Below are 141,688 nucleotides of genomic sequence, written 5' to 3'. Positions count from 1 at the left end.
TAGACTCACCTGCTTACATAGACGCAATTGGGATTCCCAGAGGTGTGCCTGATGAATATAAGTTAGTAAACCAAGTTGCTGCAGGTTTTGAATCATCCTTGTTCTGGTGGGTAACAAGAATGTGGATAGAGTAAATTACGTCCACTTTAATGTTAAAAGACTTAATAACTTGACCAGAGATGCCATAGCTGGCCTGCACAACTGTCTGCAACTTCACTGATGACTTACCAAAATAGAGTAGCCATGGATTTTCTTTTAGCTGAGAGAGGTGGTGTATGCTCCATGTTTGGCCAGGACTGTTGTGTGTTCATTCCTAATAACACTGCTCCAGACGGCTCTATAACTCGAGCCCTTTCTGGCCTCAAAACTATGTCTGAAGAGTTAGCTGACTGGTTAGACAAAGCGTTTGGCAAATGGAAATCTTTGATTTCATCAGTAATTATTTCACTGATTGCAGCAGTGACCATGTTAACCTTATGTGGATGTTGCTGCATTCCATGCATCAGGCACCTCTGTCTAAAATGTATTACTACAGCTATTAATGATAAATTCCCTACACCACCTCCTTACCAGTTAGTACAACACCCTGGAGAAGTGATGCCGCTGGTCTCCCTCTCTGAGCCCGGAGAGGACGAGACTGAAGAACCCAAATCCGAGGATGATGAAGACCCTTACTTGTACACCTGAACCCTTTCCCTACACATGACAAACTGCTAATGCCTATTACATTTTTACATATAGTTCTTGCATACACGTAGAGGCGTGAGACTTATAGTTTTTCTTTTTAGTTAGGATGCTCAGTGCAGAGTTCTGCTAGGGCTTTAAAGAATGTGTTTTTAATGTGTTTTGTTAAAAAGAAAAAAAAAATGTTTTTACTTAACCAATCATGAGACTGTTTAAATATTTCCACATGCGTGTGCAATGAAGAAATGCTTGCTGCTGGTAATTGCAAAGAAGAACAGCTTACACATAGTCGCTCACATATAGGCTGCTATTTTGCAATGAAGACCTGCTTATGCACAATATTTGATTCAGGTGATTGTTGATATGACTGATTTATATCAAAAGGGGGATACATAAAAGTCTCCTGCCTGGTTGTGTTACATCTTAAAGAATGTGGTCACCTGCAGTTTGGGGGCCTGCTGGGATGGCTACTGCCAGTAGATGTGATGCAATACAGGGATAACGTCCCTACTTCTATTTGATTGACATATAAAATTATGTCAAAAGGGGGATTGTTACAATTGGACATGTTCTGGGACGTTATGGACTCTGTTTTTATACTTGAATGACGTGATGTACGTTTTGAGATATCATGTATTCTATTTTAGTACTTGAACGCACATAACCTGATGTGTGTGAACATGAAGCCAGATAGTGTGACTCTAGCCTGATAAACAAGGACATAATGTAACTGCTGAGTTCTCTTAGTCTGTCAGTTAGGTCTGTTGCATTAGATACACGCCTGAACAACAACACACACACATGTTGCTTATCACATTCTGAGAACATGCGTGGACAGTGGCCTGTCCACATCACCGGTAACTGGCCAATTATATTCTGTCGTGTGAGACCCAACCTCTGTACAGGGCAGGCCCAGCCCAAGAAGATAAATATGAACCATTTCCTGAAATCAGGGCTCGCTCCTGATGGAGATCTCGTGAGAGCTCTGTCAGACTCACGCCTGGCCGAGATCCTGCGAGAGCTCTGTCACTACGAGTCCAGCGCTGATGTACTTTATCTGTGACCTGAGTAAACGTTACTACTTTTGTACGAAAGACTTCTCTGGTTTGTTCTTGGGCTTCCAATACAAAGAATCGGGACTAACAACATGTGGCGACCTGTGTGGTTTGTTTACAGGTCGCTCGTGTACAGCGCCGACCTTCCCCTCCACGCCGTGTTGGCCGGGACTGCCTGACCGGTATGTTGTACAATGACAGTAGCTCCCTCCTCCAGCCACTTGCAGCTCCCTCCTCCAGCCACTTGTAGCTTCTTACATTTGTGTTTGTTTATTATTGTAGGGTGAAGATGTCCATGTAGCGGCCCAGCGCCGGCTAACCACTGCTAAACCACTGCTGCTTTGCCTTGCTGGAGCTACCGTGTCTCTCCGGAGCTCCGTGGCGTTCAGACACCGCTTGCTGCTGATTGACTGCTTGCTGTACTGCTTTGCTGGAGCTCCCACTGCCGCCACGGCCGATTCGGTCCGTGTTTGCCCTGCCTGGCTTTGATTGTTTGGCTTGCTGGGTGTCTCCGGTGATGCCCGCTGCTGCCTGGGCGTACCTGCAGCTCGGCAACGCTGTCGCTTTGTTATTTAGCCACGTTTTAAAAGTGTGTGTGTGAACAGTGTGGGAATTTGTTTCTTTGTTATCTTGTGTGTTTGTTAGTTGTATGTTTATTATTATTCTTTTCTTTTTTTGTTGTTGTTAATTCTTTTTGTTTTCCCTAACTTGTTCTCTGGTCTCCCCCCTTCAGGTGCTGAGCCTACGGTGGTGGATTGGTGTTGTGTACTGGTTTGACTTTGCACTTTATTCTTATTTTTGCTGCACGTGTGGTGTTCCCGGTATCCCCTTTTTGTTGACCCATCCACACCACTAGGCCTCAGCCCTGATTGGTCCCCCTTTAATTTCCCTTAGTGAATGATTTATTTTAATTCAGATTTTTAATGAAACAATTTGTTAATAATAAAAGAACATTTTTGTACCTTCGAACTGCTGTCTCTGCCTCACTTTGTGGCGAATCTGAGTGCCTTCTCCTTCTTCTGAGTTGGTTCACTTAAATTTCCCTGGGTGAAACTCCCAGGGTGGCGTTGTCTGGCAACTTTTAATTAATACCTTTCTAAAACATTACATTAACCAAAAATCACCTCCTCGCGCCGCCACAGATTCATGACTCTGTGACAATAAATGTTTTCATAAAAACCAGACTGACTTCAGAAAAAGGGAGCTGAAAAATAGAGTAATAATGTTTAGACACAAATTGTTATAGTTACACCAGTAACATGTAGCAAGACAAATATTCTGTCTCAACATTAACTGCACTGTGAACAATTCATCCAGATCTGTCAGGGTACAGTATGAGTTTCTGATGGGAGAATTGCACCAAAGTGACTGCAAACCAGACTTCCACATATAATCTGCAGCCAACACATTTGTCACAGGAGTCATTCACAGGGCAAAAGGTGGCTCAGGTACAAGCTGATGCAATGCACAGGAAGCATAATGTTTGTGTCTGCAGAAAACAGGCAGCAATAAAAATGTGCTCAATAAAACCAATCAGGTAAATATCCATCCTGTGGTTACAGTACAGTCAAACGGCAAGAATTTCTCTTTGTAGCGAAAATGAAAACAAAAAATATAACTGCCAATGGTAGTTAACCAGATCCAAGCAGCTCACACACATTTAAATATTGTTCATATGAAGTGCTTTTTGTATTTTTGCTGAAACAGGAAATCTGGGGTTTTAAATCCCTGACCTTTGTATCCCCATGAGCAGTCCCAGAGTCGGTGTCACGATCTTGAAAAAAAAATATCACACATCATTCTACTGGTTTCAGTAAAATCAAAAAGGCAAACAACACTTCAGAATGTGTGCCAGGGCTGGCAGAAATATAGGAAACATTAATATGACAGTGTGTTGGTAGCACGCATTGACTAATCTGAGCAAATTTCATCTGCTGAGGAGATTCTGGGTCATCTGGGTCGTTCTGGGTGCAGGCAGCACTCCTTAAGGCTTTTTATGATGCTGTGGTGGTGTCAGCAATTCATTTTGCTGTTGGTCAGCAGTGTCTGAACTAACGATAGAAAGAGACTAAAGCCCTGAGCTTTAATGCTCCCTGGATACAGAGAGAATTTCACCTTTTATTTTTATTTTTCTTTGTTAATGTGGTACACTCTGACTTCTGTTTCCAGTTGTTCTGAACTTTTAGGTCACACAGATGTTTTTCACTGCATACATTACAGTTTCTAGCATCCTTCTTCGACATCATCAGCGTTCCAGCAGTTTGAACTGCTGCCTTTTGGTGGGTGTAATACATGCATTGCTTTCTGTTTAACTCACAGGAAAGTAAGATCTGCTCTCTTCGATACAGGTGCACATACTGTACACTTTGGCCAACTGAGCTTAACTGAGAAGTGAAGAATGTTTTCAGAAGGCAAGGTGGAAACAAAGCAACATATATGAAGGGAACTAATCCTAATTCTGTGTTGAAGGTAATTTGATTTCATTTATTTTATAGTAGCTACATTATTATAGCATTTCACAGACAACTGACATTTGTTTTTTCTAGGTCGCTCCTGTTCACAGTATATTGATTGACTTACTTCACTGTCCCCCTCTTGTCTTTGTCTTCTCTCAAATAAGTTTAACAAACATACCGGGGCGGTGCGTGGCGCAGTGGTTAAGGCGGCTGCCCCATGTAGAGGCTACAGTTCTCAACGCAAGTTCGAATCCCGCCTCGGGCAGACCTTTCTTGCATGTCATTCCCCCTCTCTCTGCCTCCCCCTTCCTGTCTATCTCCACTATGTGCTATCAAATAAAGGCAAAAAAACAAAAACAATTAAACACCAATATATAACTATACTAACAAGAACAAATCTGAGTGATTAGCCCTCCTTCCTTCCGGCCTTTCTTCCCTCCTCCCTCCAGTGTTAACAATTATACATTCATATTCATAGGATTTCTCTTGGTATAGCTCTAAGTGAAACATGGATGTGATATATAGTCTAATAGACATGCTGTGATCTTCTCTCATGTTCCAATAGTCCATCCATTATGTTGTAAAACTGTAGCTATTACCTCATGCTCCACTTTATAGCACAGTGGAGAGGCAGAAATGCCATTACACATACTGCAGTCACACTCGGACATTGTTCGGCAGAGATAAGGCAGTGTTTCACTCTGCTTCAGCAAAGTGGTGAGTAGTCGTTTCAGTTTAAAATGTTCTTTTCCTAGAAAGAGACATGTTTAGTTTTTTTATGACAGTCCTTTTTTATATATATAATTTAAACTTCTTCATAGTAAAAAATCTAAAAAGTCTTCTGTGTCTGGAGCAGTCCTCACGCAACCTGTGCTGACCATTCAGAACACATTGGAAACTGTGTGACTGGTGTGGAAATGTCTCTGCTGTTGTTTCACACACTAACTTACACACATTTTGTTCACATTTCTGGATGCAGGTCAGAAAGCATCTATCCTGGCTAACCTATTTTCCAGCTCATTTAGTCAGTGCAGTAACAGTCATTAGACTTTTGTCTATAAAGTTGCTCCAGCAGTTACTTCAACACTAGATAAAAACACAACAATGAAACCCAGAAGAACTTTCGCATTCTGCACCTCATCAGTAATTGTGGTCATTGTGATTGGACAACACATAAATCAGCTGATTGATAAATTAAAATTAGCTTCAATTTGTTAAGTGCATGTTTCCTGACTTGTGAATAAGCAAACTGACTCCCGTTTAAGTAGCTGACTACTAACTGTTGATCTTTTGGATTTGTCGACATCTGCACAGGTGCACAGCAATTTTCCACTGTTGTCCTACTCAGTAAAACAACTAAAGGAAGTGTGATGAGAAGCTTACTGTTGGTCATAAAGTTGCTGTATCAGCCATAACATTATGACCACCTGTCTAATATTGTGTTAGTCTCTTTTGCTGCCAAATACATAACAAACTGTAGAGCACTGTGTGTTCTGACAGCTTTCTATCAGACTCTATTAACTTCTTCAGCAGTTTGACCAGCCCTCTCTTCGCCTGTATTCAGAAACTCAGTCTTCTTACAGATCATCACTTCAAATAAACCAAAAGAGGTAAATTAGTTGCTTTAACAAAACACAGAGTTGTCCAATAATAGATTTGTTTGTGGTGTTTTCTGTCTTTCAGATGCCCTGTGACACCCTGTGACAGCTCACACTTCTTGCTGTAAATGTCTTCCATTGGCTTGTATTGTCTCTTCTTTGTCTCTGTCTCTGTGTGTTATTGGGTGCCAGGCGGCTGCTATGCCAATGGCAAGGTCACCAAAGTCTGTGGCAGCATGGAGCCCCACCATGGCGCCCATGGTCAGACCACTCCCAGTCCTTACCACCTAAAAACCAACACCACCACTTTCAACTCTGGAGATCACATCCAAGGTACTGACAACTGTCAGCCACAAAGAAATGTTTCAACCAAACCCAATATCATTTATCAGTCAGACAACTCACGATTCAAATGTATATTGCAGCTTCATACATTTAGAGTTTGGTTTCTAGGCTCTGAGCTCATCACTCCCTGAATAGGATTTCATTAACATGGGAGTGATGGCAGGAATGGGAGCTTCACTTTAGATTGAATAATTCAAAATGCAACTTGAAGTATGAAATCTACCTCAAAACACAATTCTAAATGTCTAACAGTAGGTTGATATGTTATTACTTTTGATAAACGCAGACTGTACTTACATTAATTCATGTTTTTTATAATACCTTTTTAAAAACACTTTTCAGTCATTCTGTCTGGAACATCATACTTTAAGGGTTTCCTGCTCGAGGCAAGAAATGCAACCAATCAGGGCTCAGCATCTACCACTGGCACCTTCACCCTTACCAATCCCAGCAGGACACAGCTGCTTACATGCAATAAGCAACAGGTGTACATGCACACAATATGATACATATATTTTTGATCTCTTATTGATCAGAATCCAAGAATATTTCACAAAGCATATTTAAAATTTAACATGTATGTGTGTGCATGTGTGTCTGTGTGTAGGGTTCAGCAGTGAGCCATACGAGTGACTTCAGGCTGACAGAGGTGACTGTCATCTGGAGAGCTCCTCATGATGCTCCCAAAGAGGTTCAGTTCTTGTGAGTTTCATCACTTTCTAAATGCTAATTAAAAGCTAAAGTGATGCAAAGCCTGCAGAGCTACGTAGTTCAGACAGACAACTCAAGCTGCGCCCATCCTGATCAGCTGATTTCCGGAACAGCGACAGTAAAGCAGCCCAAGTGCAAAGTTATCGGCTGCACCAAGCAACATGAACATTTATTTACCCTTTCTTCATCTGAGCCTGGCAAGAGACAGTGACTGGAGTTTATTCTGAACTGGCTGGAATATTCTTCGTACTGTATATGTGAGAGCACATTTGAATGAGGATGAAGTCTCCTCTCCTGCTTAAAACCACGTCAGTATTCTCCGGCTGCTCCTCAGTTTCACACAGAACTTCCTGATGGCTGTAGCCTCTCCCAAGTTTCTCCTGCGCCAGTAAAAAGGGAACATTTACATCTTTTCAGACAAGTCCATAGTCTCATAAACTAGGCTTTTTAAAATTGCACAACTATTGATCATTCATTTCAAATGCAATACTATATGAATACAATGTGGTTGGACAACTAAGACCTATGTGAAATGGTTGAAAACTTTGACTAAATTTTAGAAACAGAGATTGAATTCTTATGGGTGAAAGCATTTCCTGTGTGTGAAGTTTTCACACAGAATAAAAGACCCGATTTAAGAAACCAGGTTGACTTCCTTACAGAACCTGTACAGTGAAGTACATTTTGTGTGTGGACATCTTTCTGATATCAGTCTGTTGGCCTTTTGACCCTGATGAAGATGTTGTACGTCGAAACGTTGGTCTTGTTGCTTTGCACTAAGTAAACTACTCGCATCACCAGTGACTCGTGTGCTCCAAGTTCCTTCTTTCGTTTCATCAGTCTGTTGGTGTTTTATCCAGAGTGACTGTAGTGACCCACTATGATACATTTTGGGTGAAGCTGCCTGGACCAGTCATTTATCTCCATGGAGTCACACCTCGTCCAACTCCGCCCACTTCCACAACTCCTCCAATACAGACGACCACACCCTCCATCCTTCCAGGACCTGTGAGTGTTCCAGTGTAAACAGTTGTGACATTTCCTGAACATGAAGTGATCAATGAACAAAGATGTGAACTGAGTCAAACATAAGCATAACATACAATCTCCTCTTCCTTCTTGTTATAGTTCCAGTCTGGCAGCTGTGGCCAGTCAAAGTCCTGCCTGTTAGACCCTCCAGGCTGTGATCCACAAGATCCTAACTGCTTCTTTTTGTCCATGGCCACAGAGGGACCGGACAAAATGGTTTGACATTATAAGTATTTAATGTAGGCTACCCATACAGTTACTATACATGTTGCTATATCTTTATTCACAGAACAATAATCACTGTTCTCCACAGTCTGTGATATTCGAGCTAAGTGGCCCAGCAGAGGGATATATTTCATTTGCTTTGTCCTTGGACACATGGATGGTAAATTGGTTTCTTATTATAATCCTAAATAGCGTGTAATGTATAGGCTGATTCAGAGTGGGCTGAATTATTATTTTTTGCTTCGATCTTATATGAGAACAACTTGTGTTCCTGTTATGACACTGTTATTTGTCACATATATTTTATGTTTTGAATGTGTGTGTGTGTGTGTGTTTTTGTGTGCAGGGCAATGATGATGTGTATATGTGTGTAAAAGATGGAGACACAGTGTCAGTGAGTGCTGCCTTCGTTAGTGGACGAACACACCCTGATGACCAGACAGAGGTGACAAATGAAAACACTTCAACCACTACACATGTTGTCTGGATGAATCATAAAACTGTGACATGAACAGGATGTCTGGATGTGGGTTGCTTAGCTTAGCTTAGCTTAGCCTAGTTTATAGTCACAGGGAAACAGTGAGCTTGAGCCTGGTTGTGATATTTATACAATTCCCAGATTCCCACCTGCTATTCAGTTTAGGGAAAGAGTTTAAGACTGAAAAAATGTTAAACTATACCACATTTTTCCATAACAATAAATATCCATAGAGGAGGATGTTTGATCTTTGAATATAAAGCAAAGCAAATGCAGAAAAATACACACAACTTGAATTAAGAAAGTTTCAAAAGGTTGTCAGGACTGTAACTTTGTGTCACAACAACACAGTCACTCTCAGCCATATGTTCAAAGTCCACTCACTGGTTTCTCTGAATGTTTCTCTGGTACTTGGATAACTGAACTCCAGAGAGAAGACTGAAAGAGGAAATGTAAAACCACAATGAGATGGATTTTGGTTTGTAAATCCGCAAGTAGGCAATAGGCCTATCATCCTTTGGATCAGCACATCCTGGAAAAGTGTAAAATATGGACCAGGTGCTGAGAATCTAAACATGCCATATAAAAATACTGACATCTTTAATCTGTGATTATGGTGCTATAAAATATTTTGGTAGGAAACTACACAAACAGTGTCAATACAGTAGATCATTTGTGTTTAAGTATAATTTTTGACCAGTAATAACTCAATATCATGTTTGTTCGATCTGTACACAAATGGAGATGTAGGAACCTGAGGCTGTGGTTCAGGAGATGTAAGAAGGGACACTATTCCCCTGCCATAGCTGCTTCTTGTCTCTAGCTCAGCTAACCACATCATGAGTCCAACTAGACATTTGATTTTATGCCCCAACCCACCAACGTGATGTTTTTGTCCTCCTCTGTGTGAATGTGTGTTTAGTCTGGAATATCCTCAGTGTCATGGCGGCTAGCAGATGGATTGATCCAATGCAGGTTCAGCCGACCAGTCAGAATGAACAGTCAGGAACCAGACCGGTATGATCTGGACCAAGAGTACTTCCTGTTTCTAACCAGTGGACATGCTCAGTATGGTAAGAGATATACAGATGACCTTGACTCTGAACTCACTGACCTGACCCTGGATGTTCTGGCAGTCATTCTGTGTCTTTGTTTGAGTCTTGAGTTCTTATCAGTCTGTTATAGCTTTATTGTGTCACAGGACAGTTTGATCAGCAGAAACTCTTGAAATGGGTGTCAGTGAACAACAGGATGTCATTAATTGTAATTTCTGTTATGGCTGCAGTTAGATTTAACAGTGGTCACTGGTTCAGAGGGTGTGTGTTAGCCTGCTGTTGTCAGCTTTATCTAACACCTGTCAAACAAAAATACTGTTTGACTGGTGTTGTAAGAATCTCAGACAGTCAGATAAAGCTGAAAAAAGCAGGCTGACACTAACCCTGTGCTGAATGTCCTGGGTAATGTAGTAATTTAACAAACTCCCTTTTTTGTGTCCTCCAGGTAAAGTAAGGAAACATAGTCGGCAACCATTAGTTTCTACCTGCAAAATACACATCACTGGCCATGCTGAGGTTCTTAAAGGCTCCCGAGGACCCATGATAATGAAAATGCATGGTAGGCTCACTTCTTAAAGTCTACATGTGCACCAACCGCCGCCTGCATTGCTGCCTTCATCAGTTCTTGTTAACATTTCTATGTTTTCCATATTCTGTGTAATAAACTGTTTTCTTGTCTGTATACAACATCTATGTCACATGTTGGGTGAGGGATCCCTCCTCTGTTGCCCACCCTGAGCTTTCTCCTATTGTTTCCCTGTTAAAAGGGTTTTCAATCTCACTGAATATCTGCAGAATGAGGAGCTGATGCATTCACTGTCACTTCTGTAATATTTCTGCTTTACCTCTCCAGGTGCGCTTATGCTTGTAGCATGGATGCTGACTGGGAGTGTTGGGACCTTCGTGGCCAGCTTCTATAAATGTGACTGGCCAAATCGCACTCTGCTCGGTCAGAAACTCTGGTTCCAGGTAGACGTTGTGCATTTGTGACCATGCACACACACACACTAACACACACACACACACACACACACACACACACACACACACACACACACACACACACACATTGAGGTTTGATGATGCTAATACGTACTATTGTATGTAGGTTCATAGAGGCTTACTGATGCTGACTGTGACTCTCACTGTTGTGGCCTTTTGCCTGCCATTCTTCTACAGGAAAGGCTGGAGCAAGGTACGGGACAGACAGACAGACAGACACACACACACACACACACACACACACACACACACACACACACACACACACACACACACACACACACACACACACACACACACTATGCCGGTACAATCGTCTCATATTACGTGCGCACCTATCAACTGGACGTGTCACACCCGCGTGCTTTGACGCCTGTGCAGCAGACAGCGCCTGACGTGTAATGTAGTTTCCTCATTGACTTATAATGGCCCCCCGTTCACGCGCACGTTCACGCGTGATGGCTGCTGCACGCCTGTAATCACACTACGCGTAAAATACAACCTGCGCGTAACAACGCACGCACGCACGCGTAACAAAGTAACCATGCGTGCACACATGTCGCTGCGCGTCTTTCCGGTTGTTTTGGCTTTGATTTCACCTCATACACACACACACACACGCACGCACGCACGCACGCACACACACACACACACACACCATGGGTTTAAAAAGGGACAGATACTATACATGTGCTCAGACATCATCATTATGTAATGGGTGAAACTGGTTCGTATGATTATACCATCTGGGGTCATGTATTCCACATTCTGCAGTGGTGCAGTGCAGTGTGTTTATAAAGCCACTTTCACACAGAGCAGCAGAAAAGTAACCATGACTCTGTGCAGCTCAGGTTATTGAACAAATGAGTCAAGTTTGCTGGGTTAGATACAGGGCCAGTGTTATTCTCCAGTTCTAGATAGCTACTTTTATCACAGCCTGGTTGAATAATGTGTGAGAAATCTGTGGGGATCTGTGCATGAAATTACAATTAGTGAATGTTATTTATCACAGGCTTTTCTTTCTCACCATTTACATTTTTAACATGGTCTGCTGTAAATATACAGCATGCAGGTGTCCATCCCTACCTTGGCTGTTGTGTTGTGGCATTGTCTCTGCTTCAGCCAGTACTGGCTGTGTTCAGGCCATCTCCAGACTCTCACAGGTAATCACTGTTTACATGTTATTTATCTTCCTGACTGAGAAACCTGGATCAGGCCTTATGCCCTGCCCACTCCGAACCAGACTCAGATAAGTCTGTTTGGGAAGCTACTTTGCAAGTGGGGGGGCAACCGCCATTCCGACATCCCACCAGTCTGACATAGGTCTTTTGTCTAATTGGCAACACTTAATATTCTATCATTCCGACAATTCTTGCCTCCTATGGTCGGAATGACGGTATTTTTTCTTTTTTTAAACATCCTGCCTTTCTGACAATTCCTTTAATAGCGTTTTTTTCCCCTAAAAGGTTTTGCACTGGTTGGGCTTAGGCAATGAAGAAAGGAGTTGGTTAAGTTTAGTAAAAAGACCAGGTAGAGGCTAGACAGGCCAGATACATAGATAGAGAGAGTCCAGATAAGTGGGAGGGAGTCACCTGTTGAGTAGTCTCGCCTGCCAGACCCTCCTCCAGAAAAGAAGGAGAGTCTGGCTGCTCCGCCTATGATTCTGCGATCAGAGAAAAAAACGCTCCGGCCGTTTGGAATTCTTTCAACCAGTCACAATCATTGTGGTCGGCGCCGTAGCAACGCCATAGCAACGGCGCGCTTGCAAAATATTGCCGGTTGGAAACTGGATTTCGGTCCGCAGTGTAACGACGGTCGGCATCCGTCGACGGATATTTATTATTTTGTTCGGTTTAAGGGCGGTTGGCAACCACTGACAGATATGTATTCTTCTGTTCGGTTCATGACACGGATCCATGGTTCGGCTCCTGTTGTTGTTTGTTGATGTTTCCCTTTACCTGGCGGACTGTGAAAGCTGCAGCATGGAGGCGGGACTTCCGCCGGGTGGCTCGTTCCGACCAATCAGAGGCTAATCGCAGCAACGCACTTCCGTCAGGCCAGACTACCTGTTGAGTAACGCACATTTCCTTATTGAAAGCCTTGTCGGAATGGTCAGTTGTGCTAATGCCAGTCTTTAAATGTATACATATAGTATTATTACCTTGGTGTTATTTGTCTCTACGTAGGAGGTTTATCTTTAACTGGGCCCACTGGGGACTGGGTTCTGTGACTGAGATCATAGCAGGTGAGTCCACAGAACCTTTCATCTTCTGTTTATCCTGCCTGGCTGTTTAAAGTTACACTGCATTCTCTGTGTGGCCACAGTGGCGGCCATGTTCCTGGGTACGCAACAGTCATCACTGCTCCTCCCCCAGGCGTGGGCAACACATGTTTTGATTGGCTATGTGGCATGGCTGGCCTCGTTCAGGCTCCTCCTCCTGATCCACAAACACTACCACAAGAGGAAATGTAAGGAAACTTTCATGAAACTAAAAGTGAACTCAGAGAGGGGTGTTAGGGTGATTTTAATGTTGTTGTTGTTTGACCTACAGCTCTGGGGTCAGATGAGCAACAGGCCATTCTTCCTGACCAATCGGAGCTCAGTTACTGGGTGGGTACCCACTTCATGCTTCCTCAACAGATTTGTGTTTCATTTTGTGTCCATTAAATAAGTTCAGTTGTTTTTGTGTTTTAAACTGAGTGACAACTGTTCACAAAGCAACACATCTAACACATTTTCAACTAAAACAGTTAAACAGACATTTACCTGCCTGCTATTGTGCATGCTGCTTTATGTTATGCTCACAGTGCAACAGAAAACTGAAATTATATTTCAAATGGATAAAGATCAAAATTGGTATGTTTATTCCCACTGGACACATTTTTACATTCATTATTCTTAATGCCAATTAATATCATTCATTTAGAATTACTTTTATGCTGACAGTGTTTTTGGTCTGATTGTTCCTATTCATCAGGACCTCTAATTTGTAAAAATGTAACTGACCTGTGTACAAATTTCACAATTGAATTATGCCTAAATGATTTGACACCTTGCTCATTCATGTGAATTTATGCTGTCTTGAAAATGTCTATCTTGAATTACTGAGTGGCTAATGTGTTTCATCTGTTTTACTTACTGAACCATGATGAATGTTGGTTTCATATGTGTCTCTCCTATGACAGTATCAACAATTTAGTTTGTAGAGAATGCTCTTAATGTCATCGGCTGCTCAACAGAACTGCAAACACTCTCAACTCTATTTGTTCATTTAAACAACGTTTCAAAGTTACATTTTGTAGTTTAATAGAGACAACAGATGAGGCAGATATCTGTCAAGTCACCACCAAAAGTATCTTAAATGTGGATGTTGACACTGGGGCATTAGCCATGCAAGAGCCTAGACTGACAAAGGAAGTGTGCTCTCTGTTTCAGGGCTCCTTCATGAAGTCTGTCATCTTGGCTGTCCTGGCTTTGGGAAACTCTGGTCTCCTTGTGACCTTGTTGTCTTCTATTGCTGAAATCTGACAACTGCTTAAACCTTCCAGGACTTGGACCACTACAATTACAGTGTAGGCTATAATTCAAAGGGAAGGGAAACCTGAGAATGAGGAGATTTTTTATATTTTGAAATCAAATCTTTGAACTGTATGTTTGCTGTTGTTCTGTTCTTATTCAGTTTAGTTCTATTTGTGTATTTAGTTAGTTTACAATGACTATTTCTTTCCTGTTGCTTTTATCAATGATAGTAGCACCACAGGAGATCATTCAATAACTTATGAAAAGAAACACTATTAATGTCTTTAAATAATTTCCTTTCACCTGAACTATACACTCAGCCGAGAGTGGTATGAATTCATTCATACCATGTTGGTTATCATCCTATTCATTTTTTGAAAATCACAGAGTTGTGAACAAATCTTGTGCAATGACCTTATAACATCAAATGAAAAGCTTTAACATGTTGTTACTGCTCCATCTCTTACCACAGACACTGCTCTCAGCTCTGATCTGACACACATCATTCTGGACTGAAACAAAAAGGTGACAGAGTTTTAAAATCCACATGTTGAAGATTCTTTGCGTAACAAACTGATTCCAGTGCACAGAGAAATGATCTGTATGAATGTGTCTGTGAGATTAGAAAAGAGCTATGTAAATGCAGTCCATTTATTATTATTAATTATTATAATTCTCTATATGTCCCTGCAGTGTCTCCAAAATTAGACGCGTGGATGTATTGCATAAGATCTCAGTATAAACGACACTATTTTTATTTTTCCAAAGAGCCTTTTCATTTAATTCTCCTCATATATTCAATCCAATGTCAAAGTCAGATCTGAGTCTGAGCTGACTGAATTCAATCAATTCAGTGACTTGATAAGTTGATTTTTTTTATTTTTTTGGGGGGGGGGGGCATTTTAAGCCTTTTTTGACTGGAGAGAGATGGGGCATGCAGTAAAGATCTTCTGGGCTACACCCACATAGGTTGTGCTCTAACCACCACTTGAACACCAAGCACCACGGATAAGTTGAATTTTTGAAAACAACAAGAACAACAACAAAAAACAAGAGTAATGATTTACCACGGCTTCAGTAACTGTAATAAACATAAAAAATGTGTAAAATCCATGACTGTGAATTCCCTGAAGTTTTCATTGGCAATAAATCAACCAGTCCTCCAACCTTTACAACAGTTTTTTGTTAATTATTATTATTTATATGCAACACTCTTAGCCCATAGGACAGGACAGTCTCTTCACACAGTGGCCCTGTGGTGGCATGGTTACAGTAATAAACACTCAGCTTTGGTGATGTGACCACTAGATGTCACAACAGAACCTGCTGCCTGCTGCACAGCGGACCTATGGAGCTGTTCTTTTACAGGAGGCCACTATGGGGAATGTCTTTATATTACATCCCAGCAGCATAAGACCAGAGCAGACTAACACCAGGGGCGGGTCCAGAGTATTTTCTGGTGGGGGGCACAGGGGGTAACGAGTGAATTTGGGGGGCCACCCTAAAGTAACAAAAATGAAGGCTGCCACTGATCTGATCGCTGTCTAGAATATTTATATTGTACAGTTACACACTGTTTACAGTCTGGTCTTGTCTATGTCTTCATTTTGCTTTTATTGGCCACATTAAATCTTTCACATTGTAAGGAAGATGCCTATGACATTTTCATTTTCCACTTGTCAGTTATTAAAATTTTGGTCAATCAATAATCAACTCTATCTTGCAAATAGGAAGTCTTAGCAGAACACAACAAATTCTCACAGTGAACAGAAATATCTTATACTCTTAGCCAGATTGACATTACCACAAGTCAATGACAATTGGGGGGCACACAGGGTGGCCAATCAGATTGCGGGGAGGGGGCCACCATGGAACCCCTGTGTCACCATGGAAGACCCACCCCTGCCTAACTCACCAGTATAAAGAATGAAAGCCCAGGAGGAGACAGCACTGTCCACTGTGAGTGTGGGCTGTACTGGACCAGTCCTGTAACCTCACTGAGATGAGGCCGATGGCAGGTACAGATGCCATCTTGTCCTGCAGGTGTTGAGGAGGGGTGCAGCGGTGGGATGGCAGGCATGCTGCAGCAGGTAACATGGACCAGGTGGGACGTTTCCCCCTTGACTGACAGGTGGCAGACACAGCCCCAGTGGAATGGATCAAGTCCATGGTCCAAGGTTGTTAATGTGATGTCCTCACACACATAACTGCTCTTGAAAAACACTCCACTGTGCTGACATCATATCGCTGCAGTCAGTTCATTACATAAGAAATTAACCTCCATATAGCATCACTGCATGTAAACCAGTGTGACGTCACAAATAGCAGCTTCCCCTTGCCTCCACAGGTTACACTGCATCACATATGAATCACTTCATCAATGATGCAATTACCACTCTGCACACACACTTGCTATCAGACAACCTGTGTATGTGGGAGATTATCTGGTCAAGTTTCGACGTCAAAATTAAAAAAATAAATAAATAAATAAAAACCAGACTAATCCTCTGAAAGGTTGGATAATACAGGCACAGATGACAGATGTGCTTCACTGCGTTCACAGTGAGTGTGTGTGTAGCCTATGTGTGTGTGAGAGAGAGAAAGAAAGAGAGAGAGAGAGAGGAAGAGAGAGAGCACTGAGCATGCCTGTATCCATGTTATATGTGTGTCAGTGTTGGGGTGTGAGGCTGAACATGTGTGTGCCGCAAATGTCGCTAAAGCTGCTGTTTTCTGATTGGCTCTGCCCACACACTGTATGTGTGTGTGTGTGTGTGAAAGACAGAGAGAGAGAGAGAGAGGATATAAAGGGGGAAGAGGGGGATAATATAAGGGAGAACAGAGACACAGTGATGTAGAAACAGAGCAGCTGATCAGTTTCACAGTGATCAACTGGCACAGCTACAGCCACCTCATCAGCAGGTAAGACCCACCTCTACTCCTCTACACCTCTATACCTCTACTCCGCTCCTCACGTCTCCTCTTTCCTCGCATGGGGCCCTGAAACACACTGATTGTGGCACAGTGGCTGTGATTATTCTATGGAGGTTGTCAGTGTGTTTTATCCATGGGTACCAAATCCTAATTGCAGCGTGGCATATCCTCTTTCTCTCCCTCCCTTCTTTCTCTCTCTCTCTCTCTCTCTCTCTCTGACTTTGTCTCCCACTCACCATCTAAGTTCAGAAAAAAGTGATGAACCTGCTGGGATGTAACAATTTTAACATCAAAAGTCACAACTGGGCAGCAGCTCCGGCCCCAGCAGGTCCATCACTTTTTCTTCCCTGCAAACACTTGTTGTGTTGTAGGATGTTTGTAGCCTGTGCATGTTTTTTTGTTTTTTTTAAAGGAGTCATCACCTGGTTTTTTATGTATCCAATCCCCCTTAAATTGCTTTGAATCAGTTCTTAAAACTTATTGGAAACATTTTTATTTTTTTTAATTCAAACATAGAGCTTGTTCTGACACTTTTTCATATGGCAACTTTCTCTCGTGAGAGTAGGCGCGAGGTTTTGACTGGTCCGGATGTTCATTGTATTAATATGTAATGAGGTGCGCATTGATTGGACGCAGGGAGGACAGAGCCGGAATGGTGGCTGGCCCAGTGGGCTACATGCAGGCTGTATTGGAAACCGCATATACTATGCTGCTCTGTCGTGTACCGTAACCATGTTATAACTTCATAAAATAAAACAAAATTGTATCGGTTCATTGTAAAACATGTATTTATTGATGCAAATGTGGTGATTTCTGTACATATGCTACAGAGCCCCGGGGCAAAGCTGCGCTGCTCTGTGAAGCTTCACTTTTCATTCAAACAAACTAATACGACTGCCACAATTGTTAGATTTCATCAATGAGACAAACATTTATCTCCTAAAAAGAATTTAACCAGTCAGCGGTAAACCTCTACAAACCTGCGGGTAAGTTAATTAACGACCGTTTCCTCCGCGGGCATGACAACGTAGTTTGACCGGTTAACGAGCAGCTGCAGGCGGGTTGCTGACGAGTCACTCTCCGCTCCTCTGCCTCGCTGGAGCTGCACTTCTCCCAACGCGAAGCAAACTTCTAAGTCGTCATTTGGATAAACTAACCGCACATTGGGGATCTAAACTTACTTTCTCGCATGAATAAATATTAAAACTTAATAAATTAACGATAGTTTTTTTCGGCAGCATGACGATGTCGTTCGGCCAGCTAAACGAGCGCTGCAGGCGGGTTGAGGAGTCACTCCTTCGCTCCTCTGGTGCTGGCTGCAGCTGGCTGCACCTCACTTCTCCCAACGCGGAGAAAACTTCTAAACAGCCGTCATTTGGATAAACTAACCGCACATTGGGGATCTAAACCCTTGCTTTCTCGCATGAAAAATTATTAAAACTTAATAAAGTGACGAAATAACAGCGCTACAGTGGGAAATAAAACAACCCGTAATGGCGGCGCGGCAGAAGTCGGGGTGGTGGAAGAGAGGTGTGTTTATGAAAGAAGTCTCCACGGTGACGTCACCGTAGGCGCAGAATCAAAATCTCGTAATTTTGTGGTGCGCAGCCTCATGAACTACTCTGGCTTAAACAAAGAGCCCAAACGAAAAAACTCAGCCACTTTCAAACCCCAGGTTTTCAGGCAAGTTTCCACTGAGGTCCAACACCAATATACATGTTTTAACAAGGAAAAATGCGATTTCCGGGTGATGACTCCTTTAAGTGGTAGTGTTGTCAGTCTACTCTGAGCTGCATTCTGTTGTATTTATTTTTCATTGTTTATTTTTATTCTTTAGACTTTTGCATCTAACACATTGTTCATTAAAAACCAAACAGTAACACGGTCAGTGTAGGAAGGTCTGAGGAGAGAAGAACAGCCGTCCAAGGATGGGTCAAACAAACATTCAGAGATGAGAGACTGTTTGTAATATTCCTCCAGATGATTCATCAATCATGATGAATTGTACCTGGCTACACTCATATACGTATGACATGCTGAGCCTCGGTAACGCTGGTCTTTGATGGAGACTCAGGAGCAGTTCTAGTGTCTGTTACACCTGTCTCTGTACAGTAGATGCTATAACATGTGGGCTGAGGGTGGAGGTGTTGGTGACTGACTTTTACCTCTCAATTCAATGGGTGAGTTGGTGTATTATCTGTCCCATGGTTTAATTGATCTCTCTCTCTCTCTCTCTCTCTCTCTCTCTCTCTCTCTCTCTCTCTCTCTCTCTCCCTCTCTCTCTGTGTATATCACTGACAGCACACTTTGACCTTGTCTTTCATGTCAGAGAGAAAAGTCAAAGGAGAAAAGCTGTAATGATTTTTGCTGTTGGAAAAACCATGTCCACGTCACGTCACACAGCCACGAGACTGTCATGATATATACACATGTAATAGTGCAGTCAGAGAGAGAGGGGGGGGGGGGGACAGAACCTAACCCACCCTACACCTAATGTTGTGTTAAGTTGTTGATGTAAGTTTCTATGGAGAGAACAACAGCTGTGTCATAACTGCATGTACACAGTCAGTTCTCAGGCCTTGATGGTGATGATAATGATCTCTCATTCTGTACTTCTGCTCTGCTGCCATCTGGTAGCTTTTATTCAGCTCACTCTACCTCTAACCATGACACTCACATTGCATATAATTGACAGGAAGTGATGCAGAAGGGCAATCAACAGCATTGTCAATAGTTTCATTGTTCAGTCACAGTTGCATGCAGTTCAAGTAGTGGACTTCTTGATTTAAACAAATTAGCTGACATTTTTGTGTTAAAGACTCTGAAACAACCCTCTGACTGACTATAGAGGCAGTAGAACAGTGGCTCCTAGCCGTGGGCCACCAGGGGGCTGCCAGTGGGGACAGGGGATCTAAGGGCCTCCTGGCTGCTGCTCTAGCTGCTTCTCTGACCTGCCACAGTGTTGTAGAGCTGTCCAGTCTGCTTGTGTTCAGGTCCGACGTGCTGTTGCTCCAGCAGTCTGCAGCATAAAACAGTTCACTGACCCTCCATCTACATCCACCTCCAAGATCCAGCTCTGTCCTCCAATGGGTATTTATGAGTGTGTTGGCAGGATCCATGTAGCACTAGGGGTGTGTGTGGCAGCCTGCGCGGAGCACGAGGACATGCTTGTGAAAAGAGGGGGAGAGATGTGACAGTTGAGGGTCCTGTCACTATGCCTCCAATTGATCAGGTCAAACAAGGTGTTCTTTCCTGGTGTATATTCAAATCTCTCTTGTCAGACAAAGGCATCAGTTAAAAATAAACTTAGATATAACAAAAAACTATGAGGTATGAGGACTTGCTGACACGTGTTGCCAGCACATGATAGCACAACTGCACTGTCACTACTGTCACAACACAACTCTCCATGGGCACAGCAATGACACAGTCACAGCAACATTCACAACACAACCACAGCACAGACACCAGCCAGTCAAAACACAACACAAGAGAGTCTGATACATTACATAAAGGCAGGATTACAGCCATATTTGGGAGCACTTGATTAAAAATGGAATCGGGTCCAGTCTGTGACCTTGGATATGACGTGGATGAGTGTGTCTGTCAAAACAGATGATTCACATCATTCAAACTATATTATTCTATTTTTCTGCCTATTTACAGTAATCAGATCTTTTCTGTCGGTATTTAGCTCATGCTTATATCACCTCAGTAATAATTTGCCCACATGGTGACACCATGTAAACAGTAATACAAATCACTAGGGGTGGGTATTGCCAAGGACCTCACGATACGATACGCATCACGATACTTGAGTCACAATACGATACGATATTGTGATATCCAAATTTTGCAATGTATTGCGACATATTGCGATATTCTACGATATTCTACATAGTTCACTGAAAAATGTAAAAGGCATTATGCATCTTAAAATCCGAGTTGTATGTACATCAGATGATAGTGATAATTTATGGGACAAACTGAGTCAAAACAATGTAATTCAAATTATCCATGCCATTTTATACAAGTGCAAGTTACAACAACATAACACACTGTCTGAGGTAGCAGTACAGTGACACCTCGCGGAGCAGAGGTGCGGAAGTCGTACTGGATTTAGGTCTGAAACATGATTTATTATTTGAAAAAAAAAATTGAAAAAAAAAAATCGATATTTAAATATTGAATATCGATATCGTATTGCGATATATTGCCATATCGATATTTTTGCCCACCCCCACAAATCACTGTATTTGGTTGCCAATTTGGTTTGGTGTTGTCTGTTTTCTGGAATTGATTGCGCTCTCGGGGCCATAAACTGCATTTAAAACAGCTTGAATAGATAAAATATATATTTTATTGTTCTACAAAGGTTTAAAAGCAGATTGTGACCCGATTAAAGCCTGAGTCATTACATCAACAGTCCAGTTTGGTGGCAGTTAAGTAATGCATCAGTATTTGAAGGTCAGATCTCGAGTTGGCTGGCTGCAGGTGCAACATGCAGGTGCAACATGACTGGATGGCGCTTGGTTGGCCAAAATACACAATGTGAACATTTCTTTTCAGTTAACAAACCAGTGGATAAAGTCCCGGTAAAGTCCCGGTAGTCTCTACAGTATATGACAGCCCTGTGCTAGACTGGCAGCCTGTCCAGGGTGTATCCCTCCCTCCCCATATGTCAGCTGGGTAGATGGACAAATGCATGGATGGATGGCTTTTCTAGCAGATGATTGAATAGTGAATAATGATTGTCTGGTTTGGTCTATCTAGAAGGTAAAAGGATCCATAGATGGTCATAGGGATGATTATTATGGGATATATTATTATAGTGGGATAGTTACTGGCCTGTAAAAAACATTGTGGTGCTTTCAGGTTCCAGGTCTTGAATATTAGAACATGTGGTTTATAATACAATATATTGGATATCTTATCTTACAATTTTTGCTGAATTAAAGGTGTATCAAATCATGACGTCACCAGAACTCATCCAATCATGGCATGCATTGTTGAGTGCTATATCCTTACAGGAGCAGCCCACTTAGGATGATGTGTATCTTAGAGTCTGGAGGGCGGAACGATCCGACGCAGCATGCGCGTGCAGAGGGATGACAGTGAGAGATAGAGGAAGAGAAAGAGAGAGAGAGGTGTGCAATAGTCTGCCAATATGGATTTATCTCTTCTGCTCTAATTCACCGACAGGATAAAAGAGCGCAGCTCAATATATCCGTCCCCCCCTCTCCATCTCTCTCTCTCTCTCTCTCTCTCTCTCTCTCTCTGGTCCTTTCACTCTCTACCTCACTCAGCCACGCACACACACGCGCACAGCAGCTGTCAGCTCGCATGCGTCCCTCCTCGCGCCAGCGGGTGGCTGCCTGGCTGCTCGCGCTGAAAGGAGGAGAGGAGTGCGCGCGCCGCGGCCGCTTGGAGATGATCTCGTTTTGGCTGCTGTGCTGGAAGCTGTTGGTAGGTAACTGAACAAACCAGCGACACACGTCTTCGTGATAAACAGGACTTTTTTTTTGTCCCCCCGGGGGGTTTAAGGCCTCCTCCTCCTCGTGCGGTGGAGATTTGGAGGGGCGCGTTTTTTGGCGAACACTGTGTAGGCTTAGCTCGAGCTACCGTCAAAGCCCCGGTTTGCTTGGCTTCTCCGTGTGCTGCTTATCTGTCACGATTCTGGTCCTTTGCCCGATTTGAAGATGCAGTGTTACATAACACAGTGGGCTCAGTGTGACAGGACATAATGGAGTAGATGGAATACTGTGTGGAATATCATCATCAGACTGTAGCCACAATAAATGATGAAGACTAGAAGTGAGTCCAGTGGAGGGGATGTGATTCATGTGGTGGAGTAGGACTCCAGCGCTGAATACAACACAATGATCAATTCTATTTATACATCTTCACTCATCTACCATAAAACACATGATGCCTGAAGTTGCTCTGTAATCCTCTCACCATGGGTACACACCCACACACAAACACACATATATGCAGAGCTGATTAGTGGACTGATTATGCTGTCTCCAGCTGTTGACAGGGGGCAGAGAGTTTGAGGCTAGCAGTGAGTTCACTTTAAAGGCAGTTATATTCTGTGGTAGAAACTGTCTTTCCTATGTTTTATTCAAAGGGGATTGAACAAGTTGACAGAGGTTACAGAGGTCCACCAATAATCCAAAAGAGGCACTGATCGGACGCCTGGATTAGAACTGAGAGCTGCTGTGCAGCAACTAATAACTCTCCAATCCCTCCCCACATGTTTGACCTTTCTGAAGAAGGTCAGTTATATTGAAAATAGATGGACCACAGAAGCTCCACAAAGCTGTCTTAGCTTTAGTTTGGTGGTGCTGTCAAGCACAAAGATACCTGAGACTGCCAATTGACCCTGCAATGCAAGGTCACATGACAGGCAGACAGATGTTGGCATCTAGGGACCAGTTCTTACACTGTCTAGCATAACTACATGAAACCTGAGCTAATCCTATAGTGGACTAGATCCTCGCTTGTCTGTACTGTGGCATAATGGTTATTATAAACTCATCAGATTTGTTTTGCCATGTGCTTCCAACCTGGCAGGATGACAGGGTGGAGATTTTCAGGCAATATGAGGTTACGGTAGCAAAACTGTGCTGTAGCTCTTCTCTGTGATTTGTATTTTTATCCAATATCTAACCAGTAACATTCTCAGGTTGATGTCTCCCAAACCCATTGTTAATGATGTTAATAGTTTGCTTTTCCTGCTCTGACGAATTCACACGATGTGTTATTATGAGACAGGTTCATTACACGATGCTGTTGCATTTTGTTCTTGTAGAGCTGCACTTCATCTTTGGAGTGCAGTTGCTGCAGCTTTAAAATGTGGAAAACACCCATTAGAATTGATTCAGCCTGGCAGATACAGTACGTGTTGTAATAGTGAGCGAGTAAGGGCGGGGCCACGCCAGAATTAATTTCCCATTCATTTCAGAGGGGATGCAGGCGAGACACATTTGATTTCTGTCAAGAAATCAATCCTGGTTTGTTCACCTTAAACAGAGGTCAGTTTGACTGAACAATAACGTATGAAATCCTCAGACTCATCCTCAGTGAGAGAGGGAGGCTGCAATTGACTCTTCATGTCCATATTTACATAACCGCATGATGACATAAGCACCAGAGCTGCAAGAGTACAACAGAGTGGTCGGTAGGAAGTTGAATAACTCTCATCTTGTGGAATAAAGTGAGGCTGGTCATGCTACTTCCTGTCCACATTATCTGTGTCCCACCGACAAGGTACCACAGTGTGGAAGAACATATTGCCTTGCTAATCCTGATTTGACCCTGTTTATTCTTTTATATGTCCATGCATTTCTTTTATCATTGATCCTGTGCTGTTAGAGTGACAGGAAAATAATAGCAGCACCACCACTGACCTTAACAGAAGGTTGAATGCACCACAGTCTACATTAACCTCTGTATGGACACTGTATTACCAGCAGGGACTGCATGCTGCTTTCCAAACAACAAGGGCTGGATCATCCTGCTCCTTCAGATGAAGCTTCACATATGGTACTCCTTCACAGCCTGATGCTGCAGCTGGAAGTGGAGGAGGAGCATCACTGGCTGTAAAGAGAAGAACAGCCAGGAAACATCAGGTGATGTGGACAAGGCCAAAGAGTTCATCCTGGTCTACAACAGGTGTGACTCAGCCTCGCCTCTTCCCTCTGCCACTGCTTCAGATGCAGCTTCTCCTGATGGCAGAGCTCAAGAGGCAATGTCCTGGAAAAGCATCTGTCCCACATGATGTGTGTCTGAGACTGTTAGAGGACTGTGTCTGGCTGAGTCTCTCCAGAGGATCTTCAACTAAGTCTACAAGCAAGGAGGGTCCTGGTCTAATGCAAAACACAATGTCTTGATCAGGAATCTAAGAAGTCAAGGCAAGTTTATTTGTATAGCCTTTTTTTTTTTCTTTTTTTTTTTACAAACAGACCCTCACATCGACTGAGGATAACTCCCAAGAAAAATAGGGAGAGACAGAGGAGGCGTCTCACCCAGGACGGGCAGACGTGCAATAGATGTTGTATACAGGGGCCACCAGCTGACAAAAATGATTCATCAGAAAGAGTCTGGAGCAGCCACTTATAACTCACTAACACCTCCAACACCAAGGAGATGGTCATCGATCTTTGAAAGGTCAAGGCCCACTCTCTAGCCATCGCCGAGGACAATGAGGTGGTGCACAAAAACCTAGGTACTGTATGAACCTGGACCGTAAACTGGACTGGTCTCAGAGGCGACGGAACCAGCTTTTTTTCCTCAGGTCTTCGTTTGACATCTGCAGTGTAGCCTAATGCTCAGTCAGTCTATTTCACTTGGACAGGTCATGCTACTTGAAATGAAAGCTAGCTAAGCTATGGTCTATAGCCTAGCCTGTTAGCTTACAGTATGTTGACCTTTGCCTGCCTCTGCAGCCTCTTTGAATGGATGCTCCAGTTTAATGTTCTGATAGACTGTACATTTGAAATTCAAATACCAAGTGATGGCTGTAATGAATAGGCTAATTGATTACAGTTTTCAAGTAATGGTCTAACTCTATTCCTGACTAGTGACTCTTACTGGTTGTATGAATCATGACACTAGCCTATATAATATGTTGATGGACACAAAGGTGGAAGTAGTGCGGTATATTAATTTACATTCTCAGGGAGGCTGTCTAGGTGGACAAAATAACAGACTACAAACTTCTTCCAACATCAATGAGCACATACTGTAGGTTGTGAAATGAAATACTGCTGCAAGGCAAGTGCACAGATTCTCTGTTGTCATGGTTACAATGTTTAACATGTGCAGTGTACTGGCAGCACATCAGAGCTTCATTATCACGGTTTGAGTTTAAACTCATAGAAGAACGAATATGATGATTGTGGAGCATGTCATGCAACACACTTTTACAATAACTCAACTCAACTCAACTCAACTCAACTCAACTTAAAGGGATAGTTCACCCAAAATTCAAATTTCACTCATTACAGACGAGCTGTGTGGAGGTATTTGGATGGTTTTTGGTGTGTCTTTTTGGATGAAGAAAAGTGGTGTCCATCGCAACCGTCATATGGACATGCAGTGCTGCACGGAGCCCCGCTGTAACTCAGAGAAGGCACGGATAACTCTGAAACTTCCCCAGCCCTTAGTCGACATGAGGGTGAGTAGATAATGAGTGGAATTTGAATTTTGGGTGAACTATCCCTTTAACTTAACTTAACTTAACTTAACTTAAAGCAGAAGTAAGCGATCCGGTCGTTTTGGCTAATGCTGCGTTCCAGGCAGGCTTTTGAAACCGTAAGTTACGGCTTCAAGTCACGACTTACGACTTTGTAGCGTTCCAGGCAACCCGTAACTCGTGTTTTTCTGACCTGTTGCCTGTGAAAGTGCACTATAACGGCCACTCGTGTTTTTTCTACCCGTGAACTCGTACCAGATCGAACTGGTACGACTCAAGGGGGCAGTTGTCGGTCTGAGAAGCGAAGCTCACTTCCGCGTTCAAAAAACTGCAATCCCCTTGGATTCCTCTGGGGGCTGGTGTCAGAAGGGAGCATTCCCCATAGACCCCCATGTTAAAATCGCCGACTTTACATCCTCAGTAAACATGTTAAAAGCCTGGTGTCAGAACGTTTTTTCGTCTCAATCGATAGTTTCTACCCCCGCACACACTCTGAGGGGGGTGAATTTTTTTAAACTCTACCGTTTTACTGTTATTAGGTCAAAACTCTGGCCAATTAGGGCGTGGAAACGTTGAGTGACAGGTCCGAGCAGCTCCGTGGACAGCTGCTTCGAGGCCAGTGGGCGGGTTCTCGGCCGGCCAATCCAACATGGCGCTGTTCAGGCCGCCATATTTGAGTCACAAAAACGACTCCCCAAAACCAATGGGTGACGTCACGGACACTACGTCCATTCTTTTTACAGTCTATGGTACGACTGCACAGGTCGGAAAAACACGAGTTACGGGTTGCCTTGAACGCACCATAACTTCTTGTCAGCCGATGGAGTTAGCAGCCTCCGCCCTCGTCATGGATCTATTGGTCCTCGTCCCTATGTCACCACATTCACGCGCATCCTTTGGCTGCACACACAGCCCTTCATGCCGTTCTCTCTCCTCATTGGATAAAGCTTGTAGGATACAAGGAAAGTTTTTTCCTCGGCTTATAGCAGAGCAGAGTGACTGACAGACCCGTGTTTCAGACCAAACACTCTATGTAAGTGATTGCCGTAGGAAGATATAACTATTTAAGACTTATATTAACACAAAAATTCCACTTACTTCTGCTTTAACTTAACTTCACTTAACTTAACTTAACAGATGTGATTCCAGGAGACACTGGCTTCTTCAATGTCCTATTGTGTAACTTTTGAAACACGTGTGCCTGAAACATTCAGCACCTTTTTCATTTCAGTCATTTTTTGTCTTTATTTTGATAGAGAGAGTGAAAAAGTGAGACTGGGTAGTTAGTGAGAGAGGAGGATGTGGAGCAAAGGGCCAGGAGCTAGACTGAACCCTGGGCTACTGCAGTTGGGGTCATGCTTTCATGGTTTTCAGAGGCAGGAGTGTGTTGAGCAGCCATTTTAGTTTGTGTGTTAGATCATGTTTAAACATATCACACACTCCACAGACAGCTGAGAGCTGCTGCTGTATAACGAGTGATTAACTTCATCTTTCTCCAAACATTGTGACCCAACTGAAAGAAAACTGACTTTAGCATCTTGCCCGCCTCTGCGTCTATACTTACTGTTACCATAGCAACAGCTCTCATTTGTCACCAGCACATGCCTGCAACAACAGACCATAATAATCTGCCAGCCCACTCACAGCCAACGCAATGCTACCGTGATAACGATGTGAAGGTTTGAGAACATTTATAGGTCGAGTACACTGATCGTACGTGCTGCGCTGTCATGGTTGTGTGTGTACAGAAAGTGCACATACCTCACTGTGTCTTAGTGATGGATGGATGGATGGATGTAACTGTTAAATGCATGACTGACCCAGTTCAACACTGTTTGTAGCTTGCTCTTTATTTATATATCTCTCACACTCACTCTCAATAGTATTCCCAATGTTCACCTACCATAGCTCCTCCTCTTAACCTCTTGTCCTGCCTCATTCTATTGGTTAAAAAGATTCACTGGCTTCATCAGTTGTGGGTCTGAGAAGTGAAGCTCACTTCCGCGTTCAAAAAACTGCAATCCCCCCGGCTTCCTCTGGGGCTGGTACCGGAAGGGAGCAACTCTCCATAGACCCCCATGTTAAAATAGCGGACTTTACGTCCTCAATAAACATGTTAAAAGCCTGGTACCATTACGTTTTTTGGTCTCAACCGATAGTTTCTACCCCCGCACACACTCTGAGGGGGGTGATTTTTTTTAAAAACTCTACCGTTTTACTGTTATTAGGTTTAAAATTATGGCCAATTAGGGCGCGGAAACGTTGAGTGACAGGTCTGGAGACCGCTGCTTGGAGGCCAGTGGGCGGGTTCTCGGCCGGCCAGCGGCCGCACCGCTCCAAATATGGAAAGTCAAATCCAACATGGCGCGGTTCAAACCCCCGTAGTAGCGGCACAAAACAGACTCACCAAAACCAATGGGTGACATCCAGGGGCGGGCTGGGGTTGAAATTCAGCCCGGGAGCTTGGTTTGGAGAGGCCTTTTATCCGATCGCACGAAGGGCACAAGTAGAACCGTAATTTAATTTAAACACAAATACTTTATTTTCAACCAACAAAACTACTGTGTGTGTGTGTGTGTGTGTGAAAAAATACCTGTTCAATATACTGTACAAACTGCTGCTCCTCCTTTCTCTCTCTCTCTCCCTCCCTCCCTCTTCTCCTCCTCTTCTTTCTCCTCTCCCTGTTTAATCCTCCTTTTTCTACTCCTCTTCCTCCTCTTCTTTCTCCTCCCCCTCTTCTTTCTCCTCCTCTTCATCTTCTTTCTCCTCTCCCTGTTAAATCATCCTCTTTCTCCCCCTCCTCTTCTTTCTCCTCCTCCTCCTTCTCCTGTCCCTCCTCATCTGTCCCTCTCTCCTCCTCACTCTCATGACTGGCATTATCTGTGTCTAACATTAACAGCAACAATGATAACATTTATAGTACTTTTGCAAATAATTCAGTGTTAGAACACAAACAAAATCTAAAATTCAATTTAAGAAACACACACACACACACACACACACACACACACACACACACACACACACTAATGCAGAAACATAACAGGAAATATAGCCGTATTATATTATATATATATTTATAATTTTAAATTATATCTTTAAAACAGAATGTTATTTATTTATTTATTATTGCAATGAATTTTAGTGTTTTATGGTCAGTTGGTAGCCTATGGATTTTATTTTTAATTGACAAAGCAAATTAATGATTTATTTATTGTGTAACTTTACTGATAGCTCTGTCTGTGTCCTGAAACACAAACACTATTTGTCTGGGATGATGGCGCGGTGTAGACGGCGCTTGTTAACCTGCTGTGGCCGTGCTGCTCGGACCCGTGTCGTCATCACCGGCCTGGCCGACCTTGGTCCCACCACGACGGAACATATCAGTTAATTTCGCGCATTTTGCTGCGTCTTCTATCAACTTTATTTTCTTTTTCATCCTCACTTTCTCTGCTCCACCCATCTCTTTCTCTGGCTTCTTTCTTTTCATCATCGCGATCCTGCCCCTCTTCCTTCCTTCCTTTTTTGTTTTTTTAACAGGAAAACAGCCGTTCTTCTGACTGAGCGGCTGAGCCAATCACATGTCAATAGGAACAAGGATCAGCTCAAATTGAGAGGGGGGGCCGCTCGTATCCCCCCTTAAAGTGCAAGATATTAGAGTGACCCAGTCTGGCGTTCCAATCTGCCACCTACAAGGGCTGTAAGGGCAGGCTGCCTGTTTAATCGCGGGCCGCGGCCCCGTTTTACATTAAAAAAAAAAAAAAAAAAAAAAATCTGACCACCGGCCGGTTCGGCCCAGAACAGACCGGCCGTTCGGGAATCCTCCCGAACCTCCCTGTGGCCACCCCGCCCCATAGATATATACACGTAGATGCCGCATTCGGGCTTGTCAGGAATGTCGTCGCGGCCGCCATCTTGAGGGGGAGTTCCTATGGTAAAAACCATAGATGACGTCATGCATGTCACGAACGGCAGTACGAGGTAAAACAAAACATAACAAAACCCATTCACCTCCCCCTCAAGATGGCGGCGGCGGCGACGATCCGTTCCAATGGGCAGCAGCGTCAGAGGCGGCATCTACGTGTATATATCTATGACCCCGCCCCTGGTGACGTCACGGACGCTACGTCCATTCTTTTTACAGTCTATGCTTCATCTTCATCCTTCACATCTGCATGTGGGGATATATTGTGTTTTTTGCTCAGCCTAAAGCATCAAAATATAATCTGAGGGAACAAGATGTGTAGTAGAAATAGCTCAGTAATGCAGATTATTGACAGCTAGCACATTAGATGTGTGTGTGTGTTGGACAGAGTGCTGTAAGGGAGAGAGACAGAGAGAGAGAGAAAGGCGGATGTGTCAATCTTTCTGTTGGTTATTTATAACTTTGTCAGAAGACAGTTTTGTCGCATTTTGATCTGATCCACAGAAATGTGTGATGATTTCTGGTAATTTAGCCATGGAAGCTGTTGTCAATCAACACCGAAGTATCAGGCAGGCAGGTTGGCTAAAGACAGAGTGGCAAGGTCTTAACCCATGTCTGGACTGCCTATGGTCAAATCATGATTTTGTAACTGTGACATCATCTGATAAAATCACCAAAACCAAAATCAACACTTAAAAGTCTAGTCCTTATTTCAGCTATATTTACTGTGAGATGATTTCGCAGACAGGATTAAACCCAAACCATCCATCCATCCTCCATCACAGCCCAAGACAGACCGTCTTTGCCTCTGGGATCTACAATAGTTAAATCTGTAATGACTTCACTTCTGGCATGCAACAGACTTTTTATTAGAGGCAGGTCTCTCACCCTCTGTTTTTGACATACAGAGTTGTTCATAGACATCAGTCAGTTGATGATTTTCAATTAGTGAGAACATAGTAGCCTACTTTCAAGTACAATGACTGATACAGCACCTGCTACCATAACAGCTTCATGTCATTTGTTTGGATGGTTGGTGGTTCAATCTCCTGCTCCTCCAGTCCCCTTGGGCAAGATACTGAACCCATGTTTGCTACCAGTGTATCATCAGTGTATGTGAATGTGAGCACAACTTGATGAATGTTGCTTGTAGTGTAGCAGTGTGAGTGGTCAGTGAGACTAGAAGAGCTCTGTGAAATTGCAGCCCGTTTACTATGTTTGTTGTTTGAGTTGTGGCTAGAAGTAAAACAAAGATGATGAAAAGCATGTATTGCATACAGAATGACGTATTCATCACCAGGCTGCACTATATAGTGTGTTTAATGTGAAGTGCTTCTTTCCATAGAGAGCCACAGCTGGTTTAAGGAGGACAACACCAGAACTAACTGACGGTAACCCTGACAACAGTAGCTCTAGCAACAGCACTCCTGTGGACGAGTCTTCCACTCCCACACAACCAGCAGATCCGGTTACCATGGAGATCAGCTCATCACCACCTTTAACAGACCTGGAAAGAGACAACTTAGTTAGCTACAACAACCAGGAAATAGAGGCACTACACTCCCCAGAAGTCCATGGGCTGGAGGAAGAAGCTGCAGAGGCGGAAAATGGAAAAGGAGATGGGGATGAGTGTGACTATCTTGTTTTTGAGATAGGAAAAGACAGAGAAGGTAAAAGTGAAGATTCAGAGAGAGGAAACGAGGAGGGAGGAAGAGGAGGAACACAAGGGGATGATGAATGGAAGAGAGACAAGGAGAGTGAAGAGGAAGAGAACGGAGAAACTGAAGGAGAAATTGAAGGAAGAGAAATGACGAAAGGAGCAAAAGTAGGGGGAGAAGACGGAAGTAAAGGAGAAACAGAGAGTGAAGACTGGGGGTGGAGAGAAATAGAGGCTAAAGATGAAGCAAGAGAAGAGATGGAGGTAGAAGATGAAGGGAGGAAAAAGACAGAGGGAGAAGATGAAGAGAGGGAAAAGACAGAGGGAGAAGATGAAGGGAAGGAGAGGATAGAGGGAGTAGATGGAGAGAGTGGAGAAGCAGAGGACGAGATGAAAGAAGACGCTCTGTCAGAGCTCCTTCTCATCTCTGGCAGTTCACTGTGTCCATCATCAGAGCCTGTGATCATTACCTCAGACACTTCAGAGCAGCCAGCAGCAGCTACGATGCAGGACATGTGGGGTCACAACCTTGGCAACAGAGATGACCTCAGCGACTGCCTCCAGGCCGAGCTGGCTATCGTGTACTCTGACAGTGATGCTGGGGAAGACCAGTGGGCAGCTTTTGCACCCTCCGATGTCCTGAACCAGGAGGAAGTAGGTGAAATATGTGAGCGCAAGGAAGAGGTGGACCTAGATGAAGAAGATAAGGCAGAGGTAGAAAGTGCAATGGAAGAGCAGAGGGAGGAGGAAACAGAGGAGGAGCAAGAGGAGAGGAGGGGAGTTGGGGATGACGATGAAGAACAGATGAGGTCAAGGGCGGATCTCATGCGCTCTCCTTCTGCCAGCTCCACAGCCAGCTCAGACCCTGACCGCAGGGTGAGTCTGTCTTACCTTTGTGACTTTACTACTGTCACTTTGATTATCAGCCATTAAGATACATACATACACAGTGAACTCTGAAATATGTGTTTTGTTTTGTGTAATCATCACAACCAACCTACTCCTGGTTTCCCATCAGCTCCCTGTAGACTTCTGCGTGCACCAGGAGACACACAGTGAGAATGTCTCCACTGAGCACGTCGACTTCCTGTTGGCCCGTAAGCAATGGAAGAAGATGGAGGAGGAGGTCAAAGGTCGCCCCATCCCCAAACCAGGGCTCAAAGCTCAGGGGAGCTTCCAAGGCACCCACACCTCACTGTACCCCCCTACCCGCAGCCCCCGACTCAAACACAGGTAGAAAACCTCTAAGATTTGACATGCTTATGTAAAAGTGTGGTTTGTGAAGGTGGTTTAGTTTATTGCATTTGCCCAGACAAAGACAAGCAATGTATTGTATCAGATTTGCATAAATTCCACCGTTGTAGTACGGGACATGTATATATTTGCTGTGTATGAATTAATGAAAATGAAAATTAGTCTTGAGTTGTCTACATCGGTAGAGCTGAAACAGCTAGCTTTAAATTTCAAGATTACTGCTATTTCTCAAGACAGCCACATCCTTAGTATCAGTGTATGACATGAGACAGTGCATAGTTTAGCAATTAAACTTCATTTGCATACATACAGCACCTGTCTCCACAACACCAGAGCAGGTGAAAATGTCTTGTTCAATCTTGTTAACATATAATATGTTAACAAGATTGAACAAGACATTTTTTAACTGTAATATGATATAGCCCCTTAAAAAAGGAATGGAATTAATTTAGGTCCATGAGCATTATTATAGAGACGGAACTTTTCATAGTTGCTTATAGTAAACAAGTGGCTTTCTTGAAAAATTGCAGTCACTCTTGAATTTAAAGGTGGTCACATTGTCGGTTGACCTACATAGACATTAAAGATTCTAATGGAATGGGCAGAGATATAGGCTATGTAAAGACCACATCTGTTCATCCTTCTTCTAGCCGTCAAAGCGGTGTACTACTATGATTTATACAAATTTATGGTGGCCACACAACCTGTTAAGGAATTTCAAAAACCTTGTTGCTCTTTTTTGTTTTGTCTTAATGTAAGTAATTCCTCAATTTTCGTGGAGATATCATCCACCAGTTAAAAATTTTACCCCCTGTCCTCCACTGTGAAAAAAAAATTTTATATGCATATAAATGGGATATGTTGGATGACTCCTCTTCGAAACTTTCCCCTGGGATTCTTCGAGAGCGCCGTGGAGAGAGAGATCCGACTGACTCTGGAGAGAGAGGAGAAGCACCGAGGGATGAGTTTGCTTCTGTTGCAATTTGTTTAACCTTTTCTCATAAAATGACTGGACTATTTGTGACTTTACTACTGTCACTTTGATTATCAGCCATTAAGATACATACATACACAGTGAACTCTGAAATATGTGTTTTGTTTTCAGTAACGAATAAAGTAAAGTTACTGTTTCCCCCGTTAGCCTTTACCATTGCGTGACACCAGGAGACACACAGTGAGAATGTACTCCACTGATCCTTCGACTCAAGAAGTCCCGTCACAAAATAATACACACTGGAGGAGGAGGTCAAATTTCAGTCCCATCCCCAGAAAACAGGGCTCAAAGCTCATGTCGAGGAGCCTGGCTATGTGCACCCACACCTCACTGTACCCCCCTACCCGCAGCCCCCGACTCAAACACAGGTAGAAAACCTCTAAGATTTGACATGCTTATGTAAAAGTGTGGTTTGTGAAGGTGGTTTAGTTTATTGCATTTGCCCAGACAAAGACAAGCAATGTATTGTATCAGATGTAATTTTCTGTCTGTAGTCCCTAGTAGGCCGACATGCTTTTTTCTGTGTATGAATTAATGAAAATGAATATTAGTCTTGATTGTCTTTTACATTATTAGGTGCTGTAGAGCTGAAACAGCTAGCTGCGTAAATGAAATTATTGCTATTTCTCCATAGCTAATGTTAGCGTTTACTTATCAGTGTAGAAGAGACAGGAGTTTAGCATTAAACTTCATTCCATCATTTGTCCCTTTGACGTGCACTGCTGCAGCAGCCTGTCAATCTCTGAAGCTGCGCTGTGTATGCTAACCTGCTTCCAGCAGAAAACAAATAGCCCCTTAAAGGAATTAGTTGGTCAATTATTATTTAAATAACTTTTTAATAGTTAATTATAGTAAACAATTTTCCTCATATTAACAAAGCAAGCACTGCCTGTCAGACATGTGGCACATTCCCATCCTACATAGACATTAAAGATTCTAATGGAATGGGCAGAGATATAGGCTATGTAAAGACCACATCTGTTCATCCTTCTTCTAGCACACCAAAGCTGCTTACTACTATGATTGCTACTAGTCAGCTGGTGGCCACACAACCTGTTAAGGAAACACACCCTTGTTGCTCTTTAGCTAGTGTATCTTATCGTAACTGAAGTTGGAATTCCTCAATTTCAAAGGGAGATTCATCCACCAGTGCCTAGGGAGCCCCCCCTGTCCTCCACTGTGTCCCCCAGTTCAGAGGACTCAGGTCTGGATGACTCCTCTTACCGCAGCCCCCTGGAGGAGCCAGCTGTGGTCTGGATTGAGAGGTGAGTTTGGAGCTGAGAGAGAGGATCGCCCTGAAGCACCGTTTCGTTATATTTGCTCATCGAAAAACTATACAAATAGCATGGTAAAATGAAAAAAAATCCTAAAATCCACTTTGTGGACCTTACATATTCATTTGCGAGCTGGAACGCCGTCAACTTTTTTCAGTAACCGCTGCAAAGTCAACCTCTGTTTCCCCGTTAGCCTTTACGGTGCAGCTATGACGTAAACGAAAATACACAGTTACTCGCCGTTCCTTGACAGTGTCCCGTCACAGGCACACTGTAAACCAACGTTATACACATTTATTTCAGTCCATCAGCTAGTCAGAAAAAAGCTTACCAGCTCATGTCGAGGAGCCTGGCTATGTGGAGGATGATTAGTTCCAGATAAACAGGAGGTTATGGTTATGGTTAGAGTAATTTGACATATTTGAGCATTTTATTTAAAAAAAAGTAATGCAATATTTGCTTTTCCTGGTAATTAGTTACTTTTATAATGTAATTCAGTTACAAACTCACTTACTTTTTGGGGAAAGTAACTAGTAATTATAACTAATTACTTTTTAATAGTAACATGCCCAACATTGCATAACTGGCACACTGTGTAACTTTTTGCTGCGATATATGACTGAACGTGTCCACACGCCCCTGTGAGCTGACGACGTAAAGAGCTAATAAAAAAATGAACCGATAGTATTAATCGTTCAAAGTTCTTGTCATCAGTTAAGGGTTAGTTTGTGAATGTGTTTGTCCTCGGAGGCCACTGTCACTTTGCCGACAGGAGGGGTGAGCGTGAGCGAGCGAGTGTGCGCACCAATCTAGAACCTGAACGCTACTGTAGATGTCACGGTTTTCCCCCCATTTTACACACTGGACCTTTAAAGGGATAGTTCACTCAAAATTGAATTTTCTTCGTCCAAAAAGACACACCAAAAACCATCCAAATACCTCCATAGTGCTCATCTGTAATGTCCCTCTTGTATTGAAGCCCCAACATGAGAAATTGTTCCGAAAAAAAATGTAATAAGTCTATATTTTAAGCTTGTTTGTAGACATTACAGACGAGCACTATGGAGGTATTTGGATGTTTTTTGGTGTGTCTTTTTGGACGAAGAAAAGTGAGTCCCATTTGCTGACATCATATGGACATGCAGTGCTGCACGGAGCCCCGCTGTAACTCAGAGAAGGCACGGGGGACTCTGAAACTTCTCCCAGCCCTTAGTCGACATGAGGGTGAGTAGATAATGATAAAATTTCAATTTTGAGTGAACTACTATTCAATTTTGAGTGAACTATCCCTTTAAAGTCATGGAATATCAGAAATCTCCAGTCTACGTTGTGACATTGCTTCTGTTGACAGGGGAAAAAGTTGAATTGATCCAAATCTGAACCTCAACCTCATTTCAGACCATCCACCCTCCAGACGGGACGTTCTCCACCCCGCCCTCCGGCCTGCCGCACCCCTACTCTGTCCATCTCCCCTTCCCCTTCCTGCTCCTCCTCCCTTCCTAGATCTGTCTATCATGAAATGACCGCCAACAACGTCATCATACTAGAGCCTGATTCCTCTGGGTCGGGCTCCAGGAACCGCCTACTCTCCTCCGCAATCGGCGGTCTCTCCGATTGGCCGACAAGCCTGGATGTGGTGCCCTCCGCCAACGTCATTGTAGTGGAAACCTCAAACCTGATCATTCGCAGCGCTTCCGAGTTCTGCCTGAGCTCCGCCCCCGTGTCCATGGAAACACAGGAGAGCACTTTCTCGTCTAATCCGTTTTTTAAGCTGCGCTCCCTCAGCAGCCAGTCGCTGGTGGAGCAGGAGATCAGGATGGTGAGGCAGAGGGAGGAGGAGTGGAAGAGGCAGAGAGAGGAGATGTGGAGGAGGAGACGAGAGGAGGAGTGGAGGAGAGGAAGAGAGAGGTACGACACTGTGCTGGTGTCTCCAGGCCTGAATGATAACATCAGTTACAGCGGTACGTGTTCAGATGAATGTGGTCAGATAACTCAGATGTGTGGTTGATCCTGTGCAGAATAATGTTTTTCTTTTGGTTTCTACTATATACATATTTTGGTTAAGCGTAATGAAATGATCTTCTTCATTCCAGTGCCAGAGGTTTCAGACAGATGTGTCTCCTCCCCGTCATCCCCATCCAGAGCCCGCAAAATGGAACGGTCCAGTTTGTCTTGTGACCACAAGGTTGGCTGACATACACACACACACACACACACACACACATGGACAACTATATTTTTTTAATATTCTAGACCCAAGGAGTGAAGGAGTAAATCTCATCAACATTAGAGAGCCAATCAGCACGCAGCTTGCACCAACAACTTATAAAGCTGATGATTGGCTGTTTATTATAAATACCAACACACTTCAGTGTGAAGAGATCAACATTAAAAACAAAAATACATCTAAAATTTGGACCATGAAGCATGTTTTTCTTCTTCATCTTAAAAATAGATTCCAATAAATTGGTAATGAAAAAGAAGGAATAAAGTCACAGTACTGGTGGAGTGCTATGGCAACACAAAGGGAAACAAATCAGACATTTTGAGAGAAAAGTCATAATATTACATCATCATCCTGAAGATTATATTATGAAAATGAAATCAAAATACTATGAGAATAAAGTTATGATATAAGGAGAGTGGAGTGGTTGATTTAGGTTGTATGTTGTTTAAAGGGATAGTTCATCTTTTTTCATCGTTTTTTTTTAACCCTAACCCTAACCCTCGTATGAGCTACAAATGACCATTAAGTACAATAGATGCAGTAGAAAGGTCTCTGCCGCCCCCCCCCCCACTGAGAAACACCGGCGCGTCGCACTGCACTGAGACACAGGCAGTACACTGTTGTCAATGAGGGACCATTAATGGGCATTTGTAGCTCATACAACCCCACAAAAAAGATGAACTATCCCTTTAAGGAGAAAAATATCAGAAGCCTTTACACAAGGAAATGGAGCCTCCTGTGAAGTTCTGCTTTAGTATAGATTTTAGAAATAAGGAGATTCTACATCTTTTGGTTCATCACCATCATCACCATCATCACCATCATCATCATCGGTATTAGTATCAAAGATTGAGAAGAAACTGACTCTAGTCAGTCGTCACAATATACAATTACAACAACTTTTTTTGTCATAATATTATTATTATTTCAGATATCTTTATTTCAGATATCTTTCTTCCTCATTGTAGCCCAAGCACTAATATAGTTTATGTTTATATGATATTTAAAAGATGAATCAAAATTCACTATTGGATTCCAAACAATAGTTAACAAATCAATTTGGCTAAAACAACCAAAAAAGTACAACATCAATAGCACAGTGTTACAAAGTAAACTGTAGCATTGACTTATCTCCAGGCTTATCCCTCTTTAGAGATTCTCTCTCTCACTCACATTCTGTTATTCATTCATTTAGCCATACAATGTGTTTACCTGCAGAGTAGTAACCTGGTCACTGTTGAAAATAGTTGTTTCTGTAGGCACTGTTCTTATTTTAAATCCACCTGATTTCACTGACATGACCATGACCAATACTGGAAGGTCTTGAATTTCTAAAGTATCATGATGATAATGTCTTTTATCATTTGGTACTATACAAATAAAATTAAACTGAGGTCACACCAGGTTTCACCTGGTTTCACCTCACTACTGGTTCTCTCTTAATCCTGTTTCACAACTCTGAGGTTGTGTTATAGTGGTGAAAACTGAGACTATGATCATGACACTACACTGTTGCACCCTGATTGGGTCTTAGCCTCAAATACCAGAGCAGAATAAAAATATGTAGGTGTTATTGAACCTGTTGTTACTCATTCATGTATTTGTATGGGCAGAAGTTTCTGTTTGAAATCTCTTCAAATGAAAACCTGGTAGTGTGGATGTAGAGTTCGGGTTTTAGCATCAGGGTTTGTCTTCCCATTGCTGCCGAGCCAAATCCTTTCAACCACAGCCATCCAGCAGGTGGCCTGCTAGATCTGCTCCCAGAGGACTGACTTCATTAGCTGTGTGTGGCAGGCAGATGTAACTCTTTATGACAAATATTGATGAAGGATAAATGAAATATTATTTTGTAAAACTGCTTCATATATCAACACTTGACACATTTTTCTTTTGAGATTTTCATGTTGTGTAATAAATTTCTTCCTTTACTCATTCACTCATTTGTTACCTTTATTAATTGTGAACTTTCTGATTTGTTAATCAGTTGGACTGATTAATCGTTTAATGAGATAGTTCACAATTTAGCAAATATTCATTATCAGTGACTTTTTCATCTACCATCACTTCTACATCCAACCATCCAATAATTCCATTAACTGCCCCACCCTATGTCCATCCATCCATCCATCCATCCATCCATCCATCCATCCATCCATCCATCCATGCCTCTTGGCTCCAGTGGTTTAGCTGAATCTCCCCCTCCCCCCAGTTCCCCCTTTCCCTCTCTTCAGTGCCTCAACGACAGAACGCCATGGCGCAGCGATGGGAGGCCTCCCTGTTAGCCAATCAGAAGAAGGATTAAGCAACGATAGCCATTAAAAGCCAAAATGGAGTCCTCCACCTTTGTATGTTCCTTACTTTGACCTTAAAAAGTCACACATTCCTGTCTGTCAGCCACAGATGTTTCCTACAGTGTGTCGAAACTGTGGTTAGAAGCAGTGGGTGTATGAGTCTGTTTTCTGTAGGAAGCCATATGAGAAGAGAAGAGAGCTGCTTCCTTCAGTAAGAGGTTTCAACAATGAAGATCATTTACCTTGTCCTGAAACTGTTTTATACATGCTGTCTGAAAGAGTACAACTGTCTTGCAATTAAACTGTGTAGGATAAACACTTTTCTTATCTGTGGACTTCTGAGGCATAGCCTACTCATCAGAGGTGCACTATAATGATTGGGAATAAAACTACAATCACAGTAATACCAGTTTTTGACATGTCAGCCAATATTTTAGCATGTAACAAAAACTGCTGTATTCTTTAATATTTAGTATTTATAGCACTTTGATAGCTAGATGGCAACATCTTAAGGCACAATTGATATTGAATGATGTTTGTTTCTCTATAATGCAGTGATTTTCAAACTTTTTCTAGACGGTCACATTTTCATTTCAAATTTTGTGACTAGGCCTACTTTAAAAGCATCTGGGTGTTTTAAAATATGAGCTATGCATCAGAAGGTTCATGCAAAAATCATCTCATATTTTTGTTCAAAAGGCAATTAGTGCATTTCAAAGGGGCTAACCCAGACTTTGAAAATCACTGCCTTAGTAAAATGTAATAATGAGCCATAGAGTGGATGTCCTTGTATGTATTTGGATCAGCTACTTAGTTTTGGTTACCTGTGTTTGCTGCACCCCTTCATACTATTGTAAGAGCAATCAGAGAACATGTCACCACAACTAATGGAACGAATTTAGAAACGATGAAAAAACATCCACTGTGGGTGGAGAACATTGAGCCTGTGTGTTCAGACTGAATGGAAGGTGAATGGGGTCATGGTCGGTGGTCGGTGCTATCTAGCCTTCAGCTAACACATATTGCTAGCTTGCCTCCGCTAACCCTAACCCAGCCAACCAGCTTCCAACTGCACTGATTCATGGGATGTAAGGCCGTAGGTGTTAAAGGTACAATATGTAAGAATGTGGCCAAACACGGTTACTGCAGTAAAATTCAAAACACAGCAATCTCTTTTTTTCTCCCAGCCGTAGCGGCAGTTCAGTGGAAGCAGACTGAGGCTGAAACGCCACTGACGCTGCCATGACTGGGAGAGAGGGCTAGGTGGCGCAACATGTAAACACGTAAATTCAAAACATAAACATGATTTGCAGTCTGCAAAAAAAGATTTTTAATGCAAATACTCTGGCTGAACTATTGTTGCTGGTGAGTTCATCATGTTATATGAACATTATTCCTGAGTCTCTGTGACATATTAGGAGGATTTTACGGCCAGTTGCTTTAGATTTCTGACATACTGTACCTTTAAAGCTGACCGTCAGCTTCCCTTCTACTTCCTGTTCTAAAACCTGCGCTACATGGAACAACAACAATCTCCAGGCTAGCAGTTCTGATTTAGATTTGCACTGTGCAATGAAATCACACAGTTGACATATGTCTGTGCTGTTTTTGTAGCATTTTCTCTGCAGGGAATTCGCCATTTTAGTGACGTTCCATCGCATAAGAGTACTGTTGCTGTTGCTGCCTGGGCTCTGTTCCCTAGACTATTGTGATTGCTTTAAAGACACACAAACAAGCCAAAGTGTATTCCCCCACAGCCTATAGCAGAATAATATTAGGTGATGGTCCATACTGTACTTTGTGGCCAATGAATATTTAAATTGAAAAAACAAAAGTGCTTAACAGCTCATTTCCAGACTCTTACAGGAATCAGTCTTTTTCTTCCATTTCCAGACTTTGGTTTTCCCATTTCGAGCAAAAATTCATTGGTTGCAATATAGCCTACATGGACAGAGCTTTTTCCTGCACTGACACCATGAAGAAAGATGGTCTGCCTTTGCAAAACTAGCTTCATGCTAATGCCTCCATTGCTAGTTACCTTCCAGCCAGTGTCGATGTTAATGTCTGTATCTATGGCATAAACACAGTTGAAACTGTCAAGTGAATAAACTTGACACTAGAATCCACATTCAGTCTGAACACTTTAAGAGTGCGACACCACAGAGTGGTGAGGAGTGCTGGCATGGTGCAGTCCAGTCCAGACACTTTTTTAATCTCTTTAAACTCCAGCTGTGGCTCTGATGTTATAGCAAAAAAACTAAAGCACTTCTGAATGAATCAGATATTCTAACCCTATAATGTCAAGTGAATATTTTTACATATTTTTATGTCCTGTCTTGATTCATAGAAAGAGATTTATTGTATTGTATTTTTGCTGCATATATTTATGACTTGAGAAGTGCTTATAAATCCTTAATGTTTTTATTTGTAAAAGGTTTCTAATATATATATATATATATAATCGTGTCATAATGTCCATCTGAAATGGAAGTCTGCCGTGTTTTTTTTGGAGACGGCTTTTGTGCGCGGTGTGTGCATGTGTGTATGCGTGTATGCTAACCCATCCTTCATACCTCAGTTTGTCAGGGCTTACTTTAGTTTGGCCTCTAGCTCCAGCACGGGCCCACTCACCGGCTTCCCCTCTAAACTACACTTGGCTCAGCTGTGGAGTAAAGGTGCATTCAAGTCAACTGAGAAAGAGGATGATCTTAACTGTCTTGGTGAAATACAATCATAACAATTGCAGCAGTTTCAGTTTAAACTTCACTACAGAGGGTCAAACTGAATTAGCCAGATCAGGGGTTGTCTTTATCCTGACAAAAACTTGATTTAAGGAGATGGACAAACCTCCACATATTGGCTGTTATAGTGGCTGTTTTATAAAATCAGTTTTCTCCATGACATTATAGAAAAAGCTGTACGAGAGAATGACAGGAGCAGTTCCTTAGTAGATTTCGATCCAGTGCCCACAGCCCTCAGCCCTTCTCCACAGTTTGAACCACCGATGCCCAGATGCATAAAAGAATAAACAAAAATAAATATATGAAATATTAAGAAGCTTGTTATCTCATATGTCTATTGTTTCTCTGCAGAATGTGTAGTTTGATTTGACAAATTCTCTTAACCTTCAGCTTGAGCTACATTTTTGGAATGTGTTTTTTATAGTGAATGAACAGTACGCTCAGTGTTTTGCCTTGTGGTCTCATTGCAGTTGGGGTCCTGTATTTACACCTATACCTTGTTTGACTTAAGTTTTAGCTTCAGTGCTGTTTATGCCATCAACTATTTAAGATATTTTACTATTATGGAGCATTAGTTTTAGTTTTGAGGAGAAAGTGTATCCCATCATAATATTCTCGAACATGTTCTGATTCTCTCCTGTCATGTCCCTCAGTGATCACACAGGCAGAACTGGGTGACACTGCACTTTAGCTGAATCTCTGTATGGACTCATGTAAACAGCTGTCCTGACTATTAAAGCATTTCCTTACTAGCATCGTGTTCTGTTCATTTCTGACTTTTGAGCCTTTGAGTTGATTATTTATTGATTTTTGCCAAATTAAAGATCTGGTGGTGACATCTTCAATAAAGCGTGTGATTCCTACAACCCACTGTGTGTGTGTGATTAATGCCTCTTTATTTGCCAGCAGGAAGGTTCTGATAGGGATTGTTCATTAGTTGTTGTTTTGTTTTGTTTTATTTTGTTTTGTTGTCTAACTATCCACCTGCCACACTTCATATCACATCAGCTTCACATCTAGTTTTTGCCATCTACAGTTAAGAATAATGACCTGGGTGGTCAGATGTAAACATGCTTAAAGATGATTAAAGATTTAAAATAAATATGGTGATAATAACCTGTATTAAAGAGGTTTTCCACCAGTAACTGATCAGATTTTAATGTGTCTAAATATTCAATTCAATTCAAAACACGTTATTTGTCCCCAAGGGGCGATTTAAAAGGCATGGAGAGCAGCATCAAAAGAACAAAGAGGACATCCAACAACAAATATGGCTACTCTGTCTACAGAGCCTCTGGTTTAGTATGAAGTCAGGTTGTGACAAGGGTTGGGTTGAAGAAATCAGTTCCCTAAGTAGATGCACTCCTGCATATAAACAAACGGCTGTAAGAGACTGAAACAGAGCAGACATGTCTTCAGTGATGTTAGTGGTAATTCTGAAGGCCGACGTGTGGCTGCAACATCTAAAAAGTGAAGACAGGGAAGATCTGGACAGAAGCTCAGGGTCAGATGTGGAGGAGACGCTGTGAACCTGTTCATACACAGTGTAGCCACTTCACAACACACATGACATCTGCTGTGGAGGAGAAAGTCTGAACTGTGAGCCATGTTGAATACAAGGTGTAGTGATGTAACTGTTTTAGGTCCATTCATAATGTAAACACTGATGTTTTTATAATGGACCAATTCACAGCTTTAGTTGTCTGAGAAACTCATTCAGATCCAAACACAATGGATATTGCAACAGAAATATGGAAAACAATATCAGATCAAATTGAATCAAACTGAAGTTAATCAAATTGGGGAACTGATTTGGGACCTTGTGATTAAGAACAGAATCATCAACATCATTAATAATGTATCATTTTAAGGAATTAGAAAAGCTGAAAACAAATAATTAAACTCACTGAAAATCCCATGCAATTGATAATGGTGTGTCCTTTAAGGACACAACATTTTTGACTGATGTTCCTCATGTCTTTTTGACAATAACCTTGAGATAATCGGATCAATCTTTCTTTTCCAGTTGAAAAGTCAGAGTGATAGAGTACAGGAAACAGTCCCGGGCCCTCGGGGTTCTGCTCATGCAGCCTCTCTCAGTCTGATATGACCAGGACTTAACGGTGGCTAATTTTAGCTAAAATTTGGGTCAGTATTGCTGTGTAATTAATGTCAATATATAACGATCAGTCCTGAACAGATCTGCCTCTGAGGCTGTGACTGACCCCAGCTCTGCTCTCTAGCCTGACAATCAGAACTCACAGTCTGAAATAACCAGTCTGTTACAGTACCTGCTGCCTGTGTGTCCTCCACTCTGCGCTCCGCTGTGACAGCTGGACAGAATTAGGACACTGGCATTTTAGAGAGATTTTAGAAAAGCAAACTAAAACTGTAAAAGTGTGGGGTATGTGTGGAAATGATGCCCTCAGGTTTAACATTACACAATGGGTGGTTTTTAATGTTTTACGGGGAAAAAAACAAGAGACTGTGACACAAAGTATTTATTGTGACACTAATGCATTTACACTCTGTTCTACCACAAAGAGATAAGAAGACGTGCATGTTGAATGTAGAGGCCCGATCAGAAACACAGTAGCTACTTCATATCAGGTTGGCTGCCCTGCCTCTTCACACCTGTACAACACACACACACATACTGAGTAAAAGTAGTAAACAAGAAAAAGTCATTTAAATGTTGAATATGGAATATTTATCCTCTTTTCATTTTATGTCTTTTTTAACCTTCTACATTGTTTGTATATCTTATATTAATGGTGTGTTACTCCACATTGTTCTATATTTTAATTGTGTCCTTTGTAAAGCATCTTTGAGCACTTATAAAAGTGCGTTATAAATAAAATGTATTATTATTATAATATATAAAGTATATATGTAAGTATTTTTCAATGTAAAGTTTCTAAGTTATTCTTCCAAATAAACATTTTATTAGAATGGAATGGGACGAATCAGAATGAAAATACATCTTACCTAACCCTAACCCTTACTGAAATTATTATATCATGTAATATTATAGTCAGTGTAAAAGATCAAAGAAAAAGGATTGAGACTGATGGTTGTCCAAACAATCTCAACTCAAAGGCCACTTATATTTGCTGTGTGACTGTAGATGTTCAGACACACTTACAGTAACAGTTAGCTCTTGGCTCAGAGACAGTGGTTGTTGGAGCGCTCTCTAGTGGCCAAATGGTTATAGCTCATGTTCCCTGCCTCCTCACTCCTGGCTGTCACATCCAAAAGAAAAACCACATTCTGTGCAAAAATCACACGCAGGCACATGTGATCACATATGAACAGTTTACATGTGATTTTTGCACATGTGAAATTTGATATACGATATGAAAGCAAAATGTATCTTTTCCAGTTTCAGGAACATCAGTAACTAACAGTAACTGATGTTCATGATGAGTCTTCGGTGTGAAGAGTGTGTGTGACCAGTGGACTGAGAACAATCAGAGCAGCAATGACAGATCTATGTTGACTGTATGTCATCTGCCATGTCATTAAATCTCATGCATATGCAGCATGTTAGACACACACACACACACACACACACACACACACACACACACACACACACACACACACACACACCTCAACATCAGTGCCAATGTAAACTAACAGAAGCTGATATGCAGCATGAGGGCACATCTGAACTGATTCCCATCATGCAGGATCAATGCGACACACACACAGACACACACAGTCAGGAAGTGTTATGTTGTGGAGACGGTTGGATCAACACAGACAGGATGAGCTGTTGATATCCATCAGTAACAAAGGTTTACAAGCAGGACTTAAAGTTGGTGGGAGTGATCTGGGTCGGAGATGCACCATCTCATTAAAGCTGAGGTGGACACTAATTCTTTTGGCATCAATGCAAAACTTCAATCACCTTTTTAAGTGGTTTTAAAACATGTTCTCTTCCACACTCTAAGTTCCTCCATGAGGTGACAGGGAATTGAATCAGTGATGCACTTCATAAAGTGATTATGACCTGGTGAACTCTGAAGAAATTTACTTATGTTTGTATGTAGACAAGTCTGTGAAGGAGGTGAGTGACATAACTGTACAGTATAATACAAACTGGGATTTTGTTTTTCAAAATAAAAGTCCCCTAATTGCACCTGAAAATACAAGAACATGTACAATACAATCAGCAAAGGCTTTGTAAGGGCCAGGAGTTATTTGTAAATTTTTCATGTATGGTTTATAAATGTTACTTTCCATGTCACTTTACTAAACAGGTGGTAAAGGATTCATAACTGAATTACAAACGATGCTCCCACTGGAATGGTTCAGTGTCTGGCAGGACGGTTGCTAAAGAATACTAAAGTGGGCCCCTCCCCCTAACTTTTCCTTTTTTTCCCCTTAGACTACGTATGTATTATCGTTTTTTATTTAGCCTTCTTTGTTTTGATGCTAATGCAGCATTACACTGTAAAAACTCAAGTATCTTAGCAAGAATATTTGTCTTATTTCTAGTCAAAATGTAATTTCTAGTCAAAACAAATCTCATTATACTTAAAATAAGACACATCATATTAAAAGTAGCTTGTTTTTAGACACTTTTTACTTCTTTCAAGCTGATTTTCACTTGGAATAAGTAGAAAAAATCTGATAGTGGAGCAAGTTTTTCTTCCTTATTACAAGCACAAAAAACTTAATTAAGTTAATTTTTAGGTGATGAGTCTTATTTTAAGTGGAAAGAGCTTAGTTTTGACTAGAAATGAGACATTTGGACAAGAAATAAGACAAATACTGTATTCTTGGAAAGATGTTGAGCTTTTACAGTGTACTATGAGTATTAGTCAGGGTCTTACGCAGAATAAATCAGTCATACAAAGATTAGACTACTGGGGTTTTTTATGGGCCCTACTGGGCGCTGGGCCCCTAGAATTATCATCACCTTTATCCCCTATACAACAGCCCTGGTGCCTGGACAACTTTGGGTGACAGGAACAAAGCAAACAATGCATCTGCATACATGACTTTAATAAAGCCTTTGTATGAGTTGGTATTTTATCCCAGCAGGCCTACTTCCAGGTGCGATTGAGGTACGTTGATGAAACATCTGGGTAACACACTACGCATTAGTGAGTGTTTTATGAGGCCTTCATGAACCATTGCAATAGAATGCTGAATAGGGGTATTTTGTTCTAAGATTTCCAGGTGCAATTATGGGGCTTTTATTTTGAAAAAACATCACAGTTCATTATTCCATAGCAATGTAACCCAATATGTGAATGCTGAGGCATCCCTTATGAAGCCATCATGAATGCATTACGAACACGTTATGAAAAGTGTTACCCTGTATCCTAACCCACTGTACATTATCTATTTATTTTTGCTGTAAGTTAGTCCACTCTAAAAGACTGAACACTTCAAGCAACTTTACAACACAGTTTGTACTCAGTACACTCTCAGGCTACAGGGAACTTTTAAGGTGGAATGTTCTCTACCACTAACTGTGGTAAATGAAGATGGACGACGCTCCGTGACATCACCTGGTTTCTGAAGAGGGACATGCAGAGGGACGTCCTGCTCTGAAGACTGCTCCAGTGATTTTCATATGATTCAGGTGGTCATGGGAAGTCAACACACCTGACATATCAGTATGACAGCTGTAACAATTCAATGAGTGTTTTATTGGAGCCTCTCTCTTGACTTTTCACACGACACAGTGGTCAAACATACAGTATGTACAATACAAACATCTGAACTTCATATAAAAGTGTGAAAAGCATCAGCAGTTGGATAAAAGCTAAGGTTGGAAAAAACAAAAAACTCTTTAATTTACAGGCCATTAATTACATGATAATGTCAAGAAATAGCCAAGAAATAACGGTTAATTTCATAGCAATGTCAAAGGCAAAGGTTTACGCATGATTTTCATGCTTTGAATTTTTTGGGAAAGGCCAGAATTATTTACAATTAACTGTTATTTCTCAACATTACTATGAAACTGACATTTAATTCTGGGCTATTTCTTTACATTATCATGTAATTAACGGCCTGTAAAATAAAGGGTTACCAAAGCACCTTATTAAGATATTTACAAAAACTGATTCAAATGGATTAGATACATAATAATATAATACTATAATACAATAGTGTGTTTAAATGGTGAATAACTATTTGTGCCTCTGACATAATTACAGTACTGGACCACAGCTCATTCCATTTAGTGAAGTTTTTATATCAATGTAAAGTTGTGTAAACCAGTCAGAATGCACCTGCATGTTCTCTGACTGGGTCAGCCAAGTGAAAACAACTGAATTTACTGTTACTTCATGATGGCTGCACTGAGAAAAAAAGGAAAACTAAATGATTGAGGAAGATGATAAGATGAAGAATCACCTTATTTGTGAAACCTGTGCAGGTGGCTCTACCTCCCTCGTTTTAAAGTTTCTATTATATCATATTGTGCCTCTAAAACAACAAACAATTAAAATTTCAGATTAGTAGTTTTCCTCCTCGGTGTATTCATAATGCTCCACTGTATTTCTCTGGGTATGGCAACAGTACTGTGCTATATATATTTTAAAGCACTTTAAATAGGATTTTAAAAAATGTCTAATTTACTGTAGGTGAAACTCAGGCTGCTGCTCACTGTTGTGATCACTAGCAGAGGGCGCCAGAGGAGAGCACTTCACCTGAGTCAAACCCTGAACTACTGTGTATGCATTTAATTTGTTATCAACAGTGAAACATACTTTATTTAAAACAGCAGAGGAGTGAATTAAATCACAGAGAGATTGAGACATACAGTGACACACGTGTTTGTTTAACAGTGTGTTTGTGTCCACCTGTATTAATATTCCTTTCCCACAGTGATGACCATTTGACTCGTTAGCTGCTCTAGTGTAAAATATTGTGCGTGATGGCTTGGGTTGTGCTGAGGATCTGAGTTATAATTATGCGGTGATAAGGTGGCTTGAGCAAGAGAGTGGGGGTACCCGCAAAGTCAGAATCCAGTGTGATGGTGGAGGGCAGAAATGAGAGCAGGAGGAGCATGAAGAAGAGAGATGTAGGCAAACGAATGTCATAAACATGTCAGAGTCTAAAAACTGATGACTGTGTCAAAGATATAAATGGTGTGGTGAAGGAGGAAGAAGTCAGTCGTGTCCTGTAGCGTGCTTGGGTCATGTCTGTGTCTTTTCCTTTACTTTTCTTGGGACGCAGCTCGGGTTTTGTTGACTGTTAAAGGTACAACGAGGAGTTTTGGAAAAGCGAAGCGTTTTCACACTACATTTATGAGCCTCCGCGCGCACCGTGAAATTCTTTGACCGGCGCAAGACAGACTCATGTTTTCATTCATCAAGAATTAAAGTCAGAGGTTTGAAGACGATCACATACCGTCGTAGTTCCGACCATAAACGGTGATTCGGCGGCGTTATTCTCATGACTCGCCGCGAAACCGAAAGTAAAAAATAGTGGTCGGCTCGACCAGCATTTCCACCACCACTAATAATAACAAAATAACGACAGAGACAAAACGATATATTTATCGAAAATGGGCCCATTAACAAGTGTGGGTAGCGTAGATTCATCCACATTAACGTGAGACTTTTTTATAACCAAATAGAAACTCCTTGTTGTCCCTTTAAGTGAATAAAACTCTACTGCATCGACCTCTGCTGTGCAGAGGAATGGAGCGTGCTGCATTCATGTGCAGTCGGGCAGATGGCCGTCGGTAACAAACCAGATGTCATTTTAGTCACAGAAGTCGAGAGAAAGCCGGTAAAACGTGGGTCAGGTAAACAATACCACATCGCTATGACAACATATTGTCACGTGTATTGTTTTGCCTCGTGCTGACGGACCACTTGTTTATAGAGGCTTGTTTATGCCGTTACGTGCAGCGCCTGTCATCCGTCTGCCCAATTTCACGTGAATGCAGCATGAAAAATACGATTGTGTTGCTTGCGATATACAACCGCAACGCTAGATGGGAGTAATTCCTACAGAATGTACCTTTAATCTCCATTCCAGCCCAGACACCTCACTAAGCTACAGGTAATGCTAACCAGCTACTGTAGGTGTGTGTCTGGTGTGTGCGTTGGCAGGAAGGGACAGTAGCTCTCACCAAGTAGAGCACTGGGTTTATATACCACTGGAGTTCTGTTAACTATTGAGTCAGCGTCACGTTCACAGAGTGTTTTTAGCCAAATGCATTCAAAATGAACAAACAAATAATAACCTGTTATTGCTTCTTATTGTTAATTACTACGGTGCTGGTAGAACTCTAACCTTCTGCCCATTCCCTCAGTCAATAAAAAAATCAGTTGGTTGCAGCTTATGCACCTTATACGGTATATGGAGTAGCCTCCCATGGCGCTACATATTAAAGAATCCGCCTCCACTGCCACACTTCTTAAAACACACTTTTTAACCCAATGTTTTGGAGAAATTTGAGTTTCCTAATTGTTATATCATTGTCTTTGTTTCCTTTGTCTTTTTGTGTGTTCTTTTGCTTATTTGGCTTGTCTACTCTTTCTCTCTCTTTTGTAAAGTGTATTGAGACCATGCTGCTACCATGGTGATTTTACTAAACTGAAACTGTTACATGAAATCATATCAGTCTGTTTAAAGATGTTACTAGAGACTACACTGATAAACAGTCCTGCCTTCATTACCTGCAGGAAGTAGCCTACTTATTGGAACTTTTAGAATAAGACAAGTATCTTGTCAACAACCTGAGCCCAGAGTAAAACCTGTCTCGTCTCCTATGTGGTAGCCATGATGTTGTCAGTTTTGTGAGAGCAACACAGGAGCCAGTCAGTGAGTTCCAGCATCCAACCACCTGAACGCTTCAGTTCAAGTTGAGCTGCCAGTCGATCACTGTGAGACACTGGTTAGTGCGTGCAGTTAATGGTTTGGTGAGCACCGATCAAGTTCTAGCCACATGCAGGAGTTAGTCCTGTTAGCAGACGGTACAGCAGGGTTTGTGTTTTTTCTGGATCTTCTTGAGACCTGGTCTCACCTGTTTGTCCGTCCGTCTGTCTCCACGTCCCTCTGCACAGTCCAGGCCTCCGTTGGCTGCACTTCCCTTTGAGAGGTGATTGGCCCCTGGGTGGGCGTGGCCCCTCCTCTCCTCGTCGGTGTCTTCACAGTCGTCGAGGACGACCAGCTCGGCCTTCAGAGAGCCCTCAAACTCCTGACTCCTGTCGTCCTGTGCCGTCTGGAAGCCCATGAAGATGGCTGTGATTGGCTCGGTGGCTTCCACGGGGTGGAGGATGGTGTAAGGGGTGTCATCGCCGTAGAGGGGGGAGGGCACTCTGTCAGGGGGGGCGGGGCCACTGTACAGCGCTGTAGGCGGGTAGGACGTCGGGCTGTAACAATAGAGTTCTTCATCGCCAACTGTGATGTAATCACTTAGAGGAATATAATTGGCTGGAGTGTAGCAGAGCTGCGGTTGGTAGGCTGACACTGCTTCCTGGTCATGTGCTCTGGGAGGGACGCAGCCATTAGCTCTGGCTCCGTTCAGCCTGCTGTCGCTCCTCATGAAGCTGTTGCTGTGGTGCACGACAGGCCGATGCTCCTGAACACTGTAACAGTCTCTCACCTGGTAAGAGCTGAGGGGACGGTTGCCGTGGTGAAACCCCACCCCCCTGTTGTTTCCAAAGTGGTCCCCTCCCCTCATGTTACTGTGGTTGTGCCTCTCTTCCTGCCAGCTGTAATGGGCTCCTTGATGGTCGTAGTGATGCTCTTCCTGTGGTTCCCTCTGCCAGATGAAGTCTGTGCTGTTGCTGTGGATGTAGTTACCATGACGCCCTCCCTGGTCTCTGAGCTCACACCCGTCCACTCCGTCCCTGTCGTCAGGGTAGCTATAGAAACAGTGCGCCTCCCTTCTGCCGGGGTTGGGGTGGTAGGGCTGGTAGTTGACTTGGCGATGCACTGTGGCGCCTCGCAACAAGTCTTCCACTTCGTTTGGTGACAGCTCAGGAAAACACGTCTGGTCATGTGACTCCTGAAAAGAGAGAGGGTGCATGAGTCATTATGAGGAGAGGGCAATGGGAGGACGTTGGCCAAAACAGACAAAGTGCAGAGTAAAACAAAGAAAATGGGCATATCATGGGAGCAGAACATAGAATCCACCAGTCGGCACCTACTTGTTTTACATGGTCGACTGCCTTTTACTGCAACAATAATGGCTGTCTGTATCAGGGCTTAGATTTTAAAGGGATAGTTCAACCGCTGATGTGCGTTGCGTTCAGGGACAGTTTTTCAGCAAGCAGACTCTGTGTTTACCTCGAAAACGGCTCCGTTTCGTAACGTTCCATTATTACCTCATAGCGTGGTGATTGTGCAGGTCACAACTTGTCCACAAAAGCGTTTTGGAGTTTTGGGATTTTGTATTTGATGAGTTTGATGAGGGAAACCAAGAAATTCCTTTAGCCTCCATAGCGTAGCTCTTAAGGCGGGCTTACACTGCACGATTTTGCCACGATTTTGTCGTCCCAGACGAGTCACAGCCTAATTTGCATAATCTTAGAGGGATCGCGGGGTCGTGAGCATAATCGGGACGTATGGTTAGTGAGGCTCTGCGTCACGTCCCGACGTCCTAAAGACGAGTCGCCGACCTCCCGATTAATTTCTGACATGCCAGAAAATTTCTCGTCGTGACGGACAATGTATGGGGTCCTACGTCACGATTCTGCACATACGACAAGTTTTTACCATGACAGATTGTTTTAGCACAGAGCACAGAGCCTTTATGAACCTGAATGTGATGCTGAACGTCGTCAGATGGAGTTAAAATGGGCAGACAGAGAGAGGAGGGACAGGGAAGTGACAAGCTGAAGTTAGACCACAGCTGTGACAGACAGGGTGACCGGGTGATGATCAGCGCAGTCCGTGGTGGAAGATCAGCCCGACAAATACACACACACGTACTATCAGACAATCAGTGATTGAGGGCGATTATTTTTTTTCTTGCCGTTACAGTAGGCCTAGTATAAAATAGTGAGCCTACACCAGCCACGTCCACTGTGCTCTGGCTCAGCTCAGCTGACCTGATCAGCTGAACTTTTAAAGTGCAGGCCAGAGAGAGAACTAGCGAGCCTCCTCTGACAGCTGCAGGTGAGCCGCAGGTGAACTACACGTCAGCTGGCTGGAGAGCGCAGCGTCTCTCTCTCTCTCTCTCTCTCTCTCTCTCTCAGCAGCAGCGGCGGCGGCCTTGGAGGTGATGCACGCTGTCTGTCTGTGTGTTTGTCGGTCTGATCTTCCACCATGGACTCTGCTATAGGAACCAACATCAGGAACCAATGTCAATTTGATGTTTACAATCGAGCAATTATAGAGCAGCACAAATCTCAGCGGCATCGCAGGGTAATCGTGGTGGGGAGCAATTGTAGAACGACGTGCAATTAGTGGGGGTCTGAGACTGATCTGAGACGTAGGACTGAAGAGGGAAGCTCGTGCAGTTTGAGATGTGAACAGACGAATAGTCGTGCAGTGTAAGCCCGCCTTTAGCAGCCCGCTGCTCCGCTCCGCTGTTCTAAAAATAGGTTACACCGACAAATAAAGGTAACAAACCTACTGCTATGACTATAGCGAATATGGCAATGGGCCAATTTGCCAAAATGTTGAACTATCCCTTAACCAAGTTGCATTTGTGCAAGTGCATGGCCTTTACTGACACTGACAGTAATCCTTATTTTCTTCTTCACTAAATCAACCTGAAACCTTACAGTGTTAACACAACTACTGTCTGCTCCAAACATCATTTCAAAATGCTAACTATTCTAAGTAACTATTCCAAATGCTCACAACTTCTCTTTGATTCTAATCCAAATTCTATTCAGTCTGGTTTTGTCAACACTCTGTTTTCATTTCATTTCCATTTATTTCCATTATCATTTCCTTTCCTTATTATCACCCTCTCTCTTTATTCACAGCAACTCACACCTGTTGTACAACACGCTGCAGCTGAACTTCAACAGAAATGTCTCTTTGCTTTAGCTTCCACTTTATTTATTTTTTAGACAGGATTTGGTGGATCTAAGTTAAAGCCCTCCATAGTCTGGCTTCAGCACATATTTGTCAGCTTGCTGCTCACCAGTGAAAACATAAAACTGAAGAACATTTGCTGCCACTGTCCCATAACCCTGGAACATTCATCCCCTTGATCTGGCCCCTTTGTAATGGGCCGTCTCATTCTCATGGACACAATCTCACACTAAGGCCTTGGTAGCCTCTGTTCTAAACATTCACTTGGACTCCAGGATGAGTTCATTAGATTTTAAGGTCAAAGTTCAAGGTGGTTGTGATGTTACAAAACATGGCTCTGGGCTTGTGAGCGCTGTTTTCTATATTTTGGCACAGAGTTGTCTGGATGGACAATTACATCTGTCACACTGTGACCTTACAAAACAAGCTTCTGGCCTTACCTCACACACTCTTCACTGACATTAATGATACAATTTAACTCTAATGTCTTTAAAGGTCCAGTGTGTAAAATGGGGATTAAACCTTGATATCTAGTGTTCATATTCTAGATCGCAGCGCTCACTTTCTCACTTGAGCCCACCCCTCCCGTCGGCAAAGTGACGGTGGCCTCCAAGGACAAAAACTTGTTTACCACGACTGGGACGACTGGGAGTATTTCAGGAGCATGGAGCAATGAGGTGAAGATCTAAACCATTTTACCATATGTCTACTGTTTCCTCCTCCTTCTTCTTCATTGGTTTATTTATGAACGTGAAACTCTTTTCCGTTCAGATTTTCCGTTCAGGCTGCCATAAAAACATGGCGGCACAAGATGGCGACACTCTCTAAGCAAGACCCTTGCTATATGTATGAAAGAATAATTATAAGGCTACAAAAACCATACAAATCTTATTTTATAGCGATTATTATACGCTTATACTAATATATTCACGGGTAGCATATTCAGATTTTGCGAATAAACCTTGACAAATATTACACACTGGACCTTTAAAGGTTCACTGTGACATCATAATGTTCAACAAAAACATTTCTGGTCATCATTAACTCAGGAGGAGAGACTTTGACCATTTCCTTTAATGTGGCTGATTTATTATTATTATTATTATTATTATTATGGATGACAGTACCTGTTGTGAGTTCAGAGCATAGACACACTTCCTGCTGTCCTCATAGACCTTGACCCTGTCCTGTGGGAGAGCGTCCTCGGGGGAAACGGGTGCAGTGGAAAGGACGGTGCTCTCCCCGGTCAGCAGGTTTTTACTCACACTGATCTCCATGGCAAACACAGCTGGGAAGACAGGGAGGAAAGTTCATGTTAGTTCATGTTGGTCAAATATCACAACTCTCTCCCCCGCTCATACACACAGAAACACACACTAACACCTTCACAAGGACCTGTGTATTTGCACATATAATGTGAAGTGAATTTACAAAAATTAGTAAAAATGAACCCACTCTTCCTTGATGTGTTGGGCTCAGTGTGATTGTTGGCAGGTGGAGAAGGGGATTCTGTGGCAACCTCTCTGGCAACCTGGACTGGTTCTGTGGGACAAGAGAATCCTGTTAACATGGATTCATCTCTGGGCTCGGTCACATCCAGACAATCATGTCATAACTCACCAGGAACAAAGTTTTCCTGGGCCTCCTGGAAACAAATGCACATGGGTGTGAGAGCAAAGTAACATAACAACAGTAAAGTGTGTGTGTGAGTGTGTGTGTGTGTGTGTACCTTAATGATTTCCTGTGGACTTTTCTCCACTGACTTCAATCTGTTGAGGATGAAGCTCTCATGGGTGGAAATCATAGACTCTTCTTGCTCCAGACGCACCACCTCCATCTCGATCCTGATTGGCCAAAGGAGACCAGGAGAGTCCAATATGTCAGACTGTATTATAGTGCTACTGTAGCTCTTATTTCCGATTGTATCTTGTTCTGTATTGTAATTCTGTTATGAATCTGCTGCTAATATTCTGTTTTCTCTTATATTTATGCAGATAACAATGCCATGCAGCGCTGCATGGCATTGTTATCTGTTTTATAACTGCTGCTAGTACTCTGTCCCCTCTTATTTTTATGCAGGTTGCTATCTGTTTTCTTATTGTTGTAACTGCTGCTAATACTATGTTTTTTCATACACTTACGCAGGTAGCTTCCTATTGTTATCCTTTTGTATGGTATGTCTGTCCGTCTTTAAATGTGAGGACTACGGATGGAAATTAGCCTTGAGCTATATCTGGCATATTTACATGATGTGATGTGTGTGTCACAAATTGTTCATTTTGTCCACGTCAAATAAACAATAAAATAAAATAAAAATGAAAATAGACTAGTGGGTGTGTGTGTCTGGTACCTGTGGATGGTGAGCTGCAGTGCTCTGGCCTGCTGCTGGTCTGACCGCAGGCTCTGTTGCCGTGGGGAGTTATGGGAGCTAGAGTCCTGCAGCAGCCACTGCTCCCTCAGAGCTTTTTTCTGTTTCACAGGACATAAGGACACAGACTTTCAGTCCTGACTTCAGATGATAACGTGTGGACAGACAGATGGGAGTGAGATTATACCCATTCGCCCGCTCCACTGGTGTCACTGCTGACGTTCATAGATTTATTCAAACAGATTACTGTGTGTGCCGAACCTTCAGATGCTGCAGTCTGAGTTTCTCCTGGTCCAGCTCTAGCTTCTTTTCTCTGATGTCTTCCTGAATCCGGTGCTTCTCCTAATGCAGCAGGACAAATGGAAAGTTACAGCTCATATAACACTGTTGATCTCCTCAGGACTACTCTGAGTGTTAGGGCCACATTGAAGAAAATAAAAATTGGAAAAAGTCATACTATTATAAGAATAAAGTTCCTCCCACTGCCTACTACAGTACACTCTCCTCTGCTGCTGCCCTACTACACAACATCATATGATAATAGTCTCATTCTCTATGCATGGATACCTACAGTATAAACTGTAAATGTGACACACACCTGGTTGGTTTAGACTTCCTATTTTCATACAACCAAATATTGTGTTCCTCGCCTCATCCACCACCTCTGAGAGACCTTCACCTCCACCAAGTGGAAAGAGCCACATGGTGAATCTATAAACCATAATAATCTGTATCTACATCCACCACTGAACAATAGAACAGACTCAGCTTCTTCACTATCTCTTCAATGATGCTAATGATGAAACTAGGCTAAAGCAGAACTTCATAGGAGGCTCCATGTTCCTCATGTTAAAGCACTTTATTCTCGTAATATTACAACTTTTCATTTTAAAATTTCAGATTCTTTTTCTTCATTGTGACCTAATATTCTCCAATTCTCACTAACTGTTTAGGTTAATCAAATGCTAATGCAAATAGGAAACACATTTAATAAACAAACACAGAGTAACAGAGTATGACGTTACAGTGATGGCCTGGAGCCGCTCCTTCAGCAGGTCAGATTCCTCCATGCTGCTTCAGGCCTGAGGAACAGGAGAGAGGGAGAGAGGGGGAGAGGGAGGGAGACAGAGAGTTACCAAACATAAAAAAGCCACTCATAAGACAAATGAATTTACATGGAAAGCAGGAAAAACACCATTCATACTGATCTCACTGCACAATACTGAATCCTCTTCATTCTGCAGTGAAGCAGTTATCAAGTGAGACAAGAATTGAAAGGCGACAAAAGAATATTCCAGGAGACTGAACCGTGAGGAAAAGATGAACATGAAGAAGCTGAAGAACACAGAAGAACACTGATTGATTCTCTGTTCAAATCAATCCTGAAATAAAGAATTCAGCCAATAAATACATCCTGCCCATTGGAGGAGACTCAGATATTCCATTCTTCTACACTGTGGAGTCAAGTCTTGTATTTATACCTAGTGGGCCAGGGGTCTATCTGTTGGGGGGGGGGCATGCTGCTGGTCTCCAGCTGTCCACAGTGTATTTCTGTGGTTTTATGATAACTTAATTAACTTTTAGCAGTTGTTTGTTGTTGTTATTGTTGTTGTTGTTGTTGTTGTTGTTGCTGCTACTGTGTTTGTGGTTGATGTTGCAGTTTTTTTTTCTTTCTTATTTTTTGTCCTTTATGGTTTGGTTTTACTTCATTAATTTGTTTGCAATTGTGGATTTGTAGCAATGATTTTGATTTTGTGAAAAAAAAAAAAAAAAAAAGTTTTAGCAGAAGAGAAAAAGCTTTGAAAACCACATCATTCCTTCCATTTTGACTGCTTATTAAACTAGTGCCTGATCAGCAGTGTTGGGCACGTTACTTTGAAAAAGTAATTAGTTATAGTTACTAGTTACTTTCCCACAAAAGTAACTGAGTTAGTAACTGAATTACTACATTATAAAAGTAACAAATTACCAGGAAAAGTAACTATTGATTTACTTTTTTAAATAAATGCTCAAATATGTCAAATTACTTGGACTGGCCCCCGTGTTCCACTGCACAGAGTTTAATGTGGTTTGGTGTACTGAAGAGAAGTCCATGATTATTTATTATAATATTACATCACATTTCTTCAGTACATCCCTCTAGAAGAACACCTTTAACTTTACAACTATTTTGACACCTTTACTTGTCTGCAAATTTCAATCATAAACCTTTATCTTTATCTTATCTCTTTATCTTACCACAACAGCAGGGCTAGTCCTACAGTATGACACCATCACAACAAATAAACTTGCCCCCACCCATGGATCACTGGTGTGTGAATGTGTAGAAAAAAGCCCTGTCTATATAAATACAGCCCATTTAGCATGCACCACAGGTCTGTGGAGTCTTAATAAATGACTCTATTTATTCAACTTTCAAACAGAAAGTGTGTGCAGAAGACATTTAAAAATAGCAGTGCAACTCTTTAGGTTCATTCCCTTGCAGAGGCAGGGTGTGTGTGGGGGTTAGAGGAGCTGTGTGGTAAATATAGATGTGGGTCAGAGGGGGGTTACAGTGGGTCTTCAGAGGTGTATAAAGGGGTGTGAGGGGGTGGAGTGAATTCTTAGATGGAAACACACAAAGTTACTGCTGCTATTTCCAGGTCACCTTCTGCCAAGTTAAAATCCAGCTGACTGGTCACAGACACTTACTGCTGTCTGCTGGACTCCTCAGTCCAACAATGAGACTCAGAGACAAACAAACATGTTCTCACTCACTGCCCGAGGTCAGCCAGGAGAAAAGAGTCTCTGATATGTCCACAGCGAGGCAGCGTGTTATTCTGCCCTAACTCCCTCAAACAAACATGGAGCGTGTTAGCCTGAGGCCGGCGCTGAACTGACCCACCTCCACTCACACAGACTGCTCTATTTACCAAATGAAATGCATTTCTCAATTTGCATGTAAGTGTGAAGTAGACCTGTCAGTCAGTCAGTCAGGAAGGCAGGCAACCAGTCAGTAAAGTAGCCGGTAAACTGAGCTAATCTGCTCATGACTTTGCTAATCTGTGTAAACCATCTGTTTGCCAGCTCTACACAGTGACAGACCACATGGCCAATCAGTGCAACACCCATGTGCTCAGTGCCTGATCATTTTATTTTATGTATATGCTGGTATATAAGTCAGGGCTCCAGTCTGTCCCTAAATGGAGACATTTTGCTGCTATAAAATATGAGACATGCAGTGCAAGTCAATTTTTCATCTACTTGCACATGTGCAGTTCAAAGAATCTGGAATCTGTCATTACAGGTGTCAGGCCAATGTGTGTGAGGATCATGAATGAAAAGGAAATGTGAATATTTGCTTTGATTTACGTTCATTAACAGTGTGTGCCCCTAATTCTTCTACTTGCACCCCTAAAATTTTAAGTTGGGGCATCACTGTGCTCGTTGGAGTCCTGTTAGCTGTGGTGCAGTGAGCTGTGTTACCGCAGCATTTTGTCCAACATGCAGCAACAAGTTCTGAGGGACATTTGACATACAGTATTGTGTGCACAACTTATAGATCTTTTGCAAACAAACCTATAATTATCTTGTGCACACTGAACCTAAAAAATCCGGTTCTGTAACACTGAGGCCCCAAACGTTTCTTAACCGATAAAGACATCATTTACCTAAACATATAAAGGTTTTACATGCACTACTGATGCACAACACCACTGCACCAAGGACTACAGACAGCCATGAAAGAAGAATCTGTCAGTTTTGCACCTCATGGACTAAAAGTGTGTGAATTCATGCACAGAGTCACACTCCTGCTCTGAGCCCTAATCCTACAAGTATCAGTCCTAAATCCTCTGTGGAAGAATATGAGTAATGCACAGTGATAAGGTCACTGAGGTTCATGACTGAGCATCAACTCTAATGTTTGTAAATGTGTTAAAAAGAAAGTCTTTACCTGAGGAGCAGTCCTAAAGCCGGTGTCACCTTACAGGAGGTTACAGTGGAGGCTGGAGGCTCTGGCTGCAGCCCGGAGAAACTGAAGCTTAAACAGAATTAAGGACTTATCTACAGTATCTCCACCTCTTTCTGGTTGTCTTTCTGTGGTGCACCCGCCACCAAGCCCAGTGTGTCAGCTTCTACCTTTCTATTGTTTCTACATTATAGGCCACATTTGCTGGGCGGTGTGGGGTTCAGATGCTGGGAGCCCCTCCTGTCCTCTCACCTGATCTTTACCTGCTAACTATGAGGTACTGTAATGAGGCTGCAGGTTGCAGTGCAGCTCCTTACAGCTGAGGATAATGGGAGAACACTCCACACAAACACACAACACACATGCATAAGACCATGTTCTCTTCTCCTACCTGGCTGCTCTCTCCTCTGCTGCTGCCCTGCCGCCCTGCGCCGCTGCGCTGTCCCGCGGGAAGCTCCAGACCACCCGGAGGCAGGTGGAAGTGGGCGTGGCCACTCCGTGTGTCGCGTTACGGCTGATTGACAGTTTGATGTCCGTCTGTCAGCCAATGGCAATAAGATCTGTGTCACCCCCCCCCCCCCAAAAAAAAGGCCTATGAGCCTGCATGTTAGTAATATCATCAAATACCTCCTAACTGACTGACTGGCGCTGCTGCTGAGAAACCACTCATACTGAGGTCAGATCCTATAGCTCCATAACCCTTCTCTATTTTTGAGAAAAACAAACAAAAAAACCCTGCAAATTAGCCTGCAAAAAGGTCAGTGTATCTTTTGGTCACTGGATTTTCTTTTGATGAATGCGAAATGAAAAACAAAAAACGATTGGTTTAAAGGTAGGGTTGGTGATCCAAAAAGTGATACAATTTTTTTTAATGGGTGTGGTTTTTAATTGTCTTATCTATCTATCTATCTATCTATCTATCTATCTATCTATCTATCTATCTATCTATCTATCTATCTATCTATCTATCTATCTATCTATCTATCTATCTATCTATCTATCTTTTGGCCAAAATGTTTTACAGTAGGCTATCTATAGAGCGATTCGGCGACGTCACCGGAAATCGAACGGCCGCCATTACTGCGGTGACAACAGTCAGGCAGCTGTTGGCTCTGTGCGCGAAGCGACAAAAGAAAGGCCAGCAGCACTCGTGTCCTTCTCATTGTCTTTTATTTCATACTGCGTCGGCGCTTAGCACAGACCGGTTTCGACAACGTCTTCCTCAGGCACACTGAGGAAGACGTTGTCGAAACCGGTCTGTGCTAAGCGCCGACGCAGTATGAAATAAAAGACAATGAGAAGGACACGAGTGCTGCTGGCCTTTCTTTTGTTTCTTTAAGTTGATCTTTTGGCCGTGCACCTCTTTAGTTTGTTCCTGAGAGTTTTGTTGGAGAGTGCGTGTTTTTCTTTGTTTTTGTCTGTGCGCGAAGCGGGCATTTGAATGCAAGTGGACCTTTTCTCTTCCCTTTCTCTTCTGCGAACATGTCCAGGAAGGCTGGGAGGACATGTGCCGTCCTCGACTGCTCTAATATCAGCAAAACACAGCCCCTTACTTCAGGAGGAGTGTCCGTGTTTAGACCGTAACGTTACGTATACAGCGTGTCAACAGCAGCAGCAGCAGCAGCAGCCGCCAGCGACGCAGTCACAGCTGACCTGTACAACCTGGCTACCCTTCTCACCGTTACCTTCACATCGTGTGGACAGTCTGTGAATGTCTCACTGATCCCTTCAATATGATGTGATCATGGTCGTCTAAAAGCCGGTGTAAAATATGTCCGACCATCCGGAGCTCAGGTAATTTTGACCATAAATCAGAGACCTGTAATTGACGTTTTTTCTGATCATCGGAGGCCAGCTGGTCAATAAAATATTCTTGAATATCTAAAACAAAGCAAAAGTTGTTGTTGTTTTTATAATCTTATTCATGTAGCCTGTCCACATGATTAAATATCCCGCTGCTGGCTTGCTAACGTCAGCACGCATAACGTACCGGTATGTTATATCGTTTATGATACAGTTTCTTATCTCCCTGTTACTCTAATCTTTCCTGCTAATCGCTCAAACAAATGATTAATTACTAAATGAATATTGGTATTCATGTAAGATACCTTAATCAGTTACTGGGGGGCACTAAACATCACAAATGCAGCCTATTTATGATGCTGTCATAGAGAATCAGTTTACTATGACTGACACATGTCACCGCAGCAATGGCGCCGCCGCAAGATGGCGGCATACACAAAACGTTCTCCGAATCGCTCTATAAAAGGTGGGCAAATCTGCACTGATCCCTACAGCTATGAAATAGCTGCAGGGACCAGTGCCCGGGTGAAGCTGTTGTCTGTTTAGGACAAATTATATATCAAAACGTGCGTCCTGATCGGGATCGGTGTGCTATTACTTTTCTCAACAGTGTACGAATTTTTCGCGACGTCGCAAAAAATTCGTACTGCGCAAAATTTTGCATTGAAGTCAATGGGACGGGCGGGAAAAGAAGAGCGAAAAAGACCAATCATTGGAGTTTAACAAACGTCTACTGCTCAGGCATACTTTCACCTAGAGACTCCATTTAAACTTTAAACAGTAGACACAAGTCTTGTGTATTGGTGTATTACTCCACGTTTTGATAGGTCATATAGTTTTTGATCAATCCCTGTTCAATGACCATGATCATTTTTGGAGAAATTATGAGATTATAATGGTTGTGTATTGCACGGAATGTTCGTGTCAGAGTGCGTGACATCATCGGTTAGAGTGGGAGAGAGTGAAAAAACATTATGTATTTTTTCTGGATAAACTATCAGCACGGCCACAATTTACACTCTACACACATGATTTTTTCAGAATTTGTAAGACAAACTTGTTATCTCTCATATCATGTGCTCAAAATATCAGAGAGACTTACAGAATTTACAGAATAAGCCTCTGAGTGCGGCCACGTCTGTCCCTGCTCCTCATTGACTCCAATACAAATATTTTCTGAGAAGCAGAACAGACCGATGTTTTAAAACTGCCAGCGTCTCCAAAATATTTACTGTAGAAACACCAAATCGTACCACATTTTTCAGGAAGTCCTTAGAGCAACGTTGATCTGTGTTTTTCTTCTGATTTATATGTTTATAAACACAGACACAGCTAAATCAGACTGACACAGGATGCAGCTCATAACATGTGTCAAGTCAGTCACACACACACAGACTCTAGAACCAGCTTCATGTGATTACAGTTACAGACACACACACACACATCAAAACACACAGGTAACATACAAATGCGCGCGGAAGCGCGCACTCCTCTCCCACACTAACACACACAGGTAACTTCATGTGATTACACACACACACACACACACACACACACAGTTAACCTAATGTGGTTACAGCTCCTCCATATCAGTGCTTATAGAAAGATGATCATGTGTCTGTCTGATCAGCTCTGTCTTGACCTTAAGATCGTGGGTTTGATTCTCATGTTGACAGAGATGGCAAAACCGGCAGTAGCCCCGTGGGCGTTTCAAAATTTCCCCAGAGGAATGGAACATAATGTTTTTTGTGTATGTCATTTTGGTTTTACAGTTGTAGTACTTACATAATTACAATTTCGTGCAATATCTACACACTTCTGCTTGTGCATCTGGGTGTAATGGGCATCGTGCAATACAACATGGCACTTTAAACTGATGTGCACTTTAGGGCCTTGTGCAATACTATCTAGCACTTACATTCTTATAGGGCATCATGCAATACAACTGGTACCTATGCACTCCTGCACTTTAGCACTTATCATTTTAACCCAGCACTTATGCACTTTATCTCCCAGAAACTCTTATGGTCCTCCTACCCATGGAACGTGTTTGCCAATATGTTTTACAATTTACACTGTCATAGTCGTCTTGTTGTCTTTTTGTTGTCTACATTATCATGCGTATTGTCATTGAACTGTTTTTATGTTTATGGGACTCCGGATGTAAATTAGCACCTTGCTACAATTCGGGACAGTTAGTGAAGCTGCACAGTGACATGTGACAGTATCGCAGAAAGCTGTGTCATTCACATTGTGATTACAATGATTCACTGAAGAAGTGTTGCGTGGCTTCAGAGAGAAGTGGCTACTGTATCTGAGTAGGGCTCCAAAGACAATTTAGCCTACAGAACCACAGACACAGTACTGTAGTGCTCAATGGCGCTCTTGTCTTGAAAATGACACAACATTCAGTGTCAAAAAAAATTTTTTTTTAAAGGTACATTATTTGTAACATATACAGCTAGTACAGTGAAATTCTTTCTCTGCATTTAACCCATCCCTGAGGAGCAGTGGGCAGCCACGGTGCAGCGCCTGGGGACCAACTCCAGATTATGAGCCAGTGCCTTTGGTCAGGGGCACTGACTGGAGGATTAACCTAGCCGACATGTTTTTTTTTTTTAGTGGTGGGGGAAACTGGAGGAAACCCACGCAGACACGGGGAGAACATGCAAACTCCACACAGAAAGGACCTGGGCGGCCGGGGATTCGAACCCAGGACCTTCTTGCTGTGAGGCAACAGTGCTAACCACTGTGCCACCGTGCCGCACATGAAAATGAAAACAAACATATGAAAACAAACTTATGTTGACTTGCATTTGGTGCCATTGTGCCTTTCAAGATGCAGTAGGATATTTCACTCATCTGCTTGAGTTCATGTCCTGGAAACAGTGGGTTAAAATACTGTTGACTTCACTGGTTTTCTTGTTGATGTGAGGGCAGTTTCTGTGTCCTTGTTTCGACTGAAGTCTTTTTCAATGTCATGACATTGAAAAAGACTTTGGTCGAAATGTCTGTGCTTGCCTGTCCTGCAATAAAGAATCATCAAAAGGATATTGAGAGTGTGCTGGCTTTTTCTCCCCTCTCAGACTAATGTTATTTTGTACATTTTCTCTGATACAAATAAACTTGTTAAACTAAACTAAATAACAAAGAAATACAGAAAAATACAATTACATGCATTGAACAATCATGTCATTTAATATTTAATATAAGAGAGAGAGAAAGAAAGAAATAGAGAGAGGGATAAAGAGAGAAATAAAGTAATAGTAATAATTGTAAGGGGAAAGGGGAGGGGGGGAAATATTTAGGACCCAAATGACGATGAAGTCAGATGGAGGACCATATTGAAATAATAGGAAATTCTTGGTTCACATATTATGTTGACATCATGACCTCAACCCAACAGGAAGTCAGCCATTTTGAGAGAGATATATATAATAGATAGCTAGTGTACTGATCTTCACTGCTTTTGCTGCAGCATCTTCACTGCTTTTCTCAAGTAGCCTACTTGTGGATTTGTGCCATCATTCAATTGTTGCTAATTTAACATACGTAAATGTATTATTTTATGTATGTTATCAAGAACATGCCATTCTCTCTCCTCATTGGATAAAGGTTGTAGGATACAAGAAAGTATACAAGAAGTTTTCTCCTCGGCTTACAGCAGAGCAGAGTGACTGACAGACCCATGTTTCGGACCAAACACTTTATGTAAGTGATTGCTGTCGGAAGATATAACTATTTAAGACTTATATTAACACAAACATTCCGCTTACTTCTGCTTTAATTTATGTATGTTATCAAGAACAACAAAATGAACAGAACAGATTTTTTTTTTAAAAACGAAATAGGTGGGAGAAACCAGACTTCCTGGAGAAAACCCAATCTTGTCACTGAATCCATTCATTTCTAGCAAGAGAGGAGTTGTTCAGGTGGCAGGGGATGAAGGGTAAAGGGAGGAGGGTAGCAGTTAGAAAGTGGGAGGGAGCAGTTGAGGGGAGGGGTTTCTATTCCTCCACTGTCCTTTCTCTTGCTCTCCTCTGTCTCTCCTCTCTTTCTCTCCTCTCCCTCTTCTCGTTCTGTTTTCTCCTCTCTTTCTCTTTTCTCTTGTTCTTTTCTTTTTTTCTGTCTTTTCTTATTGTTAGGGATACAAATACCTCTAGACTTGGGCAAATTTTATCATGAGCAGTTCTGTTTTATCCAATTTTGCTGTAAATTTTTAGTTTACACAGTGCTAAACCTAATCTCACATTTGTGATTTTCAAAGTGCAACAGTTTGAGGGAAAATCTTTTCCTCTCGTGTAACAGCTCCGCTACTGCTGTTGGTGGCAGGTCAGTGACAGGTCAGTTTATTTTTTTTTTAAAAAGGGAAAAAAAGTCCATTATGTGATTATGTGAAGACATACACAGAATTTTTGAACATGAAATGTTCTGTTCTGGCCAACTGAGGACAGTCTGCGTGAGACAGTGTGTGCCAGTATTTGAGCGTTGTTATCATATTGTTTATTGCAAAAACAAAAGTCAATGTCATGGCAGAGAATGGAGTGAGATGTGTTATCCGTGTACTCAGGCGCACGCGCACACACACACACACACACACACACACACACACACACACACACACACTGTTCTGTTGATGTAGTAGTTGCAATAAAGTCGGTCTGCAGCAGATGGGAGCATTGCATCATTTCTAGGCTGTAGAGTAGTAGCAGTTAACAGCTGACATTATCCATTATCATTTCCTATTGTGTCTGAAGATTTCAGCTTTTTTTTTTTTGGAATGATTGAAGTTTCATGTATCTCGTGGGTTACAGTATATGTTATCTTTTTATGTTTGTATCTGATGAAATGCTGTGGCTATTGTTGTCATCTCCACCATGTACACCCATAAATGAGGTGATGATGACAATGATGACACTTACTGTATAAGGCCAGTCACTGTGCACTGTTTGCATCACTCACTCACTCACTCACTCACTCACTCACTCACTCACTCACAGGGGCGGGTCCAGAGTATTTTCTGGTGGGGGGCACAGGGGTTAACAAGAGTGAATTTGGGGGGGGGGCACCCAAAAGTAACAAAAATGAAGACTGCCACTGATCGTTGTCTTGAATATTTATATTGTACAGTTACACACTGTTGTTTACAGTATGTCTTCATCTTGCTATTGGCCACATTGAATCTTTCACATTGTAAGGAAGATGCCTGTGATGTTTTCATTTTCCACTTGTCAATATTAAAATTATAGTCAATCAATAATCAACTCTTGTAAATAAGAGTTTTAGCAGAATAAGCAACACAATACATTTTCACAGTGAACAGAAATATCTAACCCTAACCCCCATATGCTTAGCCAGTAGTTAGAGCTCAACTCTGAACAATAAACATGTCAGTGTTTTGTGTAACAGGTCAGTCAATGTACAGAATAACCAGAACAAGCATGACTCAAATGGTGAAATTGAGAACAGTAACAATCTTACACAGTTTTCTTTATTTACTAGACAGAACACTGGGATATTTGCTTTACAGAGTTTATTAAGAGCCTTGGTCAGAAGTTAGTGCTTGTCGCTCTGTACAGTGAACAGCAGTGGTGAAGGGCTTTACACAGTGATTGACATGACTACAAGTCAGTGACCATTGGGGGCATACAGGGTGGCCAATCAGATTGCAGGGGGGGCAGGTGCCCCCCTGTGCCACCATGGAAGACCCGCCCCTGCTCACTCACTCACTCACTCACTCACTCACTCACTCACTCACTCACTCACTCAAGCAAATCATGCATCACAAAAAACGTATATATAATTATGAAGAAAGTAATATTTACATCAGCAAATCAGCAATCAGCAAAACACAAAGATATACAGTAGACCAGGCCAACTGAGGAAGTTTGTGTCTGACATGTGATTTATTAAATATAGTTATTATTATAACAGGAATAGCAGAATGACTGGCAAGAGATTAAAAAAGAACAAAGACACTGAGAACAAATACAGAATAAAAATGTATAACCAAATAGTATATAGCATTGTGAGACAAAAACATGAAAGGAAACCATTACAATTAATTAAGCATTAACCACAGATATTAGCAGTAACCAATAATACACTTACAAGATTTCACACAGAATTACTTTGCAGACCCTTAGGAACCTGTGGATTCTATAAAGTCATGGTTCACAGTTTCAGTGAAGGACGCTGTCTATTGCTTCTAAATACTCTACAGGTTCTACATCTACCATCATCCACAGCATAGCATCTACACACAGTGGTATCTTTAGAGTAAACCAATGCATCAAAGTGACTGGTACAGGAATTGTTTACCTGATGCCTGTATTATTGTCAAATTCAACCAACTGCAATTTTTTTTTTTTTTTCTGAATTTGCAATAAACCCTGTATGTAGTGAAGCCTACAAGGGACCAGATACGTGTTCTTTGTATAAAAAAAAAAATGTATAAAAACTTAATTCAAATTTGAAATTTATTTTAAATTTTTATTCTTATTATTTTATTATTTTTTTTCAAATAACACAAGCAACAACAATGGAAACAACCTCAACATATGGCTGGTAAAGATAAAGGTCCAGGTTTGAAGGTCAAACTAAAATTGCCATCAGGTGATAGTCATGGACATCTTGGTCATGGAGAGGGGGCGGGTGTGGGCGCTCATAGTCATGTAACTTCTGTGATAGAGCCCGGGTTCTAGACAACCAAAAGAGAAAAACACCATTCAGTTAAAGAACACATTTTCTTCCTTCCTCCTCAACTGCAACTGGAAAGAATAAAGGTGGAACACCGGTTCTCCTTGTGACCAGCAGGTGGTGGTAAAAATTCTATTATTAAGTCTATTTTTCAAGCTTGTTTTCTAGCAGAAGCTCCTCTTCCTGGTTCGTCAAATTTGGACGAACCAGGGTCTGTCCTCTTCCCAGTTCGTCCAAATATGACGAACCGGGAAGAGGAGCTTCAAGAAGCTTCCGCTACAAAACAAGCTTGAAAAATAGACTTATTTAATTTTTTTCGGGACAATTTCGCATTGCGGGACTTCAATACAAGACGGACATTACATACAAGCAGCATGGAGGTATTTGGATGTTTTTTGGTGTGTCTTTTTGTTACGAAGACAGTTGGTATCCATTTGCAACCGTTATATTGACATGCACTGCTACGCCGAGACCCCCTGTAACTCAGAGAAGCCACGGATAACTCTGAAACTTCTCCCAGCCCTTAGTCGACATGAGGGTGAGTAAATAATGAGTGAAATTTCAATTTTGGGTGAACTATCCCTTTAACACTAGAACTGCTGCTTCCTAAAATGCATGTTTCTTTCAAAAAGTGCACAATTCCCCTTTTTTTGAGGGCTTAACTAGCCTAGAAATCTAGACGCACCCTAGCGGCAGCAAAAATATTTGCTCCGTAGGTGGGTCTAGAAACGAGCCATAGGAACTTTTTGAGTCTCGAACACCGTTTGTGTTCACCAATCACAGCGCTCTATCTGTTTAGAGAGTCGTTGGGCGGGCTTAACGCGATGACGACATACATTTTAATTGGCTTGTCAGGCTAACGTCTACCGGTCGTTTCCAGACTATACATTTTAATGATATAGTCTGGCTTGTCAGGCTAGGGCTTAACCGCTGTACTATTCTGCATTGGACTCCCCTTGGACCCCCAGATGATATATCCGAGTCTGGAGAAATTTGAAGAAATTTTCATTTTTGGCCAAAAAAAAACAAAATCTAACTTGTGGGGTGGTCGTTTTTTTCAAAAACGGCCTGTGTGTTTTTTGGTCATTTTCTCCAAAACCACCGGCCCGATTTCAACCAAACCTTCTGCATTGGACTCCCCTCGGACCCCCAGATGATAATCCGAGTTTGGAGAAATTTGAAGAAATTTAAATTTTTGGCCAAAATCTAACCCGCGGGGTGGTGTTTTTTTTCAAAAATGGCCTGTGTGGTTTTTGGTCATTTTCTCCAAAACCACCGGCCCGATTTCAACCAAACCTTCTGCGTTGGACTCCCCTCGGGCCCCCAGATGATATATTCGAGTTTGGAGAAATTTGAAGAAATTTTCATTTTTGGCCAAACAAAAAAAAAAATCTAACCTGCGGGCGGGGTGGTTGTTTTTTTCAAAAATGGCCTGTGTGGTTTTTGGTCATTTTCTCCAAAACCACCGGCCCGATTTCAACCAAACCTTCTGCGTTGGACTCCCCTCGGGCCCCCAGATGATATATCCGAGTTTGGAGAAATCTGAAGAAATTTTCATTTTTGGCCAAAAAAAAAAAATCTAACCCGCGGGGTGGTGGTTATTTTCAAAAATGGCCTGTGTGGTTTTTGGTCATTTTCTCCAAAACCACCTGGAACCGCCAAGTCATTGACTTTATGGCAATAGGCCAATTTGCCAAAATGTTGAAATATTCCTTTAAGCTCTGTATGGACACTGTAGCAAGGACTGTACACTGATTTCCAAACAACAAATCCTGGATCATCAGTAGCCTCCAGAACAAGGAGGCCTTCAGTGATGGAGACAGGAAAAGCCTCAGGTCTGTTCAACATCAGCTGAGGAGGAGATTAAAGGAGGCGAAGGAGGGATACTATAATCTTAAAAACAAGCTTACAGAGCTGGAGGTGGATCTTGGATCCCTGCTTCATATCCTGGATTGTGATGTGACAAGACCACAGTTCTGACTCTGTTCCTGTTTACTCTGTGAGTTTTACCACATGCATGTATTACTTTACCTGTGTAGAAACATATTTGGTGTGATTCAGCGGAGGGGTCTCATCGGTATTTGATGTGTCCACATCTGATGGACTCTGAGGAAATCCTGGTCTCTTCTTAAAATACTGAACCACAAACACCACCTGCACACAAAGAGAGAGGAGGAGACAAATTAAACATTGCCTGTAATAACGCCATCAGAAACAGTCACAAATACACTGATGAATACAAACGAGGAGCTTGAATCGTCACTGGAGGGAGACTTTTTATTATTTGTGTTTAGATTGTCTCTGTGATCCAGAGTGACCCCGCCAGTGTGTATGAGTTGTTACATAAAATGGAATTCAAACTCAGTGAAGCAACAACAACATGTAGGCTATATGTGTCCTGCAGCTCTTTAGTCCATTAGCCTGGCAGTCTACAAACCTACATTTGTTTGACCAGTGATGTGATGATGTACAGCTGCAAGGTGGCTGTTTGGGTCTGACAGGATGTTGTGAGGGTTTTTCCCTCACGACGCCGTTAGACACTCTTTTTCAAAAACTGTCTCAATTAGAGTCATTTTAATGCAATAATGTGATTAAAGTAGAAAGACACGAGTGAACATGAGGAACAGAGAAGGTTCTCCTTGTGTCTTCCTGCTTTGTGAAATTTCAGTGCTTGTGATGATGATGGTAGATCCACATTTATCAGAATTAATTATATTCATTTTGTATCATTTTCTATTTGTATAGAAAAGTGTAGAGAGAAGAGTCCATGAGACTGTTGGCTGGATTGTAACACCCGGGCAATCTAACTGCAGTGTTAGAGACTCCGCTGCTGCACTCTATGCTGTTACAGTATAATCATGTCTTTTAGAGTATTTGGTTCCTTTGATCTTAGGGAAACATCCTTTTATTTTGTTCGTAACATTTAAAAAATGACAATAAATCAGGAAATGTGTGGTTGCCTCTGTAATACAGCTTAAATTCATTTTTGCCTTTAATTGATATGTAAGTTAGGGGAGACAGGGAATAGGGAGGCAGAGAGAGGGGGAATGACATGCAGCAAAGGGCCACCAGATTCAGAATTCGAACTGAGGAAAGCTGCAGTGAAGACTGTGGCCTCTGCCCATGGGGGCACCTGCTCAACCCACTGAGCTAAATAGCGCCCCCTTCTTCTCACTGTTAACCTTGGCCTGTCTCCCTTTATTATGGCCATTTGAGCCAAGGTCATAAAATGTTGGATCTTTCCACTTCCTTCGTTTGTTATGGCAGCACAGGTACTGCACATGCTGATTTGGTGATTTGCTCCAGTTGCCTGCTGGTTTGGGTTTTCTGGATGCTCTGCTTGTCTGAGCAGTTGCTTTAGTCCCAAACTTGTCCATGGCAAGGCCCCTCGGATAGCAGTAACTTCTGGACGGGGACCCCTTTTGCAAACCAACTGAGTTTTGAAACAGTTATCAGTTATTAGAACACGGCTCTCTTGAATACTCGATTCTGATTGGTCAATCACCAATATTCTGCGGTGTTTATTTCTCAATAGACCACCGCTGAGCGGACCGTTGCTAGGGACTCCATAGCAACGGCTGACTCTGCATGTCCGTTCACGGCCGCTGTTTTGCTGAGCCTCCTCCCGTTCGTGCATTTGAAGCCTTTGATAATCAATCAGTGGATCGATGGATTACCACACACGTTACGATGTATTTTGTGTAGTCATATCTGTCATAAACAAGAGATTACGGGGCGCGGGGTGCGTTTGTGTGGCAGAGGAGAGGACAGGAGAGGAGAGGAGCTGTGGCACGGGTCAGAGGCTTTGATGCAAGTTTACTTTTCAGCCACGATGTGGAAATAAGGAGACTCCGGCCTCCACTCTCCCTGTAACAGGTTACAAGTCGTTTATCTAACATCACTGTAGTAAGGAGATACTATAGAGAATGCCCACAAGAGGGCACAGTGGGTGTAGAGAACCATTTATACACACAGAGGAAGTGAGGGTTGTTGATGTTCGTGACCAGCCCAATGGGATGTATGTCGATGTATACCCTGCCTGCAATTCTCCGGTTAAATGTGAAGTAAACCAGTTCTTCTTGAGATACCATGACTCCGGTGTGAGTTACTACATAAATGGCGACGAGGATAAAGTTTTTTCCAGCGGATTGCCTCCTGAGAAAGCGCACAAATGCGTAAGTTGGACTGCTAAGTGGCTGCAACAGAAAAGCTAACAAAAAAAATGGCAGTGGCTATGGTCGGAAGTACGGCTCCGTTCGATAACCGGACTCAGACGTGGGAGGAATATTGTGAGATTCTCCAACATTTTTTTGTGGCTAACAAGATAACAGATGCTGGTCAACAGAAAGCTATTTTGCTCAGTTCAGTGGGCAGTCAGACTTACGGTCTAATGAGGAACCTGGTTATCCCCGCTAAACCAGGAGACAAGTCCTTTGATGAGCTCGTGAAGCTGCTAAAGGACCATTTCAACCCTAAACCCAGCGAGATTGTGCAGCGCTACAGATTCAACTCGAGAGCAAGGAGGTCTGGAGAATCAGTTATGGAATATGTTGCCGTGCTGAGGAAATTGGCGCAGGATTGCAACTACTATGGAGAAAAGTTATTCAGCGTCGGCTGTTGTCAGAGCCGGACCTGACCCTCGACAAGGCGCTGAAGCTGGCTCAAGCCATTGAGACGGCCAGTAAGGATGTGAGAGACTTGCAGTCACTGGAGTCCGCTGCCCCGCACGAGAGGATGCCCCAGGCTGTGCATAAGATGGCGGCGAGGCAGAGCTCTAGTAAGCACCAGTGGAAGTCTTGCTACAGGTGTGGGAGTGAGCAGCATAGGGCTGGGGACTGTAGGTTTGCTAGTGAAACCTGTCACATTAAAAAAGTGTGTAGATCTAAAGGCTCAGCTAATGTAGCAAAAGCTAAATGGGGTGGAGTAAAACAGTCAAACAAATGTGCTAAACCTCAGGGAGCTAACTATGTTAGTCAAGGGGTAGAGGGAACAGATGAGACAGACACAGATGAGGTCATGTTTACACTGTACAAACTAGACGTGTTAGAGATACCGTCAGAACAGCCATTTGTTGAGACATTGAAAGTTAATCACACAGACATACAGTTTGAAGTTGACTCAGGATGTGGGGTGACAGTGATTAATCACTCTGTGTACAAAACTTTATGGGGAAAAGAGGTACCAAAACTACAGCCATGCAGAGTCAGACTTAAAACGTATACAGGACACACAGTTAATGTTTTGGGAGCAGCCAGCGTCAAGGTGCAGAGTAAAAACCTACCTGTGGTAGTAGTGACAGGAACAAGGCCCTAGTTTAGTAGGCAGAGGCTGGATAAAAGAGCTAGGCTTACAGTGGAGATCAGAACCTCATATTCACCACATCAGGGAGGAGACCTTAGAGGAGGTTCTCGGGGAACATGCTGAGGTTTTCAAAGAGGAGCTAGGGAGGTTTAATGGGCCCCCAGCTAAGATATATGTGGACAAGGAAGCAACCCCCAGGTTTTTTAAAGCCAGACCTGTCCCATATGCGTTGAGAGGAAGGGTGGAGGCAGAATTAGACCGTCTCTTAGCCCAGGACATAGTGGAACCTGCCGAGTGGGCTGCGCCTGTAGTTCCTGTCCTTAAACCAGATGACTCAGTTAGGCTGTGCGGGGACTACAAACTGACAGTAAATCTAGTGTCAAAACTAGAGCAGTATCCTATCCCCAGGATTGAAGATTTGTTTGCCAGCCTGTCAAGTGGACAGAAGTTCACAAAATTAGATCTGAGTCACGCATACCACCAAATCCCCTTGGATGAGGACGCAAAAAAGTATGTGACCGTAAACACACATAAAGGCTTGTTCACTTACAAAGTCTTACCTTTTGGAGTGTCTTCAAGCCCAGCAATCTTTCAACGGACAATGGAGGGATTGCTGCAGGGCATCCCTCATGTGGCCATATTCCTGGATGATATCCTTCTTACAGGAAAAAATGACCAAGAACACCTCCAGACACTGACCAAAGTGTTGCAGCGGCTAAAGGATGCCGGTCTCAGGCTCAGGAGGAGCAAGTGTTCATTCATGAGTGAGGAAATTATGTTTCTAGGTCACAAGGTGGATGCAACTGGACTACACCCAGTCAATGAAAAGGTGCAAGCAATCAAGGAGGCACCTACACCTTCAAACGTGACAGAGCTGAAGGCTTATCTGGGACTATTAAACTATTATAACAAGTTTTTGCCAAACCTGTCCACCTTTCTCGCTCCACTGCACAAACTGCTACACAAAGACACGACGTGGCAGTGGGGAAAGGGACAGAAGGCTGCATTTGAGAAGTCAAAAGAGATGATGCAGTCAGCAGAGGTGCTGGTGCATTATGACCCAGAGAAGGACATTGTGTTGGCATGTGATGCATCACCGTACGGAGTAGGTGCAGTTTTGTCTCATCGTATGGCAGATGGAACTGAAAGACCAATAGGATTCACATCACGAACACTAAATGCAGCAGAAAAAAACTATTCACAACTGGACAAGGAAGGACTAGCAGTCATGTTTGAAATAAAACGCTTCCACAAGTACATTTATGGACGGAAATTCAGCATAGTGACAGATCACAAGCCGTTGCTGTCACTTTTCAGTGAGATGCGAGCCGTGCCACAAATGGCATCTCCGAGGATCCAGCGGTGGGCCGTCACCTTGAGAGCCTACGAATACACAATAGTGTATAAAGAAGGAAAGCATCACAACAATGCGGACGCCCTGAGCCGCCTGCCCTTATCAGAGAAATCAGACCAAGAGGGAATGGAAGAGAGGGTTCTCATGATTGAGAGCTCCGACATCACTCTGGTTACTGCAGACCAAGTGAAAGTATGGACTGATAAGGATCCGGTGCTCTCACGAGTGAGGGAGATGGTGCACAGAGGCTGGCCCTCAGAACTAAAGGGAAGTGAATTCGCACCTTACACAGTGAGAAAAAATGAACTCAGTATCCAAAACGGTTGTGTATTGTGGGGGGCTAGAGTGGTGGTGCCACAGCCAGGCCAAGACAGTTATTTGAGACAGCTTCATCAATGCCACCCAGGGATGTCCAGGATGAAAGCGCTGGCCAGGAGTTATGGGTGGTGGCCAAAGCTGGACAAAGAAGTGGAGGATACTGTCAAAACCTGCACAATATGTCAAGAGCACCAAAATGTTCCAGCCCCAGCCCCTTTGCACCCGTGGGACTGGCCCGACAAGCCCTGGAGCCGTATCCATGTGGATTATGCGGGACCATTCATGGGAAAGATGTTTTTTGTTCTCATAGATGCACATTCCAAGTGGATGGATGTGTATCCAGTGAACTCTTCTACTTCAGCTACAACCATTGAGTGCCTGCGCACCAGTTTCAGCAACCATGGACTGCCTGAGTTGTTGATGTCGGATAACGGTACTTGTTTTGTGAGCAGAGAGTTCAAGTCATGTGACCTCTGCACCCTACCATGCCTCCAGTAATGGGTTAGCAGAGAGAGGTGTACAGACATTTAAAAGAATGATGAAAAAATTTAAGGAAGGCACACTGACAGAAAAGGTGGCCAGAGTGTTGTTTGGCTACAGAGTAGGCTAACCCCTCAGACTACAACAGGTCTATTACCAGCAGAACTTCTTCTAGGGAGAAAGCTGCGTTGCACGCTGGATATGATCCATCCAGATCTGAACAGGAAAGTGCTGAAGAAACAAGAACGACAGACCAGAGATCATGACACCAAGGCAAAAGCACGCTGGTTCAAAGTGGGAGACTCAGTGTTGACCCGGAACTTCAGTTTTGGCCCCAAGTGGATCCTGGGAATCATAGAGTCAGTGACAGGACCTGTATCCTATAAAGTGATGCTTGGTGATGGGAGTGTGGTCAGGAGACATGTGGACCAGATTCTGAGGCATCAACAGTCATCAGAGAAAATCACAGAGAGACATCAGACTGACACAATGCAGCAAAGTCACACCACAACACAGGACAGGACATTGCTGGATGTGGAGGATGTTGTTCTCGGCAGTGATAAGGTGGAGGAGCCAGCAGCTGCAGAGGCTGCAGAAAAATCAGAGACTGAACCAGAGACTATGTCAAATGCAAGTCCAGTGAGGAGAAAGTCAAAACGGGAAGTTAAGTTGCCCAGTCACCTTAAAGACTTTCAGTTGAACTAGAGGATTTACTGAGAGTGTTGTTGTCACCAAAGAAACAAAAATGTTGTAATGTTCATGTTTCAGTTGGATGCATAGATCCTGCTTAAGGGGGGAGGGATGTACTGTAGTAAGGAGATGTACAATCCACAACTTTCCAGAGAACGACGCTGGGTGTCGCCATGACACTCCATTCATTACATTTTAGATTAGCGTTAGCTGGGCTAACCGTTAGCCGTTAGCAGTGTCTTAAATAACTCAATAAACAGCCCATGAAAAAAATATTTTTTCCAGCGGATATCTTTGTTACAACATGACTGAGCTAACTGGAGTAGTTTCATGTCGTGTCCGACAACGGGAGGGTTTTAACAGCTGACGTCCTGATGTTAGTTTGCTGCTGCTGTTAGCTGTCAGCAGCAAACGGCTACGACAACCATGACTAGTTGCAGAGGCGTGCACAAAGAAGTGGTGGTGTTTGTTCGGTAATTCGTTTTGTAGACTTGACAAAACATCAGATTAGTCAGGGCAGTTTTGGCAGCCTGGAGCCCCCACATTTGGTGCCTGTTACACCGGTGGCTAACGCTACCAGTTAGCCGCTCGCTAGAATGCTACTACGGGGTTGAAAACCGACTTCCGTTGTGGTGTAACGCAATGGATCATGGGAAAATAAAGTGGTGGATAGAGAATGCCCACAAGAGGGCGCAGTGGGTGTAGAGAACCATACACACAGAGGAAGTGAGGGTTGTTGATGTTCGTGACCAGCCCAATGGGATGTCGATGTATACCCTGCCTGCAATTCTCCGGTTAAATGTGAAGTAAACCAGTTCTTCTTGAGATACCATGACTCCGGTGTGAGTTACTACAATCACAATTAGTCCGAAGCTGTTTAATGACGGTAAAAATGAAACATAAGGTATCCTGCATAGTTTCTCTTTTCTGTGCTGCGCTGATCAGAGCGGCGTCCCTAGCAACGGCATAATTTTACACAAATAAAATATATTTTAATCATTATTTTCCCCATGAGAAAATACTAGCAGCCCTAAAAATTGAAGTTGGTCGTGTTTTTAGGAGTAAAATGTTGTATAAGACTGGCCCGTAGCCAAGGGGGATCGGAGGGTTCGTTCGAACCCCCCCCACACACACACACACCCCCACCCCCACCACCCCACCGCTGCCGCAAATGCGGTGCTTGTCGTGTATTAGGCTCTCTAATAACTCTCTGATTGGTGTGGGGTGCGTGTCCCCGTGTTGACTGGACTGCTGCTGAAGCAAACAGCCCAAAGCCTGTGAGTTCTAGCCAATCATAGCGCAGTAGGGCGCCGCGCGAGTTGACGCTCTGCAACCTGCGGTGCGGTGTTGCGTCAGCAGCACTGACATGCTGCTCTAAAGTCCTGCTCCTGGCATCAAGCTGAACGGGCCTGAAAGTTAAAAGCCGAACCCGGTCTGACCTGCGGGTGTTGAAACCCGGACCCTGAATTAAGTTGGTCTGAACTTTCTATATTCTGAAGGTTTTTACAGAGGGGATTGTTGATATATCATTCATAGCCTGATTTATACAACATTTTACTCCTAAAAACACAACCAACTTGAATTTTTAGGGCTGGTGACAGTATTTTCTCATTTACAGAGTGATAAAGAGAGATATCCAAAATCCCCTCTGTAAAAACTTCTGACTCTAGTATGTCAACAAAATAAAACAAGAATTTTGAAAGTGGCTTTTATCCATTGTTCAGATTTCGGATATGCAAATTAGCGCATATTTAATGAGATATTGCCTAATTTACATATTTAAACATACAATTTGACAAAGCTTGTAATACAAAAAATATTTGTCTTAATGTAAGTGATAAACTTGGGAAGTTTCATGGTGATATCTGTTAGTTAAAATGTTACCCTATTCACCTGTGGTGTCTCCTCAGGCTTCCTATCCATCTTGGACGCCATCTTGAAAATGACACCTTTCTAGTGGTCAAATTTTGGTAAACTTTTAGTATGTTATTAAGGTCATCTAATACTATAAAAAACAACTGAGAAACCTTTTGTTAGAATTTTTTTAGGGTCAAGTCATATTTGCACCTGACTAATGGGAGAAACCAGCAAACAAATGAACTGGAATAAAGAAACTCCCGAGTTGGATAAATTAAAATGAATAATGTGAATGAATGGCATTGAATGAAAAACTACTGACAAGAAAAATGGCGATAGCTCCTCCAATGATTTGTCCTGCAATCATGTCGTTCCAGTGGTTTCTGTATTCGGCCACTCTGTTGATCCCTGTCAGCACGGCCAGACCGACCAATGACAGACTGAGGAGGGGGCCTGTCAGTTGACCTCCCCTGCAGTCAACGCAGCATGTGATGTACATCTGAAAAGAGAGTTCATTCAGTTATGGCACTCAGACTTCAGGTTACTTAGTGAGGTGAGGCTGAGGACACTCACTGCCAGATAAACGGCTGTGTACAGACTCAGTGCAGCCTCCTTAGAGGGAAACGTCTTTCTGGCTCTCAGGACCTCATTGGGGTCACCAGTGCAAGCGTCTGATTGGCTGACAAAGTATACGGTGTCCTGGCAGCTGAGGGCGGTGTAATTGGGCTGGCAAACAGAAAGGAAGTAAGGAGCCAGACTTCCTGTGACCAGCTGACCTGCGTTGACGAAAATGTCTGTACTAAACAGACCAAAGACATACACACCTGCAGAGACACACACAAATGAAACGATTTTAAAGTAGCATGTTAATGTAAAAAGACACATCATAAAGATTCGGAAATCAGTCACATTAGGCTAATTGATTGATTCATTGATAAATGTTAGCAGTATGTAACTGAATGGTTCTGTAAAGAAGTAACATCAGTAAACAGCTACACCTGCTACATGTTGTCCCACCTCCACACATTTGTTTTCACACACAGGCTCCGCCCACAGGTGAGTGACGTCAAACACAACCAAAGAGATGAGGTGGAGCACAGTGGCTGATGAAAGCATTTGTTTTGGTCTGAGATACTGGTGGTTTAGAGCAGTGGTTCCCAACCTTTTTTCCTTGAACCCCTCCATGCTTTTGTTAAAGACAAGCCCCCCCTCGCCCATCCACAACCCCTGTCTGCACAGACGCATCAAAAGAATAATGTGATACAAACTTTTATTTATAAAAGTATACTGTTGATAAAAGATGAAGCCCTGCCATGGGTAGCCTATGTAATTACACCCAGGAGCCCCATATACATTTGAATCCATTCTGAATTATTAAAGCAGAAGTAAGCGATATTTTTGTGTTAATATAAGTCTTAAATAGTTATATCTTCCGACAGCAATCACTTACATGGAGTGTTTGGACCGAAACACGGGTCTGTCAATCTGCTCTGCTCTGAGCCGAGGAGAAAACTTTTCTCGTATCCTACAATTTTTATCCAATGAGGAGAGAGAACGGCATGAAGGGCTGTGTGTGCAGCCAAGGGATGTGGTGACGTAGGGACGAGGACTGTTATGGTGCGTTCAAGGCAACTCGTATTTTTCCGACCTGTGAAGTCGTACCAGTTCGATCTGGTACATAGACTGTAAAAAAATACGTACTGGTACGAGTTCACGGGTCGGAAGTTACGAGTGGCCGTTATAGTGCACTTTCACAGGTAAAACAGGTCGGAAAAACATGAGTGGGTTGCCTGGAACGCTACAAAGTCGTAAGTCGTGACTTGAAGCTGTAATTTACGGTTTCAAAAGCCTGCCTGGAACACAGCATTAGCCAAAACGACCGGATCGCTTACTTCTGCTTTAATCTATTTTGTTTCATTTTATTTTGTTATTTTCTGTCCATTTTCCTTTGTTGTGTCATAATTGTTATCTTGTCCCTATGAGCAGGTAGGTTTGGTTGCAAGTTTTTGTTCCTATTGTCGATTTGGATTATCCAATTGGGTGTGTTATTGGGATTTTAAAATCTCAATATGCACAAATATAATATTGATAACTTCACAACCTCAGAACAGACAAGGTTCTGTGGACCCCCTGAAATCTCTGACGCCCCCCTGAAGGGGGCTCAGAACCCAGGTTGGGAACCAAACTTTAGAGCAACACATCACGCATGCACTGCAAAAACTCACCACGCCTGTAAATGCAGAAACAAGCTTTACAAGTGCAGAAGTGTTTCCAGGGACACAAAGAAGTGATTGTTACTGATGTTTGTAGATATGATGAGTTTGGTTTGTTATAACGTCAATAGCACATGCAAATATGTACTGTTAGCTTAGCATTAGTCTGTAGCCGGTCCTCTGTTGCAAGTTTGGCAGTGCCTTTGTGTATTTGCAGGTGTTGTGAGTTTTCATAGCGTGTCTAGTCACAGGTTACAAAAACTCTGCTTGTTTGAACACACTTTTATAATGACACGTCAGAAAATAATTTACTCTACAATATTTAGCCTATTGGCCATCATTAGTGTGACTGCTGAAGCAGTCACACTATTGTTCTTCTGTTTGGCCATTTTCTTCCGCCTTTTTACGGTCTTCTTCTAGTCCTTCATACTTTGTGCTATTTCAACAATTCATATATCAAAATGTGCAGCTTTTTTTGAACTTTATCGGCATTACTTTTCTCTTTTTAACTATTTATACTTTTTAAAATATTTAACTTTTTCACAAAAAATCTCACATTCATCAAAGTCTCAACCTCTCTTCTTGACAACTCCTCTGTAGTGTAGGGGTTAGGGTAACTGCTTGCCAACCCTAAGGTCACTGGTTCGAATCCAAGGGAAGAATTCTTCTTATGTTATGTTGAATTCTGCTCTCCTCCCCCGCCTTCAATTGGTTACAGGTGTTTGTTATCTCCTTGATTACTCATACCAGTTTGCAGCACATCATCACATTACAATGAATGACAACAGTTTTGAAAGCAGTGTGCTCTCTGTAGCCGAGTGGCAGAGTAAAGGTTTAGTGATCATATGGTCATGGGTTCGATTCCTGCCTCAGTCTTTTCACTTCATTGCTTGACTTTTGATTCCAATTATTCAGCTGTCATTGGACAGTCTTTGATTCCTCATAGTATAAAGCTCATTGTAACTCAGGTTCTCTGTGGCCATATGGTTAGTGCTCAGCCTGAAATTCACAGACATTTTCATTCTAAGTCATTCAAGCTTGACTCTCAAGCTTTCTTGATGTTGACAGTGTGCAGATTATTAACAGACAACAGTCTCTGCAACTTTGTGTGCACTGTGGCCTAGAGGCAGAGTGGAAGTCTAATGACCATGAGGTTGAGGGTTCGATTCCAACCTTGGTCAAACATTTGTATGGTGATCACTGCTTGCACTATTTGCTAATTCTGCAACAGCGTTCAGTTGCTGTCAGCAGTCACACCATTTCCATTCTTGGAAATGCTTTTTCTAGTTTTATTTCAATGTCATACTGTATTTCTGAGGATGAAAATCTTCTAAACTTTGATCTCGAAAACTCCCATCTGAAACCAAATAAGTGGGCAAGTGAGAACTCTTCAAACTTAGTCTTCTCTTGTACCTCATACACACCTAAACTACTGTGTCTAGCACACTGCCCTGTTACGTTCACAGCAACAACAAAAACCCTACAACTTAACCTTTTATTGTTGTGTTTCCAGGACAACATGTTGCCATGATGATGAATGGACTGTAGGCCTACAACAGTTGGGATCTTGGGTTTTACTGGGATTTACACATAAAACAAAACCTGAGCAGTCTAATCAAGTTATATATCTTCCGACAGCAATCACTTACATGGAGTGTTTGGACCGAAACACGGGTCTGTCAGTCACTCTGCTCTGCTCTGAGCCGAGGAGAAAACTTTTCTCGTATCCTACAATTTTTATCCAATGAGGAGAGAGAACGGCATGAAGGGCTGTGTGTGCAGCCAAGGGATGTGGTGACGTAGGGACGAGGACTGTTATGGTGCGTTCAAGGCAACTCGTATTTTTCCGACCTGTGAAGTCGTACCAGTTCGATCTGGTACATAGACTGTAAAAAAATACGTAATACGTTGGGATCTTGGGTTTTACTGGGATTTACACATAAAACAAAACCTGAGCAGTCTAATCAAGTTTATAGTGAGCTGGTCATAGCTCAGAAGCTAGATCACCCATACAGGACACTGATGGATCATTTACAAATACAGTATGTAGCACTGATGAGTTCACCATGAAACGTATGACATCATACCAAGGAAGCGGAAGGTCCTGCGCACCATAGGATTCACATAGCAGCAGTCGTCCATGACAAGAACCTTGTCTTGGTCGTAAAGGCTGTTTGAGTGAAGCAGGAAGATAACCAGCTCTACACACGAAATCTGCAACACATCATGAAAGACGATGATTTAAAGAAAGGAAGAGGACAACAAAGAAGGTGAAGGAATGTTTGGATTCTACTGTAGGTCATGTGTAAACATCTTATTGTAGTACTATGCTTCTCTCTGCAGCTCTAGTAACAATGGGTCAGTGAGTACTAACTGTTCTCTGAGTGGTCTGATTAAAGATTAAATTACCCCTTGGGGATAAATAAAGTTGTTTTTGTTTTTTTAAATTGCATTGAATTGAGTTAAAACCAAGGGGGCAGTTGTCGGTCTGAGAAGTGAAGCTCACTTCCGCGTTCAAAAAACTGCAATCCCCTCGGATTCCTCTGGGGGCTGGTGTCAGAAGGGAGCATTCCCCATAGACCCCCATGTTAAAATCGCCGACTTTACATCCTCAGTAAACATGATCAAAGCCTGGTGTCAGAACGTTTTTTCGTCTCAATCGATAGTTTCTACCCCCGCACACACTCTGAGGGGGGTGAATTTTTTTTTAACTCTACCGTTTTACTGTTATTAGGTTAAAATTCTGGCCAATCAGGGCGCGGAAACGTTGAGTGACAGGTCCGAGCAGCTCCGTGGACAGCTGCTTCGAGGCCAGTGGGAGGGTTCTCGGCCGGCCAATCCAACATGGCGCTGTTCAGGCCGCCATATTTGAGTCACAAAAACGACTCCCCAAAACCAATGGGTGACGTCACGGACGCTACGTCCATTCTTTTTACAGTCTATGGTTAAAACCCATAACAAATCCTGCAGGGTGGGATGGTGGCAGGGTTTGGGGCACAGGTGTGACACAAAGTACAAAGTACAACACAAAGTAGTCATGGTGGCTGGTTTAAAGCACAACACACCCTCAAGATGTTGAAACTTTAGTCCTGTATCTATCCTGTTCTATGAAATATTCACTTTGTTTAATTACTTCTCCTCATTCAGTCTTGTACTTAAAAGATTAAGTTAAAGTCAGTTAAAAGGGCTGGTCACTTTATAACTTGTCAGACCACTCCAGTATCCACATCTTAATGATTCTACACAGGTTTATGCTGCAGCCACATGAGCTTTCTCAGTCAGTAATAGTTGCATTGAATGTATTGAAATGCAGATAGCTCCTCCCCTTCACACAGCACTTCACCTGTTGTGTTGAAGTCTTCACATCTGTCCTGCTGCTGTGTTAACCATGCAGTCAGACTTACCAGTACAACAGGCAGTCCTCCCATCACAGAGTACAGTATGACAGGCTGGATGAGGCTGTCCTGTTCAGGTCCAGGATCTGGTTTGGCCAAAGCCGGGTCTCTGCAGATGAAGCCCTGCTGTGCCGGACTGAAAGTGTCAGTGAACTCAAAGTAGTAAGCCAGCATCACTGCCGCTGCCAGGATCACCACCTGGAAGTACAGCATGGTGGAATCCTTCAGACTGTTACCACGGTGATGAGGCAGAGTCGTACGCGTCCTGTATACTCGGGATGAAGATTTCTACTTAAAATCACAAAAAAGTCTTCACTTCCCAGTTTGCATCAGCACGATGAATAATCCAGTTTTGCTGATGTTTAGTAAAGGTCATGTGATGCCTGATAATAATCCAGTTAAGAACCCTGAGAAATGATGCAGCTGCACAGGTCTTCAGTGTAAATCTAAAAGCACAGATACATGCTGGTGACGTGCCCCTGAGAGAGCGACTCTTCCTCTCCGCCTTTGTTGTGATTGTGTGAGAGGGAAACCTTCCTTCCACTCCTGCGACTCTCCTGAATCATCTAACAGCGCTGGAGCAGGGGATTCTTTCTGTTTCACTGAGCAAACTCTAAAGAGCCACTCTGCAGTCTCAGGGTAGAGGCTCCCAGTCTGCTTCCTGGACTCGCTTTACCTTTACAGGACCGAGCAGAGTCTGACCCAGCTGCTGCTGCTGCTGTGCTTTTATTTTGTAGAGGTCCGCTAAAATGTCCTTTTGCCTTTAAAATGTGCTTCCCGTAATATACAGTAGATTTCATCATTATTCCTACCCACTCAATAACATTGGGCAGCCATGTCCTCGTGACAGTTACAGTTTTGTGGATGAGTGGACATGCAATGACTGGAAATTTCATATCTGAAACAATTAATTAAGAACTTTTCAGTTATTGTGAATAAATAAATACATCACAGTGCTTCTTATTTTGTTTGTTTTTTTCCTATTATTGCTTTTATTTTTATATTTATTTGTTAACCAATTCTCTTAATGTGATGCTTACTTTATTTGTTGTATTGACCATTTTCTGTGTCTATTTTTGTTATCGTTATTTTATGTCTTGTCTACATTGATACAGTTAGTGTAGCTGTAACAGCTGTACATGAAGGAGCACAGTGGTAGATGTTGGTAACCAGAAAGGGATCAGCATGGATGGTGGTGGTTTGGAAGGGGGGGTTACTGTTATTATTGTTGAAATAATGAAAATGAAAAAATGTTAATCACAAAAAAAAGAGCAGACCGGTATATACAAATATCTTTATTACTGTTCGTCACATCTTGTAGAAATGACACATCCAGTCCACCAGTCAGAACATGAGCCACCGCCTTATGTAAACAGATCCAGACACCCGTCCAGCTCTTGCACACTGATGGACTCATCACCATGGCAACAGTCCCACTGCTGTTGTTCTCTTTTCCGTCTCCGTCTATACACACTTGTTTTGCTCCTCTCTTCCTTTTCTGCCTCCGGTCTGTCAGCGGGGTGTTGTAGTTCCTGTGGGCTGGGAGGATCTGGGAGTTGTAGTTTCTCTGTAGTCAGAGCTGACTGAAGGTTCTGGTAGAACCTAGACGGGACAGAAACAACGCCAAACCCTGAGCTTCCTGCAGCTGAGGTTACACTCTGAACTTTGAAATTAACTCTCAATCAAGTAGTTTTATTGGTGCTGAGGCAGCCTCTGCTTTATGGGGGGACACTACAGGTGAATAGGGTAAAAATTTTAACTAACAGATATCACTATGAAACTTCCCAAGTTTATCACTTACATTAAGACAAATATTTTTTGTATTACAAGTTTTGTCAATTTGTCAACAGAATCGAAATCTGAACAATGGATAAAGCTACTTTCAAACTTCACTTTTTATTTTGTTGACATATTAGAGTCAGACGTTATTACAGAGGTGACTTTGGATATGTCTTTTTAATCACTCTGTAAATGAGAAAATACTATCACCAGCCCTAAAAAAAAATTCAAATTTGGCCACGTTTTTAGGAATAAATAATAATATAATATATAATAATAATAAATAAATTTGCATGAATAAATAAATACTCCACTTCAGCAGCACTTAGAGACACCAAACCTTCCAGTTTTATTCCTGTCTAAAAACCTTCAGAATATAGACAGGAATAAAACTGGAAGGACCTGCTGAAGTGGAGATTTCAGGCTCAGAGTCTGAGGAAAAACTCATTTTGAGAAAACAGCCTTTAAAGACTTGTACTATAAGATTCCATAGATTGTTAATGTAAATCATACTTTTACAATTGGTTGTGGATATGGAGGAAATTACAATTTTTGGAGCCTACATCATTGTTCAGGAGAGAGAGCTTTACAATGATACCTGAGCATGCTAACTTTTGGTGAATTTAGGAGAAATCTACTGACAAAAGAGACAAAATTAAGTAAAATAAAAACCCTAATGTGGATTTTCTACCATTTCTTTCGACTTTTCTGAAAGAAGACATGTATAGGAAGAAAAATGGGCCAAAATTTCATAATTGATCAGCGAGTGCATAAAAAACACTGTGTTTTGGCCTGTAGTGTCTGGCCATCAGTGAACAGGACAGAGGCAGTAAGCAGACTGACCTGTGGATCCCTCTGAGGTTCTCCTCCATCTTCTGATTGGCTGTCTGAGTTAGGAAGCTGATGTACTCGTGTCCAACCAGGGGCGTTCCTTTGTGGCTCAGAGGAACCTCCAGGCTGTGAGTGCTACGGACCGCCTGAAGAGACAAAATACAGCAGCAGTATTGTATTTACACCTTTTACATGCAGTAATACAGTATGCAAGCAGCAACTTCCTGGTCAATGTTTTTGATTTTTCCTGATAGAACAGATAACTGTGATGATGTCACCAGTGTCTCACACATACCGCGATAATCTTGCCAGTCTTGCCCACAGTGAGACCAGAGTTCCTGAACCCTGAGTTGATGGCCACAGAGTGCTGGACAAACAGAAACATGTAAGGACCAAGTGCTCTCTTTGTTTAGTAACCTGTTCAGCACTACTGTCTGTAGTGTTGTTTGCATTCACATGGTGTTGATTGTGACAGTGTAATGTTAACTAACTGTACAGATTTAAGCTTTAGCTACAAATAGCTGTTTAATATTAACAGATGAAATCAGGATTAATAACCTTGAACAAGAGATGGTGTATAAAAACTAATCTTTGGGTGTCTGTCAATATTGACTTGACCCTAAATTATGTGGGAAACACACGGTGGAATATTACTGCCAAAAGTCATGTGACAGTTCTGTAGTTGTAGAATTGTGTTTTTCTACTTGAAGGATTTTTTTTTTTTACTTGAAGAAATATGTTTTTTGTTTCTGAAGCATGGTGTATTTATTTGATAGGTACGGTTCTTATTTGTGAAACAAAATGCATTAGTTTGTGAATTATGTTTTGTACTGGGTTTGTTTGTGAATCGTTGGGCGTGAGTAAAACATGCTTTGTGTGTTTGTGGAGTTTTGGCAGTAATTTCACTCCATAGGAAAACAGTCTAAAACTACTGTTACAAAACACATTTTAAACCAGAAACCACTACATATTTTACTTTACATCATTTTACTCTGTGGAGAAAAAAATTACAAAACAAACACAAACTCAACCATTCAGTTGAGGAAAGACCAAACAACCCACTATTTTTCATTCATCTTCTTTCATGACCTGATCACTTTAAGAACTGCACAGATCATGTATAAAGTAGGCTACATTTACAAAAATAATTTACTGTTCGAAATTAGAGTAAGTATGAGCTCTTAAATTAAAGATGTTGAGGTGTCAGTCCTGCTCAGTATTAATTGCAGCTGGTACAAACCAGTAGGTTAATGTTGCATGTTGTGTACACACACACACCTACACACACACCTACACACACCTACACACACACACAGTAACTGTTCCTCTCACCATTAACTGTGCATCCTTCAGCCTCCTACATTGAACATGGAGCACGAAGGGCTCGAACTTCAGCACAGCGTCTCTGCTGGACTTGGACAGAGAAGACATCTGAAGACAGGCACCATGTGCTCTGGTTAATACCACATCATTATGATTATCTGTTGTGTCAGCAGTGGCAGTGCACACGTCCATCATATCTCACCAGATCATCACATGTGCATTTTTGGTGTGAGACGAACAACCAGGTACAGTTCTGTTTATGGACACCACTCTCTGGATCCTATATGGACAGGAAAACACAGATGTTACACAGATGTGTCCACAACACCTGTCATATCCGTCACTGAAGACCCTCCAGCTGTTAGCCTGTCCTGCTGCCGGAGGACACTGACCCTGTCAATGAGGATGACTCTGCCGGAGCAGGAGCTGGTGGTGAAGTACTGCTCACAGCCGTTCAGTGCGGACACGACATGTTCGATGTCCTGGTCCACGCTGCCCTTCTTGCTCAGGTCCAGCTTGTTCAGACACTGCTGCTTCCACTGACGGAAGCTCTTCTCCATGACCGACGGCGGCGACTCCAAACACTCAGGACCTGAGGCACGAGCGGGAGCATTTACAGCCTGGTTTCATTCATTAGTACGGGGGTAACGTTACACCTGCTAACTGCTAACTTACTGATCATGGATGTATAGATCCATGCTACCTGGCTCTGATGCTACTGATGCTCTCTGCTGCTTCTTCGACTTCCTCTACCTTTTCTTCTTCTTTTTCGTTTAACCCTGCCGGCAACCAGCTTTCTGTGCAGTTACCGCCACCTGGCGGACTGAAGATACGAGCCACAGTCCTACTCGAGACCGACCACATTTACAAGGTCTTGTGGTCTTGTCTTGGTCAAGACCATAGGTCAAGACTCAAGGCCAGTCAAGACCACAGCTGCAGTGACATCTTTTTTTTCTTTCTTTTCCTTTCTTTCTTTTTTTTTTATCGCAAATGTCTCTCTGTCACTCGCTCACTTGTTTATGTGATGTAGCTAATTCAATAACTTTGAGATAATTAAAAAAACTTCTACTAAAGTATCTGCTCGTGTAACCATCTGAAAAACTTGGTGTCAACAGTGTCAACAGTGGGAGGAGACTTCAGCAGGTTCTGTGCTGTGTTCTAATCTAATCTAATCTAATTCTTCTAATCTAAACATGGTTTATTTATATATTTTCTTTTCAGCTTCTTTCAGAGGAATAATGTAAATATCAAGCCACATGATTATTAAGAGTACTGGTAGCCTACTGATAGTAACTGTCTTGAAAATGGTCTCACATTGGTATTGGTCTTGACTCGGTCTCAGTTAGGTGGTCTTGACTACAACACTAACGAACCAACAGCGCTCACTGGCTGCCACCTATGGAGACTACACTATACAATATGTAGGCTAGTTGGTTGTTTAGTTCAGGGTTTGTTATCTAGGTGCAGTCAAAGTAGAAAAGTTGTTATTTCGAATCTGAGGATGAAAGAAGATAAAGAAGCCTGGCTCGTCCTGAACAGGGAAGTCTGCATGATGATTAGCAACAGTCGTGTACCATTTACAGAGCTAACTGTGTAATATGATTGTGCTGGCATAGCCAAATAAACAGATAAACAAACACAATCTGTTGTCAGAGCAGCACGGTGGTTTCCAATAGCACCAAGACTCTGGGTTTAGGCCTGAGGCCTATCTGGGGGGTTTGTTCTCCCTGTGTGAGTTCTCTCTGGTTCTCTGGCTTCTCCCACAGTCAAAGACTGGAGGATGATGGTCAAGAAGGTCTCCATGTGTCCGCCCTCTGACAGAGGAGACTTGTGTCAGCATCCTAGTATTTTCTGCTCCCTTCTTCGGGTGTGTCTGTCCTGTCTCATTGTGCTTTGTTGGAGGTTTGTCTTGAGGGGGGCAGAGTTTCTCCTCATTGCCATTTATACACCTACAGCTAATCAGCTCATCAATTCACTGCCCCACCTCCCTGCCCTCACTTATGTCAGCGGAGATCTGCTCCATAACACTGTTAGCAGCATATTGGATGAATGGATAGTGCGTAGTAGCTTATCACTGTTAATTAATACAGCCATCACTCCCTGTGGAACGGCTGAATCACAATGTATATATATTTTTTGTCAGGCCTTATATATTGACAAAAGATGACATACGTACATGGACAAAGGGAGGAGGAAGGGCAAGTTAAGTACAGTTACTGTAAGATAAGTAGCGTAACTATCTGTTCTGAGTCTGAGCATATCTCCTCACTCAGTCTACTTCCTCACTGACCTATTTTTAGTAAAGTCTATGGTCCATTTGTGTGGGATACCTGCTTTGTCTGTCAGCCTGAGGGGCAAGATATGATCCTGTCACTCAGTACAGTCAAGACTGATGGCATCCTCTGAGTCTTGGTAAACCAGAGAGAGAGAGAGAGAGAGAGAGAGAGAGAGAAGGATTATTATCCCCTATTGGACTGGCATGGTTTGCTGGCCCAGAATCTATAAGTGACACCAGAGCAGGAAAACAGTAAAGCAGATCAGAATCCAGTGACACAGTAAAAGAGCGGGATCTACCATGAAGACACTATGAGGATCAGACCACAGGTCAGTCTGCTGCTTTTACATGTTTGTAGCCACCTAGAAGTATGAATTTCATAAATCCCTGACATAACTGCTGGTAGGATAATGCTATTTTTTTTTTTGGTGGGGGGGGGGGGGGTCAAATAGGAGTCAAAGGGAAAACCACAGCACCACAGATGGAATAAGGCTGGATTGAGCTTTTCTTCTCATGGTCTTGCAGTTAGCGTGGGAGATTGTTGAAGAATATTATAAATGCAGCCACCTACACTGCATCCGACAGCACAACCCCCCCGCACTATTAATACAACTAATATCCCTGTTTGCAGCCTCAACAGATTACAAACAGGCCTAGTGGTTTATGCTACATACTGATTTTCAAACTCATGTACAGATTGATTTACCTGCTATGATGATTACTCACATAATGAAGACATGCCTCTGAGGGCTGACATTTGTAGACAGAGGGAGTCAATACTTGGATATTTCCTACCTGTTGTTAGTTTTCAATTAGAGTATTTTGATGAAAAAGTGCTCATGGTTTGCTTTATTCTTGTTACTGTAAGATTTTTATCATCAAGTTAAAGAATCAGACAATACTTAATCTACATTTTTGTTATTTTGATCAAATCTGACCAATTATAGAGTAAGTGTACTTTCATTTTTAAATGTATTGTTTTCAGTAATTTCCATAACTGACCAGTTACTCTAGCAAATGTGACTCAGTAAGAAAGAGTCCGGACAGTGTGTGTTCAGGGTAAATGAGGAAACATTTTTCACAATGTTGATCAATTCCATGACACGATTTTGATCATGTCATGGAATTGATCGATAAAGGTTGAGAATAAACTTATCTTCAGGGGCCTTTCATAAAGAATCTTATCAGGAAATAAACCAAACTGCATAATGTTCTTAGTGTAAGTGTGAAAGAGGCGGTCAGGGGCTCATTTCACAAAGACACACTTTCTGGTTCATAACAAACAGTACAGTATGTGGAAATATGGAGACTAAATTCATTATATACCAAGGAAGACTGTGAGTACAATAGGTAATGTTTTTCAAAATGAGGAAGGAAAAAAAAGGACAGAAAAAACCCCCAGTCTAAGCACATTTAACTGCTCTGCTGTTTGCCTCAGCTAAAACGTTTGAGGAGGATGTTTTATCTACGAAATTCAACAGTGAAACAATATTTAAAAAATGATTTGGGCTCTAAAAACACTTCCCCTTCTCACATTATTTAGTGTAACTGTGTCTTCTGACAGTGTGGTTCATGTTTTCCAGCTGGTGTAAAGTCTGTCGCTTTGTTGCCAGAGGGGCTTGATTCATATTTCATGAATAACTGAATATAATAAGGAAGTATCCTCCCCCCTCCTTACACATACACAGACATTTGTAACACTTAGCCACTATACTGTACACTTCAATAAAGGAGTCACCACTCCATTACATGTTAAATAGCACAGCATAGTTATTTTAACACTTTTAACTACATTTACTTTTAAGTAGCCTACTAGACTGGCCCCAGAAAGTATTCAGAGCCCTTTATTTTGGGATCACTGGCCATCAATCTAAACACAATGACAAAGTTCAAATTTTGAGAAATGTATGCAAATTTTATTTATTTATTCACAAAAGTACTTAATTCTAGTCCTAGGATGTTCCACTGTTGTGATACATCTCAAGGATAATTAAAGCAAAGAGGATGAGCGGGAGGGTTTGGAGGGTGAGGGGGTCTGAACACTTGTTGAATTGCCAGTCATGGGTCGCCTCCCTTTAGAGCAGCAGCATGCAATGTGCTGCAACGTGAATAAATGAGAAGTATTGACCTGGTCAGCTACAACAAGCATTGGGAGAGATGAATGGAGTGTGTGTGTGTGTGTGTGTGTGTGTGTGTGTGTGTGTGTGTGTGTGTGTGTGTGTGTGTGTGTGTGTGTGTGTGTGTGTGTGTGTGTGTTCATCAGTTCTATGCCATACATTTCCAACTGCCCTCCTGTAAAGGTCCAGCTCAGATGTCATTTGTGCAGCAGATTATTATGACCTGTAGTTAGGTTTTGTTGCTAGGTGACATCTAGTGGCCATAGTGATTACAGGAGAAAGTACAGAATGTTGTGTGTGGATGAATGACACAGGAGAGCATGTTGACTCCTATGTGAAAGCAGCAAAAGTTTATAGTACTGCAACCATGATAACAAAGCCAAGGAAGTCCTTATTTTAACCCAAACCATGATCTTTTTTACAGTGTCAACCAGGGTTGTCAAACATATGGCCCGCAGGCCCAAACTGGCCCACCAGAGTGTCTAATCCGGCCCGCGGGATGAATTTGCCAAGTGTGAAAACTACATAGAAAACAGAAGAAACATAATATTGTTGAAATTGCACATATTTTTGTCAAGAAATTTCAGATCGTTCATAATGTTTTGATGAAAGATTTTGACATCTGTGATTCTTTGCAAAGAGAAAATTTTTGAGTTGTCATTATTTATAGGTTATAATGCTATTATTTTACTGGTCCGGCTTTTGAGATCAAATCGCGCTGTTTGTGCCCCCCCCTTTCCCCTGCTGTTAAACCGGCCTGCCCTCCCTTCCCATGAACCAGTCTGCCATCCGGTCCTCCCATTAAGCCGGCCTGCTCTCCCTGCCTTTCCTCCCACCAGAAGCTGCCTTCATCAGCTCTTAACATTTCCATATTTCCAATATTCTCTGTTGTAAACTGTTTTCTTGTCTGTATACAACATCTATTGCACGTCTGTCCGTCCTGGGTCCTCTGTTGCTCACCCTGAGGTTTCTCCAATTTTTCCCTGTTAAAAGGGTTTTCTATGGAGTTTTTCCTCAGTCGATGTGAGGGTCTAAGGGCAGAGGATGTTGTTATGATGCCATAAAGCCCTTTGAGACAAACTGTTTGTAAAAACTATACAAATAAAATTGCCTTGCCTTGCCTGCCTGACTCTGCTCCTGTGACGGGGACTGACCAGTGACCAGTGTGCATCAGAACACTGACAGCATGTTGGAGGCAGCGGCCCGAGGCTTCAACATCACCATGTTTCATGGCTGTGTCCTGAGGCCTGTGTGTCCCACATAATGCTACTAAGATCTGTTGTGCTGAAGGGGGGCGCTCACTCACACTCATGCGCATTACCCATGCGGAAAATAGGTTTTTAGCACACTTATGACGTCACAACCATCGATTAGTTTTGGTTTCCCTGTATGGTTTAGTATGAAGAAGATGAATCACTCTGTAGCTTAGATGAAATCCAGACCCTACATATCAAAATAATAGCAATAATAGGCTACATTAGGCTATTACTATTTAGCTTCATTTTAACAGCTCAAGCCAAACAGGTTGGCTACAATGTCTGCCACTGGGTGCTGGAATGTGCCACTGCGACTTCCTCTGATTGCCCACAAGCAATGATGAAGGGGATTTGGTTTGTGATCCTCCAAAACTTTCGAAAACATTTTATTTTTCTGCATGTTTGAAATAAATCACAGTTGGTCAATTAAATTAATCATTTATATTGACTGCTACGCTCAAGCTCTGAAGTAGAGCAATTCACAACGATATGTCTTAATCCTAAACACATTTGCAGGGATAAACAGGCGCAGAGTGCGACCTCGTTAAGTTCAACTCTCCTCCAGTGCCTGGCACCTGCTGTTTTATGTCAAGTTAGCAGACGTTAGCCTGAAAAGACCGGATACTGTCATCATTGTTCTAGTTATCTTACCATTAAAATATAGGCGAAACACCAGTGTAAATAATAGCCGATGAAACACGGGGGTGGTCAAATGTCAATAAAACTGTTGATTGAACACGTAGTGACGTGCTGAATACGGAGAAATTTTGAAATGGGTTTATTTTGAAAGTCCTAACAGGAAATGAGTCGGTGTATCTTCGCCACCTTAACAGCATCACCTGCTGCAGCAGAGCAGAGCAGAGCTGGGGGAGCCGGAGAGAAGGAGCGATACCGAGGTACGGGGTGACCGGAGTGGAGCCGTCCTTCCCCCCACAGCACGGTGCTCAGGCTGCGGCAGGATGCGTTCACATGTCCGCACACAGGACCGACAGACCCGGGGGAGCTGGTGGCAATTCAGCGCTGACACATTTTTCTGAAGCCCCCAAAACCGCATATTATTGGGGCGACAACCGTCTAATCACACTGACGGACACCGTCACTTCCAGCTCACCTCGCTGTGCGATGGAGGTCCGCTGTTAAGGGTCCTGGGAGGACTCGGTCGGTACTACGCCAAAATTAGGACGGGAATCAAGTACAGCTCCCTGTCTCCCGGCAACGGGAGAGACCACCAACCGTTCGTGATGTCTCGTGCCAAGGAGCGGCTGAAAGGCGGGAAGGAGACCAAGGACAGCGTCACTCTGCTGCCATGCTTTTATTTTGTAGAGGTGATCTATCTATCTATCTATCTATCTATCTATCTATCTATCTATCTATCTATCTATCTATCTATCTATCTATCTATCTATCTATCTATCTATCTATCTATCTATCTATCTATCTATCTATCTATCTATCTATCTATCTATTCATCCATCCATCCATCCATCCATCTATGGCCTGTGTATTGGCTGGTTGATTGATTGGTCAGCTGCTTATCCACTGACTGACTGACCCAGTGGCTGACTGCTGGCTGTCTGTCAGGCCTTGGTTCCAGTGCTCTCATTCAGTCAGGTTGGGTCTGTATTTGGTGCAGCTGGTTTTTTAGTGGGGCCGGCACAGAGGGGCGGTTTGTGCTGACAGATGATGGTCAGCCTCTTTCTCAAGAGCATGTTTTTATAACTATTAGTGGCCTGCAGCCCAGGGAGCCAAGCAACCGCACTGAATACCACAATCAGGTTATGCTGATGATAATGTAGCTACACAAGTATTAGGTTATGGTTGATACACAGCGATGAGACAGTCATATGCAGTACGATAGCAGTGATACAGAGAATCTGTATTCTCCTCATCCCTGTTTACCCAGTTGTTTTTGTGGCCAGTGACACTGCGGTCTCCACAGGATGTTATGATTCCATGTGCATACAGCATTTTTTTTTGTGTTTTTTGTGTGGCAGGATGCAAAGATTTATACAGCTTGTTATCTGTAGCAGCTCAACGTCATTCATGTATCATCAGTCAAACCACCTGGATGGGTGAAGATTGGAGACATCCTTCAGTTTCATGCCACAGTGACATAGTTTCCAGACTATATGCGTCCAATCATCATATGAAGAACCTGTCAGCCACAGTGTAGCGTGTCTCTGACAGATCACCGTGTTCCACTGATTCTCTCCCAGTAATTGTTCCTTACTCCAGGACTAAAGCTTATATGATGCTGCATTTAGATCATCCGCCCCCAGACTGTGGAGCAGCCTCTCTCTAGGCCTGAGGATGTGCAACGTTTAATACACTGCCACTGATTTTTAATATTAATTGTATAATATATATATAATTGTGTAGTAGTTTTGGCTCTTTGGGGATAAAATATGTTTGGATATCATAAAACCTACATTTACATTTTCCTGCCTTCTCACTGACAGGATAGGTTGAATATATAGGCATAGTTGAGATTGTACCTCGCTGAGCTTCTGGGATTGGCTCCCTACCTATATTGGCAACCTCACACAGATAAGTGGTATGGAAGGAAGGAAAGATGGATGGATGGATGGATGGATGGATGGATGGATGGATGGACTGATTGACATTTAAATGAGCGTTAAACAGGTGTTTATGTGCATGTATACATTGTATATTATGATGTACTGCCAGGCTCAGTTCACCATCCCAATCATAGAACCTGGAGTCTGACTTCCATATGATTTGAATGGTGTGAATTAAATGGTGTAGTGTTTCATGATACTCTGCTACTTCTTTTGAAGCAACAAAATATATCCAGTTAGCTGTATCTGGTTGTTCATCACTAAATGTAGATGGTTAATTAGAAAAAGGGAGTCTAAGACAGACAGGATGTATTGATTGTGCCAATCTAAATTGAATAACACACAAGAAAACATCCATCCATCCATTGTCAATACCACTTATTCATGCATGGTAATGCTATCCACATCCTAGCAGACATGGGGAGAGGGCGGGACACAGGTCAGCAGTCTATCACAGGACAAACGTATTGAGACAAATTAACCTCACACACAGACATTCACACCTATGGGCAATTTATAGTGGCCAATTAGTGACTGTGGGAAGAAGTCTGACCTGCGTCATGTTCTCAGCAGTGAAACTGTTCATACTGTCCTGTGATCACTGCACACCTCTTGCTGAAAGTGTTGCTCATCTGCAATAAATATTATAGCATTTGATGCTGACATTAGTGACTTACGCAGTGATGGTTGAAGTGACAGCGACGGCGCTCATATACATTCCAAGGCATAGCTGTGGTAGTGACATCAAAGATCATTAGGAAACATGTTTCACCTCTTCTACTACTCTACGTCTTACCCAAGAGAACTTGATTCATGGCTTTTATATGATATATGAGATGTGGAGTTTTTAAAAATGCGTCTGTTACTTCAGCACCACGGACAGCGCCATGAAACATGAGCCTGGCCAGCTTCTAAGTGTGACTGCCTCAGCATGTTGCTGGTCAGTGGTCACTAACATTTATGTCTATGATTAAACTGGATCTGTCACATTAATCTTTAACAAATATACTCATAATCCATGAACTACTAATAGTATAACTGAATCTAAGACAAAAGACAGTGTCCTGCCAGCTGCAGCAGGAAGTGTTGATGGTGGATCTGCCTCATTGCATCATGTCGTAGCTGTCCCTAAAGATGTTGCTGGATTACCTCGCATTGTTGACTATTTAAACTGTCACATGTTCACTGCATCTCACCAACCATTTCCTCATCCATTCTCTCATTCCAATATTTCTTTTTCTACATCACAGCAAGTTATTGCATGGCATTCTCCATTTAGTTTACATGGTAAAGGTAAAGGTACTTTATGACATGTGAGATGAGATCACGTACATTTCTCCCTCTGTCCTGTAGTGTGTGAGGAAGCATTATTTTCTTAAATGTCGGTCCGTGCCTGATTAAGAATAGCTTCAGTTTGGCCTCTTTTTCCAAAACCAACGCTATTGTGAAATATGGTGAGAAACACATCAGTATTTACTGTGTTACACTGAGAATGTATCATAATTACTACTCATCTTCCCTTCATCTTCCTGACAGAGCTGCTCTGTGTTGGCAACAATTTCTTTCTTGCACAATCACACCATCCTACCCACTAACTGGCTGCTAGGCAACATGGCCCTCTGAATGGGGTGTATTTTTATATCTGTGTGTTCAGGGCTAGAGAGATGTTAAGAGGAGAAAAACAGCCCTGCTGCAGCCTGGCTCCCTGTATGTGCACACAGTGGCCATGATGTGTGCTCACTCCATCAGATATGCAGATACGGTCCACCCTGGATGATTTAGGGAGCGATACAACATGTTATCATTTGTTACATAAAGCATTGACTGGATTCAGTTGATGATACAGCCATGTGCAGTGTGTGTGTGTTTACATCTGTGCACAGTCTGCTGTGTTATGGCTGGAGCAGAGCCTGGTTTAGTTCTAGGACAGTAATTCAATACACATGATGAACTGTTTTTCTCACAGTTCTAACAAAATATCAAGCAGATGTGGCAGGACATCATTATAGTGGGAGTAGCATTGCTTATGTGGCAGAATATCTGCCACAGTGGACTCTGGCAGGTCTATCACACTGGAAAAGAGTCTACCTCTTTATTTTACAAGCCTCAGGACAGATGCAGCCCAAAACACAATAAAATACACAACACTATACAGAGAATAATTAGCTTTGAACTATTCCATGAATAAATCCCATCTCGGGAATGAAGAGCTTTTACCTAACAATTACTTCAGCACTTATTTGTCTCTGGTTTTGAGCCATGCACTCTTCATATTCAGCAATGTTTCTGTGTCCAAGGAGACTAAACAAAATGGAGGAGTTACTGTTGTTTGCATTCACCACTGTCTGATTGTTATCACTAATATCAAGAGGCACGGCAGGACTCAACAACAACAAAGTATCAGGGCCACATTAAAGAGAGATACCTCTTACATTTTGAGAATTAAGTTGTATAATATTTTAAGCATGTAGTCCAGAATTAATGTTTAATGAGGGTAAAATGTTAATATATACTGTATATATATATTTGTTTTACATTATGCAGTACATCAAATATAACAAAAATAAACAGAAACAACAATAACAACAACTAACAGAAAAAAAGGGTTAATGAAAGGACAGTTGGTCACTGATGTCTGTGCCGGCACAACTGTACCTCTTGGTACATGCCACCAGGAAAACACCAGCAACTGTCTGTTGAGCAATACGAGGCAGATTCCTGCTGAGTTAAAAAGAGAGCGCTCACATTTGAGTCACCATCCCCTCCAAGCCAAAGAACCCAGAAAACTGGCCCCGTGTCAGTTGTGCTGGGACTAATGACTACTATCAAACACTCTGTAGTGTGTCCAGTCTCACATTAACACTGCTTTCAGTTCACCAGCTCAAAAGGCTCCTGTAATCAGCTGGGCAGTGATTCTCTACAAATAACCGCCGTACACAAGTACGGCATATGTGTATCTCCACTGTGGAAGTTTAGCGTTACTTCTCAGAGTTTCATTTTTACAATCAGGAGTCATGTTAAAGCAGAAGTAGCCTAAGCGATCCGGTCGTTTTGGTTAACTTTTTGTCAGCCGATGGAGTTAGCAGTCCCCGCCCTCGTCATGGAGCTATTGGTCCTCGTCCCTACGTCACCACATTCACGCGCATCCCTTGGCTGCACACACAGAGAGGACCGCCCCTTTATGCCGTTCTCTCTCCTCATTGGATAAAGGTTGTAGGATACAAGGAAAGTTTTCTCCTCGGCTTACAGCAGAGCAGAGTGACTGACAGACCCGTGTTTCAACCAAACACTCTATATAAGTGATTGCCGTCGGAAGATATAACTATTTAAGACTTATATTAACACAAATATTCCGCTTACTTCTGCTTTAAGTAAGGATTGACCAATATGATTTTTTTTAGGGCCAATACTGATTATTAGTAATCAAGGAAACTGCTGCCCCCTGGCAGACGGTTCAGGACCTTAAATTCTAGAGTCAGACTGAGAAACAGTTTTTATACAAGAGCTATAACTGCACTAAACGCAGCCAACTAACTGACTGAAAATAATAGAGCTGTATTTATTTATATTTATTGATTGAATGTGAATATGGTGCGCTTGTTGATTTTTTTTACCTGTGTGTTTGCTTTTCTTTTTTTTCTTTTACTTATTGACACCTAGGGGGAGGATGGACCTCTCAATTTCTTTGTGCGTGTTGCAAAGATAATAAAGACATTAGACTATTCTATTCTAACCTATTTTTAGAACCGATATTCATGTCATGTCACATTCATGTATTTATGTCAGAATCTAGAATAACACACCTGGAATTAGACTGAATTCAGTATATTGTTAGTTTGTTTTAAAATCTGTGTTAAAAGACATTGCTACACAGCCAAGAGTGGTGACTTTGAGAGGCCGCGGCATCAGAGCCAAAGGAGCGTTTTAAAATACATTTATTTTATCGGTTTTCTTATCAGTGATAAAAACAGCCGATACCGATTATCGTAAAAATGCTGAATATTATCGGTCGTGCCGGTAATCAGTGTATCTGTAATGTAATCATGACGTACCACACGTCTTTTTCTGGTCAGTCGTCATGGATCGACGATCAGATACCGTCGTAGTTCCGACCATAAACAGTGATCCGGCGGTGTTATTCCCATGACCCTCCGGGCAGCGTCCACAAAACCGAAAGTAGGAAATGCTGGGCGAGCCGACCACTAAATAATGATAAAGACAAAACAATATATTTATCGAAAATGGACCCATTAACAAGTGGTAACATAGATTCATCCACATTAATATGAGACTTTTTTTTATAACCAAATACAAATACTCGTTGTCCCTTTAAGTAAAATAAAATGATAAATATCTGTGTGGGTCATCAATAAAATGATATTGTATCGTTTGAAGGACCCCTTGCAATACCACTAGGATTAGGATGCAGTAGAGCAGGCTTTTTACACCAAAGTTAGTGAGTTAGTTTTAGTATGACTGAGTGTACCTGTTAAAAGACTGTTAAAGCAGATATCATCGGCACGGCCGTTTCGGCTAATGCTGTGTTCAAGGCAGGCTTTTGAAACCGTAAGTTACAGCTTCAAGTCACAACTACGACTTGGTAGCGTTCCAGGTAACCCGTAGCTCGTGTTTTTACCGTCCTGTTGTCTGTGAAAGTTCCCTATAACGGCCACTCGTAACTTCCGACCCGTGAACTCGTACCAGATCGAACTGGTATGACTTCACAGGAAGGAAAAACACAAAGTACGAGTTTCCTTGAACGCACCATGAGTTAGCAGCCCCCGCCCTTGTCAGGCATCAATTGGTCCTCGTGCTACGTCACCACATTCACGCGCATCCCTTGGCTGCACACACAGCCCTTCATGCCGTTCTCTCCCCTCATTGGATAACACTTGTATCCCACAAGGAAAATTTTCTCCTCGGGTTACAGCAGAGCAGAGTGACGGAGAGACTCGTGTTTAGGCTGAAATACTTCATGTAAGTGATTGCTGACGGAAAATAGGACTATTTAGGACTTATATTAACAAAAACATTCCACTGATATCTGCTTTAATGCTGCAGACAGATGGAGAGAGGTGTATGTTTTACAAACAGCTGCAGCTCCTGCTTCCTAACAGCACCACACTGAGCAGGTGACAGGTGTCTCCAGTGACCAGGAAGTCACATCACAGAGGAAAAATATAGTATTCCTTTGTTAGCAGAGTGGACATGCAGCAGCCAAACCCAGCACTGCTACTGGTTCCTGATTATGACATACTGTAGATGAGATGTTTTTATTCTGATGTTTACCAGCTAATATTCACTCAGTGAAGTGATTTCAGGTTGTGTTTTGTTACTTAATGAACATTTTCAGCAAGATAATACAGATGCCATTTGTTCTTTATTATCGTGACAACATTTTCTATTCCTTTTCATCTCTGGCGTGGACTAGGCCCAGAGTTTGTTTGAGACAACAATTTATGTAACACACTGTATGTCTTAACTGAGCTGAGAGTGGTTCGTTCAGTCATCTGCAAGTAAATCTAGTCAGAGAGTTCAGCTTGAGGTGCCAGAAGAAAAGATTCAAAAAGAGGCTGAGACGTAACTGATGGATTTGTTTGGATTCAGTACTATGACTTCATTCATTAGAAAGCAAAGTCATTTTCTGTAGCATTTTCCACTGGCAGCAACGTAAACGTGGTCATTCATCGTCTGTGAGAGCAAAAAGGCCTTGGATCCATCAATGGCCTTGATCACACTGAAGAAGTCTGCTGTGTTAGTTCATACTGCCGTTGGCTTGTACACATCTCTAATCTGAAATGAACTGAAGCCGTGAAATAGCAAACAGAGGGTCTGGTGCATGTTCATCTTGTGGCTTCACAAGATGGAGAGTGATATGAAGGCCAGTGGTTGGTAGTCTATGAGCTCAGCTGGTCTTTAGGCACTGGAAGACCTGTGTCTTCCACAGGACTGGGGTCCTTCCTGTTTAAAGACTAAATGGTTCAATGTCCTGATCCTCTCCTGACCAGGGTTGCACTAGCCTCGTAAACCAGCCTCTCGCGGAAGTGCATTTCATTTAATTCCGAGGGAGAGTCTGGCCTCATCCCCATTCTAAGCGTTTGGACTGAAACCCTCAGAAGGCCGAGCCAATCAGCGTCGTCCGCTGTGATTGACACAGCACGTTGGCCAATCAGGGACCGACTGGTGCAAAGCCCCGTCACTACACCAACTTGCTGATTGGCTGAATGGGGTTGTCTGTCAACGCTACTACCAAAGATATTAAACCGTCTTTGCTACTACTCCCGCCCAGCTCCCGCCCAGCCCAAACGCTTGCAGGGGGGATGAGGCCAGACTCTCCCGAGAAATGAAATGAAATGCATTTCTGCGAGAGGCTGGTTTACGAGGCTAGGGTTGCACCACCTGTTGTTCACAAGCAGAACCGGTCCTCCATCTTTCTTCTTCCCTGTGTCCTCAGGTTCTGAAGTGAAGCTGGGTAAATCAACACAACAGGCCAGAGTGTTGTCTCTGTACAACATGTGAGACTTGGGGGGAAAGGAGTCGTTCTGGAGGAGTGACATGGGACAGGAGTCATTTTGTAGGAGTGTACTGTTAAAGAGGAACTATGCAGGCTTTCTATCTTAACTCTGCTAATAATTAAGAGTCCTAGTGCTGGTTAAATCAATGACTTGTAACTAGTTCCAGGGAGAATGGAGGCTCTCTGCCTTCTACCTAGCATCTCTTGGCTGAAAACCAACCTTGTAAGACCAGAGCCTCCGACCCGGTGTCCCAGCTTGATTTTATTTTATTTTATTTGGATCCCCATTAGCTGATGTAGTTTACATCAACTATTCTTCCTGGGTTCCAGCTCTCGTCTCTGCAGCACCGCCACACAAACGTGTCCTGTAACCTGTAATCTCTTGTTTATGACAAATAAGACTACACAGATATACACATCATAATGAGGGTGGGTGAAAAAATCGACTCTGGTTCGATTCTGGATCGATTCATAAACTTCAAAAATCTATTTTTTATTAACGTTTCCTCCGTCTCTCTGTGCGCCCTCACAGGCTTCTGTACACAGCGTTAATAGATCCATGAAGCTGTGTTGTTAAGCTAGTTAAGTTGCTGTTAACTGATAAGATTATAATGCTTTATTGAATGTCTATGACTTATGCCAAGCAACAGCAACCCGACCTCTATCGGAGATTGAGAGGTATTTTTTTTGTTTTTTGTGGATTTCTTGCCGGCTTTGTTGTATCAAATGCACATGGACAGGAGGAGGGTTAGCAACAAACAGGAAAAGAGACTGCATAGTTCCCCTTTATTCCCCTTTTTGGGGGCCACAATGTGATATACAATTTGACGGATGGGCCAGTATCAGATGGATGGAGAGTGTTTGTGTGAACTAATATAAAGGACATGTAAAAGCCCTTTTTCCCAGTGCATCAAAGTTTGTGGTCTTTGCTATAATTTGGACAATTTTGTACCAAGATTTGACGGACCGGATTAAAAAGCCCAACTGGCTGTATTTGGCGGGCCATAGTTTGCCCATGCCTGCTCTTAGTATTGTTATAAAATTAGAAATGCACATCCTTGTACATCCCTGTATGTTGATCTGCTCAGAGGATAAGAGCTGGATTTCTGCTGGATAACCCTGGCCTGCAGACTGTGGAGACAGACCACAGTGAATAACAGGTCTTTACATAGCTCTCTGCAGTAATGTGGGCACCTCAGGCAGCTAGTCAGATCATGTAGCAGAGAGAAGAAGAGAGAAGTGAGGCTTAGTGGGGTCTGTAACTCCATAAACAGCCACTTTTATCATACCCATCATTTTGCAATTTGTAATCTTGCTAGTACATCGCAATAAAATGAAGAGAACATATTACCAAGGATTTTTATGATGCATCTGTGCAGGGTTTGATGATCGTTGTGAGGTAATGATCTGGCTCTCAGCTCTGCTGCGTATGGCTGCAGCTAACAGTCACTGTTGATTTTTGGTAGGAATTCTTTATTTGTTTATCATCTTTAACTGTTTAACCTATAGCTGAAACGTGTTGCCGCGGGTGATATCCAACATTTACATCACATCCTAACATCACAACAACAATTCCACACATTTATGCAGCTGAAGCCATGCGCTATTTGTTTCACTTTTATGCTGGTAATTGACTGAACACACTGAACACTGATCTGTTACATATGACAAAACTGTTTGGACTTCTCAACTGCACAGAGATTGTTTATCTATTCATTGAGCCACATGCATAGTAGTTCATTACTGTATAACTGTTGAATGCTGAAATTCTGAAAGACTCAACAATGACAACTAGAGACTGACTGGAACTCAATAATCACTGTTGAAGTACTAAATGACTAAATGATTATGGATCCTAAACTACACAGATACAAAAAAAGGAAATGTGTCTGATTACATTCAAGTGTGTGTATCAGTAGTTTTCCTGGTAGAGCGTGCTATAAGGGTTTAGATTTGTGTGGCCTGCTCTGGCTCCTTGTTATGTGACATGACATGTTCGTTCTCTCTCTCTCTCTCTCTCTCTCTCTCTCTCTCTCTCTCTCTTCAGTTTCAGTTTTCTCTTTCAACAATAACTTTAAAGTAAGGTATACTGTACCCAACTATCACAGTAAATCCAGCTGATTTTGTCTGACGACGGTGCAGTTATAAATAGTGGGTCCAGACACAGACTGGGTTTTGACCTAGTCTTGTCATAGCTTTTTTCCTGTGTCCATGTTTAAATGTTCATTTCAGCATTCAAATGAGTATTTCTGGCCTTATTTGGTGCCAGTGTTGTCACAGCTGAGTGTGAAACCTGGATGCTCTGAAGCTCAATCTCAGTCCACACTCACAGACTTTGAGGAGCGTCCCCACGGAGTGCGTGAGGGCTTAGGCCTGTCCCACTATGAAATCATCAAGTGCATGAGGGCTCTAGGCAGAATTTTTTCTAGCCCTTAATGAAGTCTTTCCAAAAGTCTGCAGCTCTGCAGACTTTGCTCGAGGTAATTTCCCACAGTTCATAGCATTGTGACACTAGGGGTTATAACATGACAAGGATTTAGGATGGTACATAAATACATGGCCTTAGAAGAATGCAAGCATAGGTTTCACTATACACCTAGTTTCACCAGTATTTATACAATTCCAAGCCCACTCAGGTCTGTGAGGGCTCAGGACTCAGGGCTTCAGTCAGAGTTTTCAGGACTGTCCAGCTCCAGAGGCTGGTATTAAATATCAGTCTATCAATGATCAGTCTTATCAGCACCAGTACTGAGCAGTCCTTGTATTTACTCATCATCCTGGTGATACATACTCATATTGATATCTTGTGTCCTGTTCTTCATTCCTCTCTGCAGCTCCCTATCCTGGCCTCCTCAGTCGTCAGTCTTTACTTCCTGGAGCTGACAGATATATTCCAACCGGTGCATTCTGGGTACAGCTGTAATGACCGCAGTCTCTCTCTGCCCTACATCCTGCCCAAGCAGGAAGTCTGCCCACTACCTCTGCTCTTCAGTTTGGCATTTGCTGCTCCAACCGTCACTGTAAGTAAACCTACAGCTCCTTATTGCTACTCTGGACCGCTCAAAAAATGATGTCTGTCTGTCTGTCTGTCCTGCTAATGGTACAACTGAGTGCTGTGCAGAGTTTGGCGTTGTTTAGATAAGAAATGCAAGATATCATTAAAAGAAGCACACTTTGGCTTTCTACCACGGTAGCCACTCCCCCTCTGATCATCATCACTGCTCAGTTGGCTTCAGGTGTTTGGAAGATCTTGCAACAACAATGTCAAAATCTACATTAATCAGTGTTTCAATGGTAAAATAATCATCCTCTAGCAAACATCATTTAGAAATGTGCCCATTATTCAATGAATGATCTTACACTTAACAGTTGGTTCAATAAGATAAGATTTCTTTGTGTGTGGACGTAAACCCGCACCTGGTGCTGCTGTGGTCAGTAAAAGAAAGGCACATCTCACTAGATCCAACACCCAGCCGGCGCCTAACACCAATCAGAGGATCTGTTCTGCAGCGCAGCACTGACAGGTGAAGGCTGCTCAACAAGCTGGCTCAATCGGGGTGGGGTGCACTTCAGATCTGAAAGGGTTCAGGTCAGGTCCAGTTTCAAACATGAACCTCTTAAAAGTGAACAGTAACATCAAGTTCATGGAGGAGGATGTCAGGGGAAATAGTCTGTGCATGAAAATGACAGAGGCCTCAACAGTGAAGTGTGTGTGCATGTGTGTGTGTGTGTGTGTGTGTAGATCCTGATCGGAGAGGCCATCCTCTACTGCTATCTGTCCAGGAGGTCGTCAGCCACACAGACCGAGGCCAACATCAACGCTGCAGGCTGTAATTTTAACTCCTACATCCGCAGAGCTGTGCGCTTCATAGGTGGGAGGACACAGCAATCACAGCCACAGCTGACTGTGCACTGAAACAGAAACACACATTAACATCACTGTTGCTCCTAGGTGTCCATATCTTTGGCCTGTGTGTGACAGCACTGATAACCGACATCCTCCAGCTGTCCACCGGTCAACACGCCCCCTACTGGCTGGATGTGTGCAAACCCAACCTGACCCACATCAACCTGTCCAGCTGTGATGAAGCTTTCATTCTGGATGATATCTGCTCTGGACAGGACATGGGCCTCATCAATGCTGGGAGGTGAGTCTCCCTCCACTGAGTCAATGTGGGATTGTGCGAGGGAACTATTGACTGTGCTAGAGGATGTGTGTGGGTGTGCTGAGTTAGTGTGTGTGTCTGCAGAACATTTTGTCATGTCTAGTTTTAGCAAGTACGCTGATACAGGCTGTAATCTTCCTGTAGCTCAGTTCTACATCCAGACCAGATCCAGATCTCCCTCGTGCTGACTTTAACCTTGCTCTTATGTTACGGTCAACACTGACCCGTTTTTAGGTTTTTAATGCAAAAGAGTACCACATAAATTTGTATATTGCGTCATGGATTTTTTTTTTTTTAAGTATATTTTTTCAGGCTTTTTTGCCTTTAATGGACAGGAGAGTTGAGAGAGAAGCAGGAAATGGGAGGCAGAGAGGGAGGGGATGACGCACAGGACAGGGCCGCTCGACGCAGGATTTGAACCGGGGCCAGCTGCAGGTAGCCTCGTAAACCAGCCTCTCGCGGAAATGCATTTAATTTAATTTCTGAGGGAGAGTCTGGCCTCATTCCCCCTGTAAGTGTTTGGGGTGGGTGGGAGCTGGGCGGGAGTAGTAGCGTTGACAGACAACCCCATTCAGCCAATCAGCAAGTTGGTGTAGTGACGGGGCTTTGCACCAGTCGGCCTGATTGGCCAACGTGCTGTGTCAATCACAGCGGCGACGCTGCTTGGCTCGGCCTTCTGAGGGTTTCAGGCCAAACGCTTACAGCGAGGATGAGACCAGACTCTCCCTCAGAAATGAAATGAATTGCATTTCCGGGAGAGGCTGGTTTACGAAGCTAACCCGCAGTGAGGGCCGATAGCCTCAACACATGGGGTGGGTGCTCTACCAACTGAGCCAAACACCGCCCTGCATCGAGGCTTTTTGACTTTGTCAGGAACCTCTATTTAAACCTGGTTAAAATTATGACATTTGTGTAGTTAGTGTCGGTTTTGACCCAGGTTAAAATGATAAAAACAATAATGAGTTCAAACTGAAATCATAAGTGCAAAACCAGCCTTTTCATGGATAAGGAAGCCTAACAACATAACCAAGATATGAGAAACAAATGGGATGATAAATAATTGTTTTTAATGTATTTTACAGCTGATTTAAGACTCGGGTCAGAACCAACCCTAACACAAGAGATCGTAGCAGAAAGCTGACAAGAGGAAGGTTACATTGAAGACAAGAGGTATACTGACAAAATAGGCCCAGGGGCCAAGACCAAAAATATTAAAACCAACATTTTCATGGATAAGGAAGCCTAACAATGTAAACAAGAGATGAAAAACAAACTTGATGAAAAAAAGTAAGTTTTTAGTGTATTTTACAGCTGATTTAAAACACAGGTTAAAACTGACCCTAACACCATAGATGGTAGCAGAAAGCTAACACAAGACAAAGGTTAAACAAATAGGTGACTTGGTGTTCTCAGTCATGGAGCAAGACAATTGAATGTCTTGGTCTTTGTCATTTAGATCTCAATGGAGTCTCAGTTCAAAACGTATTTATTTTCATTTATAATGAAGCAGAGAGACTTCCTTTATTTATGTTCATTAAATCATAAAGCTGAAGTAGGATGAGGTCATTACAGGCAGCTAACACACCCCACACATCATGATACATGGATATAGAATGACTCCAGCTATGCGCACAAAGGCAGGTGTATAAATGAGTTACTATGGTTACCATGATTGATCTCGTGGCTCAATTACAGGTGGAAATGTTAAATCATGAATGTTATAAATCTGGAAAATGATGGTATTACCCAACACAACATAATGCTAAGTCAAGCTCTGGACAGTTCCTAACAGACATTTAGACAACAGCCATGAGTGAGCTGAGACAGTAGAAGAGCTCAGACCACAGACAGCTGGTGAGTCGTACAACAGACTGTTGACTGTTCAGTGATTAATCATAACGTTTGTCTCTGCAGTGTTTCCCTGAAAGAAGTCAGAGGTTTATTTTCTAAGATGAGTTGCAGCCATGAAGTGATGTGTCCTTCTTTATATAATCCACAATTTGCAAGTATAATATTATGTCCCTGGGACTGACCTTCAACATGTCCATGCTTTTGCCGTGTTGCTGAGCACAGTGGGACAGCTCCGTGAACCTGAGGCAGACACACACACAGAGCATCACCACCCACTACTTTGTGTCGTATTGCACTGAGCACAATGTTAATTTCATGGCATTACATTGAAGAAACACAGTGATCTGAAAGTAAAGAGCTGCACAACGCACACTACTCAAACAGTGTGGAAGCCACAATTAAATCTGGTGACAAGGCAGCAGCAGTACAGACTGTTCTGTGCCATGTCTCCACACACACTCTCAGTCTGCGCTGTGGAGGAGAGCAGCCTTCAGAAATCTGAGCATGATTTATTTTGTTAAATCTCATCATTTCCACTGCATAGTTCGAATATTCTCCTTCTGACCTTTATCGACTAGCCTTCGACTACATCAAACAGACTGTTGCTCTTCTCTCAGTATTTGCAGTTTGCAGTTATGACATTGTTTTATGTGTAATCAGATGTGACTCACTGGATACCATGCCTTTAAATTCAATTTAAAACAATACAGTTTTATTTGTATAACACCAAATCATAACGTCCAGTATCCTACTGTCTGGTTCTTTATAATAGTCATATCCTGCACCCTAGTGCAAGAGACCATGTGTCATTGCAGCTTCAGTCTGCTAAGGAACAAAATCAGAGACAGTCCCATTAAAAGTCACTAACTACCTGTTGATAAATGCTGACATCAGCCTGAGCACCATTGTGCTGCTGGACTTCACTGGTCATGACACTACCAATGACACTGCCCGATTACTCTAGCAGCCTCCTGCGGTCATCTAACACAATAAATACAACTACAGACTGCCCAGAACTCAGCTGCTGGACCTTTAATCACTGACTGAGCTGATCCTGTTGAACCACCTTTAATTAACATCAGCAAGGCTACAGTTAACAACAACTGTCCAGGTCTCCTATCTATCTATCTATCTATCTATCTATCTATCTATCTATCTATCTATCTATCTATCTATCTATCTATCTATCTATCTATCTATCTATCTATCTATCTATCTATCTATCTATCTATCTATCTATCTATCTATCTATCCACGGTATATCTCTATACCTCACCATCTCTCTCTCTCTCTCTCTCTCTCTCTCTCTCTCTCTCACCTTTACACTAGCTCCCCATTATCCCTGACTTTTTAACCCAGTGTTTTTCAACCTTGGGGTCAGGACCCCATGTGGGGTCACTTGAAATGTCTAGTAATTTTTTAACTAATTATACTTTCACTTTCTCGAATATAATGCAGCATATAAAAATATCTGAGCTGGCGCATCTTGATTGACGGTGACCCCGTGATCATGTGACTGCACTTGATTGTGTGGTCACCAGAAATTTGTGATGTCAAAATGGGGTCACAAGCCAAAAAAGGTTGGAAACCACTGTTCTAACCCCTCTTGTGTTCTTTGAGATTCTCAGGCAGAGATCCGCTGTGTACTTGTACAGTGGACTCAAGGGTTATTTATTTTTATTTTTTTATAATAATATTTATTATTCTTATTATTTATAGAGTGGAGTGTTTTGTTATTATGATAGGGCACTATGAGGATATGAGGTGTTTCCACGACAACCATTAGCTTTGTAGCTGAGGAGTAGGATTTCTAATTCTATTCTGGATTCTACTGTGAGCCGATGCAGAGAGGCAACACAGGAGAGCTGTGATCTCGTCCTCTAGTTGCTGTCAGGCAGCAGCATTTTACATCAGCTGGCGGCCTGTCACTGAATTATTGGAACATCCTGATAATACAGAATTACATAAGTTCAGTCGAGAGGTAATAAATTCATGAGCTAGTTTTTCAGTTTCAGATTTTCAAACTAACTGAGGCGATGTTTCTGACTACAGCAGCCATGGCAGCCACAGTTGTAATATCTTCACATAGTGTTTAGGGCCAAGTCCAAAAACAAAAAATTTTGACCTAAGAAGTAAATGAATGCTGCTAATTCATCTCTTTGTGTCTTTAAGACACACCTGAGGTTAGACCAACTGGCTAGTTACACCTGTTTTATTCACACAGTGTTAGAGCCAGTCTGAAGCCTCTTTGTGAAGTCTGTGGCCCTGACACAGGAGGTTCAGACTAAAACAGCTCATAATTGTTGTGTGATTGTACAAAGTAAACGTCTACCTCCCATCAGTAAGAGCTTCAGTTTCACAATCAGGGAAATTGTTCTTCTTTCTCATCTTTTTCTGTGTGATCATTGGGTGGAACACACACAGTTTTTTTATTCAAAGTGATTGTTTGAGGGAGGGTTGTCATCTATTTTTACCCAATTGTGGGAGGGAAATAATTATGAACCATGTGGAACCATGCACGTATGCATATGTGTGGTTTGGTGTGTGGACATAGTTTAAACCATGAATCTACACAGCTGTCTACACCTGCCCCCTGGTGCCTGTACAAACTGGTATTTAGATAAATAGTATTCACACCTACACACACACACACACACACACACACACACACACACACACACACACACACACACACACACACAAGTTTCTTTGAAAGTCACTTCCTCGTTGCACATGAATATTCAGTATTGTCCTCAGCTGTCTGAACATGATAATTAGCTTCAAGAACACTCTGTCTTTGTCTTAACAGGAAGTCTTTCCCCTCCCAGCATGCAACTCTGGCTGCCTTTGCTGCTGTCTACATCTCAGTAAGTAGTGGCTGTGAACACTGGTGCGCAGAGTGAGCCTTCCAGCTTCAACATACAGTAAAAGAGGATGAACTGTGTTTCAGATGTACTTCAACACGGTGCTGACGGACTCGGCCAAGCTGCTGAAGCCTCTGCTGGTCTTCTCCTTCATCATGCTGGCCATCCTGGCTGGGCTGACCAGGATCATCCAGTTCAGAAACCACCCTGTTGATGTGTACTGTGGCTGGTTACTCGGAGCTGCCATCGCTGTTTATCTGGTAACTGTTCTTACAGGCCAGGTGCTGCTTACTGCTGATGGATCAGACTTTAACCTAGAGTTACACACATCATGTAGTAATACATTTAGTCACCCTTACAACTACACTTCTTCAGCAGTGTCCTGCTTGTTCTTTGTTGCTGTTTCTGTCAACAACATTACTTGAATTTTACATCCTGCAATGATTCTGCACTAGGACACAGGAAACACAACTGTTGTCTGTCATTATACTGTATACATGTGCTTACACTGAACAGTGTGAAGTCTCTATCTCTATATTCATCTATATATCTCTATCTCTGTCTCTACGTATATCTATATCTCTATTATATAAATTCAATTCAAACAGCTTTATTGGCATGAACAGAAATGTGTTGTTGCCAATTGTATATATTTATCTCTACATCACTAGGTCTATACCCCTATACCTCTATCTCTCCATATCGTTATATCTCCATATCTGTATCTATCTCTTTATGTATCTCTATGTCTCCATTTCTATATCACTTTACAATTTTGTTCAGACAAATTCGGCGCTACTCAAGCTAGCTGTTATGACCAACGCACTTCCGGTTACTTTCACAAAATAAAACACCCATTGCCCTTTACATACAGAAAACCATGACGATAGAGCTTTTACTTTGAAATAGGAAGCTAACCTACCCTCGATGTAGCTAGCTTGAACCAAAATAAACCGTCTTTGCTTGAACCCTCCGTTTTGACCGATCTCGTCCCGTTACCGGTATTTGACCGCTCAAGATGCTGTACCGGAGAGTTTTGTCAGCTCTGAGACAAAGATCGGCCCGCCGGTTTCCGTTTAGAGTTGCTGAAGAGTTTCTCTGATGACTTTAGGTTGAGGCAGGCTAACACTAACTATACACTTCCAGCGTTTGAGCTAAGCTAATTACGGACGATACGGGCTCTCCCTTGTTACTGCACGCACAGTCGAAAGGATGGTGTCTATCTGCTTGTCATGGACTCGGGAGTGAGGCAAGACATGGAAAAAAAAATGTTGGCGTATCCCTTTAATGGTTCTAGGGACTAGAAAAGCTCATATAAGTGGAAGTCTATTTCCATTTACCAGTTAAAAAAAGCCAGCACCATGCAGTGGGGAAAGGCTTTTGCGTTTGTGGTTTCATGATGTTCAGTGTTTCAAATGAAATGCCTCGGCTCCTGCAGGTTGCTTGGGAGTAATACACATTATTTCAATGTAACACTGATTGCAGACATGAGGCACAGTGCAACACATGGACATGGATGTTCGGCTCTCATGTAGAAAGTGGTGGATACTCAGTATGATACCTCCCACACACCATCCTCCTCCACTCTACACACACACATGGACATGAACTACAACAGTTACACACACACACACACACACACACACACTGGCCTCCTCAGCTGTCTGCACTTGTTGTTCTGCCTCCTCCTGCAGGAAGAAAGACTGGCTCCAGATATAAGGTTTAAACGACACACATTTCACCAGTGGATGTCTTTTATCTTTACGCATCGCATATAGAAAATGATGGATGTGGAACATAATTCATTACAGTTTTTCTCAGTTGGTTTGGCTCATTTCTCTAAACATGAATTACATTCTCAAAAATTAATGTAATTTCTGTTTAGAGAAATGAGCCAAATTGTAATATAATTAAAGGTGATAGCTACAAGTTTACGTAATTCCTTCTGGCCAGTAGGTATAGAACTCACACTGCCTGCTCTCGCTCCAACCTTCCATTTTACTGGTTGCCAGTTACAGCAGTAGCTAAAGTTCTAATGCTGTTGCCACAGAGATCATTCCATGCCGACGTTGCCAATGTAACCAGATGTAAATATTTATATATTTCGGACCCGCCAAAATTTATTAAACAATTATTTATAAACTATTTTTAAAAATTCAGTAAAATTAATACTTTTATTCTGCACCCCTCTAGACATTCTGTGGATGCATTATTTTTGAAAAATTAATCCTTTTGATGAAAAAGTTGTAGCTATAACCTTTAGGGGCTGTGTCCACCGGACGCGCTTTCAGCTCTGACAGCGCTCACAGCGCTGCTTTCCCAGCGCTTAGCGCTCTCTCTCCCCTCCTCGTTAGAATTCCGCTGTTGCTAAGTTACAAAACGAGTCCTCCGACACTAACGTGTTCCTGCCTTGTTTATGTAAACACTACAACGAGGGTCAGAAATACACAGCGTCAGCTTTTGACATGGACCCTGAGGTCGGTCTACCTTCAATACAAGTGTGGGTCATGATATAAACCGAGCCACGTCTCCGGTTGTGTTGCTGTCGGTCGCGTATGTCCCATTGGTCAGTGCAGGGAGAAGTGACAACGAGCGTGGCGCTGTTCTAAAAGTTGAGCAGATTTCAACTCGAAGCGCTCTGAGCGCCGCGACAAAAAGAAGCAAGCGCCGACGGCGTTTTACCGCCGAGGGCGCTGAGCGCTGTGAGCGCCCAACTCAATAGGGTTTGAATGTAAAGTAGACGCCCAGAGCGCTAAAAACGCGTCTGGTGGACACAGCCCCTTAACATGTATTGCAGAATATGTGTCCTGTATTTTGTTGTTCAGTGTACAGAGTTGATAATTGCCCACATATGTTCTGTAGGTATTAGTCTACAGAACATACGGTGGTTGTAGAAATGAAAAGAAAAGATGCTGAACTGAGTCTGATTGGCAGCCTCTGTGTGTGCTGTCTGCACAAACCACATCATTTTACTTTCCCTGATTGATACTTTGATATTCCATTTGCATTGCTAGAGTTTACCATGTCAGTGATATTTGGATGTTGTTGGGATTATCATCACTGGACCATTAAAGATTCTGTTAGACTGTCACTGCTGATAAATGTTGCACCAGACCACCAACAGTTTTATCCTTCTGTCTTTCAGAACACCCCTCTGTCTTACCATGTGTGTGTGTGTGTGTGTTTGTGTGCAGGGTGTGTATGCAGTGGGGAATTTCCAGCCAAGTGAAGATCGGTCTAGATGTCGACCATCTCCCCCCATCCTGAGAGAGCCCCCCGTGTCCTCCCTGCCCAACGTCAGCCAGGCTACAGTTAGCAACAACCGCCCAGGTCTCCTATCTATCTATCTATCTATCTATCTATCTATCTATCTATCTATCTATCTATCTATCTATCTATCTATCTATCTATCTATCTATCTATCTATATGAATATCTCTATCTCTATATCTTTGTATCTCTATCTCTCTATCTCTAGCGTGCAAGGTGCAAATATCTGTGTAAAGGACATATTGCCGAGCATCTCTCTTTTTCTCTTTTCTTTTGAAGATGAGATGAGAGATGCTGAATATATACTCACTATCTGATGCTGAGGCTGGTTGTAATTGGCTGAGAGAGATGATAGTTAGTTTGTTTTCAGTTTTTTGTTAGTTTGCATCACAGTTTCAGTGTTACAGTAATTCAGTCAGGTTGAGTTTCCATTACGCCTGCCAACCGCCTTCAGATCAGATGTGACGGGACAATCGATATAGATATAAATGTATGTGCTGATTCCATTAGTTGCATTGAATAGTGGTTGTTGTGATGATTTAGAGCCCATGATGTCTTTCTCTATATCTGTACATCTCTTTATCTCTATCTATATCTCCATATCTCCATCTCTAAATATCTATGTCTCTATATCTCTTTACCTCTATCGCCACATCTTTATCTCTATATCTTTATCTCTGTCTGTCTCTCCCTCTCTCTCTCTCACTTAGTAATAACTCACTTTGAATCAGTAAATTACGTAACTTCATCACCCCACTGTTGTAACTTTACAGTTTAACCTCTCCATGCTGTCCTCTGATAGGCCACCACACCCTGGCTCCCAGCCAACCAGAACCCATCATCACCAGGACCTCCTCCCACGCCTTGTCCGCCGACCAACCACTACCTATCCTGACTCGGAGCTCCTCCTATCGAGAGCCCTCTCTGTCCAATCTGAAGAGAGCCAGTGCTGAGGTGGAAGTGATAACATCATCCAGTCCCTTAGACAACCGTGACAACATGATGACCTTCAGCAGCAGTACACTGCCACGGTAACTGTTTTGATAAGAGACAAAGAAGGCTGCTCCCCATAATACTACACTGTTTGACTCTCACACGCTAATCAAAGATTCGAGGTTATTCCAGTAATAGTGGAGACAGACATTTTAGTGAGAACTGCCTCAGAAATTAAACAGATAGTACATGCTCACATTTTCTAATTCTAATATCAATTAATTAGTAGCTGGCCCAGCTAGCTGCTAATTGTTCTAGTGCAGAGGGACCTGAACATACGAAGCTGTCGAGTCCTGTTCAAGCAGTTCTAAAGCCAAGACAAGATTAATGTTTATTTATTCAACATTTAGGGCCCCACCACATGGGTATGAGTTTTTTTATGGTCTTGGTGTTTCATTTACATGGACACAGTGATTTGGGAGGTCTAAAAAGGTATTTTTTGGAAATGGGTCCCAGTGTGGCTAAATCTCAAAACACCGCCCCAGCGTTTTAATGTAGACACCCAAAACTGATCTTTTGTCTTTACATATATATGTAATTAATTATTCATGTTGTAGGGCGGACACTGGTGAAAGTCTAGCTACAGAGATGTGTTTTAATAGTAACTGCAGCTTTGGCTGCATTGTGTTAGGTCAGTAAGTGTGAGCAGCACCTCAGCTGCTCTCTTGGCCTGTGGAAGAGCATGTGGAGGATGAGAGCGCTTAGATTACAACCACTGAAGTCAGTGTGTCTATGTGGGATGTACAGAGCAAATGAAGTTTGGTGAGTTTTTGTGAATGGTTTAGAGGAGAGTAGGGAAAGAGTGTGTGCCTCAGGGTGTGAGCAGATTAAAACCTAACACATGATAATGAGTTTGTTCAGTCAGCAGAAGTATTCACAGCTGCTCTGTGCTTGAATCTTAGAGGAGCCACTGTTCTAATAATCTACACGACTTGAGCATTTATGAGTTATTTGCATGTGATGTGTGATACAGGCTGAATGTTTAAATAATGATATTATAGTTTTTTTATTGTCTGGAGTCCTCAGTGGAGAGAACTCATTTATAGAACCAATCATTCAGATCTGATCTCACCTTTTTGTAAAACTCTTAACAGTCTCACTCACTGAAACACACAGTGTATTTATATTGATGCTTTTTGCTGATATGTTGATTAATGTGCATTGTCCTAAACAAATCCAGGAGGAGGAAGGGATACAGTATATACAGTATATTCCTAACAGCTGGTTGTCTGACTGATGCAAGCTGTCCAGTCTGTCTCTTCCTCTCTGTCTGACGCAGTAACACACATTTGACACATTAACAGATTTCAGATGTTTATCTGTTGAAGAAGCATCAAGGTCTGAGTGGGTGTGAGGAATGACATGGTTTTCTGTGGTAGAACATGGTGGTGGCTGTTCTTATGGAGCTCAGTTCACCACTTCACAGGGTCTAAAGCTCAACACACACTTGGCCTGAATGGCTGCTCCCATTATCTTCTATGTAGAACGCCACACCAGCAGCAGCTGGATGTGTGCTGCTCCTCTTCACATCAATGTCCTGTTTCCCTCTCTCGCATAGAAACTTGTACAGTACAGCAGTCACCCCCTGTCAGGGTGATTAACACCTTTTTGGCCATAACTTATGAAATAATACAATAGTAATTACACCATTAAAAATCTTAAAATCATTATATGGGTCAAACAAAGTGATGAAGTGTTATATCCAAAAAGTTTAAGTGCACCACTGACCTCCATTTTTCTCCAAAACAGGAGCGCTCAGCTCAGCTGTTCCCTTTTCATGGTGCTACAGCTCTGATTTCCAGTGTTTGACCTGGGAAGAGTGGATGTTGCCAGTTCATTGGTGCCAATTTCCAAGGGAACACAGATTTTGATTTGGATTGTTTTGCCTCATCTAGAGAACTGTGTGATATAGAACTGAAAACGGAGTATAAAGCAAGGCAAGGCAATTTTATTTGTATAGCCCATTTTTACAAACAGTTTGTCTCAAAGGGCTTTACATGGCATCATAACAACATCCTCTGCCCTTAGACCCTCACATCGACTGAGGAAAAACTCTATAGAAAACCCTTTTAAAAGGGAAAAATCGGAGAAACCTCAGGGTGAGCAACAGAGGAGGGATCCCTCACCCAGGACGGGCAGACGTGCAATAGATGTTGTATACAAGAAAACAGCAGAAATTGAGCTTGTTATTCTGCGAGTTTAAAGGGATACTTCACCCAAAATCAACAATTCACCAATTTTCTACTCACTGTCATGCCAAGGAAGGGTTTAGAGAACTTACGGAGTCATCAAAACTCATTTGGAGTTCCAGGGGGGGTTCAGCTGATAACAGATTTTCATATAATGGCAGTGGATGGTGCTCACTTTTGAATCGTCCAAAACACACACTATGAAACATCCAAATACCTCCATACTGTTCATCTGTACTGACCCAAGTGTCCTGAAGCCGCCACATGAAAAAGTTGTTGGGAAAAAATTCATGTGATCTCTGTTTGTTTCCTTGTTGTAGTAGTAACTCCAGGGGCTCTGTTGATGTCTCGCATGTGCGAGATTTGCTGCGAGATGTTCATTGTTGTAAACCATGGATGTATGATGTAAACATGGAAGAACATTTTACAGCAAATCTCACACAGCCGCTGGGAACTACTGCTACAACAAGGATAAAAACACAGATCACATTAATTCTTTCCAAACAACATTTTCATGTGGCGGCTTCAGGACACTTGGGTCAGTACGGATGAGGTATTTGGATGTTTCATAGTGTGTGTTTTGGACGATTCAAAAGTGAGCACAATCCGCCGCCATTATATGAAAATCCATTGCCAGCCGGACCCCCCTGGAACTCCAAAAGCGACCTACCTGACGGTGAATAGAAAATTGGTGAATTATCGATTTTGGGTGAAATATCCCTTTAAGAGACTGCTTCTCATGTTCCCATTTTAGTGTGATAACTGTAAAAAGTGTAAAGAATCAATCAGTGACTTTTGTCAGAGGTTGTCATCACCTGATCCATGTGAGGGTTGGAGTTTTCACTGATCAGTAGTCTATATGTTTATTGATCTGAAACAGCAGTTTCTCTTCCTGCCCCAGTGTAATTTTACTCTTCTAACTCTTCTAACTCTGTATTTTAACATAATCAGAAAAACTTTTGTGTCTTATTGATAAATACCTGTCCTTCTTCCTCCAGGTCCCATGGAGGCTCCTCGATGGAAGAGGGACGCATTCCTCGCCGTCACGCCTCCATCCATGCCTCAATGGACTCCACCCGCTCCAAGCAGCTGCTCAGTCAGTGGAAGAATAAGAACGACAACAGGAAGCTGTCCCTGCAGGTGATGGATGGAATAAGACCAGCCTGTTCCTCTTCCCCTCAAAGGAACATGGAGCTGCGCTGCTCCTCCGAACCGTCCGCCATGGGCCTGGAGGCAGAGCTGCACGCTGGAGTCCACCCACCTTCAATCACCACCCAGGAGGCGGAGCTGCGTGCTGGGGGCCACATCCCAGTTCAGTACATGAAGCTAGCGGCTAGCTCTGTTCCTATGGCCAATCACAATCACATGTCCCATAATGGAAGCACAGGATTGGCCGGCGGGGCCAGAGTGTCCATCCAGTCCAGGCCCGGATCCTCTCAGCTGGTTCATATTCCTGAGGAGGAGAATCCCACCTGCAGAGATCAGGAGAGTGAGTCAGAGGACAGCATCATGGACGGTGGGGGGTCGGTGAGGGAGAAATGGCTGAGAGTGGCTGAGAAGACCAGCATCCCCTGCAGGCCGCTCAGCGCTGGAGGACAGCCGCGCCTCATGCAGGTTAACTCTTTCTTTCTTCTTCCCCTACGTCGACTCACACAGTCCACTGCTCTCTGTGGGACAGGAAGGGTTCTAGGTCACAGCCTTCAGGTTCCTGTGATTCTTTTTAGACCCAAGCCCTTCACATGTCACTGAGTGAGAGTGACCTGTTAGATGTGGTGCTTCACTGTGTCAGACACAGCCAACAGGTTCAGAACAAAGAGAACACTTCACTCAGTTGTCATGCAGTTGAACTTGAGTTGCCTCAAATTCATTTTGAGTTACATGAGGTAGAGGCGATAGGTAAACACTGTAATTCAGCAGGTCCAGTGTATAATAATTGTCAAAGTTTATTGGCAAAATCTGAATATACTACCTATGAGTATATTTGTATAAGTGTATAATCGCTATGAAATAAAATTAGTTTGGTTTTCATAGCTTTATAATTATTATTTTATATCTACATATAGCAAGGGTCTTACTTAGAGTGTCGCCATCTTGCGGCGCCATGTTTGTACGGCAGCCCGAAGGGATAATCCAGCCAGCCAGAGAGCAGGTTTCAAGAGTTTGGCATTCATAAATAAACCAACGAAGAAGAAGGAGGAGGAAACAGCAGACATGGTAAAATGGTTTAGATCTTCACCTCATCACTCCAACGAGTGAGTGCTGCAAACTAGAATCTGAACGCACAGTTTTCCCCCCATTTTACACACTGGACCTTTAAGGTCTCTCTCTCTTTCTCTGTTTTATTCGTTTATAACACATTGTATTTATCATACAGTGGCAGTGACACAAAAAACTAGCCTCCTAGAAATGCCGTTTTGAATCTATGACTGATCAGCTGCTCATGGTTACCAGCTGCTCATAGTTTTTATAATGTGAATTCTGAAATAATGCATGTAACAAAGGTAAAGTCACAATGAAAAGGAGTAAAGAGAATAAATAATAGCATAGACCACAGTGATGAAGATAAAAGGGCAGAGCAGGTTATATCAGGAGTTCAGGTCCAGTCCAGGAGCAGTGTGGTTTTATGTCGTATTTTCCTCCTGTTTGTTTAAATCTGTTTCACTCTCACATCAGTTTGTGAAGTGAAGCAAACAGAGTAACCAGCCCTGTCAGTCCAGGCTGTTTCTGACTGGAGCACCGCAGGGATAAAAAAAAATCAAAAGGCTTTTATGCTTTTAGTGTTCTCATAAGAGCCACAGACTGAACACAATTAAGAAAAAAAGATTATTCCATCAGTATTCATTTTAACATGTAAATAATGAACTACAGCTGACAGCACTGATTTATCAACACATGTAGACGTGAATGCTGACGATTCCCTCTTGTGACTGATGGGATGTGATGTTTTTCAACAAACTTTATTAAACTTTTTTATAAACAAACAATACAGTCAAATACAAAGACATTGCAAGGCAATAATGGATATTTTTCATTAGATATTAGAGAAGTACATCTGCTGCTTCATAGACAGCTCAGCTCTTGGAAGTAGAAAGAAGAAATCTCTCTGTGTCATGTGTAAAAGCATAAAGTAAGGCTTCACAAAGGTGTTGACGTGTCTACATGAATGACTGAGGGATTGTAGTGTCTTTTGACATGGTGCAAGAAAACAAATGTGACCTAGATCTTTGAACTCACAGCTCTCTCCGGGATATTTTCCATGATATTAGCAGGAATTTGTTCAAATCCCTGTATCATTCCTTCATTCAGTACAGATTTCTATGTTATATGGACTCTAGTTGCAGTAGCATTATACATGTATAATATAAAGTAGAGTCAGTTGATGGTGATTTTGTGTGGCTCACATGTTACAGTGTTTTCTTGTCTGCGACAACATCTATTGCACGTCTGCCCGTCCTGGGTGAGGGATTCCTCCTCTGTTGCTCACCCTGACTGTGCGTTCAGACCGAAAGCGTCGAGAGCGTCGCGGTGGCCGGAAGTCATTCATTTTCAATGAGAACCAGCGTCGAGGAGCGTTGAAGAGCGTCAAAGGCGTTGGCGTCGCGTTTTGGCGGCGAGAGCGTCAGGAGAAAGTTGAAATCTCCTGAACTTTATGCTAATGAGCGATGATGCGGAGCAGCGGCAACCAATCAGAGTGTAGATGTCGCGGCCCCTTTAAATGGATGACCAACCACAACCGACGTCAACTTCTTTGACGCGCGTCAAAACGCCAGGGTGTTCACGCCTGGGATCCACTGGCGTTCGTTTCGTCCGCCGCGACGCGGCTGCCTGTTCATTTCTATGGGACGCGTCAAACCGTTAATGACGCGCCCGCAAAGCATTCTGGGTACGCGGCGCGTCCGTTCGAGCAGTTGCGGCGCGTCCAAAAGTTGACCGGAGCTCAACTTTATGCAAATGAATGCGTCCGACGCAGGGTCGCTGTCCAATGGGGAGCGAGATAGAGAACAGCTCGGGGGGGCGGGGGTCTGCTTGTCCACTGTCCGTTAACTCGCCGGTCTGTGTTCCCGCCTACCGAAGCGTCCGTTTTTTCAGAGGCGTCGCGTCCGGCAAGAAATCGCATTGACGCCAGTGGATCCCTAGCGTCAGACCACCAGCGTCGCGGAAAAGCGTCAAGAGCGTCTTTTGATGCTTTTGACGCTTTTGGTCTGAACGACCCATGAGGTTTCTCCCTGTTAAAAGGGTTTTCCATGGAGTTGTTCCTCAGTGGATGTGAGGGTCTAAGAGCAGAGGATGTTGTTGTGATGCCATGTAAAGCCCTTTGACAAACTGTTTGTAAAAACGGGCTATACGGTGCGTGGCGCAGTGGTTAAGGCGGCCGGCCCATGTGGAGGCTGCGGTCCTCAGCGCAGGCGTCCCCGGTTCGAGTCCAGCGTCGGGCAGACCTTTCCTGCATGTCATTCCCCCTGCCTCCCCCTTTCCTGTCTATCTATGCTGTGCTATCAAATAAAGGCAACAACGCCAAAAAAAAAACAACTTTAAAAACGGGCTATACAAATAAAATTGCCTTGCCTTGCCTTGCCTTTCTCCTCTTCCAGGTTATAGCCTTATCCAAACAGCAGGGTCTGCTCTACTCCCCCCGATCGGAGGACGGTGGCAGCACTGTCAGCTGCACTGGATCCATCAGGTACCGAGCCCTGATGGACCAGGACCCATCACCACCTGCTTCCACCACCGGAGCAGTGGGAGGAGGTCTGTATCACTGAAAGAGTCACTGTCACTTACAGTAAAGAGCCCTCTGATCAACATCAGGTGTTTCACCTTGTTAATGTTTACATGATGTTTTTATATACTGTAAGTCAGACATATGACGAGTGAAATGAATCAACACCATGACTGAGCGTTGAAACCTTAAACTGCACAGAACCAGTGACAGTCTCATAAGCACAGATTCAAATGGCCAGGGTTTCAGACGTCACAAACCAGGGAGCCAATCCTGTCGACTTGTGAGAATGGGGCGGGGCCTAATATACCTGAAACCTTGTCAGTACAGAGAGAGTAAGCATTAGCATCAACGCAACCATCAATGCTATGTCAGCCAATGTTAGTTTCAAGCTGACTGGCTGAGGTTCAAACATAAGCAGGTGGTGGGCCGAGCCTAAGGCCATACATCAGTTAAGTAACCAAAACAATGCTCTCAACTTTGTACAATATAGATTTAACAATGTAAAACAATCAATAATTGGAAATGATAGTTATAGCAGGAAACCTTGGGAACTGGTAACCTGGACAGTTGATGCCAGCTTCTGCCACCTGACACTCTTTGATATTTAGTGTCACAGACAAGTTATGTTTTTAATCAAAGACAGACTGCATGTAGTTTAGACAGACAAAAATAACAATGAAAGATATGTGAGGTCTCTTTTTCTATTGTCCACAAAGTATAAAACCATTGAGACCAAAATCATCAATGAGTTTATCCTACTAACAAATATATCTTATTCCTCACTGTAGTTTATTGTGACTTGTCTTTCCCCAAATAATCTCAGGGGCAGCAGATGTGGATGAATCAGTGGTCTCCAACTAATATAGTATTTCTCTGGTTTTGACGATCTACTGTATATATTCACAAGGAAACCAAAGTACTGAGAGACAGACTGGATGTATTGGTCATTTTTGTGTTTCCTATTTCTTGTATTTTCTCAGTCACTTGATGGATTTCATTTGATTGTGTTTCACTTCAGGGGGAGGTTTGGAAAGAAGTGGCAGTATAGTCCGTGTTGAAGCCCATCCAGAGTCCAAATCAAACAAGCCTGTGGTGAAACCTCCAAGCACGGACGGCAGCGGCTCGTGGCGATGGAAACCTCCAGATCAACGAGCGTCTCTCAGAGAGTCAGCCTTCACCCTCAATGACCTGAACAGACACACGGACAGCTGTGACTCACTGAGGGACGGCAGCTCAGTGGATGGACGGAGGAGTGTGACAGGGACAGAAAGTGAGAGTGAAGGGGGAGAAGGAATGGGTGGAGGAGGAGGTGTATATACAAACCATCCACATGTTGTTCACCCTGTGCACCCCTTACATCCAAATAACCCCAACAACTACCAGCACCCCAACAACCCCAATAACCCCAACTTCAACAATGCTCACCACAACTTCAGCCCCATTTCAACCAACGCCACTATGCCATTCACCCCCACTGCCACCTTTGCCCCTCCTTTCCACCCCCACCCTCAGGCGCTCACCACGATCAGGGTCACCCCGGTAGAGGGGGCAGCAGCCAGCAGCGATGGCGGCTCGGACTGCCAGTCGATGGCCTCATCGAGCCGGGAGTCCACCCTGAGGAGGAAGGGCAGCACCAACAACATGGGCCATGTCCCCGAACGAGGGCCCACCCCGGATCTCCATAACAACCACCGCATCTGTGACGACAGCAACCTAGACAACGACAGCAGCAGTCGTTTCCATGAAAACCTGAGAAATTTTCAAGAAAACCCCATTCACCCCATCCACCCAATGCACCCCAACCACCCCAACCATCCCAACTATCCCAACCACCCCAACCATCCCAACTATCCCAACTATCCCAATTATCCCAATCACCCCAACCACCCCAACCATCCCAATTATCCCAATCACCCCAACAACCCCAACCACCCCAACCATCCCAACAGGCAGCTGCAGGGGATGTTTGGCCGTCCCAGCCCAACCCCTCCCCCTACTTTACCCCGCCCCATCCTGACTCACACTCCACCTCCAACTCTGGGGTTGGTCTATAAAGAATGACGGATCAGCCTTGATTTCATCAACCTACATCCATGATAAAATATTCGTCCAATATGACCAACACCACCCAATCAAGAGGAGAAGTTTGGACTGGAAGTTGTCTGAAAGCTGTTCACCACCCAGGGTCAACCAGTAGGGGATGACCAGAAACTCCCTCGTCCTACCCACAACCCCTCACCTAGACAGTTAGGGCGTACTGTATGGCCAATTGTCCCTGTCAGGTGTCCAGCTGATTTAGTACCATATTGAATAATTGTTAGGTCAAGGAGATGTACTGTAGGCTTATTAGATCCCCTTTGGGTCACAAGCCATAGAGAGTACAAACACAATTAGTCCAACAGGGCAATAAGGAGAGGACTGTAGTCTAGTGTGACTTTGATTCAACATTTTTCCTGTTTTTTTTTATGTATTTATTTCTGTTGGACTACTGGATAAACCACCGTTTTTTGTATAAGTGAAAAACTGAGTTCTCTTCTTCACGAGACAAGGATAATGGGCTAAATGGACTGCTGATCCATTGCCCCGCTCAGAAGCTGAGAGTCCAGCCTCCTCGGTGTGGCCCACAGCTCCCTGTCAGCGAGGATGGATTGCTCATAATGGCTGTGCTCCCCTTCCTGTCTGGCTGCCAAGTCAGCCGTGAATGGGATTACATTTCTACCACTAACATTTTGACATATATTCTCAGCTCTCATCCTGTTGTCAAGCACAGGTAATGTATTGTTATATAAAATTTTCTAGTGTATCAACAGGCCATTAGATGGAAACTGTTCTCAAAGCCCATAACTGTGCTGTGTTTGTACATACGTATGAGAATGGGTGGCCACAGTGGAAATGAAACCCATAGTCTTAATAGTGTCTGGGCTACGAGGGGCAATAAGAGTATCTAATTTTCATGGTGGTATTGTGTTTGTTCTGGGACATACATCGTGCTTGAATATGCTACAACAAGCATTCTGTTTCTTACATGCTGTATTTTAATGATGTGCAGTAACTGAATTATCCTTACTGAGTAGCTGTACTGTACTCTGGCACATACAGCATGAGTCTTGTTTTCACTTTATTTTAGCAGCTCATCATGACTCAGAATTATGGATTTAATTCTGATGCAGTATTCAGGCCACTGTTTAGAAAAAGAATGAAATCTAGTATTTCAGCAAAAGTTGAGGTATTTTGAGAAAAAAAAGCAATCTTATGAGACAGAGCAGCTGAAAATAGCACATAATATTTTACGAGAGTAGTTCATTCCAAACCAATTTAAATATTAAAATGTATTTTAACAATAACCATACAATATTACAACCAAATGTCACTTAGAAATGGATGTATGGGTGGACAATATAACAAAAGTATAGATATAATTTTTAAAACTCAAGTCATAACAATACAGAGAGGAAGTTGCCAATGATAAATTGTCAAGTGTAATTTTACGATAAAGTACAGTATTATATAGTCCAAATAGTAAATACAGTTACAAAAGTTTAATATTACTGGAATAAAGTTATATTTAACAAGAATGGTTTTAATTATGTAGATTTACAAAAATATACCACAATATAGATGATAACATAATCTTAAAAGATAAAGGCAGCATAATGTTGCAAAAATTACAGTAATGAAGTCGCAGATTTAGAAGAAAGTTCTTGCATTCAAGAAACAATACATGTGACAAAGCAAGATTTCAAGAATTGAAAGATTGGTCATGTTGTGAAAACAATCAAATGTTCTGACAGAACATGTTTAAGGTTGAGAAGCAACACTCAGCTCCTCGAATCAGTGACAAGATGCTAAGCACCAGGTAATAAAAAAAATGTAAGTTTAATTAAATGCTCTACATTGAACTTCAGTATTTATAATGCACATATCTGTGGATCGTATATTTTATTGTAGTGAATAATATTAAATAGTAAATACTATTTACTTTGTGAATGTTTAGTTAACACTTAATAGTAAAGGTATTTTTGTTATATAGAAATCTAAACAATTTTTGTACCATTTTTAAATTGGAATCAATTTGATGTAGTTTCAAGTATTTTTCATTTCTTCATCACACGTGATACAGGGAATATGACAGCAAAAAGACCAACCTAAAGAAGTCAGCTGTTCATACAGGCCTGCCTGCATTGTTAATATCAATGCAAACTATCCACCAAACAAGATCATCTTTCATTTAAGTTTCAATTCTAACAATTCCCATCTCTGCGCTTGTTCACTACAATGGGATTTTCATATAAAAAAGGTGATACCTTCGCATTTTTTATAAAGCTTTAGCTTCATTTTAGAACATCATGACTTGTTATGTTAAATGTAACATTTTCATTCAACTACAACATCATTCATATATAGTTCTATTTTTTCTTGTACGATAGCTATTATTATCTTAGTTAATCCCATTAAAAGTGGCTCTATTTCTCTCTCCTCCATCTTTACCATTGTAAAATTCCACACTACCTTTGTTGTAGTATTTTGCATGTGTGGTTGATTTCATCAATTATTAAACATTCTAACATTTCCACTCCAGTGATGCTGAAGAAATTTTTTTTTTTTTAAATTAAAAAATATGTAATATCAAGAATTTGTATAAGTTACCAATTATCAGCCACAGGACAGCATACAGCCTCTTCAGCAGACACTACTTATCCTTTTCTTAGCCCAGTGTTTACACTCTTTGTTTAACTTAGTGCCAAAGTGCCATCAAAAGAGAAGTCATGTGGCTGTAGGCTAGTCGCATAGATATACTGTGTTAATGCAGACTTTCAGAAACCTGCCTGAGAACACAAAGCTCCTCGCATTACGATTATTAAGAGTTCACTAAAGCACAATTAACGCAGCTCCATGACGGTGCTGATATGAAAAGAGAACACAGGAGGCTACAGCTGTTGTCTTTTGGTCAGATGTCGCTTTGCTTATTAAGAGTCGTAGGCAGGACCATGATAAAGATAATGATGATAATGTTGGTGGAGATAATGATGATGCTGCTAGTTGCCTTGTAAAGTGTTGATATGTTTTTGAAGGACAGGACATAGATAGTAGTTTGTATTATGTGGGGCTGGTGTGCAGTATCAAGAGATTATGGTTGAATGTTACAGATGCTTTTTAATTTTTTACACACTTATGCTGCGTTCACATGGAGTCCGGTAGACAGCAGATGGTAAACGGCAAATGCCGCTGGACGGAACGGTAAAAAAGCCAGCTTGCCGCCTGCCGTCTGCCGGACTCCATGTGAACGTGGCATTAGACATGTGTTGGTTAAAGGGTTGAGGAGTTTTACAGGTGTTTGTTTTTCTACCCAACAATCATAGGAGACCATAACCAGAAACATGAACATGGTCTGATGGAAAAGGATTCTAGGAAGTTTCAGTGCATGTTCTTGTTATGGCCAACATTTCTATATTAAAAATGCTTAAAAAAAAAATTCCTTTGCAATATTTCCATTCACCTCTGAAACGGGGCAGAGCTCCGTGGAAACACCTGACTGACACAGCAACGTAGGGAACCGTGCATGTCCGCGGCCACAGCTCCACGGTGCACGGGGGGAAAAACGGCGTCGCCGTCGCACCGACTGCACGCGGATACGCGCCGCTTTAATGAGCGCGCACGTCGCGCGTCTACTTTGGAGGTAGGCTGTTATCAGTATAATCAGAGACAACCATGAATGAGTTCGCCTCAGTTTCACGTGATTGTCACTGTCAGCCTGTTAGAAAAACATTTTACTGACCCGAGCTGAGACGCTGAGACCCCCCCCCTCCCAAAAACAAAAACTCTTCGGATCTGAACGATTCACACAAGTCACCTAATTGGTCATGAAAAAAGCGAGTTTCGCTTTTCGGCGCGCTGTTTGCATCCATGTGTTATGTGCTGTTCAATTCCGCCGGATGTGTGTGGCTGGAGTAGATGTTTAGTGGTGTGTGACTCAGTGGAGGGTACCAGCCACATCATCCAGGACTGGATGTTCGCCAACGCTTCAGCTAGAGACCAAGGAATTTTTAAAAAAAAATGGAAATAGCATTTTGAAAGAGGAGTTTCCAAGTAACAATGTCATGTGACAGTATATTGCTCAGTTTGCACATAGAGACCACAGCTTCCCCTGGCTTTGACCTGCTCACTGTACCTGTGTATTTCTGGTCCTTTGCCACACAAGTAAAAATCACACTTCTGTGGTAAATGAGCAAGCTTGGTGAAAACTGTGGTCCGACAGTAACTGTGGGTTGGTTTAATCAGCATTATTATGAGCCCAGGCCTGTATCTGAACACATGAAATCTGAAAACAGGGCAGAATTTAACTGAGCTCTGGGGGCAAATGGTAACCAGTACATGAACTTCTATAATGACTGGGGCAAGTGGGTGTGGTCTATCACGTTATTTGCCCAAAACTATAACTCAGTGCAGGACTCTGACTGCGAGAGTAATGAAATGGCAAGGCTTTGTGGTGATGAAACAAGTGTGTGATTAGTCTCACTCCTTAAAATAGAATCAAAGTCTTTCTTTAGCTGTTTGATTGAATAGTTCACCCCTTAACCAAAGCTGCTTAATCTGCCTAAACCATTTTTAGATCCATTTGTAAATTGCAGGGTACAGATGTGCCAATATTAGAACTAAATGTGAAGGACTGTAAATATATTTTCATGAGTAATTTCATTTTTTCATACAGATTTCTAATTAAACTCTTAAACTGACAATGAGAAGGAACTGAACAATTTGGAAGTGGTGAAGGTGAAGTCCATACCTAACTGTCCTGTAGTAGTGGGATCTTTCTGTGCCTCCCTGTGTTAACAGGCTCCATTTGATTGATGAGGCTCCGAGCTGCTTCTGACTGAGGAACAGCTGCTTGTGGGCGACTCCAGGCTGCATCTACTAGGACAGTGATTCCCAACCTGGATACGTGAGCACATTGCAGGGGGGACGTGGAAAGATTTATTTATTTATTTTAAAAGGTGGTAATTAAGAGCAGGAATGCATTGTAATGAAACAATAGCAACATATTAGACTCTGAAAATGCACAAGTCAGAGTTAGCTTTTTGTTTTAAAAAAAGAACACCTGTTATAGGTCATTTTGATTGGAAATAAAATAAAATAAAGGAACCCCCCCACACACACACCAAAGTAAGCTGTAAGGGAAGCTCTGCTGCGGGATAATTGAATATGGTATCAAGTGAATATTTCCCTGGGTATCAGTATCGAGTTAGTTAGTTAGTTAGTTAGTTAGTATTGTGACTATCCTACAGCTCTGTGAAGACATATTTGGCCACGCCAAGCTCTATGAGAACCAGAAACAACTAAAATGTAGGAGAATGCGTGTAAAATGTCTTCGTATAAATTAAAGAGAGAAATTAAAATGATTTTCATTTCATAATCAGTTGTCTTACATTATACAGTACACTGCCTGTCCAAAACAAAAGTCACACACTCTAATATTTTGTTGGACTGCCTTTAGCTTTGATTACGCTGTGGCATCGTTTCAATAAGCTTCTGCAATGTCACAACATTTATTTTGGTCCTGAGTTGCATCCATTTTCCAAAGATTCTCAGTGGGGTTCAGGTCTCGACTCTGTGGTCACACTGGACCATGTTTCTTCCTTGAAGATGGTGGTTTCCCACTCTTATTCCAGTTTTTAATCATGTGTTGGACAGTTCAAGTTTCTCAGCAATCTCCTTATTTGTTTTATTTGCTTGATGTCAATAATTTGACCCTTCTGAAACAGATTAACATCTTTCTCACGACCACAGGATGGGTCTTATGACATTGTTGTTTAAGAAATGAGACTGCATCAGTTAGGGTTAAATAAGTTGTTGCCAGCTGAGACATAATCATCCATGCAGTAATTATCCAATGGGAGGCTCTGACCCATTAGCTTAGTTAAACCCAAGTGGTGTCTTTTTTTTGGATGGGCAGTGTATATGACTTTTTGTGGAGTTGTAGTAAAAATGCAACTGGACTTCTTCTCTTCCAGTTGTGGTCCACTTGCCTTTTTACTACAACTCCACAAGAATAAGATGACCTGGATGACTGAGAACCTTCACGGACAGTGTATATGACCACTTTGAGAATCATCAACATGTATGAGTGTGGGGGTACTTATGGTATGGCAAAAAGGCTCAAGGGGTACACAAAACAAAAAAGGTTGGGAACCACTGTACTAGGACACTGGTAGGGGCTGCATGTGCAGGAATGGAGGACTTACTAGTCCGTTACACTGTGCACTTCCTCTTCTAGGACAGACAGGACTGACGGTGCAGGGATGGTCTTGGTGCCGCCTCTGTTTCACCTGTCATGTTTAGTATGGTGCTGGTTCATGGAGTCTTGCAGGGGGGGCTGCCTCTTAGACTTACCTCCGCCTGCTGACCCCCTTCAGAGCCTGAGCTGGCGGCTCTGCTGTCTCAGAGTCTGTGGGTGACTCTGAAGGTGCTTCCTCCTCCTGCCGTTAGATTGCCTCTGTGGTGGTGGTTGCTCTCTCTACAAGCTGTGAAACCAGTGCTGCTGCCTCACATCAAGATAAGGCATAAACTGTGTGAAGGGCAGTTTAGTGTTAGTTAGTTTAGTCTGGGGGGTCACACTTGGTTGTACTCAGCATTGGGGAAGCTACTTTGCAAGTGTACAACTTCATGTAATTCAGCCTGGCATTAGTTTGAACAAACTACATTTCCACCACGGGAGAAATGTAGTTTGTAAAACTACAGCTAAACATACTCATTTAAATATACTCATTTAACTCAGTGTTAAATAAATCAACATGTGGTGTATATGAAACAAAGAAAAAAACGCTGACATTTCTGGTCAACATCCTCTAGGTTGACCATAGACATGTTGGGTAATCTATAGATATGTTGGCTAATATACAGAGAAAATGAAAATCCTACCCCAATACCCACTGGTAAATCAGAAATGTGAATCAGTCAACAAAAAATGTCATAAAAAATACAAAGAGGTCAACATATTCTAGATCGGTGTGTCTGGAACAACAATGTTGGCTGCAACAGTTTTAGAGATACCACTGCAGCCTGCACCTCTACCTGACACCCTGTCAATCCACAACATGGTTTGCAATTACTTTCACTGATTGCTCTCAGAGTGGCCCAGGGTTGCGTTCACTACACATCTTCAATTGAGACACTATGTTAGGTTGAATTCTTCAGCCCCTACGTTGACCTGGGGTCCTTAGACCACAGTGTACAGCTGCCGTATTCTCCTCATTCCTCAAGGAAAGTGATATATCACACTCTGAGGCTCAGAATCCAAGCTGGAATCCTCCGTGACAAACTGGACAGGATCAGCAGTGGATTTGCTCCAGGTATAGCATGGCACACTGCACCTGCATCACATGACCATGTTATCACCATTGTGGTAAGATCTAAGGTCAAAGGGCCATCAGAAATTTTCTGTAACGTTTGTAATTAAAGATCATCTTGGTCCTTGGTGGGAAAACACAGCCTGCTTTCCATTTGGCTTGGGAAGTGAACTCCCTGAATCTTCAGTGGTGAAGGAACATACATTTTGGGGGGTAAAACAATAAAACTAAAAACTGTCGGGAGTGATTCTGTGTTTATACAGATCAGGAGGTGTCAGTGCAAGACTTACAGGGACCTTCAGACTTTTCTGTTCAGGATTCCTCCAATGGTTTATCTTTCTGTTTAACATCTCTGATGATGAGCAAATGAAGTGACATGTTGTCATGGTTGCAGTGGCTGTAGGTCATGATGTGCCATGCTACTTCCAAGATCAGTAAGATAAAAACTCACAGTGCTGGAGAATGTCTTTATAGAGAAATTCTTGTCATCTGATCCAATATACTTAGTTTTCTATTATCCTATGAGTTCTTAGTTTTACTTAGTTTTCTATTATCCTATGATTTCAGATCAGTTTTACTGCCAGATGTTTTGAATGAATTGTGGTTACACCACACAGCAGCTACAGTTGTGCTAAAGAACAGTTAGAGAAAGAACAGCTACATGTGTCCAAGCAGATTGGGTTGACCAGCACCAAGTCGTGTGAGGCTACAAGTAGTCATTACAGCCACACTCCCCTTTAATTTCTGATGACCAGAACCCACAAACTGGAATCAGAGAGCAAAACCTGGGTTAGCAACACACTGTTTTAACCTGTAAATCTACCACTGATATATGGTACACTATTTGGAAATAATTGTTACATGAAATCAAATCATAATCAAGACAAGGCAGTTTTATTTGTGTCGCCCATTTTTACAAACAGTCCAGCTCAGAGTGCCGTTCGCCACTCCATAAAACTAAAGCCCTCAACAGTGCCTAGCTGCATCAGTAACGTCAGCTCATACATTACATTTGTATTTAGTTATTTGGCAGATGTTTTCATCCAAGACAACTTACAAGTGAAGAACATGAGCAGCCTCGTGGAGAGTGTTGAGGAGACTCTGATAGTATCCAGTAGCTTGTTCCACCATCAGAAAACCACAGATGACAACAGTCTGGACTGACATTTTGAAACGCAGTGGCTGTGAAGGAGCATGAGGCTGAAAAGACTTAGGTCAAGTAGAAAAGTAGAAAGTAGGGAAGGTGATGTATTGAGTATATTAAGGCCTGGCTTTTCTGATATAGAGTAAAGAGATGGATGCAACATGGAGGAGAGCTGGTCATCAAACATGACCCCCAGGTTTCTTTTAAACCCTCTAACACTGGAGCAAGACTTGTCTGTGGCCTTAACAACCAATTTTCAGTTCAGCTCTTGATCTTAGTAGATGTAAGAAATGGGTTTGGGTCAGGTACTAGTAGAGATGTGGGTAGCAGACATGAAAAGGATACAGCTAGCCTCCATACTACCTATTGTTACACAATGAGTGACCTGCTGGTTACAACCAATATGTTCATAGATAAAAACCAGCTGGTGAAGATAGACTGAATGTGAATGAACAGATGACTATTTAATACTTTTGTCATATGTATGATAATCAATGTTTCTTTGTCTTTCTCTTTTATTAAATCTCTATGAATATGATACAGTATATAGATATTTTTGATTAGTGTATGTGAAAGAGATCTTTTTATATTTGCTCATCCAAGTTGTTGGTAATTTCCATGGAAACCATTTCCACTCATATGCTTGGTATATATCTTACAGTCTGGCCAAGAAAGAAGTCACTTTGCATTTCTACTGCAAGTCGTTTCATAAAGCCGCTGGTGGGGTTCAGCTGACGGCAGATCAGCTCCAACAGCAGTTTGGTTTTTATGAGACGAAGGACTAAGGAACAGCTGTGAATGATCTGATCATACAATCAGTCTTGGATATGTTTTGAGAAATAGTTTGGTATTTAAGAAAATTACAGGTGTTTTCTCTCTGTTGGGGATAATAGAGAAGCTTGAATCTCTTCTGTGCTTTAAAGAGGAACTAAGCAGATTTTTCCAGTGGCTATGCTACATTTTTACCTTAACTAAAAAGCTCCAGACTAATTGTGATAGTTAACTACATGACTTGTGACTTGTTACGAGTGAGGACGGAGGCTCTCTGACTTCCACCTGGCGTCTCACTGCTGAAAACTAACCTTGCATCAGTGTAGTTACTCGGTCGCCGCCCCGGTGTCCCAGCTCTCGTCTCTGCGGCACCGCGACACAAACACACTCCGTAACCCACAATCTTTTGTTTATGACACTTAAGACGACACAGATACGTGTCGTAACATTGTATATATAATGTTATCTCCTGCTCTATTGATTTATTTTTCACCAGCTTTGTTAAAAACAAATGCACATGGCCAGGAGGAGGGTTAGCAAAACAACGGAAAAGCGACCAGACTTGCATAGTTCCTCCTTAAACAGAACTGGAGTCAGGTCATGGTTAGCCTTACCCTATCTCTCAATATAATCAACACAGAGGAAAAGTTATTGGATACTTGATGTAGGTTTAGGTTTGTTTTGTTTTGTTTTCCAATCAGATTTGTAATCAGTTGAAGACATGCGCTACTAGCTGTTTATAATGATGGAGTACAGTAACAGTTTTCTGTTTCTATTGCTGTAAATAGACATTTGTATCTTTATACTCATCACTATATCTTGTATGTGACCCCAGACTGATCAGGGGGTGGGGGAGATTAATGTGATATAGACTTATAAATATTTTCAGCAAAGCAGTCAGTCCATCACAATCTTACCAGACACCAGAGTTCAGTGTGGAACCACAGACCTTACAAAGAAAAAGAAAACGGTGCTGCTGTCATGTGGAAAACCTTGGAGACACGACTAACACCAAATCAGCACACAGCTGACCTGAGCTCACAGCAGCAGTGTGCTAAACTGGAGTCTCAGCTCCACTGATAAGATAAGATAATGAGCTGAGGAGCAACCACACCAATCAGTTGTGTCTTTCATCAGATGGGTTAGGCCACAAACTGTGTCCTGCTCTGTTAATGTGTTAGGCCTACTGCTGTTCTTTTGACTTCTCCACTTTATGGAACATTGGAGGTGGCTCTTCCATTTCCCCCAGTGTTTGTTGTGCTCTCATTGTTGTTTATGCTCATTTTTAAATTCAACTTCTGAAAAATAATTTTCTCATTTCCCAAATACAAACAACCATACGTTCTCATTTTTAAAAGTCGGTTTTGGAGCTGTTTTCACAGTGGACTTCAGTCAAAAACCATCCAAACAGATTGTGCTTTGCTGACAGCTCCAGGAAACACTGATTCACTAACTCCACTTTGAAGGTGTCTTTTTATCAGCATCACATTCTCAGGCCTCCTCATTGAACGGTTTGTCAGTGGCCACTGCAGGTGTGTGTGTGAATGTTGGTGCTCTCTGCAGCTGCAGCTGCAACACACACATCAAAACATGTCCAACTTTAATAAGAAGAGCAGAGGGGGGATGTTATGTGATGGTGATAGGCTAATCACTGCTTATATTCATAAAGATCAGTCTCTGTGCAGCCACTCTCTTGATGTTTATATTTGTATTCTGTTCAACATTGAGTACAGTAGGCTACATGTGTTTTCATAATCTCACTTCTCAGATTCTTCTGTCAATCTCATTTTGACCCATGTTTTCCAAGTTTTACCTTTATTTCTTATATATTTCTGGCTAATGCTAATCATCTTCTCTGTCACTAAACTGGGATCTGAGACAGGTCACATGTAAAAAAAAAAAAAAATCCTCCCCACTGTGTGAGACGCTCCTTCTCCACACACCAGACACACGACCATAGCACACGACACACACACTCTTCAGAGTGAACCATGTGACTTATCTACTGAACTTTTACATTTGGACTGACTCTGTGACAGTGTACTGATAATGACAGACATCCTAACTTTCCTGTTTTCCAGTGGTGTCTCTGTAACAAAATAAAAGTTTGATATCAAGCTACCAGTCTGTCTCAGTTTGTACTTTTGAATTTAATGACGCTGCTGTCTGATAGGCTATCTAGCATGCACAGGGCACACTGTAACAGCAAGTCCTCTTCCACATCATATCTCAAAAAGTCGCGCACCCCCTTTTTCCATAATGGATTCTACCCGAAGTTGCCGACTGCAGCTGCAGAGTAGGTGAGCAATTAGTCCAATACATCCATGAATTAGTCTCGCTCGCCAGACCATTCTCCAGAGAAGAAGCCAGGTGAAAGTGAGAAATTAATCCTTTCTCTGCTGCGCATTGACGTTGAACGCACACGATACATTTTGACGTGGTTGAATCCCCTAGTTAAACTTGTGTAACTACACACTTAATTCATTCAGAGAAATATAAAAGTCTGCTACTCAGCATGGTTAGCTAGTAGCCTACCTGCTAACAGGTGATTGGCTAGTAGGGTATCAGCTAAAGTTAGGGTCCCCCAGTCTGTTTTTTTAAGTTCACGGCCTAGCTAGCTAATCAGGTCATCCTCATCACTCATCATAGGCAGCGAAGATAAGTGGAAGTTGACAGTTGGGGTTTCCTTTTGGAGTCCAGTTCACCTAAAGGTAGGCCTGGGAATCTTACACTTTGTTGCTACTATAAAATTGATCGTGCATTATTGTTGAAAATTCATATTTTACCATGTAGACAGGCTGCTTTCAACTGGGGAGTCCATTATTCTGTACATTTGTGTTGTGGTATTGTCTTAAAACTTATAACAAGCAGACAAGATAGCTCTTAAATGTTTATTTCTTTTATTTACAGAAGTTTAAGAGAAATAAAATCACATCACACTGATTATTTCACAATTTATCATTAAAAAAAATCCACAGCATAATATATATATAATATTTTTTTTACAGAAAAATAAGTATTGTGACCTTGAAGAAATGTATCGAAATAATAGTTGAATCACAGGTTCAGCTGGTTAAAGTAACATTGCGGAGTTTTTTTGGCCTTAAAATAATGTTTCCAGACTCATTGCAATGGTAGAAAAATGGTTAGCCTAATAGGATGAATGGTGCTGCCGCTGCAGCCTGAGCCGGGTCGCGTCGGCTGAAACTGCACTATGTAACTTCCCTGCACGGGTACGAATCACCAACCCCCCCCCCTCTGCGTCGAGGGAGAGACGTGGTGGGTAAAAACGAAACTTACGGTTCCCCTCCGGTCGTCGTCGCCGCCGCCGCCACTTGCCGCCGAAAGGGTGAATGAGACAAAAACAGTGTAAAGCGCTTTGAATGGTCTGAGTGACTAGAAAAGCGCTATAGAAGTGCAAGTTTATTTACCATTTACTGGTAAATCATCTTTAATCGTCTGCCTCCTCTTCCTCCCTCATACCTGTTTTCTCCTTCAGAAGCTTCACTGTGGGAGAAACATGTTTGCTGAGGCTGAGCTCATATTTACCTTTATTGTGGAAGGAAGTAAAACTACAGCATCAAGGTTACTGTGTTGCCATGGAAGCATAAAGGGGAGGAGAGTCTAGACAGGGAGGAAGAGATGGGGTTTGGAATAAATAAACATACATCCTCATTAGAATATATTTTTACTCCATCCATTTACACCAGTTCACCTCCTCTGTCTCAGCGTCTACCTGTCCTCAGTGCTGCTGCAGACCTGTGATCTCAGCTGAGTTTCCATGGCAATAATATGATGAGAGTGGAGGCTGGACAGCCTGGGGGTGGGTGGTGGATAGAGAGCAGAGAGAGATTTCTGAGCACAAATGTAATATCTTTGTTCCATTTTACTTTGCAGTGTGTGTGTGTGTGTGTCTGTGCAAAGGTTGTGTACAAATTCACCATGGCAACTATGTTGTCACAGAGCTCAGTATGAATTCAGCACACTAGAGCGCACACACACACACACACACACACACACACACACACACACACACAACTTGGAAGTGAGGTGTGTGATCCAGAGAGCAGCAGCCCAACCAATCAGTGTTGAGTCCTGACAGCTTCCTGCAGGAGATGATGGTCTGTCTGGAGCCAACCACTGCAACTAGCTGCTCTCATGAACTGGTACTGGTCAGCTGGTGGGCATTGGGGTTTGTTGATTTGTCAATGGAAATGTCTCTAATAGGAGCAGTGAAGTTGTGAGATGCAAAAACCAAACAGTTGTATGGCAGCAGAGAGAGGGAGGGGGGTGATGCTGAGGTTTGTATTGTTGCCTCTCAACCAAAAAGTTCTGGGTTTGATGAGCTGATGAGGACCTCTGCTGGTCAGAGCTGGAGAAACTGATGCGCTGAAAAATGTTTCACAACCGACCATCACATGACTCCTTGAAACAAACTAATTCCTGAGTTCATAATGCATACATTTGTACCAGTGCAAGCTACAAAAAAACAACAACTAACAGTTACATTTGAATCGATGAGAGGTTTTCATAGACTGAGCATATTTGTCTATTCGTATCATCAGAAGAAATAGTGGTTTCATAACTCATAATGCCCTCAGTCAGCATACTGTATTATAGTTTAATTTATCCACATCTCAGTTATTGTAATATTGTTTGGGCTAGCACATATCCTACTAACTTACAGAAATGATTCATCACACAAAAGAAATGTGTTTCCTAAATCTTTCAATGAATTCTTTACTGTTAACTCTCAGGTCTGTTTTCTTTTACTTACAGAGGTTCCTCACTTTGGAATTACACTCATACACAAACATTTTACACTTATACAGACTCATAATTGTATTTCAACTCTTTTTCTTATAATAAGGCACTTGTATTGTTTTCTTTGTTGTTGTTGTTGTTGTTGTTTAATTATTTTTTAATCTTGGCATATTTTTTGGGGAGGTGTTTTGTATAAGCCCATATAGGGTTTTTGACCTCTCCCGCACGTACTTTTCTGTTTAATTTCAGTTTTTGTAATTGTCCTTGATTTTTATGGTGCGAATAAATAAAACCTAAAAACTAAACTAATTAAAACGACTAGGCCTAACTACAAAAAACAAACAAACTCACAAACACTGAAAACAGGGAAAAATAACAAAAATAAAGAAATAAAGAAAAAATGAAGACACGGAGCATCATCTGCTCAGTCAGTATTGTTCCCATGTAGAGGTTCCATCTTTTCCAACAGACTTCCTGCCTGCCATTTTGAAATTAAATATCAATCAGGCTGCTCTGTACTTCCTCTCTACCAGGTACTTATCATTTGTTAGAACAGATTTTCCCAATAAGTTCCCAGTCATTTGACCCTGGCACTAGAGTTCACCTCAGCATCTGAAGCCTGTCATTCCAGCCTCACCACTTCACAGGCAGTGCACTAACCTCCATGCATGAGTTGTTATGTAATTGACAGTCTGCTCATCCCCTGATATCTCATTAGCCAGCTCCCTTGCTCTCTACAGACCATGAACCTGAGCTCAGAGTTCAACTAGTCTCTTCTTGGATGTCTTCTCAGCTCTTGTTAACTGACTGATTCCACTTCCCCCATAATCCATGTTATGAACAGTTTTCTTGTCTGTATACAACATCTGTGTCATGTCTGTCACCCTGAGGTTTTTTCCTCAGTGGATATGAGGGTCGAAGGACAGAGGATGTTATGTTATGTTTTGATGTTGTGTAAAGATCTTTGAGACAAACTGTTTGTAAAAATGGGTTAAACAAATAAACTTGTCCTGCCACAGCTGTTGACAGGTGTTGTGGAACAGTGCGGCTCTGGTTCTGGCTATGTCCGGTGTGGAGGAATAAAAAGGTCAGAGTCTTTGCTGTGTTGTCACAAACCTTTTATTGCAGCTCCCAGAACAGATCACTTTCAGAAAACTGTGACACATCAAATCTCATCATCAACATTGTCAGTACTTTACAATAATTTAATCGCCATCATCAACGTCTAAAGGACAGTAATGAGATCTGCAGACTGGAGGTTCTGACTGAGCAGCGGGGTAGATTTTATACCCCCACATACTTCACTGCTTGTATCACAACCTTCCCAGCCTGTGCATGTCTTCTGGAAAGAGATGAGTCATGAAAACCTGAAATCATTTTCACCGGGCTGCTGCTGCTGCTGCTGCGTGCTCTCTTTTTATTTTATTGCTCTTCCTCGTGGTCTTGGAGAGTAAAACGTTGTCCTGAAGCAGCGCAGCCCCTTCAACCTGCCTGTCATCAACAGCTTATGGCTTTGTAAAAAAGCTTTTAAAGCATTTTGTCAGAAAATGAGGCTCTTTACTTAACTCCAAGTTGGTTTTTAAAAAGGTTCCTCTTAAAAATCTAGAAGCTCTCTCTCTGTAAAGAATGAAATCCTCAATGTTAAAAACAGTTCACATTGACTTACAAAGTATTAGGAAGTAGAAAAGGCCAACTAGTGTTACAAAGAGAAAAGACAAAGACATCCTAGAGAAGAAGAGCTACTGCACACCACGGGGACGCAGCCCGTCCCTACAGACCACCTGGAGTTAGAGACGCTGAGGACTAGACACAGAGTGGGACTGTGAGGTTCAAAACGGAGGAATGTTTCTCTACTGTTCCTCTGACTGTAGCGCTGTCCTGTTGGAAT

At 42.4% G+C, this 141,688-nt stretch overlaps 7 protein-coding genes across 14 annotated transcripts in view; 3 read left to right on the top strand and 4 right to left on the bottom strand.

Annotated features, from left to right (window-relative positions):
* Window positions 1–5,877: 5,877 nt before the first annotated feature.
* Window positions 5,878–14,602, top strand: frrs1a (ferric-chelate reductase 1a). Of its 2 annotated transcripts, none has more exons than XM_085804704.1 (16): window positions 5,878–6,126; window positions 6,481–6,623; window positions 6,746–6,840; window positions 7,710–7,857; window positions 7,978–8,094; window positions 8,192–8,263; window positions 8,450–8,548; window positions 9,504–9,654; window positions 10,082–10,195; window positions 10,490–10,605; window positions 10,745–10,831; window positions 11,704–11,801; window positions 12,825–12,883; window positions 12,964–13,107; window positions 13,191–13,249; window positions 14,075–14,602. In XM_085804704.1, exons 1-16 carry the CDS (start codon window positions 5,922–5,924, stop codon window positions 14,165–14,167), a joined length of 1,800 nt encoding a protein of 599 aa, XP_085660830.1. In that variant the 5' UTR covers window positions 5,878–5,921; the 3' UTR covers window positions 14,168–14,602. The 2 variants fall into 2 exon arrangements, with proteins under 2 accessions (XP_085660830.1, XP_085660829.1); XM_085804703.1 differs by having other exon boundaries at window positions 5,879–6,126; window positions 7,710–7,863; window positions 7,984–8,094.
* Window positions 14,603–22,370: 7,768 nt separating this feature from the next.
* Window positions 22,371–40,112, top strand: LOC146970851 (uncharacterized). The gene is made up of 7 exons (XM_085805960.1): window positions 22,371–22,555; window positions 31,559–32,746; window positions 32,889–33,103; window positions 35,252–35,383; window positions 36,791–37,353; window positions 37,486–37,577; window positions 39,829–40,112. The coding sequence occupies exons 1-7, from the start codon at window positions 22,433–22,435 to the stop codon at window positions 39,919–39,921; spliced, it is 2,406 nt and encodes an 801-aa protein (XP_085662086.1). The 5' UTR covers window positions 22,371–22,432; the 3' UTR covers window positions 39,922–40,112.
* Window positions 40,113–45,207: 5,095 nt separating this feature from the next.
* Window positions 45,208–61,390, bottom strand: palmda (palmdelphin a). 3 transcript variants are annotated; one of them, XM_085804856.1, is made up of 10 exons: window positions 61,333–61,390; window positions 58,018–58,074; window positions 57,254–57,334; window positions 56,975–57,093; window positions 56,354–56,468; window positions 56,245–56,269; window positions 56,080–56,166; window positions 55,752–55,912; window positions 51,656–52,642; window positions 45,208–45,285 (listed from the first exon to the last, which is right to left on the bottom strand). In XM_085804856.1, exons 2-10 carry the CDS (start codon window positions 58,060–58,062, stop codon window positions 45,280–45,282), a joined length of 1,626 nt encoding a protein of 541 aa, XP_085660982.1. In that variant the 5' UTR covers window positions 58,063–58,074; window positions 61,333–61,390; the 3' UTR covers window positions 45,208–45,279. The 3 variants fall into 3 exon arrangements, with proteins under 3 accessions (XP_085660982.1, XP_085660981.1, XP_085660980.1); XM_085804855.1 differs by lacking the exons at window positions 45,208–45,285; window positions 61,333–61,390 and adding an exon at window positions 58,197–58,225 and having other exon boundaries at window positions 51,382–52,642; XM_085804854.1 differs by lacking the exon at window positions 45,208–45,285 and having other exon boundaries at window positions 51,383–52,642.
* plppr5a (phospholipid phosphatase related 5a) lies at window positions 58,069–85,294 on the bottom strand. The gene is made up of 6 exons (XM_085805958.1): window positions 85,061–85,294; window positions 83,744–83,870; window positions 80,017–80,267; window positions 79,766–79,942; window positions 71,475–71,597; window positions 58,069–58,074 (listed from the first exon to the last, which is right to left on the bottom strand). The coding sequence occupies exons 1-6, from the start codon at window positions 85,262–85,264 to the stop codon at window positions 58,069–58,071; spliced, it is 888 nt and encodes a 295-aa protein (XP_085662084.1). The 5' UTR covers window positions 85,265–85,294.
* A 1,037-nt stretch (window positions 85,295–86,331) lies between these two features.
* tyw3 (tRNA-yW synthesizing protein 3 homolog (S. cerevisiae)) lies at window positions 86,332–89,695 on the bottom strand. Its single transcript, XM_085803959.1, has 6 exons — window positions 89,377–89,695; window positions 89,187–89,264; window positions 88,994–89,092; window positions 87,957–88,028; window positions 87,674–87,807; window positions 86,332–86,653 (listed from the first exon to the last, which is right to left on the bottom strand). Exons 1-6 carry the CDS (start codon window positions 89,542–89,544, stop codon window positions 86,416–86,418), a joined length of 789 nt encoding a protein of 262 aa, XP_085660085.1. The 5' UTR covers window positions 89,545–89,695; the 3' UTR covers window positions 86,332–86,415.
* A 5,865-nt stretch (window positions 89,696–95,560) lies between these two features.
* Window positions 95,561–126,078, top strand: plppr4a (phospholipid phosphatase related 4a). The gene is made up of 11 exons (XM_085804721.1): window positions 95,561–95,957; window positions 106,560–106,745; window positions 107,468–107,597; window positions 107,678–107,873; window positions 112,552–112,609; window positions 112,693–112,866; window positions 115,801–115,936; window positions 116,678–116,906; window positions 120,056–120,671; window positions 123,650–123,803; window positions 124,796–126,078. Exons 1-11 carry the CDS (start codon window positions 95,874–95,876, stop codon window positions 125,836–125,838), a joined length of 3,006 nt encoding a protein of 1,001 aa, XP_085660847.1. The 5' UTR covers window positions 95,561–95,873; the 3' UTR covers window positions 125,839–126,078.
* A 14,818-nt stretch (window positions 126,079–140,896) lies between these two features.
* The window catches only part of LOC146970845 (uncharacterized), a 32,901-nt gene continuing 32,109 nt past the window's right edge, over window positions 140,897–141,688 (bottom strand). For all 5 annotated transcript variants that reach the window (XM_085804693.1, XM_085804695.1, XM_085804694.1 and 2 more), the window contains one exon: window positions 140,897–141,688. This exon is cut by the window's right edge and continues 1,259 nt beyond it. The gene's annotated coding sequence lies outside the window, so the exon portion shown is untranslated.

Source organism: Trachurus japonicus, chromosome 17, assembly GCF_045865225.1.
Source record: "Trachurus japonicus isolate A0001 chromosome 17, Traja_1.0".
Classification (NCBI taxonomy): domain Eukaryota; kingdom Metazoa; phylum Chordata; class Actinopteri; order Carangiformes; family Carangidae; genus Trachurus; species Trachurus japonicus.
The sequence above is the reverse complement of the archived record's forward strand: the minus strand, read 5'-3'. Positions and strand labels throughout refer to the sequence as shown.

Excerpts from the sequence above, each read along its gene's own strand:
- LOC146970851 (XM_085805960.1), top strand. The coding sequence starts at position 22,433 with ATGCGTCCCTCCTCGCGCCAGCGGGTGGCTGCCTGGCTGCTCGCGCTG. Across the intron at positions 22,556-31,558 it reads TGCTGTGCTGGAAGCTGTTG|AGAGCCACAGCTGGTTTAAG; the intron begins GTAGGTAACTGA and ends TTCTTTCCATAG. Across the intron at positions 37,578-39,828 it reads GTTTGTCTTGTGACCACAAG|TTCCCCCTTTCCCTCTCTTC; the intron begins GTTGGCTGACAT and ends CCCTCCCCCCAG.
- plppr4a (XM_085804721.1), top strand. The coding sequence starts at position 95,874 with ATGTCTCGTGCCAAGGAGCGGCTGAAAGGCGGGAAGGAGACCAAGGAC. Across the intron at positions 116,907-120,055 it reads AGCAGCAGTACACTGCCACG|GTCCCATGGAGGCTCCTCGA; the intron begins GTAACTGTTTTG and ends TTCTTCCTCCAG. Across the intron at positions 123,804-124,795 it reads CACCGGAGCAGTGGGAGGAG|GGGGAGGTTTGGAAAGAAGT; the intron begins GTCTGTATCACT and ends GTTTCACTTCAG.
- palmda (XM_085804854.1), bottom strand. The coding sequence starts at position 58,062 with ATGGAGGAATCTGACCTGCTGAAGGAGCGGCTCCAGGCCATCACT. Across the intron at positions 56,469-56,974 it reads CTGCAGCTCACCATCCACAG|GATCGAGATGGAGGTGGTGC; the intron begins GTACCAGACACA and ends TTGGCCAATCAG. Across the intron at positions 52,643-55,751 it reads ATGCTCTGAACTCACAACAG|GAGTCACATGACCAGACGTG; the intron begins GTACTGTCATCC and ends CTCTCTTTTCAG.
- tyw3 (XM_085803959.1), bottom strand. The coding sequence starts at position 89,544 with ATGGAGAAGAGCTTCCGTCAGTGGAAGCAGCAGTGTCTGAACAAGCTG. Across the intron at positions 89,093-89,186 it reads AATGCACATGTGATGATCTG|ATGTCTTCTCTGTCCAAGTC; the intron begins GTGAGATATGAT and ends GCCTGTCTTCAG. Across the intron at positions 86,654-87,673 it reads AACCTCAGAGGGATCCACAG|GTTCTACCAGAACCTTCAGT; the intron begins GTCAGTCTGCTT and ends TGTCCCGTCTAG.
- frrs1a (XM_085804704.1), top strand. The coding sequence starts at position 5,922 with ATGTCTTCCATTGGCTTGTATTGTCTCTTCTTTGTCTCTGTCTCTGTG. Across the intron at positions 8,549-9,503 it reads ACCCTGATGACCAGACAGAG|TCTGGAATATCCTCAGTGTC; the intron begins GTGACAAATGAA and ends ATGTGTGTTTAG. Across the intron at positions 11,802-12,824 it reads CCATCTCCAGACTCTCACAG|GAGGTTTATCTTTAACTGGG; the intron begins GTAATCACTGTT and ends GTCTCTACGTAG.
- plppr5a (XM_085805958.1), bottom strand. The coding sequence starts at position 85,264 with ATGCTGTACTTCCAGGTGGTGATCCTGGCAGCGGCAGTGATGCTGGCT. Across the intron at positions 83,871-85,060 it reads GAGGACTGCCTGTTGTACTG|ATTTCGTGTGTAGAGCTGGT; the intron begins GTAAGTCTGACT and ends GATGTGTTGCAG. Across the intron at positions 80,268-83,743 it reads CAGGACCTTCCGCTTCCTTG|GTGTGTATGTCTTTGGTCTG; the intron begins GTATGATGTCAT and ends GTGTCTCTGCAG.